This window comes from Eulemur rufifrons, chromosome 8 (assembly GCF_041146395.1).
Source record: "Eulemur rufifrons isolate Redbay chromosome 8, OSU_ERuf_1, whole genome shotgun sequence".
In the NCBI taxonomy this organism is placed as follows: domain Eukaryota; kingdom Metazoa; phylum Chordata; class Mammalia; order Primates; family Lemuridae; genus Eulemur; species Eulemur rufifrons.
Window position 1 is genome coordinate 24,136,304 of NC_090990.1, and position 144,179 is coordinate 24,280,482.

At 47.0% G+C, this 144,179-nt stretch overlaps 2 protein-coding genes across 2 annotated transcripts; both read right to left on the reverse strand.

Annotated features, from left to right (window-relative positions):
- Positions 1 to 38,515: 38,515 nt before the first annotated feature.
- SMIM12 (small integral membrane protein 12) lies at positions 38,516 to 41,635 on the reverse strand. The gene is made up of 2 exons (XM_069477655.1): positions 41,541 to 41,635; positions 38,516 to 38,799 (listed from the first exon to the last, which is right to left on the reverse strand). The coding sequence occupies exon 2, from the start codon at positions 38,792 to 38,794 to the stop codon at positions 38,516 to 38,518; it is 279 nt and encodes a 92-aa protein (XP_069333756.1). The 5' UTR covers positions 38,795 to 38,799; positions 41,541 to 41,635.
- A 5,658-nt stretch (positions 41,636 to 47,293) lies between these two features.
- On the reverse strand, positions 47,294 to 105,428 carry DLGAP3 (DLG associated protein 3). The gene is made up of 12 exons (XM_069477656.1): positions 105,229 to 105,428; positions 84,298 to 84,380; positions 81,658 to 82,815; positions 77,422 to 77,630; positions 77,021 to 77,093; positions 65,178 to 65,391; positions 64,628 to 64,941; positions 64,135 to 64,220; positions 50,039 to 50,523; positions 49,263 to 49,354; positions 48,827 to 48,970; positions 47,294 to 48,150 (listed from the first exon to the last, which is right to left on the reverse strand). The coding sequence occupies exons 3-12, from the start codon at positions 82,762 to 82,764 to the stop codon at positions 47,932 to 47,934; spliced, it is 2,943 nt and encodes a 980-aa protein (XP_069333757.1). The 5' UTR covers positions 82,765 to 82,815; positions 84,298 to 84,380; positions 105,229 to 105,428; the 3' UTR covers positions 47,294 to 47,931.
- Between the last annotated feature and the right edge of the window lie 38,751 nt (positions 105,429 to 144,179).

The window sequence follows — 144,179 nt, forward strand, 5'->3', positions numbered from 1 at the left end:
GACTGAATGGTGAGACCTCCTGTCTTCTCCCCCCAGTTGGCTCCCAGAACACTGGCTGACAAGGCTAAATAAAAGAGGAAGTGATGTAGCCAGGAGGTCCTGGGAGCCTGCCTGGAGGAGGTGAGCTGCAGAGCCTAAGAGGTGAGGAGGAATGATCGAGGAAGGGATAGGGAAGAGCATCACAGGCAGACAGCGCAGCATTTTCCAAGGCTCTAGAGAAGCAGAAAGGGGCTTGGTGTTGCTCAGGGTTGTTTTTGATATGTGCTACCAAGTTGCTTTCCAGAAAAAATTACTTATAGGTTCAGTAGCATTGTATGAAGTGCTCATTTCAAGGCATACACACCAGCATTATTACAAATTTTAAATTCCTTTGCTTATTAATTATTAAACAGGCAAAAAATGGTATCACCTTTCAGTGGGTGAGCCTTGATTACCAATGAGGATGGACATTTTGACATACACTTTTTTAGCACTTAAGTTTCTTCCATGAATTTTTGTTCCCATTTTTCTATCAGGTTTTAGTGTTTTCTGATCAATTTGTATTAATATAAGCTCTTTATAGAAAGAGAGTATCAACTCTTTTTTTCTTTTTTTAATTTCAGAATATTATAGAAGTACAGACGCTTTGGTTACATAAATTGCTTTTGTACCATTTGAGTCAGTTATAAGTGTGCCCATCACCCAAAGGTATCAACTCGCTATCTGGCATATTTGTGGTATGACATTTTTTTTCAGTGTGTTACTTTGTCCTTTAGTCTGCTGATATTTTTAATTTCTCTGTAGTCAAATTTATTGATTTTTTTTTCCTCTCCAATAATTTTATGCTTACATTGTTGTCCCCTTTCTAAGATTATTTTTAATTTTATATTTAGTACTTTAACCTTCCTTGAACACAATAGGAGACAAATAAATGTTGAATAAAATAAAACAAAGCATGAACAAATAGTTTAATTTTAGCACAGACTATAAGGCAAAGTACTAACTTTTTCTCCCAAATAACCAATGGTTTCAGCAGCACTTATTGAATAATCCTTCCTACACTAATTTGTGATAACAGCTTCACCATATACTATATTTTTGTACACAAATAGTCTATTTCTAGACTACCTAGAGTTCTGCTCCATTGATCTATCAATTTATGTGATACTACCCCTCTTTTCGTCAGTATAGCTTTATAACACACCTTAATATCTGGTAGAATACATTCGCCTTTTGTTACTTTTACTTTTCTTGAGAATCCTAGAAGCCAGGCATATATTCTCTATGCAAGTGTTTGGCAGAGTCTTCTCGGTGGACTCTGATAGACCCAAAAGAAAAGACCTGAAGATAAGGGCACTGGGGGGGCCCAAGGACACAGACAGCTAGCTGGTCATACCAGGAAGATCACAGCCAGCAAGTCCCAGTCATTCGCACACAGCATCCAAACAGCTTTTCTTTTTTTTTTTAAGTTCGTTTTTATTTGCCTTACTGCTCTGGTTAGAACCTCCAACACAATGTTTTGTTTTTCCTTGTTCGTCTAATAGAATTTATCTTCTTGAGCAGTTTTATGTTCACAGCAAAATTGAACAGAAGATTCAGAGATTTCTCTTTTATCCCAGGCCTGTCCTCCCTCATGTCCCCCTTGTCAATGTCCCTCACCAGAGAGGTACATTTGTTACACCTGATGAACCTCCACTGACACATCAGTATCACCCAAAGTCCACAGTGTACATTAGGATTCACTCTTGGTCAAACAACGTTTCACTGACTCTCTGAAATACGAGCACATGGCTGAGGAGTCCAGGCATTCGAGAAAAGCAACTTATATGAAAGAGTCTGAATGAACCGAATAAAGCTTTCCAGAAGAGAGATTATGTATTAAGACTATCACTGCTTTATTCAGAAAAATGAAAGAGTGTTATATCCCTGAAATAGGAAGATAATGCTCTAAGAAACATGTAGAGAACAATGATAAAACCAAGTTGTTAGAAAGTAAAAACATGAGAGCAGAATTGAAAACTTCAATAGAAAGGCTGGAAGATAGTTAAGCAGCTCCTCAGAAACTAGAGTAAAAGACAAAGATACAGACATTAGAAAAGATTAAAAAACAATGAAAAGACCAATCCAGAAAGGGGGGACAGAAAAAATAGGAGTGTAAGTAATCAAAGAAAATTCAATGATTTCTACATTGAGAGAGCTGCTGGGTGCCCAGCTCAAGGGTTGAGTACAGGTCCACACTATTGAAAATCTTCAGAACACCAGAGACACAGAGATGAGCCCACAAGTTTCTAGAGAGAATGTAGTTCTATATACAGTCTTAAGAATCAGAATAATATCAGACTTTGCGACAACAACACTGGAAACTAAAAGACAATGGAACAATGCTTTCAGAATTCTGAGGAACATAATTTTCAACCTGGAATTCTATACTCAGGCCTGAAATCATTTTAATAGCATGATTCCTCGAAGTTTTTAATAAACTTGCCTATAAAGCCAGCTGGACTCAGTGCCTTTTTTTTTTGAGACAGAGACTCACTCTGTTGCCCTGAATAGAGTGCCGTGGCAACAGCCTAGCTCATGGCAACCTCAAATTCCTGGGCTCAAGTGAACCTCCTGCCTCAGCTTCCCAAGTAGTTGGGACTACAGGTGTGCACCTCCATGCCTGGCTAATTTTTTCTATTTTTAGTAGAGACGGGGTCTCACTCTTGTTCAGGCTGGTCTCAAACTCCTGACTTCAAGCAATCCTCCTTCCTTGGGCTCCCAGAGTACTAGGATTACAGGTGTGAACCACCACGCCTGGCCTCAGTGCCTTTTTTATAGTCATTCTTCACAAACTTTTTCACTGTCTTCAGCAACTATTTGTCTATTCAAATTTTATTCATCGTGAATCTATCTTAGTAATTTATATTTCCTCACCAAAAAACAAATTCCTATTTGAATTAAGTGTTCAGGCAGCCTTATCTCATCATACCACATATTCTCATTTTGTTTACACTTTGACTAAAAGCCCTAAGTAAAATTGTTCCTTAGCTTCTGAGTGTGCCGTGTGGAGGGGTTCTATAATCAGTGACATGCTAGTTTGGTAATAAATTGGAAAGCTTTCCAACTAAAGCCCCTGAGCCTTTTACAAGTGGGCTCCCACTAAAGCTATTATGAATACTAAATATGAGCTTATATAATTGGGAATTAGGGCAATAAAAGTGATAAATCTGACATACGCACCAATTAAATGCCATCTTGTCCATGTCGGCTCGTTGATCCAACTGACAAGAGCCATCCTCTGAAATCTGGATTTTGTCATCCAGTATGAGCCACTCCTAGCTTTGATAAATCAGATTTATCCTTCATCTGGCAAATCTAAGAAGCTTAATGCAATTAAATGGCATTCCCTGGTGGAGATGATGTTTATTCCTGAATCTGTGTGTTTGAGGTCTCTGTTCAGTGAAAAATACTATTTCTAAAAGGCTACATCCCTTGCTCCACCCCGCCCCACAGGACAGGAGGCGGCAGAGCCAAATATCACAGAGAGCCTGAAGTTGTAGGGGATGTGAGTATCTAGGCCATAATTCACTGACCTAAGGGCACCTCAATCAGTCCAGCTTGGCAATGACCCAGAGGACTTTCTAAAACCAGAAACAGGAACTCTTGGGTAGAGGGAGGGTGAATTCCCATGAGGGGCAGACGCAGGAAGCCAAGCCCAGCGTAAGGTCCATAAGGCTTCCCAAGAGGGCATGCCCAGGCATTAGGTTAGGATAGTAGGTGCAAAAGCCATGCTTTAAACATGGGAAGAACCGGCCTCCGCCTATAGTGGTCAGTCCTGCCAAGGACAGAATGTAGTAAGCCGGGAGCCCAGCATGGCTTCCCATCTCTAGAGAAGCCTCCAGAAGGACTGAGCAGATGACAGCAGGGTGTGTCAGAACCAGACATACCTAGAGTAGAGATGATAAAGAGACAGGCCAAGACCAAGAACTCTACCAACCCAGCAGCATCAACGGGACTTTTGACATTATTTATAAATGAGGTTATACATACAACTGTGTTTTAGCATGTATGTTATAAAAGCATTCAGTATTCACATATTTGAAACTTACCACAGTTTTTGTAATTCTGTCTGTATAATTCTTTACTATTTACTATGCTAAGAGCCTCAAAAACGAAACTGGCCCAGGCTCCTCAGCATCTGAAAGGCTTTGAAAAGAGTCAGAAAACTGGACCAAAGATTTTTATATTCTGGGTTTCTAGGCCTTCCTAGGGCCTGGACTATGTCTCCCAAATGCCCAGAATCAGAGAATTCCTACAAAGAGCAACCATTTTCTAAACCAGAAAAATGGGTTCATTAAAGTTTGTAGAATTTAATTGAACTGAACTCAGAGATTCTGGCAGAGCTCAGCAGGGAATCTTCAAAAGAGTAAACCCATAGGTTGTTTTGTTTTGTTTTTGCAGAATATGAAGAAGTAGAAAATGGAAGACTGACCCTACCCACAGCCAGTATAGAAGAGAACTCCAAAATATTGCTTGAGAGGCAGGTAAGTGACACAAAAAGGAAAGGAAAGTAGGCCCCATCCCTGGGGCCTGGGGTGGGGCAGCCTGGGGGGCTGGGTCAAACAGGGACCCAGCTGAGATAAAAGAAGCATCTTCCCTGGGATCAGCAGCCATCTCTGAGCAGACGTGTGAACTCCTTCCTATCAGGGAGAGCGTCCTAAGACAAACTGAAGGCAGGGTCTACTTCCCATTATGGAAGGAAAATTATGGATATCTAATTTACTGGAAGTTTCAGAAGAAATGAGGCCTGAAACATAAGAGGATACTGGGGGGAAGGAGAAGGAGTAATCCAGGAAAAAAGAAGACTATATACAAAATAGCAACATAGCTGAGGAGATAACCTGAAAAACTTCCCTATACAAAATAGATAGAAATGTTGTATACATTTTTACAAACAACTGTTCAACTGCATAGCTGAGCAAAAAAGAAAGACACCAAAACCAAAGAGAAAACTTAAAACCAAGTGTGGGTACCAATGCTTTTGGTTGTCCTGCTTTTGGTAACAGAGATTGGCTTTTTTTTTTTTTTTTAAAGACAGGATCTCACTATGTTTCCCAGGCTGGTCTCAAACTTCTGGCTTCGAGCGATCCTCCTGCCTCAGCCTCCCTAGTAGCTGGTGTTACATGTGTGAGACACCACACCTGGCTTGGGACTGGCTTTTGATGGTGATGTGAGAATAAGAGACAAGGCTTTGGGGCCTACTTGGAGAGATGAAACTGAGATTCCTGCATAGAGAGAGTTCATTTTTATTCATTCTCTCTCTCTCTGCAGCTCCATCTTCTGTGATGCTCTGCCCCAGAAACTCTAGCTATTTCTGCCTTCCTGAACTCTGAGCTCTTTCCCTTTAATTCAGCAAGCCTGTTGGTCTCTGTTTGGGTTCCCCCTCCCTGCTCTGCAGCCTGGAAATTGTTTTCACATGGTAAACTATGGCAATGGTAGGGTTCACTTTATTTCCGTTCTTTCAGGGATCAGATTCTTGCACTGCCTATTGTCCAAGGTCCAAAAGCAGTTGTTTCATATATTTTGCCTGGTTTTCTAGTTGTTTATGGCAGGAGAGAAATATTCATAGAAGTTAATCCTTTGTGAGTAGAAGCAGGATTCTCCATTAGTTTTTAATGTCAATAACTTCTAAAACATTTCTATGTTTGATTTAGTTCTCTTTCTAAGAGAGAGAGAGATTGAGAGAAGGAGAGAATATGAGAGAGATGGGAGAGAGAGAGAAATGAAAAAGGATATTTCGCATGTCCATGGTATCAGCTGTAATTTCCCCTTTTTTATTCCTGATTGAACTTGTTAGAGTCCTTTCTTTTCTCCTTCTGGATAATCTAGTGAGAGGCCTGTCAATTTTTTTTATCTTTCCAAAGAACCAACTTTTTGTTTCATTAATCTTCTATGTAGATTTTTTGTTATTGATTTCATTTAGTTCTGCTCTGACCTTAGTTATTTCTTTTCTTCTGCTGTGTTTAGGATTGGTTTGCTCTTTCTTTTCCAATTCCTTGAGATGATTCATTAGATCGTTGATTTGTGATCTTTCTGTCTTTTGGATGTAGGTATTTATGGGTATGAATTTTCCTCTTATTACTTCTTTTGCTGAATCCCACAGATTTTAAACAGAATCTACAAAGAACTCAAGTGAATAAGCAAGAAAAAAATCAAACAACCCCATTAAAAAGTGGGCAAAAGACATGAACAGAAGCTTTTCAAAAGAAGATAGACTAATATGGCCAATAAACATATGAAAAAATTCTCAACACCTCTAATCATCAAGGAAATACAAATCAAAACCACAATGAGATATCACCTAACTCCAGTGAGAATGGCTTATGTCAAAAAGTTCCAGAACAACAGATGCTGGCAAAGATGTGGAGAGAAAGGAACACTTAAACACTGTTGATGGGACTGCAAACTAGTTTAACCCTTATGGAAAGCAGTATGGAGATACCTCAAAGAACTAGAATTAGACCTACCATGTGATCCAGCAATCCCACTACTGGGTATTTACCCAAAGGAAAAAAAATACATTTTATTAAAAAGACACTTGCATTCAAATGTTTATAGCAGCACAATTCACAATCACAAAGATGTGAAAATGACCCAAGTGCCCATCAATAAATGAGTGGATTAATAAAATGTGATATATGTAGACCAAGGAGTATTACTCAGCCATAAAAAATGGTGAACTAATACCTTTTGTAACAACCTGGATGGAACTGGAGACCATCCTCCTAAGTGAAGTATTGCAAGAATGGAAAAACAAACACCACATGTACTCAACATTCGTGTGTACGTACGGTAATGAAATTCAATGGAAATCAAGCAGGTGGGAGGGGGAGGAAGGGATGAGTTAATTCACACCTAACGGGTACAGTGCACACTATCTGGGTGATAGACACACTTATAACTTTGACTCAAACTGTACAAAAGTAATTCATGTAACCAAAACATTTGTACCCCTGTAATATTCTGAAATTTTTAAAAAAGACCAAAATAGGATTTATAGAGAGAAGAAAATGCAATATAAAAAAAAAAAATACACTGGGTGAGATTTACATCAGAATAGACACTACAGTAAAGATGAAGACATACCAACAGAAACTACCCAAAATAAAGTGCAAAAAGAAAATCATTCAAAAAAATTGAGCAGAGCATCAGTGATCTATGGGACAATATTAAGTAATCTAACAATGAGTGGGAAAATCCCAGAAGTAAAAAGAGAAAAGAGAGAATACAAAAAGTATTTAAAGAAAAAAATGACCAGGTAGGTGTGGTGGCTCATGCCTATAATCCTAGTACTTTGGAAGGCCAAGGCAGGAGGATTTCCTGAGCCCAAGAGTTTGAAACCAGCCTGGCAATAGCGAGACTTTGTCTCTACTAAATATAAAAAATCAGCCAGGTGTAGTGGTGCACGCCTATAGTCAGTCCCAGCTCCTTGGGAGGCTGAGGTAGGAGGATCACTTGAGCCCAGTAGTTGGAGGTTACAGAGAGCTCTGATGATGCCACTGCACTCTAACCTGGACAACAGCGTGAGACCCTTTTTCATAGAAATAAATAAATAAAATTTTTAAAGACAAAAAAACTTCAAATTGATGAAAATCATAAACTCACAGAATCTCAACTAAGAAGCTCAATGGAACCCAAGCAGGGCAAATATTTTAAAAACCATATCAAGGCCCCATGTCTTAATCAAATAATTGAAAATCAGAGATAAAGAGAAATTTTAAAAGCATCCAGAGAAAAAAGAAACATTATTACAGAAGAACAAAGATAAGAATGAAAGAAGAGTTTTCATCAGACACTAAGGAAGCTAAACAAAATGGAACATTTTTAAAGTTAAAAAAAAACCTATCAACCTAGCTCACTGAACCTACGGAAAATATATTTCAAAAATTAAAGTGACTGATATATGCTACAACATGTACAAAAACATTATGCCAAATGGAGGAAGCCAGTCACAAAGACCACAGATTATATAATCCCATTTATATTAAATGTCCAGCATACACAAATCTATGGAGACAGAAAATAGATTAGTGATTGGCTAGGGATGGGAGTTTGGGGAGAAATGGGAAGTGAGTGCTAATAGGTACAGGGTTTCTTTCCAGGGTGATAAAAATATTCTAAAATTGATTGTGCTGATGGTTGCATAGCTCTGAGAATATATTAAGAACCATCGAGTTGTACACTTTAAATTAAATGAATAAATTGTATGGTATGTGAATTATATCTCATAAAAGCTGTTATTTTAAAAACTGAAAGCAAAACAAAGACATTTTCAAACAAACAAAAACTAAAGGCATTCATTGTCAGCAGATCTGCACTATAAGATATGTTAAAAGAAGTTCTTCAGGAAGAAATAAAATGATGCAGACGGAAATTGGATCTATACAATGAAAAAAGAGAAAAAATGGTAAATATCTGGCTAAACATGAAAGATATGTTTTAAAATCTCACTAAAAGATAATTGACTGTTTGAAGCAAAAAAAAGTAACATTATATTGTGGTGTTTATAACATATCTAGGAATAAAACATATGATAGCAATATCCCATAGGACAGGAGAGAAAGAACAGAGATATAGTGTTATAAGGTTTCTTACATTATACATGAATTGGTATAATATTATTTGAAGGTACACTGTGATAATGAGTTAAATATTGTAAACCCCAGAGAAACCACTATAAAAACAATGTTTTAAGAAGAGGTACAGCTTATAAGCCAATATGGGAGATAAAACATAATCATAAAGCTTCCCCTTCCAGAAAGATGTACTAGGAACCTCTCAGGACTAGAGAAATGACATGATAGTGAGTTCCCTGAATTTTCTTTTTGCCTCAAAAATCCAAGAAAGATTTGGAAGTAAAGAAGCTGGCAACCCTTAAATGCCAATAGGCACAGATCAAAAATAAAGCCCCAGTGAAAGCCTGCTCTCTTTAGCCAAAGGACAAGAAAATGGGCAGCCTAGCAAGACAGAAGACCTTTAGATAATAACTACTCTACTCCAGCCAAATATCACAGAAAAAACAACACTGTACACAATGTTGTACAGTGTGGCCACACTCCTACCAACACCAACAAATGCTGAGTAGGGGGCCTAGATTTTTACCCTAATGGGGCTATAACAAGGTGCTCCCAACACCCCTGCCAGGGTAGTGTAGAGAAAGCCAAATACGGAGCCAGGAAATAAAAGTCATATATATTTTAAAGGAAGAAATAAAGCTATCCCTATTTGTAGATGACATGATTGTATATGTAGAAAACCATTTGTACTTCCATATACAAGCAATGAACTTAACAATAAAGTTAAAAAATACAGTACCATTTATAATCACTAAAGCAAATTGAGGTATAAATCTAACAAAACAGGTGCAGACTTATATGCTTAAAACTACACAATGCTGATGAAATAAATCAAAAAGAGCTAAATAAGTGGAGAGATATACAATGTTCATGGATTGGAAGATTCAACGTAGCAAATACAACCATTCTCCCCAAATTGATATGCAGAATTAATTCAATTCCTATCAAAATTCCAGCAAATCTTTTTATACATATAGACAGGGAAGGTTATTCTAAAATTTATATAAAAGGCAAAGGAACTAAAATAGCTAAACTTTTTTTTTCGAAAAAAGGAATATAATGGGAGAAATCAGTCTACCCAATTTCAAAACTTATTACATAGCTACTATCATAATCAGGGCTGCCTAGTACTAGTGGAGGCATAGACACATCCATGGAATAGGATAGAGAATTCAGAAATAGACCCACACAAATATTCCCAATTAATTTTTGACACAGGTGCAACACAATTCAATGGAGAAACATAGTATTTCCACAAATGGTGCTATAGCAATTGGACATTCATAGGCAAAGAAAAATTTAATGGACCTCACCCTAAGTCTCACACTTAGGATGTGAGACTTAGGACTTAAATGTAAAGTTATAAAACTTTAAAAAAAAAAATCTAGGACTAGGCAAAGAGTTCTTAGGCTTGACACCAAAATTATGGTCCATAAAAGAAAAAATTGATGAATCAGACTCCATCAAATTTAAAAATGTGTGCTTTATACAGAAAGACAAATCTCACATGTTCTCACTCATATGTGGGAGCTAAATATTAAAATAATTGATCTCATAGAGATAGAGAGTAGAATGATGGTTACCAGAGGCTGGGAAGGGTAGCAGGGAGTGGGCGATGAAGTGGGGATGGTTAAGGGGTGCAAAAATATAGTTAGACACTTAGGTGGAATGAATAATATTTGATAGCACTACAAAGTGACTATAGTCACCAATAAGTTACGGTATACTTTAAAATTACTGTAAGAGTGGAATTGGAATGTTTCTAACACAAAGAAATGATAAGTGATTGAGGTGATAGATACCACAATCACCCTGATTTGATCAGTATGCCTGTATCAAAACATCACATGTACGCTATAAATATAAATAACCATTGCGTACCCAAAATAATTAAAAATAAAAAATAAATGTGGGCTCTGTGAAAGACCCTGATAAGACGATGAAAAGACAAGTCTCAGTAAGAGAAAAAATATTTGCAAATCATATATCCAACAAAGAACTAGTGTCTAGAATATATAAAAAAAACTCCCAAAACCCAACACTAGGAAAGCAAATAATCTAACTAGAACATGGGCAAAAAGATATGAAAAGACATTTCACTGAAGAAGATACACAGATGGCAAATAAGAATTTGAAAATATATCCAACATTATATTATTAGCCACTAGTGAAATGCAAACTAAAACCACAATGAAATATCACTGCACACCTATCAGAGTGGCTAAAATAATAACTAGTCTGACTAATCCCATAGACTCATGTATATGTAGACCCACAGGCAACACTGCTCTACCCTTCTTCCTACTCTGACACAACTCCTTAGGAGCCCTAGTTCACACTGGGCTCAGCGTCCCACTATTCCGTTTCCATTCCTGGCCCTATGCTTAACCTCCATCCTGACTTCCTGTTACAATCCTACGGTTAAAATCACCAATGAACCAAATCTCCACCTTATCTCCACGATAAGGTTTAAATCCAGTTTTTTAAGTAGTACATCTTTATCTCTAGGCGGTGAGGCACAACAGAATGAACACAGCTTGGTGTTTCAAAGACCTAGATCGAAACCTCTGCTCTACAAATTACCAGTCACGTCACCTTGGCCAAGGGACACCATCTCTCTGAGCCTGGGTGTCACCATCTCAGAGATGGTAGATGGCGGTAGTGATGTCTTTGTCACAGGGTTGTTGTGAAAATTAAACTAAGCGATGGATGTGTAAAGGCCCAGCACAGCCCCTGATCCACACGAGTCTCTCAGCAGACCCAAAGCCACTTTCTTCACTCCCAGGGACTATCAGAGCTGGCCAGGCCCCCAGGAGCCAGCCTGCAGTGCACAAAGAGGGCTGCGAGTGAGTAGAGAGATGCACTCCTGGCCCCAGTAGGGGTGGCATCTGCTCAGCCCCCTTTCCTATAGCCATGGAGACAAAGCTACAGCCCTCTTATTGGAAATACTGTGGCAACCTCCTCTAAATCACACATTGACAATAACAGCGCCAACAGCAACAATCACGTACTAACGCGAATTAAAATCTATTGGGTTTATTGTGTTGTATATTTCCCAGAAGACATTCAAGATACTGGAAACACATTTAATGCTCACAACAATTCTGAGGCACATATTCTACAGATGAGGAAAATAAGGTTCAGAGAGGGTAAGTAATCTGCTGAAAGTCACACAGCCACCAGGTAGCAAAGCTAGAAATTACCTATTCATATGTTCGATCTTTCACTGATTTAGTCAACAAATTGTTCCTGCCATCTGCCCTGTGCCAGGTCGTGAGCTGGGGCCAAAGGCACAAAGATGCAGGGAGACAAGTCCTCGAGGCGCTCAGGGGGAAACAGACCACGACTCCTTAGCTACAGTCCCACAAAGAATGGAATCTGTGCGCTGCCAGTCCTTCTCTGGCCCCTGCCCCCTCTCTGCTGCCTCCAAGAGCTGCGAACCCCAGCAACAGCCCAGAGACCTTCCTGAGGCCGCTGTTTTCCTTGGCCCCGAGGTGGGAGACAGTGTGCCCACAAGGTGGAAAACAAGACAGGGGGCAGAGGAGGTAAAGGGAGAGCAGCGCCGCCCCAGCAACCTGCCGCTGTCGCTGGTGGAAGTGGGGAACAGAGGGGGCTGCCCTTCCACCCACCCACCGGCCCGTCCAAGCCATTGTTCCCTTGTTGTGACAGGGGGTTCAGCTGGGGCCCACGGACCGGGGCTTCCTCCCCGTGCTTGCACAGCTGGAGGAAACAGGCGGCTGGCGGGCCAGCTCTGCACTCCAACAACAACAGGCTGGCCGCCTCACTGGGGGGGCCAGCGTGGAGCCAGAGAGGCCACCCCACTCCACCCGCCACTGGCAAAACATGTTTTCTTGTTTTCTGAGAGGGAGGAAGAGGCCCGTACCCATCCTGAGCAAACACAGGGGCCGATAAGCACGGACAGGCCCGGCCGCCAGGCTGCCAGCTTGGCCTGCAGAGGCAGGGCCAGGCCAGCCCTGGAGTCACTCTGGCCAGGCAGCCAGGTTCAGAGATGGGCTTGAGGGGGACAGAAAGCTTCTACCACTCCAGGGATAAAGCCTCCAACCCCAAGTCTTCCTTCAGTGAAAAGCCCCCAGAGGCTGCCAGGCCAGAGATACAATCGCTGGCCTCAGAGGCACAGCAGGCAGGCTGGAAAGCTGGGGTGCTCTACAGCGTCCCTGCTCCTTGGCCAGTCTCTACGCTGGTCCCCTTGCCAGCAGCACCATTTTTATTGCTCATGGAGAACAAGAGATGTAAAGATTGTTGCCCATCACCTTGTTTCAGATGAGGAAACTGATGTTCAGAGAGGCTAAGTGACTTGTTCAAGGCCACACAGCGATTGATGCCCAGTTGGTATATAAATCTATATGTGCCTGACCACCAAGTCCATGTTCTTTCCAGCATGCCTCGGCCAGTCCCGCAGCCCTTCATATTTATAAGGGTCTTAATTTACAAAGCACTTACCAGGTTACAGTATTCATCTTCTAGAGCTGCTCTGGGAGCCATAATCAACCTGCCGTGGATACATCTTACTTTATATCAGGAAACTCACAACAGACCAGTTAGGTTAATGTCTCAGTCTGGGGTCCCCCCAAAGCAAGAGGTAAGGATGTGAGTGCAAAGGATTTGAGTGCAAGCCCCAAAGGTTTATTTGGGGGTTGACCCCAAATAGCTCCCATGAGGGGGGAGAGATAAGGGAGGAAGGAAACCCAGACAGGATGCATTAGTGAGCAGAGACTGCTGTGAGCAACGGGGGCTCAGTCCTGCTGGGGACCCCCGGGAGACAGCATAGAACAGCATTTTCCCCCAGAGGTGCAAGGAGGTTGGAACATGTATCCGCCACTCTCGCCCATCATTGGTTGAGGGTTACTCCTGGCACCTAAACTCCCCAAGCTTCCAGACTGCCCTGGGAGTGGGCTGAGCATGCTCCTGTAGCCAGAGAAAGTCCACGGGCAGAGAAATGCAAGTTGACAGTGTTGTAGGAATGGTCAGTGCCAAGGCGATATGGATGGGACACTGACAGGCCCTGCTACAGTTGGTAAAACAAGGCACATCGCCCCCTTTTGCAGAGTAACCCTTGTTCCCCCAGCCCACAACATCCTCATCCTGTGCATACTGGGAGTCTGGCCCCATACTCCTCTTCAGCTGTCAGGAAGAGGATGACCTCCCTCCAAGGGTCACAGCCCCTGCAGCCAACCCACAGGCTCTGAGCCCCACCAAGCAATCGCAAGTCTTGCCATCCTTGCCAATTCTGACCCTGTGCAGAGGGAGTCCCTGCCCATTGATTCCTCCTCCTTCCACCTGTGCCTTCCATTCCCATCCACTGCCTCCACCTCCAAAAGGTTGGGGCAGTATTCATTCTCCTTCCTTTGGGGGGAAGGTCTTCATATTACTGTCCCCGAGGCATATAGTCAATGCACAAACACTCTCCCACTAGGTCCAGGGGCTCTTGTGCAAAGCAGGCATCTCCCTGTACAGATGAAGAAAACCTCTAAAAGTCAAGTGATGTGTCCAACTTTGACACAACAAGCTGTCTTTTGATTCCAAGTGTTTGCGAAGAAGGGAGTGTGCATCCTGTCGCTGGAGGTTTAGAACAGACGCTACAAAAGAGTGCTCTGGTCTGCTTTTGCCCTGCCGTTTGCACGTGTGCAGTGGTGCACCCAGGGGGAGCAACTCGCCCCAAGTGTGGGCAATAAGGGGGTGCGTTGTCTGCAGTAAATTTTAACATAATAACATAAAACTGACTAAAACTCAGCCAGCTTTTTATTATCACCATGCACTGGCACTTCTAGAGAATATTAATGATAAAATACTGTCCCCACCCACGGTGCTGCTCCCACCAGCCCCCATCACACACCCCTGCACCGAGCTCTCCTCTCCCATGTGTAACCGTGGCAGATACCGTGAACCAATCAGGTCTCGCTCCCACTGGAGTGGGACGCTGCCTCAAAAGCCGTGTTTCATACATGACTCTAAGCAACCACATTGTGAGCTGGCATCAGAACCTAGCACCTAAGATCCCTGGGACCTATGGGCCTTAGCCCCGGCCCTGTTCTAGAAGGATCCCACAGGCTGTTCCTCTGGCCTGGGCGTCCAGCCTGGACTCCATCCTCTCAAACTTAATCCACCTCCCCACCCCACCTCTCTGATTTTACAGTCCCCCCTAATCTTCCCTTACCGTCCTCAGCTCTATTTTTGCTCTGTCCTTATCCAACGACACACCTGCTTCCTGCCCCCCGGGGCACCTAGGCTCTGGCCTGAGAATTCAATCCAAAAAGGCTTGGCCTCCTGCCGGCTTAGTAGCTCTGGGCCGTGCTCTCCCTGTGGCCAGACATTACAGTCCCACAGGGAGCCCTGGAAGGTGACTTCTCACCTGTGCATTGTGCCATGGGGCCAACCCTGACCCCACCAGGAAACCCCCCTCAGGGAGACCTGGCCTTCAGCTCTCATGGCCATCTGAGTATATTATGGGTTTGCTCACAGGTTTAGTATCTGTCTCCCTCCACTGGGAAGTCAATTTCAAAAGGGCAGAAACCTGGTCCATCTTGTTCCCCGTTGTATTCCCCGTACCTAGAGCAGTGCCTGGAACACGGTGGACAGTAGCTCTCCGTTGAATGAGGAAGTAAATGAGCTATTCTCAGCCCATGCTTTGGCCCCACGGGCCCAGATCCACCTGGGGTAGCCTCCACACTCAGGATGTCACCCCCCTGACCCCCTCCAGGCACACCTGCCCTTTACCCCACAGACGACCTCAAGCTCTTCCGCCTGCCCCCGTCCTCTGTCCAGGAGAGCTCTGTGCTCTCCTGCCTTCTCCCTGGGCCCTCACCAGCCCTCTGGCTCCCTGGGATCTGGGTCTTTCCGCAGCACCTGTCAAACCAATCAGCGGCCCCAGGGAAGGAAGGCCAGGGGGTGCAAGAGCAGAGTATCTGAGAGCTAGGGCCCTGGGAGCAGGCAGGCCAGACCAGCTGCGTGAGTCTGGGCTGATTGCTTAGGCCCTCCACGGTTCAACGTCTCTCCATCACCAGAATGGCAAAAGCAATAACACCTGCCTCAAGGGTTCTTACAGGATTAAAGAGGGAGCTAAAATACGACAGCTGTGTGGTGAGCGCTCAGTAGTGTTTACTGTTATTCATGCTCCATTAAAAGATTTTTACAATAGTCCAGAGGAAAACTTCCAACCTAGTCGGCCTCCCCCAAACCTTATAGGGATCCCTGAGGAAAATGTTCAAAAGTTAAGTTTGCACAGACCTCAGACTGACACACGCTGGTCTAACCGCCACCCACTCTGCACTGCATCAGTGACCTAATTCTTCACCCCTCCCGCTACCCACAGCCTTTGTCCATGGCTTTGCACTTTCTCTCCTGAAGAGGTGGAGCCTATTTCCTCACCTTTGAAGGTGGGCTGGCCTTGTGGCCTGCTCTGACGGACCACATGCCGCAGAAGGGACTGGGTGACAGTTCTGAGCCCAGGCCGTGGAGGCCTTGCATGTTTGTGTCTGCTCTCTTGCACCTCCTCCAGAGACCAGCCTGGGCAAGACACATGGAGCACAGCCCAGCCACCCCAGGCACCCCAGCCCAGGCCGTCCAAACCAGCCAACACCCAGCCACCCCCAGACATGCAAATAAGCCCATCCGAGATCAGCAGTCTTCTAGCACAGGGGTCTGATCATGATATCTTTTATTGGGTGTCTGTTAAGTACCAGGTACTTCATATCACACAATAACTCAAATCCTTGCAACAACTCTACTGAATTTTATTGTATCCATTTTTACAGATAAGGAAACTGACGCTCAGAAAGTTCAAATGACTTGCCTAAGCCATAGCTCATAAGTGGCAACAACTGGCTGTTGGCCCCCAAACCCAGGCTCTTCCTATGGCCCCCAATTGCCTTTCAGGCTGTTATCGTGTTCCTCCCCTACTCAAAACTTCGGTGGTTCCCCAGGGCCAAGAGAATATAAAGCCAATCCCTTTAGCATGGGCCGTGGGGCCTCGCCTATTGCTACACTCGCACCAGGCCAGCGTGCCCCAGGCTTTCCCGCAGCCCTTGGCTTCCGCTGCTTCTCAGCCTGTGGTGTGTCCCTCGCAGGCTGACCGGCCATGCCTCAAGTCCAGCTCAGGAGCACCTTCTCCAGCAAAGCTACTCTCCAGCTAGGACACTCCTGTGTTCCCACGGCGCTCTGCCAGGCCCTCTGTGCTGGCCCGGGTCAGTCTCCCGCACCAGATTTAGGGGTCCTTGGAGACACAGACTCAGTCTGACCCACCGCTGGGTTCCCCGGCTGCGTCCCCCACAGGGCCTGCCCTCGGTAGCTGCAGCACCAGCAACCCGAATCGGACTGGACTGCTGACAAAATAAGAAAGTGGGCTCAATCATGGCACAGAAATTGGTTGTGTAGATTCATTCAGTCATTGTTCCTTGAGCACCTACTATGTGCTCCAGGATTCTTGGTTGTAATAGTAACAACTCAGATTAACATAAGTGGGGGGAAAAAAATCACTGAAGGAATATAGAGTATCAATGGGAAGGCTAAAATGAGGCTCAGAGAAAAACCAGGAATCCAGGGGGCTCGGCAGCAGGAGCTCCAGCCAAGGTGCCCTTGCAGGCAGAGAATCCACGCAGAATGCTGCTCTAGGGCCCATCCCCGCCTGTGGATGTGGCCTCTCCGAATGGACCTTCTGCTATCCCTTTATCTCTGGGTCATTCTCTCTGGATTCAAAGCCCTGAGCCTAGATCTCAAGCCCCCAACCAGCAGCCAGAAAGGGGGAGGAGGAACTGTCTCACTCCCTGTGACCTCGGTGGTGAGCTGGTGCTCAGCTTCTCTGCAGGGCTCACATGAGGGTCCCTCAGGACAAGGACAGAGGCTTGGGTGCTGAGCAGCCAAAATTATATGACAAACATCAACAACAGTCCCTAGCCTCAAAGAGCTGGTATTTCAGAGGTGGAGATGAGGACAGACCTTAGAGATCATCTATTCCAACAGTTCCCAAAGTTATCAGTGGAACACCATGAGGTTAGGAGTATGAGAAAGCTTCTGTGGTCAAATAAGTTGTTTGAGAAACACAGGCGAACTTGGATTTCTTCACTTCAGGACTTCTCAGAGCCTTTAATATGCCGGTGTGCACGGTGAGCACTCAGAGGTGGACGAGATCACTGGCTTTTCCCGGCGTGTTTGACCATGAAACTCTTCTCCTGGAGAGTGTTCAGTAGGACTCATGTCAGCAAACCACACTTAGGGAAACCCTAGCCTAACCCGACCCTCTCATTTTCAGTTTCAGGGGAAACTGAAGGACTTTGCTGGCCTCACCTGGTCCTTGACCTCCTGACGCTCAGCCAGGACTCAGGAAAGGGACCAGTTCCCAGAAAGAGGAGGCAAAGATGGAGGTAGGGACCTGGGCCAAGGGAACTGCTTGGGCCTCCCCAGCCTGGCGCTGCCTGCCCAGCCCTGCTGCTGACATGAGCTCACCCTCCAGGTGCAGCCGAACAATGCACGCTCTCTGTGCCTGCAGGTCCCACTTCCACCCTCAGGAAACTCCTTCCGGGGAAGAGGGGGAAACTCGGCAAGCTCCCCAGGTGCCTCCGCAACCAGAGGGAAGGGGGCAAACACTCAGCAATTAGCAGGTGCTCGGGGCCCGGCTGTGGGGTCTGCCCTTCTTCCACGTGGCTGTGTGACCTTGAGAAATGGTAGATAATTCTCTGAGCCTCGGTTTCTTAGGCTGAAAATAAAAACTGATCAGATAAGACGTTCCAAATGAAAGTATTCAATAAAATGTGAGGCAATCTTCAGATGTGAAGAGTTATTGTTATATTGGAGATCAGATATGATACAAACTTTCCTCTTTTTCCTAATGAGAGAGCCTGAAAAAAGACCTCTCAGGTAGGGCATGGCGACGCTGGGGGGACTTCCCCCCAAAGAGGTATCTCCTATGTGGTTAAGTGTGGCAGGGCTAGGATCTGCCGAGACACAGGGACAGGCCAGCAGAACACTGAAGTATTCAGTCCAGGAGGATTCACCGAGTGCTGCCAGCGGGCTAGGACTGTGCTTACGGTCACACACACACGTACACACCCCACGCCAGCTTGCACCTGCACCTCCATGCCCTTGCTGTGATGGTCCAGGTTGCCTAGAACGTGCTGCCCTGTCTTCTCCTGGTGAATTTCTATTCAATCTTCAAAATTCAGAGGAGGTGTCACTCCCTCAGGAAAGTCTCCCTGGGCTCGCCTTTCTCCAGGCTAAGCTGGGTGCCTCCGTTGTGCTCTGACTGTGCAGCCCATCATCACTGATCCTCCTATCCCGGGGTGACTCCTACCTGTGTGTACACCTGTCTCCTCCAATAGACTGTGAATGACTTGAGGGCTATGCGCTTTGAGCCTAACCTGACTCACGCGAATTGAGTGAGCGAATGTGTGACCCAGCTTTCGGCTCTTCCTGTTGAGGGAAGCCTCATGCCAACCCTTCAAGCAAGATTCTACATGTCTTCACATGCCCCCCCAAAAAAAATATTTAATACGTTCCACAAAGCATCTGAGCACTGAAGCTTTTATAAGGAAGACAGAGGAGCCGCACACCCACAGCAGGTTCCCCAGATACTCATCAGACGTGTTTATGCCTCAATCTCCTTCCCACCAGCAGTAATCCTTGGTAGAAGGCAGGATGTCCATGTCCCAATCCCCAGAATCTATGAATATGTTCGTTTACATGGCAAAGGAGAATTAAGACTGCAGATGGAATTAAGGTTGCTAATCAGCTGACACTAATACAGGACGATTATCCTGGATTATCAAGGTAGTCATTAAAAGTGTAGGAGGAAGGCAGAAGTGGAGGTCAGAGTGACGTGATGGGAGAAGGACTTGAGCTGGCTTCACAGATGGAGGGAGGGAGCCATGGGCTTCTAGAAGCTGGAAAAGGCGAGTAAATGGACTGTCCGCTAGAGCCTCCAGAAAGGAATGCCGTCTGCTGACACCTTGATTCTAGCCCAGTAGGATCCATTGCAGACTTCTGACCTCCAACACTGTAAAATAACAAATCTGTGTTGTTTTAAGCCACTAAATTTGTGGTAATTTGTTTCAGCAGCAATAGAGAACTAACACATCCTCCTCCTTGCCCTTGCCACATCCCACGCCCAGACGCTCCTGTTTCAAACAACTCAGCTCTGGCCCCAAACTTGCACATCTTACTCAGATAAACAAAAGCCCTGCAGTTGCTCAAATGTACCCTCCTTAAATAAAGACAATTTAGCAACCATTTGTTGTTACTCAAGGATATGCCCTAAAAAACATTTTTACCCCTGTAATATTTTGAAATTAAAAAAAAAAAAAAAGCTTAGATCCCTTGGCAAGAGGGCTCACACCCTAGCAACTAGTCAAAGTATCCTTTCCAAACAGATACAGTATTCTCCGTGAGGAAAGTACTGGTAAATGCAACTTTCTCCATCTTACTACTAGTGAAATAATAATACAACAAATTTTGGGAGTATGTACAATGGGCCTGCCACTATTCTTAGGGCTCTATATGATTAACTTATTTCATCCTCCCAATAGCTCAGTGGAGCAGGTACCAGGATCATCCCCATTTACAATAGACAGAGCTGAGACATAAAGAATTAAGTAGCTGGGTGAAGTGCCGCAGGCTGTAGTCCTGGCTACTTGGGAGGGTGAGGCAGAGGATTGCTGGAGGCCAGGAGTTCCAGGCCGTATTGTACTGTGATCACACCTGTGCATAGCCACTCTAAAAAAAAAAAAAAAAAAAAAAAAAGTTTAACTTGCCCAGAGTCACACGGCTGAGGTTGTAATTCAGGCAGTCTGACTCCAGAGTCTGGGCTTTTACCATCGCAGTGCACTGTCTCCCAGTACACAAATACATGAATAAATGGGGTAAACATGGATGCACGTGTGGACATATATCTACGTGTGCTGATGGTGAGAAACACGGTCGTTAAGACACGGCACCTGCCCTCAAGTTCTCACAGTCGGGCTGGGGAGGCAGAGACATAATTCATCCACAACAGAACGGAGCTCAGAGAGCTTCTTGCACAGAGCTCTGGGAGCAAAGGGGGCGGGAATCCAAATTGGACAGGAGGGGCCAGAGAAAGCTTTCTGCAAGAGGTGGCCCGGGGCTGAGTTTTGACTGCAAGTAGGCAATCATGGAGGGAGAGGTGGCAAAAGCATTGGGTCAAAAACCCTGAGGCCTGAAAAAGAAATGAAGAGATAGGACAGAGCCACTGAGAGACAGAGAAACGCTGCCTGCACATGGCAGAGGCAGAGAAAAGGCCACAGAGAAAGAGGCAGAAAATAGTTGTGTCGTGACTGTCTGCTCCCGGCCCAACCTCCCTCCAGTCCTGGGACAGAAAATAGCCTGGCTGACCCATGGTGTGCAAAGCATTTCCTGTGCAGCCCTGGGGACCCCTGAGCTGTGCTTTCTCAGGGGTGGGGCTGGCTGCAGGGGGGGTGTGAGGACAGCGGAGGAGACACATTGTCCTGGGCCTGGATAAATTCTCCGGAATGAGAGTGGCTGAAGATGGGAAGGACGTGGTGTGTGTATACCGGGGTGCATGTATGTATGTGGGGGGGTGTGCCCGTGTGTGCCTGTGTGGGTGACCCTCCATGTGTGCACACGGCTAACCCTGGGTTTCTAAGTCACGGCGACCACCTCCCTCTCGCAGGCCCCGGGGCGAAGGACGGCTCTGAGAGCCTTCTTCGGGTCACAAGCCGTCTCCCCTGGGAAGCTACGCACTGCAAGGATCCTGGAGCAACTTCCAGTTCTTCATCTGCCAGGTCCCCAAGGACGCCACCTCTGTGTGCTCTCTTCAGGGGTCAGTGACCTGGTCCCAACTCTTACTGGGGACTGAGTGATCCAGAAAGAACTTTCTCTAAGGGCCTCTCCCAGGGAACAGGGAGGTGGAGCCGGGGGACAGTTAGACCTGGCTCCCAGAACCCAGAACACCTAACTGGGGAAGATATCTCCTCTCAGAAGGATCCCAAACATCCCCAAGTGACTTCTCCATGACTTTAGCCTAGCCCTTTCCCCTACCCACTGTTGAGTCTCTGTCCCAGTCCCCAGGGTTGCTTTTGAGAGTGACTATCTTTAAACCAGCTCTCCTCATCCTGTCTTTATGCAGTTTATTATTTTGCCCTCTGCCTCTGTTAGGTTTTAATCATTCCAACATACGCAGATGTCTTTGAATCTAGAGCATGAGTTGCTTCTATGTGATGGACCTGCTTTCAGAAGCATCCTAGCAGAGGCGGAGTGCCCACCGGTGGGGCTGCCACAGGAGGATTCCTGCCGGGGGGGAGCTGGGCTTTCATGTTCAGTGGGGGAGACATGCTGCAGGGGGTGGTCCAGGTGAAGCCCCCGTTGTCAGGACACTCAGAATGTACATCTTCTTGCTCTCCTCCTAGTCTGGGTTCTCCCACCCACATCTCAGCTGGGTTAGTTCTCCACGACCTTTTGGCTCCTACCCCGACCCTTCTAATTACCAGCCAGGATCACTGATTCCACCACATTGGGACCCACAGAGCGCCCCCTAAAAGCCCACAGAGGAGCTGCTGGCCCAGAAGAACACCAGCTTCACCCAGCTGGGCCAGGCCAGGCCTTCCTGGCCTTCAGGGCCTGTTCCCCTGGCTCCCAAACAGCCACACGGATGAGAGGTGCTATCGTCCCTGCCTTCTCTAGAGGAGACCAATAAACTCGTGGATTAAGTAAAGGGAGCTATCATTTGTTGAGCACCTGTCCTGCATCTCCTTTAACCAACACAATAATACTTCTAGAAGGAAACTGCAATTCTGGTGAAGAAGGGTTTTATAGACAAAGCAAATCAGGATTCAGAGTCGGGTTGTATCTGACACACTGAAAGGCCAATGTCCCCTCCTCCCAGCACCCATCCGCCAGGGGAGGGTCCGACGTGGAGGGAGCATGCAGGAGGCATGTTCCTGGAGAAGGGGAGGCCAGAGCCAGATGACCTTTCCCCAGCCCAGCTCCCGGGACTGGCTCAGGCCCTCAGGAAGAGAGAGGAGGAGCTTCTGGCAGAGGCTAGAGGAGCTCTCTGTCCTGGGAGATTTTGTGAGAGGAGACTCACAGGCCACACTGCTTTGGGGCCCAGTGGCAAAGTATGATCTGGGTTTGGTGAAAGGAACCTTCTCCTCACTTCATGGAATTCCAAATGGCTCCAGTTCAGTAAGGACCAATGAAAACATGGTGCCACCTCGCACCCAGGCTGTCTGCAGGTTTGAGGGCACTGGGACAGCACTGGACATGGAATGAGGACACTTTAAGGGGCCCCAGAGCTTTTCTGTGACTTGCAGGCCATGAAATGGCAGGCCATGAAGACCCAAGAGCTATCCTGTGGACTCTCTGGGCAGGTAGAAGTCTGGGGTTCTATAGATGGGGGTGGCTATGAAGCAGAAAAGTGGGGCATTAAGGCCCGTGTGATTCATGTATATCCACGGTTGGTGAGGCCAGGGAAACTCACGCCTCATGCACTTCGCACTTTTAGAGATGGGGATCAGGCCAGAAGGTCCAAGCCACCCGCAGAGGTGGTGGAGCCAGTGCCAAGCCTCGGTCTCTCTTGCTCTACAGCCACACTCAGTCTACCTGGGCCACCTTTAACAACCATTTCCAGGCCAAAATCCTAAGACTCCTCTTAGCCAGCCTTGGATCAGTTCCGTGTCTAAGGCCAGTCCCCTTCTACTAAGAAATCACCATAGAAGAGAGGGCTGAGGCCACCACTGCAAACCCCTGCCCCATCCAAGTGGCAATGTCACACCTGTTCCCCCTGTCATGTCACCTAAGGAACCACGTACCTTCTCTGGGAACTGTGGCCCCATCCACAGGCCATTGGAGAAGCTGCTGTGTTCTTACCTAACACTATTCGTCAAAGGACAGGTACCTGGGCCAATGTGTCCCTTCTCTGGGATTTTTAGATTTAGAAACCAAGATCAAAGTCAGCCCTCTCCTGTGACAGAACGTATAACAGATAAGACTTGTGAGCCATCTGTGGGAGAAGCAGGTCTGCAGTAAGAGGTTGGAGCCAGCTCAGAGAGAGATGTGGAGGTGAGAGGCAGAGAGAGGGGACTGGGGATGTTCGAATCTGTCACCGAAGCTGCTCTGTGAACTGCTCTCCTTCTTGCCTGAACAAGCATAAGCTGGATTTTGGTCACTGGCCCAAGGCCCTGTCCAGCCCCCAGGCCCTTTCCCATCCTTCCCAGGAGAGGAAGGACAAAGGGCAGCAGCGCCAGGGAAAAGAAAAGCCCTGGGAGGGCACCAGTTGGGCTGTCCCTTGGGTTCTCCCAACAATGGCACGGGCAGCAACATTGTTTGTTTCTGGAATAGAGACGCCTCCCCGGATGCCCCCACCCCTCAGCCGGCGGCTGAGTGAGGCAGAGACAGGAATGGGCGGTAGGGGCAGTTGCTGGTGTCTCTGGAAACCTTCTGATGCCTGGGACCACCTCTCTGACCACGCTGTCACACAGGCAGGGAGAGGAAGAGGTCAGATGGGGACAAGAGGACAGCTTGTTCTGTACTGGGAAGCAAGAGAGTGACCCCAGGCCTGGATGGAGAAAAGGGCTGGGAGACCCCCGACGTACAGAAGCAACATGGATGCACGATCGCTACTCAGACGCCCAGTATGGCCTTGTGTCAGCCATTGCTCCTTCTTTGCCTCAGGGACCTACACCTGCGAAACAAGCAATGGAGGCAGAACACAGTCTGGGCCAGAGACCCTGATCTCTCTCAAGTTTGGAGACAACGTGGTCTCCCGTGTGATCTCAGAGGGGCTCCTGACCTTAGCACCTGCCAAGCTCCTCTGGACTTTAACCGCCATGACTGTCTGTGAGCCTGCACGCCCACGGGGCCTTCCTAAACCTGGCCAGCACCAGTGGGCTCAGGTGCCAGACGTGCTGGGACCCGCAGTTGGTGCAAGCTACAGGAAGGGTCAGGAAGCTGGGACCAGTGCAGAGGGGGTGAGTCACTCCAAAGGCAAGATCCAGCCCAACGTTGATGTCTTCAGGCTAATGTTCAAAGCAGAAGTTTCAGAATTGGAGTTTCAGAAGACAGGTGTGTTCAGAGCAGGAGCCCAGGCCAGCACTCAGGAGCACAGACACCCAGCCCAACTCCTCTGGGGGCAGCGGGAGGGGACACTGACAAGGCTAATCAGAGTGTCAGTATGCAAAGCAGGGCTTGTAAACTGTATAGAGAGGAGCATGCAGCTGAGTTAGATGGCTTTGGTCCAGAGGTGCCCAGGATTCAAGCACGCCAGGCTGTTGGCCTGCTGAGGCTCAGGGACCAGGCGTGGCTAAGGGCACCCACGCTAAGCCTGGTAGGATCAGCACCTGCAGCTAAGTGTGATGAGGAAGGAGAGACTGCGAGTCCCATGCAGGACACACTGACAGTTCCCAGCTACAGTCCCCGCTGAGGGGATGAGCTGTGTCATCAGCGTCAGGGCAAGGCCATGTAAGTGTCTGTGGTTCCTGTGCCAAGGATGGGAGGCAGAGGGTAGAGCCCCAGGCTTTGGCATAAAGAGGCTTACGGTGGCTGTGGCTTCCCCAGGCCTAAGCAGTCCCAATCCACACCTGCATGGGAGCTGGGGAACACACGGCAAACGCTGTTAGTCTGTAAGGCCTGGAGATGACCCGTCCCCAGAGCACAGGGCCTGCTGGGACAGCTTTCTCAGTCCAGCCTCAGAGTCCCTGGCGTCACAAGTGCAAGCATGCTGTGGATTAACCCCACGGACGGAGGAATGGAACCAGCAGGAACAGTCCAAACCCCTCCGACACTCGGAACAGCAGAATGACACTATTTGACTCAGTTCTCAGCCACCCAAATCCTCTTTCCTTATCGATTTATTTCCTTCTGCTTATCGAGTGCTGCGGTCACATTAATATCACATCCTCTGGCTCAGCGCTGGGCAATGGGACGGCCTGTAATGACAGAAATGTTCGATCTCTACTGTGGAATACAGTAGCCACTAGCCACACGTGGCTATTGAGCCCTTGAAACATGGCCACTGAGGAGCTAAGATTTTCATGTTCGTTCACTTTACTTTTAATAGTCACATGTGACTTGTGACTACCACATGGAACGCCCAGGCCTGGCCCTTCCATCCGTGGGGCAGCAGGACCCCCTGAAGTTGGACCCTTAACCGTATCTGTGTACCGGGACCCATCAGAAAGGGCTCCTCTGCCCAGGGTAGGGCTGAAGCGACAGAGACAAGAGGGAAGAGAAAGAAAAGGAAGAAGAACGTGTCCAGGCGATGGGCGTGTGCATTTCCTTACTTCATCCTCACAGAGACCCTGCGAAGGAAACGCCATTACCCCACCTTACAAGTGAAGAGACTGAGACTCAACGATGTCAAGGAACTTGCCTGGTCACACCATTAGCTAGGGCCAGAGTCCAGATCTGAACGCAACTGTCTGCCTCCAAAGTCCATGGTTCTCCACCTAACAGATAGCTGAGATAGAAAGTGGCCCTTTCCTGGCACCGAGGGGGTCAGAGAGCTGGGCAGGGCAGAGCCGTGGGCTGCCAGACAGTTCTCCAACACGCCTCTTCCTGAGCTAGGTCTGCCCTGTTACAACTACATCATGAGGTTTGAAGTGAACTTCTAGAAATCAGACACACCCAGATTCACATATAAGGCCAAAGGCACATGGCCAAAGAAAAATTATCTGTGACTGTGCCATCCATTAGTGCAGATAATTAACAGTTGATGTGATATTCTTGGCATAAAGGGAGGCAGAGTAATGCTTTGTTTGGGCTGATATTAAAATACCTCTTCATACCCCTGCACATGCTAATCCACTTGCTCACTAGGGGCCAGACAGTGGGGTCAAAAGTGAGCTGGAAGGGAAGGAGATGAGGGTGGAGAAGGAACTCACACTTCTTAGACATCCAGTGTGTGCCAGGTACCAAGCTAAACGCCTCAACAGATTATCTCAGGTCATGATCACTCCTGTGAGCCAGCTCTGACGATCCTCATCTCACAGGGGCAGCACTAGAGCTCAGAGGGGTGAGGTGACGAGCGCAAAGTCACACAGTTGATAGTGGTAGAGGATGACTTGAAAACCCAGGTCTCCAAGCCCGTACTACACCACACTGGCTCTGGGCAGATGGCGAGAAAGCCCACACTGCTAATGAAGTGCTGGGACTGCCTTCCAGCTCAATGGGTACCACGCCTGAAGTCAGGCTCCTGTGCGGCCGTGCCTTCTCCCAGAAGTTCAGGCTCCCATGAGCAGAAGACCCCTGCCCCCAACCCCATTGTGCGACCAGTGACAATGAGAGGCAGGCGTCCCCTTTCTTACCCACCACTTTCCTCCCCACCCCGTGGGGTGCTGCCAGTTCAGCACAATAGTGCATTCTGTGTCCAAAGCCTCTGCTGGCAGCCCCCCGCCTTTTGCAGCCCCTCCAGACAATGGCACGGCCCAGATAGCCAGTGACAAATGTATGTGAATGACCAGCTCACAGGAAGTGGCCTTCAATAGTTCGATAGCTTCCTGTATCCTGACATTGTGAAGGCCCACTTCCTGTGCTGTCTCCGAAAATACAGCAAGGCAGAGCTGGGGGCAGGGGCGGCGGCAGGGTTTCCCTGTCCACCCGGGCCCAGGCTCCCCTACGATACTCAACTCTGTTAGCTGAGGACGCCACAGCCTCACCTGACTTCTGATTCAAGGGAGAATTCCTCACTGGCCTCCGACCAGTCTCTCCACCTCTTGGCCAAACCCCACCCAAGCCCAGTCAGAACAAAACGACCTATTTTTAAAGATTTTACAGCCTTTCTCAGTCTCACCCCCGCCACACACACACACCCCCTTCCAGGATCCCGGCCTTCTGCTGGGAAGGGCGTTCTCATGGCTGCTCACATGCCTCGGCTGCACCCTAAACACGTTTCCCGGTTTCCCGGTGTCCCCTGGTCACTCTGCTCCGAATGGTAACCTTACATAGACTCACAAATGCTTATTAAGTCACCCTTCGACTTTATCTTACCGGAGCTGATAATCACAATTCACTCAGCTTCCTCCGTGTTGCAAAAAACAAAGTGAAGCAAGACAGCTGGGGAGAGGGGGGCCTTTATCTCCGGGCTGCAGTGAGACTGTCCCGAGACTGTCCCAGGTTGTGCCTTCCTGCTGCACTTGCCTCCCAGCAGGAGCTGGTCCCAGAGATCCAGACCACCTACCAGGCAGCAGGAAAGCAGGGGTAGAAGGGGAGCTAATGTCTCCTATGGAGTGAGGCACTACTATGCTAAGAGATTTCCCCTCAGTTACTTGGTGAAATAAGAAATAAATCGCCATATTAAAGACTAGGACACAGAGAAGTTAAGTCACTTGGCCCAGGGTCACACAGCTAATGAGAGGCTGAGCCACACTACCCACAGCCTGGCTTGGCACTGGGAAACAGATTTCGATATAGGGGCATTTGCCCCCTCCCCTCACAGCCACTCTCGGGACCCCCGTGTCATATCCCTGATGCCGAAAGTCCTTTCCCAACTTCCAGGAAAGTCCTCTCCCAACTTCCAGGCCCGCCAGCAGCCCCTCTCTGAGCATTGTTCTCCACTTTCAACAAAGCAGGGCGCTGAATCAGCCTCAGGCCATTGTGGTGCCTGGGTTTGGGAGGGGGTTGGGGTGGGGGAGGGGTGCAGGTCAAGAAGTGACAACCCATTCATTCCCTCCTGGCCACTGGCTGTCTCGGTCAGTATGGAGCTGGAGTGTCCAGGAATCAGGAAGAACAAAGAGGCCTCTGGAGATGGGGGGCGGGGGGGAGCCCTCACCAACTTTCCCACCCTCCACCCTCTGCTGTCCAGGGAAAGAAAGACAAAGGGCAGCGTGAAGCTGAGGGTCACAGCTTTACGGCGGGTGACAAGAGTTCCACAGCCAGCAGACTCGGCTTCACTCCCAGCACAACCACCTGCTCCACATGCAACTCAGGCAGTTACTTCACCTCTGAGTCTCAGTTTCCTCATCTGTACAATGAAAGGGCTCAGGAGGATTAATGAGAGCTCATGAAGCATCCCGCCCAGCGCTTAGCCTAAAGGAGCTCAGTGGGCACCTCGTTTTCCTTCTCTTCTCTGGGATTTATCTGTCTTGGGTTCCCAAGACTAACCGGGTCTACAGGAGAAGGAGGGCTGCTGCCTTCCAGCCCTTTTCCACGAAGCAGGGTGCCTCTGCAATCCTGGGACTCGTGGAACTGGCTGGGCAGAGGGCAGCAGGTGGCTGCACCTAAAGCATCCATCCTTCCTGCCCCTCCAATGCTGCTTCCTGGGCCCGGGGGGCACAAGAGGCCACACGAGACCAAGGGCCGCTAACCCCTGAGGGAGACACGGAGAGCTGGCGGAGGGCAGTGCACCCTCAGAGGCCCCTGAGATGATCCCCAGCCCACCCAGTGGGGCTGCATGACGGAAGGATGGGGAGGTGGGCTCCGCTTGCCATCTGCGCGGCCGATTCTGACTCCTAGGGAGCTTCTGGGCCACTTCCCCACCCCGCCCTCAGCTTTTATCAGCGAACACCTGCGCTCAGGGGGAAAACTCTTTACTAGAGCATCAGCCCGGAACAACCCAATCAGGCAGGTAAATCTGGAAAAAATAACAGAAGTGATGTTTGGATTCTCGGTGTTGTTTCTACCACTCCCTACCCAGTAGGGTACTCGGAGAGCTGCATAGCTCAGCTGAAACAAAAGCAGCGGTGCTACCCCTGCAAAGTCAGCGCGCCCCCATCGGGAGGGCCTGGGGTCGCAGCCTAGAGGCGGAAAGGAGTCAAGGCTCTGATAAGGCAGAGGAAGGACGGGACAGGGCCTGGGGCCTGCTGACTGTTCCTTCACCCCAGAGACCGTAGGCATAATCAGCTCACAGAGCCTTCCAGCCTCAGGCATTTAGTTCCCACCCTAAGGCCTCCAGCAGGAGAGAAGGAGGAGGAGCCAGCACCAGCCAACCCCCAGGGTCGACCAGCGGGCCAGGGACCCGCGGGCCCTGCCCTCAGTGGGCTGTGCATCTCTTTTCTGCAGACGTTTCCCACAGGCAGCCGCCTCCCGGGCGCCGCTGAGTCTACCCTTCTGGTATGGGCTGAATTGTGTCCCCGCAAAATTCATATGTTGAAGTCCCAAACCCCGGTACTTCATAATGTGACTGTATTTGGAAATAGGTTTTTTAAAGACATGATTAAGTTAACATGAGGCCATTAGGGTGAGTCTTAATCTAATCCGACTGCTGTCTTTATAAGAGGAAATTTGGGCACAGAGATACCAGGGGTGCACGGGCACAAAGGGATGACCACGTGAAGAGGCAGCAAGAGCGCAGCCACCTGCAGCCAGTGACAGTGGCCTCAGGAGAGCCCTGCCAGCACCTTGATCTTGGACTTCCAGCCTCCAGAACTGTGAGAAATCATTCCTGTTGTCTAAGCCACTCAGTCTGTAGCGTTTTGCTATGGCAGCCCTAGCAAACTGAGACACCTCCCCTGACCTGTGGGAGGATTGTGAGGAAGGGTCTGGGGGCCTTTCTCCTCTCACGCTCCCAGCTGAGACTCACAGTGGGACAGTGCTCCAAGAGCCACAATAACCCTGGCAGGGTCCCTCCAGCTCAGCCCTAACCCTCAGCTTCTCCAGCCTCCTGTAGAAATCTCCATCTGCCTGCAGTGAACCAACCAAGGCAGGGCTGTGTGGGTGCCGGGGGCCCCGCTGGGGCAGGCCCTGGGGAGCGGGGAGGCGGTGAAACAGGCCCAGAGAAGCACCGAAAGGGCAGAGCCAAGGGCTTCAGGGCTGAGGATCAGGGTCCCGTCACCATTCCCGAGCCCTCCGCCACAGCATTACCGTAGGCCTCTGTTTCCCCGCTACATTTAAACACCCCTTCTTAGAGCCTAGAGAGAAACCAGTGTCTTGAAGTGTGGCTAAATGTATGGAATGGAAAAAATACTGCTAATCACAATAGCCAACTTTTCCTAAGTGCTAACTATATGTGAGTCAATGTTCCAGATGCTTTAGTATGTTTCCTTTCAGTCCTCCCGATAACTCTGTAAGTAATATATTAGCCCCATTTGACACAAGATTGACACACCGAGAAGTTGAGCAGCCTGCCAGAGGACACACGGCAGCAAGTGGCAGTGCTGGGTTCCGAACGCAAGCAGCCTAACTCCAGAGCCCAGTTTCTTGGGGGTGGGGGTGGGGGCCGAGATCTCAGCCCATTAAGGTCCCAGCATATGTCAATGAGGCACGAGTCAGCCAAGTACAGGGCTTCAGGGACAACAGCAACTGAACAATCCACCTTGTCATCAATCGACCAAATTATCATAAACACACAGGACTCCCATCTGTGGGAAAGACTGTGACCTCCTACCCTCCCGCACGTGGGGAAATAGCTTGGAGAGGATCAAAGGGGCAGAGCTACCCCAAGAGTTTATCTTTGGTCTGTGCGGTAGGAAAATGCAACTGGGAAGGGGGCAGGAAGAGCAGGCTGCAGCCTTCAGCAGAGGTAAGTCGTGCGAGCCGCCAGCCAGGGGGGCTGTAGCTGTGCCGGGTGGCCACAGGCACGCAGAGTGTTTCCCCTCATCAGCGAGTCAACCCATCTGCAGGCCAGAGGCTGACCTTGGTTTGGTGTGATGACAAGATGCAAGCTGGGAAGGGGAGGGGGCCGCGGGCAGCCGCGGGACCAGCTCTGCCAAGAATCCCCTGTTACCTTGTTTTACCGAGGGGGAGCCATTCCCACTCCAGGCCGCATAAGGAAATCAGAGCTCTTCTCTCTTCTATTTGAGCTTGAGGCCGAGGGACAAGTGCAAAAGAGGGTTTCGTGTAAGTACTAGCAGTTTCATAGTCAGCTTCCTGATGAAGTGGGAAACCAGAGCCTGCCCTGACTCGATTTGCAAGGCTTGCCGGCCTCACCTGCCAGCCTGCCCCACTCTCAGGCCCTCAGCCGGAGGGAAGGGATGAGGGGAAAATGGACAAAACCTGGAGACACTCCGGAAGCTGCAGCCCCCACGGGCTCCCCAGGGAGCCATTCCCACTCCTACACAGGGTTTCTTTCTCCCAAGGGGTTGGCCCAGGCTCCGCTGAGACTCCGATGGAGAGCTCCACCTGGGAAGTGCCTTAAGTGGTTCCCTGGGTCTGACCCAGGCCCTTGCTGGATTCCTTGGAGTGTCCCCATCCACCCTGCTGAGCTGCTGCAGAGCTTTGATCACCACTACACGAAGGGTTTCCTGAATGCTTTCCTGAGGACATTGTTCCCCACTACAGAGTCACCAGGGTCAAATTCATCATGGGCTGTGCTGCTGGTCCAGGCCCTACCCAGTGGGGAAATGCAGCCCTCTGCCCAAGCCCCACTTCCCCTGGGAAAATTAAGCCGGCAGTTTCTTCTGGTTTAGCCTGGGAAAGGCAAAGCTGTAGAAAAGCACAGCTGCCATAGCGCCAAGCTGCCGGGCACCTCCAAGCACACACCTGGTAACCCTGCTCCCTGTCCTCCAAAGAGGCTTGTCTCCACGCCCAGCCCCAGTACCCGCTCCATCCCAGAATCACACTCAGGGCCTCTTAATTCATTCAACATCTAGCACAATGACCACGTGTGAGGCACTCTGCAAGGGGCAGAAAGGTAAGACTTGGTCTCTGCCCTCAAGGAAGTCACAGTCTAGGGGGGAACACAGACACACACCAATCCCACTACAGAAGTACGAACACAGGGCTAGAGAGGAAAAGCGGGAACGACAACCTCAGCTTAGGGAAGCCAGATCCGGAGCCCCACACTCAGTCTTGTAGTGTAACCAGGAGTTCACCATAGCCAGTGTGGGAAGAGCCAGCAAGGCACGGTGCATAGGACACATGGAGGCGTCAAGGTTTGAATGGGCATAACATATTCAAGAAGTGACCAAAACTAGGTTCTGTCACCGGGAGGGATGGGAGATGAAGCTAAGGATGCAGGCTGGGGCAAGGCGGTGAAAGGTCCTGATTCTTCCTGCAAGTGAGGCAGCAGGAAGCTCTTTAAGGAGTAACCTCATCGAGTATGTGTGTTAGAAAGAAAATGCTGGCAGAAATGGAGAATTTTCAGAAAGAGACCAAAAGTTTAGGCAAGAGATGATGAGGAAGACCTAAAGCAGGGGAGTGAGAGGGAGAACAGAGGATGGATTCCAGAGGTAGAAGTGGGTCACCACCGGTTAGGGACAGAATCCACAGCGGGGATGTGATTTGAGGGGGAAGAGTCAAAGACGACTTGAGCAACGGGACGGAGGAGATGGACTCTACGCCAGACAACGTACTGGGTATTTTAAAATTATTACCTCAATCTTACAACTCTGTAAGGGAGGCAGAATTAGCCCCATTTTACAAATGATGCTTAGAAAAGTTAAGTAACTTCTCTAGTGCACAACTAGATTACAGAGCTAGGCTTCAAACCCAGGTCAGCACTTCAGCCGTCACACGCTATGGTGAATGTAGACAGAGAGGGCTAGTACGCTGCTTCGGATGACCATCTGGAGTTGAGGGGGAAATTCAGACTAGAGGTATTCGTTGGGGAGTCGTCAAGGTAGACACTGGTGGTGGCTGAAGCTACGAATGAGGCTAAGACTGCCCAGCAAGGAAACAGAGGCAAGAATGAAGCTGGAAGAACACTCACATTTAGCAGAACAGGAGGGAACAGTGGAGGTGGATAGGAAACTGGTGGTGATGTCAAGGGAGAATTTCATGAAGAGAGGGTCGAATACTGCAGAGCTAGAATCTGACTAGGACCAAGATGAAGATACAAGATTTGCCATTGCAAAGGCTTTGAGCCAAAATGGCTTTACCACTGCAGTGGCGGAGGCAGAGGGCAAGCAGCAAACGGCTATGAGGAGTGCAGGGATGGGGCTGGGGGGCGTGAGGAGCTTGGTTTAAAAGGAGATCACCTTGAAATGTCGCAGACTATACTATATCCAGAACTTATAAGGAGAGGGCCAGCAGTGTGGCTATGCCAATTGCCCCAGCTGCACTTGGCAGCTTAGGCTCAGAAGCAAGTAGAAATGGACAACGGAACCAGGATTTGGCAGTGGAAGAATAGGGACGGTGAGAGAGGGCACAAGGACACAAAGGACTTTGGACCCTTCTAGACGGAAAAGCTGCCCTTGCTGGGACACTAGTAAAGGTTTTTTAAATTCTTAATCATTTGGAAGGTCCATTTGGCATTTTTTAACAAAAAAACAAAGCCAGGGTTTACCTTTGTATTATGTAAAAAGGATGTGTAGACAGTAATTAATGTTAACAAATTTAATTCAAAAAGAATACACTGTTTCTAAGCACATCCGAGGCACCACTGGAACAGGATGAAAACTAATATACCAATTACTAATTACTCTTTACTCGTCAAACGAATTCCCCAAAGGCTTCTATTTAGCAAATACTTTAAAAGAGACTGTGTACAGAAAAGAAATAAAAGCCTATTCATTTATATTTCTTTCTTCAGTCTGGCTGCCATCCCAATTAGATAAAAGGGAAGTTTTACTGGCCGAAACATCTAGCACTTGCTCATTTTCAGAGCCTCTGGTTTCTCACTCTTCACACTATCAGCAGGGAACACATCAGCATCCCCGTTCTGTGGGGAAACCAAGGCCAAGGGAGGTGATGCAGCATACCCCAGCTCACCCCGTGTTCTTGCCTCCAGTCCAAGGTTGTTTCCTCTACCTGTTCCCCTGATCAGTGACCTCCTGGGCATTCTGGAACACCCTGCTCCCCACCTCTCATCTCTAACTTTGCAGACTGCACTGACGGAACTGCTACTTAGTAACACAGGTCTGAATCCCCTGCCCACACTGGTTCTTACACAAGGCAGTCCTTTCTGTAAAATATTCCAGAGGCCCTCAACCACCAGGCCTGTAAGGGTCCCTGTTGTCCCTCAGCCAAGGTTCCTCTCTCCTCCAGATCCCCATCTCCCCAGGATCACAGGGACACATGCAACTACTGCAGGAAACACAGGCTCTTCCTGCGATAAAATTAAAGCAGCTAACATTTATTGAGCACCTACTGGTTGCCATGAACTATGGTAAGAACTGTATATACATTACCTTATCCTCACAACAACCCTGCAAAAATTGACTCATTTTAGAGATGAGGATACTGAGGTTGAGAAGGGCTAAGTTCTTGCGCAAGGTCATCCAGTTAGCTGCTGAGGCAGTACTCATAACTCACGTCTGTCCGACTCTAGAACCCATTTTATTTTTACTCTGCTACACTGCCCCAGCTCACCACTCTGCAAGTACTTAGACTCACACCAAAGTGGAAAAGGAAAAGTGAGGCAAGATAGGGACCTTTTCATTTTCACTGCCTGGCTCCTAACCCAGACTCCGCCAGGCTAATTCCACGGTGTTTCACTCGGCTGACAGTCCCACCGGCCCAGGGCCCTGGGAAGCCGACAGGAGTCAAAGGGCTCCCTGGCCGGCTTGTCCTGGCGGCTGCCCAGCTGACTTGTGCTAACACAGCAACAGGCACAGGAAAGGGTCTAGAGAGAATGGAAAAGCACCAGACACTGAGCCACTGCGGGGAGAGAAGTGATTCCTGCCGTGCTTGGACAGGATAACCCTGCTCTAAAGCTACCACCATCACAGGGCCGGGGAGAGATGGGGGAAGGGGAGAGGGGGGCCAAGCAAAAAGCCCCATGCATATCCACTTACTAGTGTGTTTCAGTGAACTGTGCCTGTTAGGCCAATCAAAAAGAGGGTCACATGCCTCCAAGGTGAATCAGCAAGCATGGAAGAAAACCAATCTGTGCCCTGGTTCATCCCAGCACCCCCACCTGTCTTTGCCCACATCCACATAAACCCAGCTACCTGACGTCACCTGAGCAGAGGCAAGACAGCATGCACTACCTTACAGCTACCGCAGCAGCAGATCTCAGCCAGCCCGTGGGAAAGCAAGAGCTCGCTGAGAATATTAATAGACTTGCTGGAGGCAGAAAGTCAGTGAGGACATGCCCTAAGAAACGAAATTATTTAAAAGGGGCACAATCAAAGTGAGACTAGAGGAAGGGAGCAACTTGGATTTCCAAAAATAAGGATTCCTCAACCACGCGCAGAGAGGAGGTACACCAGTGGAGACAGGGTTATTCTAAAACATCTGACAATCCAAAACTGTCTGTGGGAAAAGTTGTTTGGTATTGTTTCTGTGGGCTTTCCATCCTCAAATATTTTTCTTACATATATAGGATGCCTAAAAGTGTTTTGAGGGAAACCAGTTCTGAGATCTAATATTTGCCACAAGTTGTTAGATTGCTAAAAAATGCATACCTCTCAGATGTCATCAGGGGAGGGGCAGTTTGAGAGGCCGCAAATTGGCAGCCGCTGGGTCAGATTAACCCCACAGGTATGTTAGCATTTCTAGCATATGCTTAGAATTTTCTTTTTAATTATCAACATTTAAAAATCAGAAGTTTAGGCCGGGCGTGGTGGCTCACGCCTGTAATCCTAGCTCTCTGGGAGGCCGAGGCGGGCAGATCGTTTGAGCTCAGGAGTTCAAGACCAGCCTGAGCAAGAGCGAGACCCTGTCTCTACTAAAAAAATAGAAAGAAATTAGCTGGACAACTAAATATATATATATATATATATATATATATATATATATATATATAAAATTAGCCGGGCATGGTGGCGCATGCCTGTAGTCCCAGCTACTTGGGAGGCTGAGGTAGGAGGATGGCCTGAGCCCAGGAGTTTGAGGTTGCTGTGAGCTAGGCTGACGCCACGGCACTCTAGCCCAGGCAACAGAGTGAGACTCTGTCTCAAAAAAAAAAAAAAAAAAAAAATCAGAAGTTTACCCCCACACCTGTAATTTCTAGCATCTTTTAGAAAAATTGGGAAAGCTGGTACCACTGGGTGAGCAGCACAAATTGGAAGATGCTGAATCACCACTGCCCCCTTTCGGCAGGCCTGTGCTTTCTAGTTCCCAACTGGGCCAGCTTGATGGCTCACTTAAGTCACCAGACTGACCCCTGCAGGCATCAGGGTTTGCTACTCCTGCAATGTAGTAGCCCAGAGAAGAGAGCCCGGGCTTGGTAATGCCTGGGACTGCCACAGGGTGGCGGCAATGGCCCGTCAATGAGGCATGCCAATCACCAGAGCCTGTGACCAGAAGCTGAGCTTAGTAGATCCCTTCAGAACCAGAAATTGCGTCCTCACTAGGGTAGCCAACAATCTTTCCCCACACTCCCCATCAGATTAATTCCCTGGGGAGCAACAGCAGCTCATTCCAGCATTCCCACTAGGCCTGAAGACCCTGAGGACAAGCCATTGACTTGACGCGCTCTCTGCTCTCTGGCCACCACCTTCCAGGTCCTCCCAGCACCTCCCACTCCACAGCTGGCATCTCTACCTGTTCAGGAATTCTGCCCTCACCCACCAGTTTACACCATCAGCCCTCAGGGGAGAGACATCCTGATAAGCAGGGCCAATGCCCTCCCCTTTTTAAAAGCAGATTTATTCATCAAATGCTCATGACTTCCCTTTGCTCTCAGGCTAAACATCAGTCAGCTTCACCAGGCAACAGGTTCTTAGGCCTCTTCCTGCCCTCTGCTCTCACTCGCTTTACAACCTCACCAGCAACATGTGCAGTGGTAACATTCAGTATGAGCTTCTATAGCCCTTTAGGAAAGACATTTGGTATTATGCATGGAGAGCCTCAAAACTGCTCATCCCATTTCATCCAAAATGTAGGAAAAGCTTTATATAACATTCATTGCAATATTTAAACTAGTGCACAACCAGAAACAATTCAAAGGTCCAGCAACAGAGAAATTGTTAAAAACAAACATATGCCATATTCCCACTTGATGGGCAATTATGTAGCTACTAGTAACAATTATGATGAGCATGTGATAAAGTGGAAAATGACTATATGTAAAAATACAATTAAATGTACAGTAACGATAACCATCTTTAAAATCCATGTAGAGAATTAGTGAAAGACAACAAAATGTTAACAGTTGGTTGTATTAAAGAGCTGGAAGTATATGTGACCTTTTTTTAATTCCTACCAAATTTTCTTTAATGTGCACATATTATTTTTATAGGGAAAAGCATGTGTTTATGTGTGGTCTATTCCAATTTATTAATAGACCTGAAGGTGCTACAGCCTCTTGTTATCATACTCTTGGGAACCTGTGCCTCCAAGCTTCAATGCAACCAAGCTAGTAAAACAAAGTTTCCAGCCCGCCTCCCTGCCCCCGGAGTCCTTAAACACCAATGTTATCCTGCCCTGAAATGCCGGTACTTGCCTAAGTCCTAAGGAGACCCCAAATACTATGTGGAAAATAGGATTCAATCAATATGGTTCTCAGACACATCTTTAATCAAGTTCTGCATTATACAGTGATGGGAGGTGGAAGATGGTGATTGTTTTCAAGCAAATTCACCAGGCACATGTTTCTCCCTGCCCCAAAGTGAGCAGCCTGGGCTTCCCAGAACAGAGAAATGCTTTCCTTCCCCAGGGAATCCCATTCCTGAGCTGACAAGACAGAATTTCAGGAAGAATGAGCACAAAGGATAGGGCGAACTCCGAACTCATGAAGGGAGCCACATAGATTTCTGAATTCTTCCCAGTGCAAAATGAAACTGGACAGGTATATAGCCCTCTGAAAAGCAACACCCAATCCCAGCAATTCCCACTTGAGGCCAAAATGCCTCTCCATGGAGACTGGCAACCAATGTTCATCTCATAACACTCCTCCTGGAAGTACGCCCATAAACTGGGATGCCTGAGCAACTGTGGCCACCATGCAACAGATGCAGCCTCTGGCCAGAACCCTCAAGAGCCTTCCTCTTCATTGGCCCCTCAGCCGCTGTTGTGTCTGCCTGGCCATCAAGGAGTAGCCAGTATGTATGTAGCTGCGTGGAGGGGGAAGGGCCAGAATAAGCAACAAAGCAAATCAGATGTGGGTTCTGCAGCCGAGTCGACATGGTGCCAGGACCAGTCACGGCCCACAGTAGGGCCATAGGGCCCTGTGTCCTCCATTAATTCTTCTCTGGTCGGTTTCTGTTCAGGACAGCTTTAGGGGCAAACTCCAGCTTGTCCTTAAGGCTCACCACCTGGGTATGGTCTTTGCCTAGCAGCTCATCCAGCTTCCGATCCTCCCGGCGCTCTGAGATGCTCTTTTCCTCCTCCACAGGCTGGGGATCCTTTCCCCTGATGAACCATTCCAGGTGGTAGCCCACAGCCCCAACCACAAAGGCCACAGGGAATGTGACATAGGGAGCATAGGTACGCACCACGGTCCAAAACACTGGCCACATGACATCTGCAGAAGAGCACAAGGCAGCATTAGGGAGAACCCGGCATCCCCTCTCCCAGCAGGTATGGACAACCCACCAGGGCCCTCCATTTACCAGGCAGCGTGGCACAACTTACTAGACATCCACTCTATGCAGAGCAATGCAAGAGCATACCTTGAGTTATGCAAGAGGTGGTTCCCTGAAACCATCTAGGAAATTTCAAAAGATTCAATTGTTAAACAAGGGGGAAAGGATCTCTATTTTACGTGCTATACTCTTTGACAATTGTGCACCTATGTATAGCAGTATTCTCCACAAGGGGACCTCTGAGCCTTACCTGATAGACTTCTATGAAATTTCTCCATGAGCCCAGCCAACCACCCTTTCCCCAACACATACAACCCCACTGTGAATCTCCTGGCTCCACAATAATCTCCTTCTCCTCTTGTAAAGTATAAGAAGTATATTTAAACAGCCTAATCCATAATCCATTACCTAATTATTCTGTTTGTAGATAAATAGGTAATGGTTTTATCCTATTCTGAACTTGACTTTTCTAACAATGAGGTAAACCTATACTTGACAAATCTGCTGATCAAACCACTTGCAAAATATACCATCTTCAACCGAACCAATATCCCCACATTTGCATAATAAGCTCCTGAAAATATCACAAACCATTACACATACTCTACATACCCTAGAACTTGAAAATTCTCTGTAAAAACCACTATATAAGCCATGGCAGGAAAAAAAAGAACTGCTCCAGGGCCTCCTGAAATGAAGTAGGACAATACCAAAACAATGTAAAAACACACAAATTGGGTTACTGTAATGGTCATTTAGTCCCAAATGATTACTACCATTAACAATTAACAAAGAGCATTCACAATTATCATAATAATGATAGCTACCATTTATTGAGCACTTACTGCCTGCTAGGCCTTGGGCTAAGCCCTTTATATACACTATCTCCTCTAATCCTCATGAGACACATGGCATTATCAGAGAGTTAAGTATTAATAACTTGCCCAAAAGTCTCAACTACAAGATCTTTCTGTTTATGCTCCTATAGAGGTATTTCTCCAACACTGCTATCTGGTCTAAAATAAACAATTGAAACCTCACCAAGGATAAGATGACTCTCTCCCTCTCTTTGGTTCCAATTCTCTTTGGAGGAATCCATTGTTCTGTGGACCTAAGACTATAATGGACCATCCTGAGAAAAATAAAACTACAGCAGCTCCTGGTCCTTTGTCTTAACACTAGGTACTATGCTGGACAATTTACACACCAATCATCATCTGACCCTTACAACACCTCCATGATGTAGGAATTATTAGCCCAGATTTTTGTGTAAGACCACAAAGCCTCAGAGACATTATGTTAACTTGCTCAAGCTCACTAGAAGTGATAGAGCCACTGAATTTGAACCCAAGCCTCTCCAACTTCAAAACCTGTGCTCTTTCTAGTGGAAAGAATACACCACAGATAGATGTACGGTTTCTGTCCTCTTCCTGGACTTAGGAAGAGCTTCCTACATTTTTTTCCCATAAATTTGGCATTTCATTACCTAAAAGAGTTTTCCTTTTTGCAAACTCTGAGACTATACTCAGGAATTTGTGAAATTATAAGATGTAGTAGTCGTTAAAAGAGGCACCCTTGAAGAATCCCAAACCTAGTATTTCTTCATTTTATTTCCCACCTTTTAACCAAGTTCTCTCTTTATAAGTAAATGCTTTTCCTAAAAGCAATTCTCCATTTGGATTTCCAGTTTGTCTTAAAACATATCAAGCACAAGTCCACAACTAATATTCTCTCTCTCACACAGCGCCAGGTCTCTCTGCCGTCCTGCTCATATTCTAACCTTTTCCAAATAAGTCAATTCATTCATTGATCCAATACTTATAACCACTTGCTCTGTGTCAGGCACTGTGCTGGCCTACACCACTTGTCTGCATTTCTCAAAACACTTTAAGCTCCAAGAGGGCAAAGACCATGTTTGTCCGGCCCCATTATGCCCTATCCATCCCCCCCCCACCCCTCCCACCCTGGCTGGCACAAAGTGCTTAGAAAGTTTGTTGAAGAAAACAGTTCAAGCAACTCACTAGGGTAAAACCACAGCAGTCATCGTCCACTCTCCCTCAGAAGGTGGCAGGTACACAGCAGACGCCTTTGCTGATTACAAAAAGCTAGATACTCCATCAAGTCATCCCCAGGGTTATCATAATGAAAAAGGTGTAAGTGTCTCGCAAAGACTGTGACGCAATTTCAAGCCCGGCATGGAGTCTGCCAAAGCATCCGTTAAAGGTCAACTGGGTTGCCGGGAAACCTACCCTTGTACCGCGGCCCCGAGGCCCTGAGACTGGAAGCCGTAGTCCCAAATTCAACAACTGTTGACAAGGACAGAGGAGGCCTAGGAAGGTGGAAGAATTAACCGTGACAGTCACTCGGGCCCAGTCCGGGGATGAGAACGCAAGTGAGGACAGGGTCCAAACACCTGCCCTTCTCCTCCTCTGGGCTCCCCTCCCCTGCCCCTATCCCACCGCATTCACGGCCACGTCAACGTCAGTCCTTACTGAGGTGCCCGAGACCGAGAAGCTTCGGCTGCTCGACTTCAAAGCACCAGGGAGAGGGAGCCACGGGGCCTGGCCTAGCAATCACCCTCCCCTGACTCAGAGGTTACGGCCTGGGGCCATCGCCACAGAACGGGCGGCCTGGCAGTCGCCCTGGGGAAAGGAACTGCCCGCCGGGACCACGTTCTCACCTGCGGCTAAGCCCGCACTCCTCGGCCCGGCCCCCAGCTCTCCGCCCGTTTGCCGGGAGCACGGACGACTCCGCTCCCAGCGGCCCGAGGGGCCTCGCCTGTGACCCCGCCCATGGGCTGCGGGACCTATCAGAGCTCAGGGATTGGCTGGGCCAAAGGACGGCAGGAAGCTAGGCGTCCTCAACGCGCCCCGCCGCGCTGAGATGGGCACAGCGCGCCCTAGTGGCCGGGAGGTTTCCCAGTGACGTGGCCACGTGCTTTTTGCGTGGAGTAAGTTAAAGGTCATCCAATCATTTATTCAACTGATTTTTTTTTCTTTTTTTTTGAGACAGGCTCTTGCTCTGTCGCCAGGGCTAGAGTGCAGTGATGCAATCATAGCTCACTGCAATCTCAAACTCCTGGTCTCAAGTGATCCTCCTGCCTCAGCCTCCCCAGTAGCTGAGACTAAAGGTGCAGGCCACCAACCCCGGCTATTTTTTTTTTTTTTTTGGTAGACATGGGGTCTTGCTATGTTGCTCAGGCTGGTCTCCAACTCCTGGCCTCAAGGGGTCCTCTGGCCTGGGCCTCCCAAAGTGCTAGGATTACAGGCGTGAGCCACCATGCCTGGCCTCAACTGACTTTTATTAGGCACCTTCTAAGACCTAGGTCTGGGCACGTGAAAACAAAAGTCATGATCACTGACCTCAAGAAATTCTCCTTAGCAGAGTATAATCTAGTGCTTTAAGACCTCTTTGGATATATGGCTAGCTTTCGAGCTGTGTGAGCTTAGGAACATTATTAACCTGTAGGAGCCTCCCTTCGCTCTTCCGTGTAAAGGTAATAACACCCATTTTGCAGGGATATTAGATGAAAATGCATGTAAAGTACTGTGCCAGGCACACAGCAAGCAGGGAAATGGATGGTAACTATTGTTAGTCTACAAATAATTGAAATATAGTAAAACCTAAGTCCTATGTGACTCCTCAGGTACAAGTATTTGCTCCCTACTCTGTGTCCCCACTGTACTCTGTACGATTTATTTTACTTTATTTTCTTTTATTTCAATTATTTGAGACACGGTCTCACTCTGACACTTGGGCAATGCAGTGGTGTCATCATAGCTCATGGCAACCTCAAACTTGTGGCTTCAAGCCAGCCTCCTGCCTCGGCCTTCCAAAGTGCTAGGATTACAGGCATGAGCCACTCTGCCTGTCCCTGAAAAAAAGCCGAAGCCCAAGCTTCTTAATGCCCCCACAGGGCCCTGCCTTCCCACCCTCGTTCCGCTAATCTCAGCCTGGCATATTTATTTTAGTAGTGCATACTAAACCCAGCAGACCAAACTGTTTCACACCTCGGTGCCTTTTTCATCTACCTAGAGTGCCCTATCCACTTTACCAAAGTAGCTCTGCCTCCTTTTTCCAGCTTCAGGGGCACCCCCATATCTAAGAACCCAAAGCTAAGCTCTGCCAGTGAAGATGGATAAAAAGGGACATTATTGTAGGGGCCAAGGGAAAACTCCCCTTTTGCCCTCTGAAGGTTCACTGAAAATCAACGGACAAAAGGCAGATTAATAGGAGAAGAGACATACAAAATTTTATTTTAATGTGCATAGCACAGGGTGGGGGCAGGGGGTCACAGGAGACTGATTACCCAGTAACTTAGTGGAGTACAGAAGCTTATATACTCTTTTTTCATTGGGAAGAGGGGAGATGAGGAACATAGACAATTTTTTTGAGGGGCAGCAAATGATTATTAGAGAGAAGAAACAGAAATTAACTTGTAAATGATTCTCTTTGGAATATGAGTGAGCCCGAGAGGCAGGTATCATCTAGTGAAATATCCATCCAGGAGTAGTTGCAGTCCTCTGTCTTCTTTGCTGAGATAGGTGAGATTTCAGGGCGGGGTGGGAGGAAGGCAATCGTGTTTCTAGTGGAAAGAAGCTTTCTTGGTCAGGTGAGGAAATTACAGAGAGAGAGTCCCTCCCTGCACTTGGGAGAAGGTGGGGGACAAGACAAGGTTAGAGGGACCTTGATTCTGACGGAGTGTCTAAGGCCTCTCAGCATGTCAAAGTGCCCGTCTTTGGGGTATCACTTTCTGAGCCCCAACAGTATAAAGAAATATTTAGGAGATCATTATGAGCATAACTTGTTCACTAACTGACTATGCAGAGAGGAAAGGGGAACAGAATTTGCCCAGAGTAACTGGCATTCGGTCACCCAGTCGACATGTGCTAGTAGGCCTTGGGGATGCAAAATGACTGGGACCATCCCTGCCGTCAGCAGATGGGTCTACAGAATGTCCACAGAGTGTAAGAAACTGTAAGTGGTGTAAGTGGTGACGGAGTATGCACAAGCAGCACAGAGGAGGAGCTTCAGCCTAGCCAGGAAGATTCAGGGAAGACTCCCTGGAGGAACCAGCCCTTGAGCTGCGTCTTGAGTAATGGCTGGCTGTTCCCTCAGGCAGAACTGATGGGACTCCAGAGCTAGACTAAGAAGTTAGATAGCCATGGGTTCAAATCCTGACTCTGCTGTCTGCTAATCTCAGAAAAGCTATTTACACCCTTTGTTTAAAAAAAGACAATAATAGTACCCGCCCCCTAGGGTTGCTGTGAGTATTAAATCGCCTAAATGTGTATAAAGTGCTTGGCATAGTATTTGGCACCTCCTAAGTGTTCAGTAAATGCTTATTGACATGTGAAGTATTCCCCAAATTAATTCCTTCTTCTCTAATGCCCACTTATGGCACTACTCATTTATTAAGCCAAAACCCTGAGTGACATCTTCAAGACCTCCCCAGCTTTGCATTATTCCCCAGATCTAGCTAATGGCATCTATGCCCCCTAAATGTATCACAAAGTCAACATCATTATCTCTTACCTGCACAACTTTAGCAGCTCCCTCAATCGCCTCCCTGCCTTCCTGTTGCCCCCTCCAGTCCATTTCCACTCTGTTGGCCAAGGGCTCTTCCAAAAACTTAAATAAAACCATGAAATCTCCATCTTAGAGCCCCCACCCCCAACCTCCATGGGTCCCTTCTGCCCATATCTCCTCTGCACCCTCCACAACCCTGTCCTGTCTCCCCTCTTCAGCCTGTGCTCTTCCCACCATCCCCAACACACATGCTCTTTCCTGCCTTTGCCCAAGGGGGTCCCTTTGCCTGAAATGAATGTTCTTCCTTCTATTCCTTGACTGTAAAATGCTAGTACCTCCAGCAAGACCCCGTTTCTCCCAGTTCACAAGGCAGAAAGCTTCCCCAGATCCCCCTATGCTATGGTTTGAATGTTTGTCCCCTCCAAAATTCATGCTGAAATTTAATTTCCATTGTTAACAGTATCAAGAGCTGAGACCTTTAAGAGGTGATTAGGCCATGAGGGCTCCACCCTCATGGGTGGGACTGGTGCCCTGATAAAGATCAAGTTCAGCCCCTTCTTGCTCTCACGTTCTGCCAGGGGGTGCTGCAGCATGAAGGTCCTCGAAAGATGCTGGCACCTTGATATCTGGACTTCCCAGCCTCCAGAACTGTAAGCTGATAGACATCTATCTGTTCACTATAAATTCCCCAGGCTGTGGTGTTCTGTTACAGCAGCACAGAACAGACTAAGCCACCCTGGTTGCTCAAGTCTCTCGCCTCTCATCTCCTCTGCCCCTCAGGACAGCAGGCCTCCCTTTGTACCAGAACATTCTGCAATGGCCAGACTGAGAGCAACTCAAGCACAGGGACTGGATCTACTCTTTCGCTTGTCCATGCAGCTCAGCACAACTGCCCATGCCCTGGCAACCAATCGCTTCCGTCAGCCCCACCCGAGGAGACGTCAGACATCACGTCACTAGCAAGACGAGCACAGAGTTGCAGATGCTGACCTGTTCCTTTGTGCCCACTCCCACATACCTCATGATCCTGGGAAACCCGGCCCAGTTTCTGAGAAAAGTCTTAGACCCATAAAAAGAGGGTTAGACTCAGCCACTTCCCAGCCTTGTGATTTGAGGTAAGTTGTTTAACCTCTCCAAGCCACAGTTTCCTCATCTATAAATGGAGGTGGTAACAGTAACTGCTTTATAGGATTGCTCTGAGTAGCGTCTAGTTCAAACCTCACCCAGCTCCCAATTTTACAGATGAGAAGACAATTTCAGAGAGGTCAAGTGACCTAGCCAAGGCCTCATTTGGCACGTCTGTGGGAAATAGACCAATAAGCATTTCTAGAGGAATCCTGTGGACTGTCATCCAATCTAAGCATTCCGGAACCTGTCTGCCCATGAGAATCACAGTGGGCACCTGTTAGAAACTCATTCAAGGTTAGAGAGCCTATTCACTAAGTCTTGGACCAGGCCCAGGAATGTGTGTGGGATCAGCTCCAAACAGATTCACTTCTGGGAATTCAAATCACACTGGAGCCCTCCCCACCTTCCAGGAGGCTCATGTGGGTGTGTAGGTACCATCTCTACTTTCCAGAAGCAGTCTACCAAACCAGCCTGTAAAATATGTTCGTGCTCCTCTCCTGTTCAAAACCCTTCTATGGCTCCCCACAGCTGTCGGGACTCAGCCCCACCCTCCTCAACATGACCCAAAAGCCGACATAATCAAGTCTCTGCCTCTTCCCAATGCCTCTTCCTCCTCCAGGCCTTTGCACAGCTGTTCTCAGATCTTGGAACATTCTTCCCAGCCCCAGCCCTCCTTGAGCAGCTAATCCCTAACCATCTTTCTGGCACTCACCCCTCTATTTTAACTGCTTGCTTAATTGTCTGTTTCTCCCACTAGACCGTAAACTCCATAAAGGTAGAAACTACATCTGGTTCGGGGATATCCCAGGGTGCTTGACAGTGATAAACATCTGCTGAATAAATAAGTGAATGAGAAGAACTGGTTGGACCACTGTGGCCCAGAAGAGCAGCCAAGCCCCTGGAAGGGTTTCCTCCTGCCTCGGGTGGCACATCAACCCAAAGGACTACTCCAGGAGTGAAAAGGGGGCTTTCTGGGAGGGGTCTTTCAACAAACCCTTTCTAGAAATAAAAGCTCATGATTTGGCATTAGACCTGGGTCCACCGCTTTCAGCCCTCTGACTTTGGACAGGTCATTTAACCTACCCTGAGCTTCAGCTTTCTCATCTGTGGTAAGGACAAGCTACATGCATGTAAAGCATTCACCCCTTGCCTGGCCCACATGAAGCATTCAGTAAATACCAGCCATCAATACTAGGTTTGGGTTGCCATTTAGCTTCCCAGGAGAGGTCTGTTCTTCTACCGCCTCTTCCCCCACTCCAGCCCCCACCAAGGTGCCCACCCACAGGAGGCATCAGAAAATGTGACAGCACTAAACTGAACAGACCTTTTCTGCTGCTGATCAGGAATGACTGGAGTGAAGGAGCACTGTGCCCTCAGGGGAAAGGAAACCAATATTTGTCGATGCCTAATAATACCCACACTCCCTGTTTATTGAGCACATGCTGTGTGCCAGGCGAGCTCCGTGCTTCCTTCTTGGGGAACCCTGGGAGGACTGGGAGCAGAATGGGAAGCAGTGAACTAGGCATAGTGGACAGGTTCCCACTCTCCCTTCTTCACCTCACCCGGACCCCTCCAGGAGGGTCCAGGTCTTTATTGCTGCCACCAGAGGGTCGAACCCCCTGTCCCCCAGCAGGCCCATCCCTGGGAGGAGCTCAGGCAACCCCTGCTGTCCCCAAACCAAGAGTGTGGGCTTCCCAGCCCCCTTCTCCCTCCACCCCCGTCAACCCCACACACGGGGCAGAGGTGGCTTCTTCCGGAGAGAGCAGCTGGCTCGAGTGCAGTTCTGCGTTTTATTTTTCCTGGGATACTCACGGGGATGTGGGAACAGCCACAGGTGTGGTGAGGGGAAGCCCCCATCTCCCCTCCCCAGCCGCTGGGAAAGGGGAGAGGCCCAGGCACGCCGGTCCTGGGTTGGTCCAGCCACTGTGGTCCCTGGGCCCGGTGGGCTGAGGGCTGAGGGCGGAGCCCCAGGGAGGGTGGGACGGGCTCCTAGGCGGGGTTCGGGATTCTTCATAAAAAGCCACGAAGCTTGATCCCCACGAAGCCCAGCCCCGCGGGGTGGGGGGACGCAGAGCCCAGATGGGGGACCTGGCCCGGCCTGGCCCGTGGGGGGAAATAATGGCAGAGATGGTGCCCAAGGGAGGAGGTGGGGACAAAGCGTCGGACCAGGTGGTAGGGGTCCCGGTGGGGGTCGCAGGGCGGAGAGGCACGGCCCCCTGCCCAGCCCGGGCGCCTCCGCGTGGGGTCAGGAAGGTAAAAAACCCACGAGAGCGTGACGGGCAGCAGGAGCCGGGGCGTGCGGTGCCGGCGGGGCGGGCGCACGGGGCGGCCCGTGTTCACAGTGACCTCGACGCTGGGTGTACAGTACGGGTAGAAAACCGCGGGCCCGGGCCGGGCTGGGCGGGCCGGGCCGGTCACAGCCTGGTCTGGGCCTCGGGGATGTAGATCTCGATGCTGTCGGCGCTCTCGGTGGCCGAGCTGTGGCGGAAGGAGGCGGCGCGCTTGGCCGCCAGGAGCCGCTTGCGCGCTTCCTGCCGCTGCCGGTCCACGGAGTCCAGGGAGCGCTCCTTCACCGGCACGCCCCGTCCCCGCAAGGGCTTCTTTGGTATCGGCGGAGGGACCTTCTTCTCCTCCTGCCGGGAGAAAGGCGGCGGCTCAGCTGGGGCGGGGAGCCACCCCCGACACCCCGATTCACGCCCCACGTGCCCCGCCCCAGGGGACGAGAATCGTGTGGCTCCGAACGTGGAAGCGCTCAGAATCGGCCCGATCCCGTGACCTGCAGCCCCAGGTGCGCTAGTTCCGCCAAGGTCAAAACCCCGCATTTTCCATCAAAGCAAGAAGAAACCCAGCGCCCCCTGGTGGAGCCGTTCTCCACAGCGCGCTTCGGAACAATCAGCTTCCCCGACCCGGCAAGGCAACGGGGGTCCACACACCAGGCCCCTGCGCCCCATCGCAGACAGGGTCTAGTGAGCCGGGGGCTGCCAAGACCCTCAAGGCTCTTCTCTCTGGGCCTTGACCCGAGGTGAGGACAGTCTGCTCCTGCTGGGAGGTCTGGTCCTGCTCCCTCAATCTGCACCTGGCGGGCGTCACCCCGAGGCAGCCACGGGGTTCTGGCAACTCAAGCACTGGGGCCAAACAGACGGAAGTGACCAGGAATGTGGTCATTCTGGAAGGCGATGGTCACCCATCACCTGCCCAAAGCTGCCCTTGCTGCCCGTGGGTCTCTTCTGCCCCTCACCCCCACACCTCTTAGAGTAAGGGGACTTTCCAGAGTCTAGGTCTTCGCTTGAAGGGACACCCCCCGCCAACCTTAGGCTCCAGGAGTTTCCAGCTGTTGGCCTTGAGTTGCTGTAGCTCCAGGAACTTGAGGGTCACATCCTCGATGGAGAGCTGCAGGAGGTCCCAGAAACCCGCCAGGTCCTGGAAGGTGGGCACGGGGAACGCAGTGGGGTCCTGCAGCGGAGGGAGGCAGGGGGAACACGGGAAAGTCTGAGCCCCAGTCAGGACCAGAGAAAGCCCTTTCCACCCTCACTGTCAGGAAGTTCAACCTGGGAGAGTGGGGCAGGGGACAAGAAAGAGCCCAGGCCTTTCCCTCTTGGGCACAAATCCCTGGCCCCAGCTCCAGGAACAATACTCAACAGCTACCCCGGCAGGGACACAAACCTAGTCTGGCCTCCAGGCACACACACGCTCTGAGTCACCTGCCAGGTACGCACACCTGGCAGGCTCTCCTGTGGGTGCTCACCATGCTTTGCTGACACAGCCGGAAGAACTGCTGAACCTTCTGGGACAGGAGCAGTTGTGTGCTGCCCACGGCACTGCGGATCTTCTCCAGGACTGGAAAGCAGAAGGAAATTCGGGAGGGGAATGATGCAGCCCCTCTCCCGCCTCCAGGGTGTCTGCCCTCCCTTGTTTGGCACTGTCTATCCATCAGTCTCCTCCAGCCCCAGCCCCAGCCCATCATCCTCAAGTTCCTAATAAGCAGTTCCTATTGCACTTCGCCAGGAAGACTGCATCCCCGGGCACCGATGTTCCTTCCTGCACTCGACCTCCATTTGTGGAGTGCTCAGCCTCCCGCATCCTTTCTCCCTCCTGTGTCTCCCTCCCGTGTCTCCCTCCCAGATGCAGATCAGCCCCAGCCTTAGCCAGGGCACTAGCTCTGACCGCCCAGTGGCTGAACTTTGTCACTCATCAGTGCATGACTCCTTGGCTCATTAAGAATTAGTAATTTCATGTACATGACACTTGTCTTCCTAGTCACGATCCCATCAGCCTGGGGATTCTGGGGTAGGACTGTGTCTCCCCTCAGACTGGACTCAAAGGGAAGGGCCATGACCTCCCTGGGGCCAGGACCATGTCTACTTAGCTGAATCTCCTTCATCTGCCTCAGATATGATCTGACATTGTGAACTGCCTCCCCTTCTGCCTTGAAGTCCTGGCCCCACCTCCTGGATCAGACGTAGATCCCCACACCAGTCCAGATCTGAACAGAGTCCCCTCACGCCCACCGCGGGGACTCACTCTCCTCGGGCAGCTCATAGTCCTCCGCCTCGCGCTCCATCTGCTGGCACCAGTGCTCCAGCTTCTCCACCTCTGCCCGCAGCATCTTGATGAACCACTCGCCGTCCCGTGGGCAGGGGGACGTGCGGCCTGAGTCGGGGAGACTACGTGAACCGCGCTCCATCCAGGAGTCACGGCGGCCGGCCCCGGGGCCAGGGGTGGGGGCAGGGGCAGGGCCAGGTGACCCATCGGTGGCGGGTGGCTCGTACGGCAGTGGGTAGCCCTCGCGGTAGGCCCACTGGCCCTGCGTGTGGACCGTGCGGAAGACTGAGTAGGTGGGGGCCCGGGGTCCAGGCTGGGGCTCAGAGGCGTGCCTCTGGAAGGAGCGTCCGAACTGCAGGGCCTTGTCTTCTGTGGCCACTGTGGCCAGGCCTGCCAGGCCCTCCAGCTCCAGGTCTGCCTGAACGCCGGCCGTCACACTGTTGGAGCGCTTGAACCTCGCCCGCCTGGAGAGAGAGGTGGCTGTCATCTGTGCCCCTGCCCAGGCTCATGCCAGCCCTCACCCCCACCCCAGGCAAAGGGAAGGGAACCAGGAAGGGAATCTACAAAGTGATGGACGTTACGCACTTTAAATATATTAGTCCTTACAACAGATAGGTACATAAGATACCTGCCTATTGCACTGCCTCTAGACAGTGGTGATATTCAAACTACTTAACAACCAGCACTCCATGGACAGAACAGATGCTGGCATACACCAGTCACAGCAGGCACAGACCAAAGTGCTGGAGCAGCACCCTGGAGAAGCTGGATTGTGGAGCAGACCAGAGGGGCCAGGGAGGTAAATGGCTCTTTACCAAGGATGCAGTAGTTCAGTATTTCAACAAATGTTATGTCCAGGCTAGTTTATACCAGCTGTACTAGTTGTGTCCTCAGCCCTACCTAGAGATGAGTAACCTAAGGCCCAGAGAGGCCCACAGTCACCCAGCTTCAAAGGAGCAGAGCCAAGATTTGGACCCAGGGCTGCTGGGCTGCACAGTCCAACCACATTGCACTGTACCAGCTGCCAGAGCATCACAGGAAGAAATGCCTTGGAGCAGCTGGGCTGCAGCTGGGAGGACTTCTCCTCTAGGGACCCCGGCGGCTCAGCCTCAGAGCCTGGCCAGACACAGCGAGCCAGTGCCAGTGGAGCTGAATTAAGTTGTTGGCAGGAATGACATAGGGCCTGGAAATTTCTTGCCTTCGAGTTAATAATATGCAAATCTTATGCAAAAGAGAAAGTCTATTGACCTTGTTCATTTCCCTCCCCCACCCTGAGTTCAGAGTTCTTTTCTATAAAGAAGTCAGTGGCCTCCTGGGACGCATGAGGTGGGGCCACACAATACTTCAAGAAGTGGGAGTCAGGAGATGTGGGAGGTGGGGGATGAACAGAAGTTCAAGGTCTGGAAATTCAAGGACCACAAAAGAAAGGCCTATCTAATCTGAGCTACCTCCACCCCTCCCTGGTCAGAAGGGAGAGGGGTTTGTGGGGCCAGCTTTAGGGGTCCCTCCAGCTTCCCAAGAGGCTCTCCCAACCCCCGCAACTTCAGCCTTTCTCCTGCTGCCCAGGCCTGCTCTCCCTGCCTGCCTGCCTGCTTCCCTCCAGCTGGCAGGCTGCCTGCTGGGAGCCTGTTGCCATAGAAACTAGGCCCAGAAGGATGCTGCAGGACCCAGGAAAGAGAGATGCACTCATGTGCAGTCTCCAACAAGCCCTATGTCCCAGCCCCCACCCGAAGAAAGAGGAGGAGAGAGAACATATCCTCTTTGCCTCCCACATACTCTCCTCCTTGGGGTCTGCCCTGTCCAGCCCCGGTCAAGGCTTGCATCACCATCTGTCCTGATGATCAGATTGGCCTCCTTTCAGATACCTCTGCCTTCACTCAGTACGCTGCAGAGGAAGAGCACTGGACAAGGAGTCAGAGCTGAGTCTTAACACTGGCTTTATCACCGTGTGCCTTTGGGAAGTCACTGACCCTCCATCCGGGCCACTCAATGTGCGTGTGTGTTTAAAATATATTATATATTAAATATAACTATATACATATCTCCCTTAAAAAAAAACACAAACATACACACATGTATATATATAATTATAGAAATAGATCAGTAATTGCCAAGGTACCTCCCCTCTCTAAAATCATACCTTGCATGTTTTAAGATCTGGGGCCCAACAATCCCTCCCCAGTCCACCCAAGACTGCAGTAGTCTTCCTGAAGCTGAGCTCTGCCAAGTCATTCCCCTGCTCAAAACCCTTCCATAGCTCCCCATTGCCAATAAGATAAAGTCCAAACTTCCAATGCTGCCATTTAGTTGAGGTCCCCATACCCTGGATGGTATATAAGTCCTCCTCCTTGACCTCATCTCCCCCACATTCTCCTTGTTTCCCAGATTACACATGATCCTGACTCTAAGCCTTTGCAGACGCTGGGCCCCTGCCTAAGATGGCCTTCCTCCTCCTCGCTCCCTGCCCATTCCCTGCTCAAGTCCGGCTTCCTCTGTGACCCTCCTGACTGCCCCCAAGACCACTCCTCAGTACCATACCCCCAGCAGTCCTCCTGCCTTCAGAGGCAGCCTTGCCATTTGGTTAAATTTTTCTGTCTTTCTGGTAAGAGTCTTGTGTGTCTAACTGAACTGATAGGATGCTCCTTGGCTTGCTTTGAATATTTTTATACCTTTGAGCTCCAGTTACCCTCCTTCAGAGCTTTAGCAGTTGCAGACCACAGAGGTAAAGGAGGGGTTTGCCCCAATAAATACGTTCCTGAAGATGTGCCATCCCTGCTTGCTTTCCCGTTATCCCTGCTAAACCAAGGGTCTGGCCTTTGGCACCACTGGAATCTCTGCCTTTCACCTGTGCTCTGAGAAATCCTGAGAAGCACACTCTGTCTTGATGGAAAAGCCACACAGTCTGGGACAGAAGCATAACATGTCCCAGGCTCCGGGCTTCTCAAGTCACGATCTCAGCAAGCTCTCCCATGTGTTTGCCTCAAGGAAGACCAAAGATGCTCAGGAGCTCATGGGACAACTGGAAGCACCGTCCCCACCAACACTCCCAGCCAGGGGCCAGAGGTGTGTACAGCACAGGCAGGACAAGGTCATCCTTGTGCAAGTGGCATTTAACACCAGCAGTGTGGGACAAGATCACCCAAGAAAAGAACAATGCATCAAAGGTCCAAAGATCCAAGGCCCCGGGGAACATGGACATTTCAGGGGCAGGGAGAGACACTGTGGCCCACAGAGGAGTCTAAGCCAGAGCGGAAGATGAAGAAAACCAGAAGAAAGTCACCTAAAGGCAGATAAGGGAGAAAAAGGTCTCGGGAAGGAACGAGCAGCCAGCATGGGAAACGCAGGTGGGAAGAAGGAAAGGTGCCCACTGACTTGGCAATGTGGCAGCTACTGGTGATCAGAGCAAGAGTGGGCTTGGTGGAACGTGGGGGCAGACGCGGATACAGCAGGTTGTCAGGAGGTGGAGAAAACTTGTCAAGACAACTCTCAAAGAGCTTGGCTGAGAAGGGAGGAAGAAAGAAGGGAATGTACTGTTAAAGGAGGGGTGTTGTGTTTGGGGTGGCTCTTGCATGCCATGTCCTGCGGGAAAGGGACCTGAGGGGAAGGCAGAACAGTGGCCGCCCAAAGAGGTCCTCATCCCGATCCGCAGAACCGGTGTCTAGTTACCTTCATGGCAAAAAGGACTTTGCAGGTGTGATTAAGGATCCTGAGACCAGGAGACTACCTTGGATTATCCAGGTGTAGCCACACGGTCTCTATAAGTGACAGAGGGAGGCAGGAGAGTCAGAGGAGGAGACTGCAGGACAGAATCAAGGTTGGACTGATGCAACGTGAGGACCCCACCCGCCGTCGCTGGCTTCGAAGGTAGAAACGGGCCATGGGCCAAGGCACGCAGACGGCCTCCGTAAACTGTGAAAGGTGACAAAAATGGATTCTTCCCAGAGCCTCCAGAAGGGACGCAGTCCTGCCAACACCTTGTGTTTAGCCCACTTTGAAACCCAGCTGGGGCTTCTGACCTCCAGAAATGTTAAGACACTAAATCTGCATTGTTTTAGTTCACTAACTCTGTGCTAGTTTGTTTCGGCAGGAATAGGAAACTGAAACAACCTGCACGGAGAAATTGATTGAAGACAGAGGCAGCAGCCCGAGGAACCAGATATACGGCGAATTAAAAAAAAATAACCTCCTCTGAGTACTTAGTATGTGCCAGGCCCAGCGCTTTACATGAGTAAACATGCCCAATGCTCACAAATAGTCCCACAATAAGGGTGTTAGCGCCATCCCTATTTACAGATGAGAAAACTGAGGCTTAGAGAGGTTAAGTGACTTCCTAGGATGAAAACTGATGCCTCAACCTCTGAAGCAGGGCTGCTGGAGGAGGCAAGGGAAGAGACGCAAGCAAGTGGGAGGCTGGTCTGGACGGAGACAGAGGTGCCACCGGTTGACCTCAATCATTGCAATGACGGAGATTTGGGAGCGGGGTGGGGGAAGGAATGAGAATGAGCAGCCCGTGTACTCTGGAGCCTTGCCCAGGTCCAAAACCCAGCTCTAGGGACTGTGCCTTGTTTCCCCATCTATAAATGAGAATGATAATAGTACCCGCTCACAGGGTTGTGTGAGATAATATATGGAAAGCGCTTAGAACAGCACTTTGCCTTCCTTCCCATTGTGTCAGCTATTACAGACCAGCAGGACGGTCTGTGGCGCGCACTGAAAAGAAAGGGAGCGAGACAAACACAACAATCCGAATGCAGCGCTGAGAGCCCAGCTAGGGCATTGTGGTTATTAATTACGATGATTGCGCTTGGTCATTTCCATCTGTTCTCCCACAGCACTCGGAACAAAACCTCTTTTATACTGCATATCACATCGTATTGTGGTTAGTTATTTGCATATCCGCCTCCCGCACTAAATTGGACAGTTCCTCACACATAAACATTGACCGGTGGTTGGATGGCTGGTTGGAAGGATGGTAGAGACCACTAATTATCCCCCTGCATCCATTCTCCCTTTCTTCCTTAGTAACAGAATCCCACAATTTTAAGCTGGACAGTGCACACTTTGAATAAAGATCCTTTTCCCAATATCTCTTACAACTAAGTGTAACCATGTGGCTAAGTTCAAGCCCACAGGATATGAGCAGAAGTGGTGTGTGCAACTTCCAGAAAGCGTTCTTAAAAGGAGGGGGTATGCCCTTCTTATTGCCTTCCCCCTTCCTAATGACCAGAACGCAGACATGATGGCTGGACCTCAAGCAGCCACCTTGGAACATGCGTTGGAAGGCATGGGATAAGGGTGGAGGGACAATAAGGTAGAAGAAGCCTGGGTCCTCACACTGTGGGGCACCTACCAGACCTCATCTCACTCTCCCTGGACTTCCACTAATCCAGAGAGAAATAAACTTCTATCATATTTAAGTCATTGATGTTTGGGGGTTTAACTCACAAACTTTATCCTAACTATAACAAGTGAATTTTCAGAGTAGTGAAGTTCAGGGCTTATGTCCCCATTCCGTTTTTGATTTGGCAGTATTTGCCGTGGTCTTCACCGACAGCTGTCAGCACAGATAGAAACTGGCTTCAGCTGTGAGTTAGTGTGTAACAATGCGTTCACAGTATTTTCTCCCTGAGCCTTTAAATGAGGCTGTGGAAGCCTCCTCCCCTTGAGTTCTGCAAGGTAACGAGTGCATTCCTGATGATTCTGCAGGTTGTTATCATAGTTCCTTCTGGGAGAGTGTCTATTGTGATTCTCTAGGGGATGACATAAAAGCCTCCGGGAAGAAACTGGACTGTCCCCAGAGACACAGTATCCAAGGAATGCTCAATATCCAGAAGTTGTGAAGAGGTTTTTCCAGGAGTGTTTGGCAGCAGGCTGGCAGAGTGGGAGGGGGACCGGGCAGAGAGGAGGAAGGGCAGTGATATTTCAGCAAGGCACAGCCACCAGGTACTGGTTCCTACAGAGCTCCTCTCTGAGAAAGCACCTAAGAGCTTAAACACATCGTCAAGCAGGAGTCCCTGCGGCCACCCCCCCAGACTGGGTGCTGTGACAGTGATGCCAAGGTGGGGCGAGTGTGGGAGAGGTAAGAGGAGTCGAGAAGGCCAGTCAGGAACCATGCTGGAGTTAAAGGCTGAGGAACGGAGGCAGCGTCTGCGCCCAGGCCTCCGTGCACAGTCAGCTCCTCGTCGCCGTCGCACGACTGTTCGTGGACTAGAACTTCACGAGGAAGGAAGCTTCCTTCCCAGGGCCTGAGGGGCCATTCTTTCACCAAATACCCTGTCAAGGTCCCGAAGCTAGAAATGACCATAATGCTAAGGAAGGGATGGGCAGGCCTTGCTACACAGAGTCCTCCGGGTGGCCCTGGGTGGGCACGAGTGGGCATAAGTAGGGTTGTCAGATAAAATACAGAACTCCCAGTTAAATTTGAATTTCAGATAAATAACAGGTTTTTTTAAGTATAAGTATGTCCCAAATATTGCATGGGACACATTTGTACTATAATTTATTCCTTGTTTATCTGATAATCAAATTTAACCGGACATCTTGATCGTTTATGTTTATTTATTTTGGTGGGTTTTTTTGATGGTGGTGGTGGTTTTGTTTTCGATAAATCTAGAGTTTAAGATAAGTTCTTACTGTGAGGGACCTAGGGATGAAAGATACAAGGGGACCTCATGGTTAGAGAGAGTTGGAAGCAAAAATCATATTTTCTATGACCTCAAAAGGCCCCAGGAACAGCCTTTTCCTTCATGATTTTTTTTTTTTTTTTTGAGTCTCACTTTGTTACCCAAGCTGGTCTCAAACCCCTGAGCTCAGTCTCATGTCTCAGCCTCCTGAGTAGCTGGGATTACAGTCATGCACCACCACACTCAGCGAGTCTTCCATTATAATATTCACCAAGGACATTTGATGCATTATTTTGCCATGGCCCAGTGTGTGCTGGGTCTGGGAAGATGGGTGCAGTAAAGATGCCTTGAGACAGGGCTGGTAACTGTTTAAGTATGTTTTCTCTCACCACAGGGCCTTAGCATATACTGATCCTTCTGCCTGGAATATATTTATCTCCCATTTTCACTCTGTTAATTTTTGTTCATCCTTCAGATCTCCACCCAAATGTCACTTCTCCAGCAAAGCCATGCCTGACTCCTCTGACCTTCCATTGTACACTCTCATGGCTCACATACCTCTCCTTTGTGGCACCTGTCATCATTTATGAGCTTCTTAGGTTAACATGGTGATAAGCTTTGCAAGGGCAGGGGCTGTGACAGGTTCTGCCCACCTTTGTATTCTCAGTGCCCAGCACAGTATTTGGCAAATAATAGGAATCCAATAAATATCTGTGGACAAATGAATCTTGGGTGGGGGTGCAATGGAAATAGAACTGAAGGGGCACCAGCCCCTACCCCATACATACTAAGCCAAGTCATCGCTCCTGATGGGCAACTGGAAGGACCCACAGAGAACTCCCAGATACAAGGGGCAATAAGTCCAAACTCCTCACCCAAGAGAACATCCTGAAAAGCAGAAAAGGGGAGACATTTCCTGCTTAGTAAATTTTTTTTTTTTAGAGATAGGGTCTCACTCGGTCACCCAGACTGGAGTGCAGCGGCACAATCATAGCTCAGTGCAACCTTGAACTCCTGGGTTCAAGTGATCCTCCTTTCTCAGCCTTCTGAGTAGCTGGGACTATAGGTGCACACTGCTGTACTCAGCTAATCTTTTTATCTTTTGTAGAGACAGGGTCTAGCTATGTTGCCAAGGCTGGTCTCAAACTCCTGGCCTCACGCAATCCTCCTGTCTCGGCTCTCAAAGTGCTGGGATTATAGGTGTGAGCCACTGCACCTGGCCCTGCCCAGCAATTTTTAAAACCAACATACAGAGAGAGACAGATACTAGGATGAGCCAAACAGGAGTAAGGACGAGAGAGTCTAAGAAAATGGGGTGGCAATGGGCGGGGGGCTAGTCCTGGATGCTGGCCTAGCAAGGCTGCTGGAATTCATGGCTCACTGTTATATACCAGTTGGGGCATGGTGTGTGGTGAGTCAGACTTAAAGTGCCAGGGACATAAGGGACAGAAAGGACTGTGCACGTGGATAACGAAGGATGCCCGTAGCAGACAGGCAAGGGAGCTTGGCCAGAGAGATGGGCCAGATTTCCCCTCTCCCCACCTGTCACTCCTTCTGAACTCCCAGTGTGATCACCTGTCCTAGGCAATTCGGTTCTTTAGACACATATTCAACACCATCTCCCTCCTCAGCCACCCCACCCAGATCTTACCAAGCACCTGCACGAGAGCAAGGAAGACCACACTCTCTGCCTGTCCCTGGCCTTCCCTGACATCCGCTCCAAAATACTTCTCAAATGGGTCCACTTCTCTCTGCATCCTCTGCTATTAGCCCAGTCTAGTCTAGCCCAGTCCACTGATCAATACAGCATGCTGAACCAACTCAGGAAGCCCCCACCCACGCCCCAAACACAGAGAAATGCTGGATGAAATAAAATCAAAAAGGTGTTTTTGCTACTATGCCAAGCTTGAAAATAGGAAAGAGAAATCTTCAGATACCAAAAGCAAAAAGGAAATTCAAAATCTGAGTAGTGAGAGAGGGTTCTAAGCCAAGTGAGCCACAGGGACATCGGGCCAGACATATGCTAGAGGCTAGAAGGAAATGCCGAGGGAGGATGAGAGGAGAGACCCCAAACCTGTGCACCATGAGGAGCTGGAAGGAGACCCCGTGCAGAAAGCCAGCAGCCAAGAAGGTCTGTTTCATTTACAAACCTGGACTAGAAAATTCATGCTAGGGATCCAGGAATGTGGTCTGGAAGTAGGATGCAGGGAAATCAGAACGTTAAGGCATCTTTGTGGGGAGGTGTGGGGTTCACAAGGAATGTAAGAAACCTCAAGCTGAGATAAAACCGGTCCCAAGCTCAAGCAGTACGTCAGCATGAAGGAAACTGAACCCATGAGGAAGGAGTGGGCTGTAAAAAACAATAGCGAACACTTAAATGCCTAAAACATGTTTGTAAATCTAAACGCCTAACCCATAAGAGCCGCAACAGCAGCTGATTTAGCAGAGACTTTGAAAGAGGTGTAATCAAAATACCAGACAAATATAACATGGAAGATGGGAGGAGAAAGCTAAGGAAATTGAAATGTTCCACCGTTTTTATTTTGTGCCTAAGAGGGCTAGAATTACTGACAATTTTAGATTTTATTAGAAAAATATGAAATTAAGTAAATCTGTGAAATTTGTAAAGGAAATCACTACTAAAATGTAAACTTCCAAAGCAGTGTAGGGAAGAAGAGAAATAAGCAGCTCAATAGAAAATAGAAAGCAGGAGAGGGAGGAGCAAAGAAAAACATGTCAACAAGAACATTTCTAAAGAGATGATAGAAATGAGTCCAAATCAGAAATCAGAATATATCTAGATGGATTAAATATGTCTACTCAACTCCAGCTACATATCACTTATAAGCAACACACCTAAAACATAAGGATAGAGGAAGGTTGGAAATAAAAGGATGGAAAAAGATATTAATATGTCAGAAAGTTAACCAAAAGAAAGCATTCATAGCAATAAAATCAGGCAAAAAACAACTCCAAGGCAAAAACCATTAATAAGGATGTAAAACAGTCTATTTAATGATAAAGGAGCCAACTCACAGAGAAGATACAACAATCATAAGCTTGAATGCTTATAAACTGCATACTCTCAAAAATTAATAAAGTTACTAGAGAAATTAATATACCTACCATTATGGAGACAGGATCTCACTCCATCACCCAGGCTGGAGTGCAGTGTGCAATCATAGCTCCCTACAGCCTCCAACTCTTAGGCTCAGGTGAACCTCCCATCTCAGCCTCCTGAGTAGCTGAAACTATAGGTGTGCACCACCATGCCCAGCTAATTTTTTTTTTTTCATTTTTCATAGAGATGGGTCTCACTATGTTTCCCAGGCTGGTCTCAAACTCCTGGCCTCAAGCAGTCCTCCTGCCTCAGCCTCCCAAAGTGTTGAGATTCCAGGTGTGAGCCATTGTGCCCAGCTGATGGTGAGACCTTTTTTAATGTAATTCTTTCAGAACTAGTAGATCAAATGTACCCAAAAAAGCATAAACATTTGAAAAATATAATTTATAAGTTTGACCATATATATGATATATAATATATACAATATATGTATCTCTGATGGAGGAAGCTTCAAAAAATTCTAAGGAATAAATGTAATACAGACATATGCTATGACCATAATGTTGCAAATTCAGAAGTCAATAATGAGGCCAGGCATGGACTCTGTCTCAAAAAAAAAAAAATAAAGTAGTAGAAGAAAGGAAATATTAAATATTGCTCACCAAAACCAAAAACTACTTCTTTAAAAGACTAATAAAATACAATTTAAAAAGTATATTTAAATGATAAAAATATACAAACCTCAGCCAAAGCTGATCAAGGAATAGAGGTAAGGCATAAATATATGGTATTAGGAACAAAAAGGGAGCTATAACCTAGAGATACAATAAACACTTTATTATAATACTATGAGAAAGAATATTTTGTGCCAAAAATTTTGAAAACCACCAAAATTGACTCAACAAGAAAAATTTAATCAGAATAGATCAATAACCACTGAAGAAACTGAACCTGTAGTTTTAAAAGTTTCTCCTATCCCAAAAAGGCATCAGGCATAGATAGTTTTATAGGCAAACTTTACCAAATCTTGATGAACAGATCATTCCTACTTTACACAAATTATTCAAAAGAACAGAAACATAGAGAAAGCTACCAAATTCATTTTGAGTCTAGCATAACCTTAATACCCGAACTGAATAACAACAATAAAAACAAAATTGTAGGCCAATATCACTTGTGAACATAGATATAAAAATCTTAAAGTAACAGCTATTCAAAAATCTAGCAGTATATGTAAAAATAATATAGCAAGACTGTGACAAAAACTGCTAGAGCTCTGTGTATCCATTCTTGTCTTTGTCTTTAACCACACGAACTCTGATTTTTAGCTTTGTACTTCACACCTTGCACGCTGCTTCCCAGCTAAAAGACTATGCCTCACAGCCTCACTTGCAGCTAGGTGCCACCATGTGATGAGGTTTTAGCTGATGTGATGTAGGTTAAAATGTGTAACTTTTGGGAAGTCTTTTTTAAAATAAAAGACTGCATCTTTCTTCCTCCTTCCTCCTTCCCACTACTCAGAATGCAGATTTGACTGGTGGAGCTTGAACTTCAGCTCCTTGGACACAAGGTGATGTACAACATAGAAGTGCCTGGAGTCCTAACACAGCCCTTCTTACCTCCAGGCTGGTTTTTTTGTTTAAGTGAGAAAGAAATACACTTAAGACACTACTGAGGCTCTGTTATTCACAGCCAAATTTAATCCAGACTGGTAATAGGATCAAGCAGGATTTATCCCAGGAATGAAAGAATGGAAAAATCTATTTATATAATTCATCACATTACACATGGAAGGAGAAAATCTATGATCATCTAAGTATATTCTGAGAGAGCATACAATAATGTTCCATTTGAATTTTCTATTTAAAAAAATAAAACTAAAAACTCTTAGCCAACTAGGAATAGAAGTGAATTTCTCTAACCTCACAAATGGTATCCATCAAAATTTGTAGCAAACACGATCTTGAGAAGCATATCCACTAAAGTCAGGAATGGAATAAGCATGCTACTACTCAGCAGTGAACTAACGGGGTGTCCTAATCAATGCATTAATACAAGAAAAATAAATTTAAAATACAGATTTAAAAGAAATATCCTCATTTGCAGAAAAATAAATGACTATATGGAAAACCCATCATGATTTTCAGATAACCTATGAGATCCAATAAGAGAAAGCAGGAAGGTCACTGAATACAAAATCCACACACAAAACATAAGTGTTGCCATATACTAGCAGTCCCCAATTATAAATTACAATAGAAAAAAAAAGATGCCAATCACAATAGCTACCACAGTGTAAAACACCACCACCTTCTTCTGAATCATGAAAAATCCACCTTACTCATTTCCACTATTGCATTTTTCAAATTCATTCTCCACTCAGCAGCTAGTGATCGTTTGTAAACATAAATTAGATCATGTCACATTCCTTTAAAATTTAATGGCTATTCGTTACTTGCAATTAGCTTCCAGTTCCTTATCATGCCCATACTGGGCATGACCTGGCCCCTGCCCATTCTCTCATTCTCTCCCTCACCACTCCCCCGCCCCACTCTGCACCAGCCACACAAACCTTCTGTCAAAGTCTTTCCTGCCCTAGCACCTCCACATATGCTACTCCCTCTCCCTGGACCACTTTCCCCCCAAATCATCACCTGAGTGTTCCTAGTCATTCCACAAATCTGGGCTTAAATGTCGCCCACTTAATCTAAATAAGGTTCCTTCTCTCTTATCTCCCCCTTTTTTCTTTCATATTTCCAATATAGTGTGCAATAATATGCCATTACCCATTATACCATAATGTGTAATCATATTTTTATTCATGTATTATTTATTCATTGCCTCTATTTCCCTCTAGACCATAACTTTTGTGAGGGTAAGACTCATGTCTTTGATGCTTCCCCAAGCATTTAACACAGTGCCCAGGAGTTATCATATAACAAATGCTTAATAAGTATTTGATGAATGAATGAATTAATGAATGAACGACAGAGTTTGCTGATTTAGCAGCAGTGTCAGCTAGAATGCCTACTGCACTCTTCCCAGGATTGAGGCTTGTTAGGAGGAATGGGAGACCACCCCCCAGGGTCTTATCTGCATAAGGGGGCAAAAAGCCTCTCAAGGGAGTGAGTAGGGACACATGGACTTGGTTTATGGTCCGTGGGGCAGGATTCAGAGCACAAAGTTGCACCCATCCATGACTCCTACCTCATCTTTCAAGAACTCAAGTCATGGATTTACAAATTGAGTAATCTTTATGGCATAGTAATCTGTAATCTTTATGGCATAGTAAGAGTTTGGGGGATGGCAGATTTAGGAGTGATGGGGGCAACAGCTTTTTGCCACCCTTGATGAAGTCATTTACAGCCTCAGGAGCATAGGGAACTTCAGGGAACTAAGGAAGAAGGGGGAAAAAATGGTGAATCCCCAGGGACCCCAAGAAGATTTGATCAGGCACACACACAAGACATCCCCAGGGGTTCCTAGAAACAGTTGGGGGAACTTTGGGGAAAGTCTGAAGGCTCAACAATGGCACCTGGGTACACAGCTTCGAGGGGCTGCTGTTACTGGGGCCCTCCAGTGGGTATGGCCTGGGCAACTCAGATTACCATGAAACCCTATGGCCAGTTCCAGGACAGTTCCCAGACACCAAATCTAGGGCCACTGGACTGATGGCATAGCAGCCTGGAGGGCAGACGGGCCACGGTGGCACTACTGCATGGTAATTAGAGAAAGCGTCTCCCCACAGGCACCCAACAATGAGAGGACGCTTTCCACTATTCCCTCCAGAGCTCACAACACTAATTCTTCAGTTGGAAATTAAGGAAGCAACGTTTCTGAGGCCACCTAATGCCAGAATTAGGCACTGGCAATTCTACTATCTCAGGTACACCACAGACTGAGGCATATAATAGGTACCCCCGACTGGTTAAACGCTTGTGTGAGCCAAGTGAGGAGGAGTGTTGTATCTGCCAGGGGCCCCTGAGAGGCAATCTTCCTGTTTATTTCTTTTTGAGCTCACATGCTTGTACACCACAGGATGTAATGAGGGATTGGAAGAATCCTGTTATTCCCTAGAAAGGACAATTGTTGGAGCCTTGCTCAGCACCTACTTGATACCTTTCCCTACCTCTCCTTCCCCTTAACCACTGTATAGCCCCCGTCTGCCTCTGAGCACCTGGGATGGGCATGGGTACAAGGAGAATTCACGTTAGATCTGGTGACATCTCTGCAGACTCCCTCTGTGGCTGCTCTGACTCCTCCCCAATGACAAGGCCTGGTCTCACCTCCAGGAAGATAGGGTGCACACGGAGACTGGGCCAGTGAGGACATTATGCAGCCCTCTCTTTCCATCCCCCAAGGAAGCCTGAGATGTCCCCGCTGTGACCTACCTCTTGTCCTCTTCCACCTGCACGCCGATGGAGTGGAACTCTCTTCTGCTCCTGTTCTCGGTGTCCGAGTCTGAGATAGTCTCCACCTGGAGGAAGGGAGGAGAGGTCAGTGACTGGGACTAGCCAAGGGACGAAAGCCCTTCCCAGGGAGAACGGCCAGGAGTGGCTGTGTCTCACGCCAGCTGGCAGATCCTGCAAAGACAATCTGCCTGAACAAGATGTGAGACCCTGTAGGTCAGCGGCCTCAAGGTGGCAACCCCTGGGCACTGCTCTCTCCACTGGCCAGTAGGAGCCACGGCACGAGGCTGGGAGACAAGAGAGTGGGCTGGGGCTGGCTGGAGCAGCCCTGCCGACGACCAGGCGCGGGGTCTACTTGCAGCTCAAAGCACGCCAAGAAAAAAGGTCTGCATATCCAGAAGGCCTCTTCCACCCCCTCAACCCATCCCCCACGGGCAGGGGCACGGGCCTTCGTCGGCGCCTCCTCCTTGCCTACCTGCACCCCAATGGACGGCCGCCACTTCCGCTGCCGCGCCAGGCTCCGCAGCTCCTCCCTGCCAGGGATGGTCTTGATGATGAGTGTGGGGGGCTTGGGGCCGGCCCGGGGCGGCACCGGCGCCAGCTCCAGGGTGCGCGCGCCCATGGCGGGGCCGTCCAGCCCGTCGGCGGAGCTGCAGCGCCGGGCGGGGCCCTCGGCCGCGGTGAAGCTCTCGTGGGCGGAGTCGGTGCTGCTCTGGGCGGTGATGGAGATGCGGGGCGGGGCCTGGCTTCCCGGCGGGATGGGGGGCGGGGCCTTTCTGAAGTTGAAGGCTGCGGCGGGCGAGCGCAGAGACGGCGGGTGAGAAACGCGCGCCGGCAGGACCCGGCAGCCACGCGTACCCCACGTGTGCTACCCAGAGGGCCAAGGATTGTTCTCCCCGTCATCCGGCCCGGGAGGTGAGCGACCTGCCCAGGGCCACACCGCACAGCCGAGGCGGTGGCCGGATCCCGACCCCACGCGCGCCCTCCAACCTAGGGCCCGGCCACCGCAGAGAGGGGGTACTCACAGGAGCCGGGCCTCCCTGAGACAGAGGCAGGGGCAGCAAGAAGGGGCAGGCAGTCGTCGTCTTGAGAGCAGCCGGCCTGGATGGCCCGGAGGTAGCTGTGGCTCCGCATGCGGAAACAGCCAGGCAGGTCCAGGGCGTCCACGGCCTGGGACTCAAGCTCCCCAAACACGGACCCGCACACGGCCTCCAGCTGCTGGTTCAACTCGTCGCTGAGCTGGGGGTAGAGGGTCGGGAGGACAGTTAGGAGGTGCTGGGATGGGGCGGGATCGCTGAGGCGCTTTGCCTTAGGAATCGATCTAGATCTCCGTCGGCTGTGCGTGCCTCTGGGTGACTTTCCCCTGCATTTTTGGACTAAAGGAAACCCTCACTCTGCAAGGTAAGATGGGGGCACCTCTGCCCTGTGCTGCTTCCCAGGCTCTGAACACCCCCACTCCACCCCACTATGCCTCTCCCAGATGTCCAGCTGTACCCCAGGCTCCAGACCACCACGTTTTCCTCTCTACCTAGTTCCCCCGCCTCACGTTTCTCTCACCTGCCCCTGACAGAAAGGACCAGGGACCTGATGTCCACCCTCCTGTCCAGTATGGGGGTGGGGACTGCAGGAGAGGACACCTTTTGTTTTATTATTTATAATCCACTACATTACAAAACTGATAGAAAGCAGCCTATAGAGAGATGTACCAGGTGGCAGGACAGAAATCAATGGGTCTGTGATGGAGCAAACGTTATTAACCTACAAGTGTTCCAAGCCTTCCTCCAGCTTCTGCCCACAAACTACGGTTCTGGCTTGACTGGCAGGTTCCTTCCCTGCCCTCATCCTCTGAGGAAAGCTCTGCCATTGCTGGGTAAGGTTCTTGTTTTGTTTTTGACATTTTGTGGTGGTGCAGAATCCATAGTGTTAAAAAAAAATTAAAGTCGGAAAAAAGCAAAACAAAAATTTTGTTCATGGACCCATGCTGCATGCCACCACACTAAGACTAAATGCTCAAATTACATGAGAAAACTGCCACAGAGAAAAAATAAAGGCAGGAAAAGGCGGTGCCCGAGGTAATCTCTACACCCAACACAAGGGTGACAAAGTCCTGAACATTGCTCGGGATGCATACATATCTGACACTGAGCTTCCAAGTAGCCAAAGCATCGAGGAGCATGGCCTGAGTGTTGCCTGCATGGGCTACGGAGTGAGACCCACCTGGATTCAAGTGCTGGCTCTGCCACTTCCTAGCAGTGTGGCCTGGGGGAGTTAAAGTTTTGGGGCCTCAGTTTGCTGACCTGTCAAATGAAAGTGATAGGGGTACCATCTTCATAGGGCTATTGGAGGACTCAGAAAAACGTGAGGCACGTGGTGCGGGAATTGGCACACAGTAAATCCTCAGATAGTGGCATGTGAAGGTCTCAAGGCCTTCCTGGTAAACACGGGGCAGGTTTCCATGAGAACTACAACTATTCCTGTCACTAAACCTAAGAGAAATTCCCCTGCGGATGGTTATGTAGAGGCCACTGGATAAAGTCATGGACAAGGTCCTCAGTAGCATCCCACAGTGAATGTAACAGCAAATCCTACAGCTGCATCTTGCAACATCTCCCTGGAAAGAGTCATGGCATCATATTTATGTGCAGTCAACAGAGGCTCAAAGGAGTGGCTCGATCCACATGTAAAATGCAGCTCCGTGTTTCATAACTCAGCCTCCAAAACATGATTTCACTAGATTCTACCTCAAATAGAGCAGAAATTTCCATTCCATTCTACTAACGAGCAAACAAAGAGAGGGCACATGAATTGTCCAAGGTAAAGCTGAAATTGAATGCCGTGTTTCCTGGTTCACATGTAAGGCTGACTGAGCATCAGAATCTCCTGGGGAGGTTAGTAAACCTACATTAACTCAGTCCCCAGCCCTACAATCTGAACCCAGACCTTTCTAACTATATGCCTTTTTGCCCCCTTTGGCTGCTTGGAAGTTCAGAGCCAAATTTGCTGGAGATTTAGATTCAGTGGTTCTAATGTGCGCCCAGTAATTAAGAAGAAGAACTGTCTGGTCTTCTTTCTGCAGCTTTTTCTGAAGGAACTTCATTGTAAATGTATAGAAATCACAGGCCACGGAAAAATCAATCCAAGATCCTGTAGAATTTAAGTTTGACTGGCACAAGCCACACTTGTGTGGCAGCTGTGGCACTCACCATGACTCCTTGGAGTCTACCTCTCAGTCTTTCTATTTCTGGACTCCGGGGCACCAAGGACAACAGTTGCTAAGGTATTTCCTGAAACTCAGGAACTGAACTAACTCCTGCTATTTCTGGGTTAGGCTCCCCAAGTAAAACAAATCCAGCCCAGAGAGTCCTTCCTGGAGCACAGGGAAGCTGATCTAACCCCAGCAGAGAGCGTTCTGGTCTCGAGTCTGGATACCAGGGCTGGAAGGAAGCTAACTCTGTAGTATATTTCCTTATCTCCAGCCCTCTTCTGTGTGCAAAGCACTAGGCATACTATCTGGCATATAGTAGATGCTCAATAAACATTAGCTACTTCTATTAGTGACAATAGGTTCTTAAATCACAGTGACAATGCCACTAAGAATGAGAGGCCTCTTTTTCCCAGGAATCAGAAGCTCTTGAAATCCCACCCGTAGGCTATACCCACAATCAACTCTATTGGAGGCAGACAGAGGGAGGGTGAGCAACTCCCTGGGGCCAAACATCTTCCAGCTCAACTGGCCAAGGGGATCTTCTGGGGTTCCAACAAGGGACCAGGACTCAAAGGAAACACAGACTCATACAGACTCTCAGATGACTATTATACCCAAATTGATCTTTACTATATTACGAGTATAAAATTTCAACATCGTACTGTGAATACTCCCATTATCCCTGCACTGACTTCCACCCTGCTTCTCCCAACCCCCACTCACAGGAGAGTCAAAGTCAAAGAATCCTCTTGGGATGAGATTCTTAGCCTTTCTCCAAATCAGACTCAGCATCAGTAGCCATTTCCAAGCTCATGGAATATTTAGAGAAAAATACTTTGTGTCTAATTGAATACTGTCCATTCTAGGAGTTGGTGGGTCCAGCTGGGGCCAGGCCACATCCTGCATACTTTACATATGTTATTTAGTTTAGATAACCTTTGGAAAACTCTCCCATTTCAAAACACTGGATAAAATATAACAAACGTTGTTTTATATGCATAGCTGAGCTCACAAGAAAGCAAGATAAGTCCCCAGGGAACAAAAGCAAAGAGGAGACTGGAAAATCAGAATATTAACTGTGTGAGCCAATGCTGCAAACAGCCTAGGAGGCAGGAGGTGGGGGCAGGGGCTGCTGGTCTCAGTAACCAAAAGGCTTAGGTTTTAACACCCACTCGGGCACAGGAGGAAGGCTTTGGGCCCGCATGAAGCATGGAATTGGAAATGAGAACCTGCAGGAAGCTAGGGAAGGGGAAACCTTTGACAAAAATGTAGACTAGAAAAAAAAAAAAATCAATCATCACCACAGGCTGATGACAGGAAGCTGGTCTGTGGTACAGGGACTGGGGGGAGGGGAAAGGAGGCAACTCCCCTAAGAATGTGTGCCACCAGCTGGTGCTCACACAGACACGGGACTGTGTATCTGCATGAACCCCCTAAATTAACAGTTAACATAAAATAGTCCCAGACCAGGGATGTTCTAACAGAAGGAATTGCAAAATATTTCCTGGAGGACCCACTCCTAACCCAGGCCGCGCAGGCTTCCCACATATAAAGGAGGATGAGTGAACTGTGTGGTGACAACCTCTAACCCAGTCCCCAATGACCTCCACCTCCTGCCACTCACACCCTTGTATAATCCCTTCCTCATGGTGTAGGCTGGACTCACCGGCCCGCTTCTAATAAGCAGAATATGGCAGACACAAGGGATCGCACTTCTGAGATTAGGGTACAAACAGACTGTGGTTTCCATCTTAGATGCCTTCTCTCTCTCTCTCTCTCTCTCTCTCTCTCTCTTTGTCTCTCTCTCTCTCTCTGAGAGCCTTTGCTCTGAGAGAGGCAAGCTGCTATGTTGTGAGTAGCCTGTGGTGAGTCTCACATGACAAGAAACTGATGTCACTGGCCAGCAGCCAGCGAGGATCTGAGACCTACCAACAGCCATGTGAGTGAGCACGGCTGCGGATCTTCCCCCAAGCAAGCCTCGCGACGGCTGAAGCCCTGGCCCACACCTTGAGTGCAGCTTTGTGAGACACCTGACCCAGGTGGCACCCAGCCAAGCTGCGCTCGGATTCTGGATGCACAGAAAGTGTGAGATAATAGATATTTGTTGTTTTAAGACCCTACACTTGACGATAACTTATTACACAGCAATAGATAACAAATTCAAACTGTGACATAAATGAGGACTGAATTTTATCGAGTTAAGCCATTGAAGATTCAGAGTTTCTCTGGTACAGCAGCTAGTGTTGCCTCAACTAAAACAAAATAGCTTTTAAACTATGATTAAAAGTTCTAAGACTTGTTTTTTTTTTTTTATTTCTTTGCAAATTCAGCAGACAGAAAAAAGTTCTAAGACTTTAAAGGTAAAACTGAAAACATAAGAAGAGAATAAAAGCTTAGAAAAAAAGATTGGAAAGATTTAAAAAGAAATCAAATCAGATTTCTAGAAATGAAAAAAAATCGGTGAAATTAAAAACACAATCGATGAGTTAATAGCGGATGAGACACAACTGAAGAGAAAATGAACTGGAAGATACACCTGAAGAACTTACCCAGAAGGCAGCATAGAGAGGAAGAGATAGAAGCTACAAAGAAAAAATTAAGAAACATAGGAAAGAATAAGAAGGTCCCACATACAACTAATAGAAGTTCCAGAAGGAGAGACTAGATAGAATGTGGAAATGGCAATATTTAAAGAGGTAACTATAGTGGTTGAGAATTTTCCAGGCTTCTGACTTCAGACATGACAAAGTGAGAAAGATGTCAAATCCTATAGCCCAAACCAACTACAAAGCTCAACAAAACTGTCAAAAATAACCATTTCATCACTTTAAAAATCAAAGTCATACAACAACAACAAAAACATTTATTCATAAAAATTACTGAACTTTTGGTAAGAATAGCATGACTCTGTGGTATCCTTGCCTGAGGCTGCTCCCATTCCCCAAGCCCCCAGCTCTATCAGTTGCAATAGCTCAACAAGGGTGGTGCAGGCTGTGAAAATCAGTTGCTTTACTCCCCTGCCAGAGGGTCCACTGAATTTGGAGCATTTTCAGTTACACTATCAAGAATACAGAGGGCCTGCAGCATTGCTAGGCTGAGGTTTGGGCACTGTTTGGAGCAAGCAATAGACTGGTAGACTAGCCAGAGACTTGACAGGAGTTCCAGGGGAGTGAAACAGAGATGGGGGTTTGATAAGCTCTCCACATATCTTAGGTTAACTAGAGGCTGGGTGAATGCACAGCAGAGACCAGAGAGGCTCTGAGCCATGCACACGTCCCTTGCCAATGGAACCTGTATTCATGTGCAGATGAAACACAAAAGAGCCTCATGAAGAGTAACAGGGCAGTCTTGAAAACAACCTGAAATTTGCCCTCCCCAGCCCATACATAGAAAAACAAAGAAAGGAAGCCTTATTGGCCTGAGGTTTTTGAGCACAACCTCTGACAAATATTTGGCTGAACACTAAGCTATGCAGATACAGGGGTAATCCCTAGGAAACAAAGCTGAAAAAGAAAAAGGAAAAAACCTGAGTGAATTCATCAGATGCTGCATTTTGTAGGGAAGACAGATTTCACAGATTTAGACCAGGAGGAGTTAACAAATAAACAAAGCAATAACAATCTTCAAGAGGGAAAAGCAAGAATCCAGAGTTGCTGTACTATGTTACCTAAAATGTTCAGTAGTCAACAAAAAATTATGAGACATGCAAATAAATAAGAAAATGTTAATGTCCTTAAATGTTGGATTTATCAGACAAAGACTACAAAGCAGCTATTATAAATATATTCAAAGAACTAAAGGAAACCATATTTAAAGATTTAAAGGAAAGCATGACAACAATGACTTCATGAATACAAATCACAACAAAGACATAAAGGTTTTTTCTTTAAAAAAAAAAAAGAAACAAATGGAAATTCTGGAGCTGAAAAGTACAATAACTAAAACAAAAATTTTACTAGAGGGGCTTAACATAAGAAATCATCAGTAAACTTGAAGATAGATCAGTATAAATTACCCAGTATGAAGAATGGAGAGAAAAAAGATTGAATAGAAATGAACAGAGAGGGCCTGAGACCTATGAGACAACTTCAAGCATACCAATATATGTGTAATGGAAGTCCCAGAAGAAGAAGAAAAAAAGATAAGAGAGAGCTAGGGGCTGAAAAAAATGTTTGAAGAAATAATGGCCAAAAACTTTCCAAATTTGATTTTTTAAAAAATATGAATCTCTAGATCAAAGAAGATCAATGAACCTAAAGTAGGTTAAACACTAAGTGATCCATATTTAGACACATTACAATCAAAATGTTGAAAGCTGAAGACAAAGAAAATCTTTTTCTTTCTTTCCTTTTTTTGAAACAGAGTCTTGCTCTGTTGCTAAGGCTGGAGTGTAGTGGCACAATCTTAGCTCACTGCAGCCTCAAACACCTGGGTGATCACCTTAAGTGATCATCCTGCCTCAGCCTCCTGAGTAGCTGGGACTATGGGCACACATTACCACACCCGGCTAATTTTTAAAATTATTTTTAGAGACAGGGTCTTGCTATGTTGCCCATGCTGGTCTCAAACTCCGGGCCTCAAGCAATCCTCCCACCTCAGCTTCTGAGTACATGGGATTACAGGCATGAGCACCATAACTGCATACATAACTGGCTTTTAATCAGAACAACACAACACCAGAAGGCAGTGGAATAATATATTCAAAGTGCTGAAAGAAAAAAAAAAAAAACCTATCAACCAGGAATTCTATATCCAGCAAACTATCCTTCAAATAAAAGTAAAAATAAAGACATTTCCAGATAAATATAGACTGAAGAATTTATTGCCAGAAGACCTATCTTACAAGAAATACTAATACTAATAGTATTTCTTGTAAGAAATACTAATACTGATAGTATTTCGTATCTTAGATTCAAAATACAAATAGGTTGAAGGTAAAAGAAGGGAAAAAAGATGCGTGCTAACAGTAACCATGAAAGAATTTTCCAGAATGGACGAAAGATATGAATCCTGAGATTTAGGGAGAACACACTTAAAAATATCACAGTGAAACTGCAGAATACCGAAATCAAAACAAGATCTTAACAGCAACCAGAGAGAAACGAAAATTACCTACAAAAACAATCAGGTTGACAGCAGGCTTCTTAATAGCAACAATAGACAGAAAACAAAGGAATATCTTCAAAACACTGAGAGAAAATGAATATTGACCTAGAATCTCCCAAAAGCTAAAGTATATCAAATAGTGAAGGTAAAATAGGTTTTTTATTAAAGACAGAGTTTTCTACTTAGAAACAGTCACTAAAAGTGTACTAAAGAATGTACTTTAGGAGGCAGGAATGAGATTCAAGACAGGTATAGTGAGGAGGAAAAAAGGTAAAGATGTGAGCATATATAATCAAGTACTAATTACATAAAAAGTAACAACAATAAAGACTAATTTGAGAGGATGAAAGGTGAAAACTAAAATACTAGGCAACAAGTACATATAAGAAGGGAAAATACCATCAAATTTAAAGTGCCCTAGGAGCACTTAAGTATTTGTGGTGATGGATATGTTAATTAGCTTGATTTAATTACTTCACATTTTATTCATAAATCCTAACATTGCTTTGTACCCCATAAATATACATAACTACAATTAGCCAAATTACAATAAAAATAAAAAGTAAAAGAAATCAAAGAAGAACTAAATAAGTGGATAGGCATCCAATGTTCACCTTAGTAATACCTAACATTGTTAAGAACACAACAGACTGGGCTACACAGTGAGATCCCCACCTCTACAAAAAATTAAAAAATTAGCAGGGCATGGTGGCCTGCAACTATAGTTCCACTACTGGGGAGACTGAGGCAGGAGGATTGCTTGAGCACAGAAGTTCGAGGCTGCAGTAAGCTAAGGTAGGCTGGGTGCAGTGGCTCATGGCTGTACCCTAACACTCTGGGAGGTCAAGGCAAGAAGACTGCTTGAGCTCAGGAGTTCAAGACCATCCTGAGCAAGAGTGAGACCCTGTCTCTACTAAAAATAGAAAAATTAGCCAGGCGTGGTGGTGTGGAATTATAGTCCCAGCTACTCGAGAGGCTGAGGCAGGAGGATCTCTTGAGCCCAGGAGTTTGAGGTTGCAGTGAGCTACGATGACACCACTGCACTCTACCCAGGGTGAGAGAGTGAGACTCTGTCTCCAGAAAAAAAAAAAAAAAGAACACGATACCCCATAAATTGATCTACAGAATCAATGCAATCTCTCAAATTCCCAAATATATTTTTTTATATAAATCAACAAGCTTCCCCCAAATCCATATGTATATGCAAAGGAAACACAAGTCACAAAGCAATCTTTTAAGGAGTAACAAAATCCTATGATTTAAACTTACTGAAGTCAATCATCACTACAAAGTTACAGTAATCAAAGCATAAGGTAATAGCAGAAGGGCAAATCCATGCAGACTAATGGAATAGATTTGAAGGTTCAGTAATAAACACATGCATTTATGATAAGCTGATTTTGATAAAAGGGCCAAGAAATTCTAATGAGAAAAGTCTTTCCAACAAATGATGCTGGGAAAATTGGATATCCACATGCAAAAGGATTAAGTTGGACCCCTAACTCAAATCACACACCAAAAAACCAGAAATACTAAAAATGAATCATATACCAAAATGTAGGTGTTAAAACTACAAAATTCTTAGGAAAGACATTAGACTAATTTTTTATGATCTTGGATTAGGCAACATTTTCTTAAGTTCTACACCAAAACCACAATCAAGAAGAGAAAAATCGATGAATTAAACTTTGCCCAATTTAAAATGTTTTGTTCTTCAAGCAAAAATGAAAAATTTGAAATAGAGTTCACTGAATGGAACAAACTACCCCAACTGACAGCTTGATATCAGATTTCTAGCCTCCAGAGTTATGAGAAAATAAATTTTTATTTCTAAAGAAAAGAAAGAAGGGAAGAGGTCATCAAAATTAAAGTGTCCTAAGGTCTTTTCATTGTTCAGGATTGGGTAGAAAAAATTGTCAGCTTCAGACTTTAAATATGCACATTAAAACTATAAGGGTAACCACAAAGAATAAATAGAATATATATAACTGCCAAACCAGGGTGGGACCTGGCAAGGAGAAGAATAACCGAAAACTCAACCAAACCAAAAGAAGGCAGCAAAAGAGTAGAAAAGCATCACTCAGGAGGCAGGATAAAGAGAAGGCACAAATAAGATGACAGAAATAAATCCAAGCATATCTGCAATCACAATAAATATAAATGTACTAAACTCTCCAGCAATTATCAGAATGGATACAAGACAAAATCTAGCTATAAACTATTTACATAAAACATACCGGGAACATAAGAGACAAAAAGCTTTAAAGAGACGGAAAAAGATGTTCTAGGCAAATACTAAACAAAAAATAGACTTAAGAGAAAAAAAGCATTATTAGAGATAATAATAGGGTGACATCTCTGGCACTTTAAACCTATTTCCTCTTCTGTAAAGCAGGGATAATAAGCCACACCTCCAGGCTAAATATGTCAAGTGTATGTGAAGTTGGATAGTGAAAAGTGCTATAGGGAGGAGGAGGAGGAGGAGGAGGAAAATGACGACAGCACAGGGAAGGGGGAAAGGAAATGTTGGGAGGGAGAGTTAAATTACAATTTTAGAACATTTGGGAAAAGACCTGAAAGAAGTGAGGACGTGATCCATGGGCATGCCTGGGAAGCAGACAACCAGGCAGCGGTCACGGCAAATGCACAGGCCCTAAGGCTGGGGCACACCTGGCAGGTCAGGAGCAGCAGGGGGCCTAGTGCGGCTGGAGTGGGAGAGAGGGGAGCAGTGTTAGGAGAGGAACTCAGAGGTAGCTCCAGCCAGGTCACACGGGGCCTTGTAAATCATAGTCAAGTCCTTGACATTTACTCTGAGCAAGATGAGGGTTTTGAGCAGAAGAGTGAGCCAATGCGATTATATATTTTAATGACCACTCTGGCTGTAGAGAGAGGATGAAGTAGAGCAAGGGCAAATACAGAGACCAACCAGAAGGCAGTGCCACAGTCCAAGCAAAAGGATGTGGTGACCGGACTGGACTGGTGGCAGTGGGGGTGGTGAGGAGTGGTTGGATCCTGGATATATTTTGAAGGTGGGACTAACAGGATTTGCTGAAGGACCGGTGGTGATTTGTAAGTGACAGAGAAAGGACTGAAGACTGACTTCAGGCTTTTAGACCAGAGCTCCTGGAAGGATGAAGTTCCCATTATTGGAAATGGAGAAGACTGTTGATGGTGCAGCAATTGGCGGTGGGAGGGGAGTGGGCAATCAGCACTTTAGTTTTGGACATCTTGAGTTCGAGATGTCTACTGGACATCCAAGTGAGATTTCAACACACACCTACATATACATGCCTGGCATTTTATGGGAGGGTTTGGGCTGGAGACATGCCTTTGGGAGTCACCAGGCTCTCAGAAATACTCAAAGCCATGAGCCGGGATGAGATCTCCTGAGGAGTATGTGCAGAGAGAAATATAGGGCCTGAGCCCTGGGACAACTCCAGCGTTTCGATCCTGGGGAGTTGTAGAGGCATCCGAGACACAGTGGGAATAAGCAGCCTGGGAAAAGAATCTAGGAGAATCTAGAGGGGGTGGTGTCCCCAAAGCCAGCTGAGTGAGGTGTTTCAGGAAGGAGAGAGTCATCAGCTGTGTCAGATGTTGCTGATGGCTCAAGTAAAATGAGGACTGAGCATTAACTAGGAGGGTTAGCAACGCAGGCTGGTCTGGTATGAAAAGAGAGCCGTCCAACCCGATTGCCTGGTCCAGGCGGTGGAACAAAGGAACACTGAGAGACTGCAGCAGCGAACAATGGGAGCCGGTATGGACAGTCTTTTGCGTTGCTCTTTCCCCCCAGCAAACAGCAAAAATAGCTAACCTTTATTGAGTGCTGGCCATGTGCCAAGAACACTATTAGGATGCCTATTTTTAAATAGGGAAAGTGGGGCTCAAAAAAGTCAAGGAACTCGCCCCAGGTCACCCAGCTGGTAAGGAGCTGAGGCAGAATTCAGACCCATCTCATGAGTTTAATTATTAAACTGAGTTGCCTCCGTTTAATTAAGGAGAAAGTCTACACTTAGGTATGGAACTCACATTTATAAAATACCAGTTTTGGACCAAGTGCTTTGTGTTTGCATACATTTTCTCACTGAACTCTCACAAAACTCTTGTGAAATAACTATCACTACTACTGCCATTTTACAGATGAGACACGGGGTATCTTGCCAGTGGTTCTGCAGGATAGAGGGGGCAGGGGCAGAACTCAGGCCCAGATTGGCTCTGAGACCCCAGCGTGGCCCATGCGCTGTCTGCACGAATCAATCCTACCTTCCACATGGGGCAGGGGTCGGGGGAACAGTCAGGCCTGGAGAGGGCTGGGGAGCCTCAGAGAACTGGTGTTGTCCTTAAGAGCTCAGCACTTTGAGGACACGTGGTTTTAAGGGTGTGATCTCTGAGGTCCCCAGTCTGAGTCAGCTCCAGGGGTCCCAGGCAGGTTTCCCAGTTCCCCCAGAGCCAGACCTGAGCTCTGTCCATAGGCAGAGCCTCTGGTTTTAAGGCCTGAGCTGAGCATGGGACTGAATCCCCCTCCTGCCCCTTCCTCCAGGTCTACCGGCCTCTCCCTACCTGTCCAGTGGTGAGGGAACGGCTGTAGCCAGGGATGGAGCTCCGGGGGTGGATCCGAGGTGGGACACAGCAGCTGGAAAAGGTCAAAATCCCAGAGTGAGAACAGTGGACTGTTAGGACATAGGGGGAAGTGGGGGTGACAGCACTGGGGCTCCTGAGCAGGTTCTATTCCCCAGAACCCCCAAACAGAGATTTCCCCAGAAGACTCTGGGAAATGAGACTCCCCCAAGAGGCACTCAGACAGGGACCATCATCAGGGACCTCCCCTTTCTACGGGGCACTGAGACACCCCCGTTGAACCTTAAGCCGGGCCACCCGGCAGGGGCCCAATCTACACACATCTCCTGCAAGAACCCAGGATCAGCTCCCAGAACCCCCACCTGCAGCCCCCCCGTCCTTACTTGATCCTGGCCTGGTCCACGCTGGAGGAGCGGCGGGTGGTGAAGCGGCGGGGGGCGACTGCTTTGGGAGATGTCTTGGGGCTGCCGTCGGAGTCTCCGCTCTCCTCATCCCCCATGGCTTTGATGTAGCTGCCGCTCCGCATCCTGCGGCAGGGGATCTCCCCATCCTTGCCACCAGTGGGGTAACCCCCCCAATCATCTTGCGGCACCTGCAGGGACAGGGGCCTCTGTCTCTGAGACACGTCCCTAGCAAAGCTAGAGGCCAGGACTCTCTTCCCCACGGCCAGTGGGGGGCGCTCTGCCCCAGCTTGAGCAGGCCTCACTCAGAAGCATGCAAAGGTGGAGCAGGAGGTGAGGGTCTCAGGCCATTCCCCTCTCTCACAAAGAGATGCTCCATCATCCTCCATGGCCCCTTTGCTACTTAACTGAGGGCCACCTGGAGAGTCTTAGGGAGTGACATGTCAGGCACCAAGAGGTTGAAGATCAGGGCCAAAGTGACCTGTGTTGATCCCACCCCCAGCCATGAGGCATCCTCTGACCTCAGTCACCTTTTACCCTCCTTCTCAGTCATCCTGTTAACATGCTCACATTCCAAATCCTCCGACTGCCCTCCTCCCCTGTGAGGAGCCGCAGAGGTTTGACGCAGGGCAGTGACATTGGGTTTGAGTTTCAGAGCGAGCGCTCCGACAGTCCAAATAGAGGCTGCACTGCGGAGGGCCAGAGCAGGGCAGGGGCTCAAGTGGTGGGAGGAAGACCAATTAGGAGGCTGATGCTGTTATCCAGGCAAGAGATGATGAGGCCTAAATTAAGACGATGACAATGAGGGGGAAGAGAAGATGGAAATGAGAGGTGTTGAGGAGCATCAGTGAGCCTGATTAGATGTGGGGGATGAGGGGGCGGGAGGATGCCTGCCAGGCTGCCGACTGAGGACCTGGGGGGTGGTGCTGCTGCTCGCTGAGCCCCAGGGCCCCTGAGAAACCGGCCTGGGGAAAGGTGATGGGGTCAGGGTTGAGCACCTTGAGTTTCTCATGGGACTGTCGAGCAGGTGCCTGGATGTTTGGTTTTGCAGTTCAGTGGGGATTCGGGGCTGGAAGCAGACGTGTGGGAGTCGTGGGGTGCAGCTGGACCCATAGGAGTGAATGAGGCAGCTCAGGGGAAAGAAGAAAAAGAGCTGAGAGATCCGCTGACATTTAAAAAAGGACTGCAAAGAAAGGAAGAGGAGCCTGTGGAGTCACCTGAGAAGGAGTGGGCAGAGGGTAGGAGGGAAGTCAGGAAAATGCCATGTCATAGAAACAGGAGACATTTCAAGAATAAAAGGAGTCGATTATGTCAAATGCCACAGTGCGTTCAGAGGTTAGTAACTCAGGCTCAGGAGTTAGAAGATCCATGTGCAAATTCTGGCCCCATCTCTTGCGAGCTAGGTGAACTTGAGCAAAACCCATTAACTGCTAAGCGTCAGTTTCCTTGTCTGTGAGTCGGCGATGACAATTATGCCTACACCAGAGGGGTAGCGGGCTAGACAAAGGAGCAGGACATAAGAAGTGCTCAATAAATGTTAATTACTATTATAAGCATTGAAAGGTGCCTTTTGAGGCCAGCTCTCAAAAGACCACTGGGGACCACTGCCAGGGCACTTCAGTGATGGGGGGGGTGTGGAAGTCAGAGCACAGTGAGGACTGAAGGGATGTGAAGAAGAGCTTGGATGTGCAGGGAAGATGGGACATGTGGAAGGGGGGCATTGAGGAAAGACTTTTTAGGATGAAAGCGACTTCAGGCATGTTTTCAGGATGCAGGAAAGAGCCAGTAAAGATAGTCTTTAAGCATGGGGAGGAGGCAGACAGTCCAGGGATGGAGGGGTTCCAAGGAGAGGGGCTCAAGCCCTGGGTGGGGGATCAGCCTGGGATGGGTGGCCACGGCTTTTCCTCTGAGCCAGGGAAGAGGAAGAGGGTGGCTGGGGACCCAGATGAGTCCAGAGGGGCAGAGACAGGGAGCTGGGGGAACCCTGGTATCAGCCTGCACTGTGAAGAATGAGGGGTAGGTGAAGGCGTGGGAGAGTGTGTGGGGGAGGTGGGGGGGATTTAAAACCCTTGTTGTGAAGAGTGGGTTAAATGGGGTAGGGAGGGAAGCTACACAGGGCCAAGCCTTGGGGACAGCATAGGGTTCAGGGGAGGGGTGGACACTCTGGGGGTGAGGCTAGGCAAGGAGACAGAGATCAGTGTGAGAATGGGGGCCCAGGGGTGGGATAGGGCCCCAAGAAGGAACCCACAGGGAGGAACAGGGCTGAGCAAGGGCCTGGGGCTCGATGGGAAGATGGGAACCCAGAAAGGCGAGGCTCCATGAGGGCAAAAGGTCTCAGAGTAGAAAGAGGGATTCTGGAGGAGGGTAAGGGAGAGAAACAGGGCCTCAACATGGGATTGAGAGTCCCAACCAAAACGCACAGTCAGATGGGGCCAGCCTCTGCTGCTCTGGAGCCAGAGGAGCAGGAGGCTATCTGGAGGGTCCCTGCAGGCCTTTGGTTCTCCCCATGTGGGCCCAGACTTTTCAGTCCTAAGATGCAATGGAGCCCCAGACCCTGAGGGATCATTCCCCTTGCCTATACGCCACAGAGAGAGCGGCCAGCAGATGGGACAGCCAGGGCACGTTCTGCCACACTGCAGGCTCCCACTCCGTAGCCACTGCAGAGCTCCTCACTCCTTTGCAGGGCATTGTGAGGTGCATGTTAAAAAGGAAGCCCCCCAGGGAGGTCAGGGCAGCCCTGGAGAAGCAGCAGGGAGCAGTGGAATGGCGGCACATCTTCAGGGACGGCAAGGGCTCAGTCGCGGGGGAGGAGGTGGGTGTTCCTCCCTGGACCCTTCAATTCTCAGCTTAGAGCACCTCCCTACTCAGGGAGGGGGTAACCGAAGGCCAACCCACAAGTCCTGAATCCCAGAAGTCTCTCCTATTTCCACTGTGGCCTTATGTGCTCCTTTGGGGTTTTGTGGGTTCCCCAAGAGAGCCCTAACTTACTCAACAAGGCCAATGACACCCAAAGACACATGCCATCTCAATTCTCCTTATCTTTGGACATGCTGTAGTCTCTTCCTGACACCTTTAATCTGCACTCAACTAACTCCAACTCCTCCACTGAGATTCAGCTCAGGGGACACTCTGCCTAGAAGGTGTTCCTTCCAAGCAATCCCTGGCCACCATCACCCCAGGGAGTGAGGTTCCTCCTCTGTGTCCCCACAGTGCCCAGGGCTCTCTCCTATCATAGCCTCATCACACTCTGTTCTACCCACTTCCTTGTCTACCCTCTAAACTGTAAGCTCCTCACAAGCAGCATCTGTATCTCCATCTTTGTACCCCAGGAAATGCCCACTGAATGAATGAATGAGTATTAACTACACAGAATGTGAGTTTGGGGGATAATCCAAAATCTGCTGGACCTCCAGAACTTGTACTGATTTTTCCTCCCAAAACTACAGTGTGGGCTGGATGAGGCTGGGAGGAAGGCTCCATAAGTAGGGGTTAAAGCTCCTAGCTTCCCCTGCAGTGACTACAGAGGTGGTAAGACAGGACAAGAACAGCATGCCAGCTGTCACCTCCACCATCCCTCCCAGGAGGCCCTGCCTGGAGTTATACCAAGGCTCAGCCTCCAGTGTGTCCCCCAGCCTAGGGAAACCCATGGGCCAGGCCCCCAGGGCTCCTCCACAGCTTCATGGGCTGCCCCACCACAGGTCCCCCAAAATGACAAACCCCAGCAGAGGCACATTCTGGAAGCAACTGACCTTCATATTCAAGCAACATCTGTACCACCCAGATTTGAGCAGAAAAGAAGCCTGGAGAAGGCCTTGAGGCAGGAGAACTGCTTTCCAACTGCTGCCCTCCAATCTTGAGGGCAGCTACGGCCAGGGAGCACCGCACTATCCCGTCCCCTGCCCACCCTCAACTTCATGCTGCCTCCAGCCTCATAAGACGGAGAGCAGCATGGCTTACCCAAAACAGTAGGTCAAGGGGAAGCCTTTGTGGCACCGACATATGTCATCAGAATAGATGGGCCCCCCTCATAGCACAATGGGGAAACTGAGGCCCCCAAAGGAGCTCAGGGTGACAAAACAAGGCAGGACAGAGCCTTCCTGCTTCCAGGCCCTCCATCACAGGGACAGCTGGCTCCCATCCAACCCTTTCCATTGCTCCCTGGGTGACAAGACTGGTGAGGGCTGAGGACCCTGTTTCCCACCCCCACCAAAGCCTCACCTGCAGATAGTGATAAGTCCTGGCTTTGGCCTTGGCCTCTGGACCCAGGAGTCCCTTGGTTGGCCCGGCCCCTGGGTATCCATCCCGGCCCTGGCCGACCATCATGGTGTGCCAGGCACTTCGCTTGACCGATTGTCCATCCAGTGACATGGACATGCCAGTGCAGGCAAGGCAGCGGCCTTCTGACCCGCCCGAGCGTCCCTTGAAGCTCAAGTCCCGGTAGGACCCATCTGGAGCCTCCAGGCAGAAGGGACCACCAGGCTCCCCAGGGGGCCTCCCACCCGCCAGGAAGCCGCTGTCACTGTCCAAGTTGTCGTCGGAGCTCCACCAGCCCGTGGACTTGGCCTGGTGCCGCCCATCCCCCTTGCGGTCCTTGCTCTTGCTCCTCTTGCCGTGCCGGGACTGGTGGTGGTGATGATGGTGGTGGTGATGGTGGTGGTGGGAGGTGTGGGGGCCTCCAGAGCCTGGGCCCGGGTAGCTGTCTCCTCCAGAGCCGCCTCTTCCCTCAGCCTTGGGCCCGTTATAGTCCCGCTTCCCGGGCGCCTCCAGAGAGTGGGACTTGGCAAAGAGCTTCTGAACAGAGTGAACCAGGTGCCGGATGCGGCTCGGGCTCTCGCTGCGGGGCTCTGGGGCAGTGCCAGACCCCGGCCCTGGCCCGGGCCCAGCCCCTGCCGGACCTCGCTGGTATGGTAGCGTGTGGAAGCCATCTTGCTGAACTGGCAACTGCTTTTCAAACTGATCCAGGAGTGTAGGAGGCAGGCGGGGGGCACCCTTGCCCTGTGGGTGGCCCACACAGTCTTCACAGGTGTCAAAGGGGCCCTGGCCGGGGTACATCCTGGGGAAGGTGCTGGAACCCCCCCCAACCCCGGCCCCCCCTGGTCCTCCCTCAGGGCCTACCGACGGCCCTTCACTCAGGCTCAGAGGCCCTTCGGGAGAAAGTTGTCCCAGGCCAGCTCTCGGGGCACAGAAGCGGGGCTCAGTGGAGAAGGCCTCCCTGGAGCCCAGCAGGTACGGGGCCCTGGCAGCTGGGCCCACGTCCATATGCTGCTGGTCAGCAAAGCGGGCTGGGCGGGGATGGCTGCCTCGGTCGCCATGGTAACCCCTCATGGCCTCAGCAAAGGCTCCTCATAGTGGTGGGGGCCAGGCCCCAGGAACCTCCTGGAAAAACAGGGAGAAAAGGGATTCGAATTGAACAACAAACCACTTCACCTAAAACCATCTTGTATTAGGCATTCTTGTATTGCTTTAGGTAATGCATATCAATTTATTGTGAGTAATTGTACTATCTTTCCACAAATGGGCTAAAAAAGTCCTTAAAACAGTCATAATAGACAAAGACACTCACAAGGGCACCAAATGATCCCATCATTCATCAAATGCCGCAAATTTGATAAGTACTTATTCACAAGAGGAAATGCCCTCAGCCGACTGGGTTTTCAAATATCCTTAGATTATCAAAAACAAAAAGATACCCAAGCAGACATACAAAATATTCAAAGAAACCTGTCATTAGGTGAACTAGATTTTCACAAGCTGACTCTAGGCAAACAGAGCCAGAACCACACCTCTGCCCAACCCTACCCCACGACCGACAGCTCCAGGAGCCAGGCCTCGGGGTCACAGCACCCAGCTGCGGGGACCAAAGAGAACGCTGGACTGAAATCTACATATCCAGCACCATTCTGCAGAAAAATCCCTCCCCTTCCTTCCACGCCCTGTTCCTTCCATCTGGCTGCAGGCTCATTCTCCCTCCCCTCAGGACTGAGATAGAAAGGAAAACCTGAGATGACTTCTCCTCCTTCCCCTTTGGGGTTCCATATTTTCCCCACTGGACTCTCCCCTTTTGCCTTTTACCCCCCAGCACACACCTACCCACCACTCACATTCCACTGGGGGTGGGGGAGCCATGGAGGGAAGAAATGCCACAACGAGGAACAACGGTGGCGATACAAGGTAGCATCCGAATCCTAAACTGGGATTGGAACCCAGGAGTTCCGCCTCCCAGGAGCGGTGGGCTGGCAAGGCAGGAAAGTGTTGGAGGAAAAGATCTGGAACCAGTGCCCCTGGTCCCCATCCCAGGCTTGCCAAGACTACAGGACAGAGAGGTCAGCTCTCAGCAAGAGCTGCCTCCAATCAGGACTCCAGGAGCTGCCAGGACAGGAGCTACGGCAGGAGGGGGTGACAGCAGGAGGGACAGGGACAGAGGAGCTGGCAGACGGCGCCCTCGCTCATCCCAGACCAGGCTCCTGGGCCATCTGCTGACTAGGAGGGGATGACAGCCTCAAAGACTCCAGACAGCAGCACCTCCGACACTCATTCTCCCTTTCTCCCCACCGCCACCTCCCCACACCCACCCTGTTTCAGGCTTCCTCCAGATCCTGCTCACAGCTCATCTCCTACTATTTCCCGAGCACTTGCTATGTACCAGATACCATGCATATACCTCATATTCTCTAATCTCGCTGAAATCCTGTAAGGTAGATATTATCCATACTTACCCGTGAGAAAATTGAGCTCCAAATGGTGAGGTCACAAAGCCGGTAAGTGGATGAGTCACTTTGAATCAAGATTCAAACCCAAGTTATTCTGATTTGAGAACCTGAGTCTAATCCCCATCTCTTAGACTCTCCCATCACTCACCATCCGGGGTGTCCCATCCTTGATGTCAGGATCCCCACCGCCAGGCAGAATCCTAACTTCAGAAGGCTCAGGACCACTGGCTCCTGACAGAAAAGAAAAGGAGGATAAGGAAAGGGGGAAAGAGATTCTCTCAGAGTCCTCAGAGATCTCAGGGTCTCTGGCCTTGACAGTTTCCCTTCCCAACCCCTTAAACCAGGACTGATTAGATCCCCCATGATGCAGAGCCTTTGGACCCCCAGGGGAATGAAGTTGGCTTCATTATGCAAATGAATGCAAATGAGCCTACAGGTTGGACTACCTCCAACTGCAGGTGTCTGTGTGATCTGTCCATGGTGCTGAGCCACTGCATTTTCATTGCCCTCACATATGATTCCATTCCACAAACATTTGTTGAGCAGCTACCATAAGCAAGACTGTGAGTGAGAAGTGTATAGAGGTGATTTAAGTGTGGTCCCTGTCCTCAAGGGGTTTATAGTCTAATAGGGGAACAACTTCTCACGTGACAGAGTTATTTCAGGCCGCTATATTTCTGCACAAGCTGTTCCCTCCACCTAGAATCTCCTTTCATCCACCCCCAAGCCCTCCCCCTGGCTAACACTTACTCATACTAAGCCCCACCTTCCCTTGAAGACTTTCTGTACTCTTATTCTGGGTAATGCGTCTCTATTGGGCTTTTATAACACCCTGGGTGGCCCCATGAAAGCAGCTCTCACACTGCATTGAAATGGTCTGTTTCAGTTTCTGTCTCCCCAACTAGAATGTGGTCTCCTGCAGGACAGGAGCCAAGTCCTGTTCACCTCTGAATCTCCAGCACCTAACTCAGGGCTTGGCCCAGAGCTGGTCCTTAATAAATGCTCACTAAGCAGGTGAATAAATGACTGTGCTGGATGAGATCAGATTCAATAGAGGGAAATCAAGGAGGACTTCCCAGAGAAGACAGTGTTTGAGATGATGTACAAGATGGCTGTGTGTTCCACAGATGAAGGTGGTGGGGGAGAGGAAAGAGCAAGCACAAGGCAGAAGGGAATTCTGAGGGGTGGGCTGGGAGAGATCCAGCAGATAGTTGGGGTTTGGCAAACAGTGGGAAGAGGAGAGAGAAAGCCAGGAAGAAAGAAGACTCTGAAGTTTGCAGCAGCCATGACTAGAAGACTAATGATGCCATTATTAGGCACGGGGATGTCAGGAAGAAGTGCTAGCTTTGCAAGCATGATTAATAGTGGTGGAAGAGACACAGTCAGACATCAGGAAGAACTTCCTGACCCTGAGGGATATGAGGCAATGAAGAAGATTGTGGAGTCTCCTGGGAATCTTCCATAGGGGAGCTGGTGAGACATGCTCACCCTCTGGCCAACCCTGGCCTGGACAGGAGAAGCTGTTGGTTATCTTGTCTGGAGAAAGACTGGGATGACCTCACAGATAGCAACTTCCTGGCTCTAGATGACAATTCTTCTTCATTGCTCTTCTCTTGGGAAAGAGGGGACTTTAGACCAAGATGGCCTCTCGAGCAGTTGTTCAAAAAGCACTTGGAAGCATCTCCCCACCTTGGAAAGAAGCTTTGATGACCCGGCCTTTCATCCATGGCATGCTTCTCTCCTGTCCCAGGGAGGACCTGTGTTTGAGGCTCACAGTGCAAAACACCACTTTGGCAGAAGCCCAGACCATCCTATTTCCTTTGTTTGTGGTCCCATCGAGCTGGAACCTCACTGGACTTCCCAGCGGTGGACATTCCCAGGTGACCCTCTACCCCCACTTCACACAGGTACTGCTGCCAAGCCACTGAGCTTTCACCAAGATCTTCTCAAGCTTCAGTCTCTTTGACATCAACCCATGTTCTCCTAGCTCTAGTCTCAGAGGAGATGGGTCCCCATCGCTGCTGATCTCCAGGCAGACCACCCCTGACTCCCTTAGGGCAGCACTGTCTAGTGGACAAGCAGAGGCTCTGAGACCAGAAGGGATGTGACACCAGACAAGCGCCCTCCTCTCTCTAGGCCTAATGATACCTGCTCACATATCTCCCAGGACTTTAGTGAATATTGACTAATAAAATGCATATGAAACCATTTTTATAAACTCCAAAAGAGTGTATACACAATGGATAGAATCCCTCAAGCGAAGGCTTTCTTTTGGATTTCCAAAATCCCTAGTGTCCAAATAATAAGCAAAATAATTAAATCCAAATTACTGGAGGCAAAGGATATCTGATTTAGGGATTTCCTACAGAAAAGGTTTAGTTGATGACTGTCTTCCTCCTATATATTATACTTCACAATCCCACTTCTCCACCCCTCTTCTCCCACCTAATGACTACACACAATCATGGGAAGGAAAAACAAGTGAGGAGGGGACTAATAATCTCATTCACCACCAAATTTCTATGGATTTTGCTCCCTAAAGAGTAGATGTGCCCACTTATTTCCATATCCACCAAATCATTGTTTGGTGACTTGCTAAAACTCATTCCCAACCTCCTTTTCCCTTTCCCAGCCTCCCTTGTAAAGAGAGGCCACATGATTCAGTTTTGGCTAAAGACATATACATAAAAATATGATGAAGATTTCTGGAAAAGAGTTTGCCTTTGTGACCAAAGGGGTGAAGCTCATTAGTGCCACCCTTTTTCCCCTTCCTTTTGCTTGAATACAACCATGATGGCCGGAGCTAGGGCAGCTGTGTTGCCACCACGAGGGAAAGGCCCAGAGAACTGCAGCGATATCAGTCCTGCCTGGCATCATTGAGCCACGGAACCAAAACAAGCAGTTGCCTTTCTTCAGGCCTAAACGTGATGAGGAATGAAATTCTCATTTAAACCACTGTTGGCCAGATTGTCTGTGGTATTTGCAGCATAAAGCACCGCTAATGAATCCAACTGTCCCTCAGAACATTGTCTCCTGCCTGTTTGTCTGCAACAGTCTCCTAACTGGTCTCCCCGTTTCCGTTCTCCCCCTGCTCCAATCCAGATGATCATTTGGAAATGCAAATCTGATCATGTCACTTCTCTGCTTAAAACTCTTCACTGGTTCATTGATGTTCTTAGGATAAAATGCCTTAACCAGTCCAACAAGGCCTGCGGGGTCTGGCCCTTCCTACCTTTCCAACATCCTCTCACAACATGCTCCCCTTGCCTTCTCTGCCGCAGCCAGGCCAGTCTTTTGTCAGTCCCATGATCCCTCGCATCACGGGGCCTATTCCCCCTGTTGGGACAGCTTTTCCCACCCACCTCTGCCTTGCTAACTCCTACACACCCTTCAGATCTCGGCCCAGTTGGTTCTTCCTCCAGGAAGCTTTCTCTGGCCTCCCTGACTAGGTCAGATGCCCCTGCTGTTTGCTCTCAAGGCACCATGTACCTGGCTCTTAAATCATTACCATTTTAAATTCATGTGATTCCAAGACTGTGTGTCTCTCCCACTAGAATGGCAGTGCCACGTAAGAGCAGGGATTTTATCCATCTTATTCACTGCATTCTCCCCAGTCCCTAGAACAATGCTTAGCATTGGGCGGGCGTTTGTTGAGTGAATGTGATCCCACAAAGAACAAGATCCTTTCACCTGTGATATTCCAAAGTATAGATAATATTAGCTCCTCCCAGCTTACAGAAGAAGAAACTGAAGCTTGGAGAGGCTAAGTGGACTGCCCAAGGTCACACTGAGCTGGTGTCAAAGCCAGAAGTCAAATCCAGTGTTGCCTGACTCCAAAGCCTTAGCTTTTCTCCTATCTGCATTGCCAGCCCAGTGAAGTCAAAACTTATTAAATGCTATTCTGAAATGAACACAGTAATGAAAGTGAATCTGGTTTCTTTTCTGAGAAAAAACAAAAAAGCAAACAAATGAAAACACCTCACACATATCACAGCCTCCAGAGCTAACCAGAGCTAACCAGAATGTGGTTTAACCTTTTCGCCTGTGCAGTGAGCGCTGACTTTATACCAAGTCCAAGGTCAGGTAAGTACAGAATAAAGGATGCTCCCAGAAGCCTTGTGACAACTCTGGGTGCCGGTGTTATTTTCCCGCTTTTACTGCACTAAGTCATGTATCTATCTACTACTCCAGGACAGAGAGGGCTGCCCAGATGGTGAACCTCTGGGCCAAGGGAAGGAGCCACTTTTGCAACTGCCTGTGGATTGGCTGGGAAGTGGGGAGTGAAGGAGTCTGGGAGGGTGCTGTGTGTGACAAATTCTTCTCTGATGCAGCTCAAATCTATCTGGGAATGGAAGAAGTGGCACAGATGCCGTCACCAAGAAATTACCCAATTTAGCACCAACTACACAATCCAGCAATTAGTTTCTTAAACCGGAACTTGCTGGGGGCTGCCAGGCTGGCGGGGTTGTTGTTACAAATCTCACTGGGAAACCAGCTGTGTAATTCGCCAGGAGGTTGTCACTGCCCCAAGCAATTACCTTCCAGAAAAAGAATGGAAAATGGGGGAAGGAAAAGGGCTGCCGAGGAAGGAGTCAGAGTGTTTTCTCTCCCTCTCCCCAGGGCCCTGCCAGCCAAATCGGTTGGTTTTCCCTTCGTGAGACCCAGGCAACTCCCTGGATCAAAGCAGTTATTGGTGTGGACTCTTACTTCAGACTGTCTGGACTCAAACCCCTTTCCACTCACTTACTAGATGTGTATACTCGGGCAGGTGATTCTCCTCTCTTAACCTGTTTTCTCATCTGTAAAGTGGGCATAATATCAGAGCCATCATCAAGGTTCTAATGATGTGATGGTTACAAGGTAAAGCTTATAAATCCCTTAGCACTGTACCTGGCACATGGTAAATACTCAATAAAGGCAGCTATCATTACTTGTACTCTTATTTTTATTATTTCCTCCATTGGTTTACAGCATAACCTTGGGGAGGTCACTTAATCTCTCCAGCCAACCATCTAAGACCAGAGGTACTCAGCTGGGGAAAAGATAAGTAGTTCTTCCTCAAGACTGTCCACATCTGGGCACCTAGGGATCCAGGTGTGTTTGACAAAGGCCAGTGTCTCAGAGGTTGACACAAAGTGATGCCTTGGGCAAAGATAAAGATTTCAAAAATCAAATATTAGCTGATTCACTCCTTCCCCAGGAAGCTGTCTGGGAGAGCCACAAGCTGGACATGATGGTCTAGATAACAGCAAAAGGGTACAGCTGCCCTCTTGCTCGGGGTCAGCCCTGTCCAGTCCCCTTATGGAGCCTATGAGGTCGCACCCACACTGGTGTCAACATAGCAGAACTTACAGCAAGTGAGGCCTAGAATTCATCTTGCTGCTGTCAGCCTGAGCTCCTCTAAGCCATGTGCAGCCTTAGGATCCCAAAGTTTCAGGCTTTGCCTACCCACCCCCTCTCCCTGTGTTGTCCAAACCAGTAGAGCCAGGGTTCTACCTCAGTTTCTCTATCCGGCCCTGCACCACCCCCTGACCTGACAGCAGCTTGGGGGGCTGAGGCTGTGCATGCACTGTGAATGGGGGAGACGATGGGAGCCCTACGCAGAGCCTCTGACCTGCAGCTCACACTCCTGACTATTCACCTTGACCCACGGATAGGCATTCCTCCCCCAGCCCCTCCCCTTCTCCTGCATCCAGTTCTGCCTAAGCCCCCTGAGCAGTTTGACACTGGCTTTGCCCAGATGCCCTTGGCAGAATCTCTGTAGCTGGGCTGGTGCCCCAGTCCCTGGTCTCCCTCCACCCCATCACCCAGCCCTGTAGCTGAAGACTCAGCATGGGCCCAACCCCATCCCATAGGACCCCAAGAAAATTCTCCTTTTCCTGCCCTCACTGCCCCAGGAAATACAAAAGGAAGAAAGGGAAATCTAATGAAAGGAAGGGGGGTTGTGATCTTATTCATTCACCTTTATTACTTTATTTAATCAACTCTTCCAAGGGCTTAGGGCAGGAATTTTACAGAAAATGGGCTTATAGCTCCAAAACACTCGTGACATTTAGGCAGATACAAGTCTAAATCCATCTCCTGACCCATTGGACAGTGCTCAGCCTGTGAATAACCCACACTACCTATAATCTCTTTGAAAATCCCACCTCAGGGGGCTTTGCACTTGATGTTCTCACTGCTGGAACACTCTGCCCCAGATATTCCCATGGCTTCCTCTGGCTCATCTTTTGGGGCTCAGCTCAGAGACGCCTTTCCTGGCCACTCACTTTAACTAAAGTTGAGCCTCAACCCTGGGTACGCTCCACATCACCCTGTTTTGTTGTGCTCATAGCATTTATTGCCCTTTGAAATTATTTTCTTTGTCTATTACACGTTTATAGTATATCTCCCCTTAGTAGAACGTAAGCTTCAAAAGGGCAGGGGCTGTGTCTGTCCTACAGCATTTGGAGTGTCTCAAACAATGCCTGGAACTAACAGGTGCTCGAAAAATATTTATTGCATGAAGGGATGTCTTCCCTTGCTGCCCCCTCCACTCTGCTCCTGTGCACAGCAGCCCACAGAAAGCTCACCCCTTTCCCCCTAATGCTCTGGAGCACTCTAGAGGACTTGGTATTAGAAATCCAGCCTCCAAACCCAGCCTTGGTCACCATGTTCATCTAGCCTCTCCGATTAGCAGGTAAAGACGGCTCTGTTCCAGCCACATCTAGTTCTCCCCCAGATGTCCCTCTCCGCATAGTTTGGGAAAGGTAGTGCAGGGGGGGAGGGGGAGGAAAAAGGGAAAAGGTGACCCTCCCCATGCTGCAGAGAGAAAGAAGGAGGCTGAGAGGAGGGAGTCCCAAGGCTGAGCTGTAGGAGCAGGGCTCGGGGTCTACCATCACCCACATAGGACTCTTCACTCAGAGTTGCTGGCCCCAGTCGTTTCCCGGGGCACATGTACCCAACAGGCACTGGAAGCAAAGTTTGGACTTCCTCCTTCTCCAGGGCTGCCAAAGGCCCTTTGAGACACGATTCAGCCTGATCAGCCTCACCCCCTCCTACCCTCTAATTGCAGCCATGGCCAGCTGCTTCCGGCTCATTCTCAGCTCTCTCTTCCCTTCCTGTCAACTGGGCCAGTTCTCAGGCTGTGCTGCCTTGTCATGCCCACTCTCCCCTCTCCCCCTCCTGAAGGTCTCCAGGAGCCTTCTCCGGGGAAGGCTGTCTACCGCTGAGAGGGAGGACTCCCAGACCAGAATTTCCATAGGATCCCACTTAGGGGCAGGTGGTGACACAGACTGTGGCTTCTGGGTCTTGGGCTAAACTGAGTTCATAGCCCAGGTCCACCACTTACTAGACGTGTGGCCTTATGGAAGTCGCTTCATCTCTCTCAAGTTCAGTTTCCCCATTTTCAAACGGGGGTAAGAATAGTCCCTTTCTCATGGTGATGTCATGAGGATTGTGATAATGCAGGCACAATTCTCGGCATAGTGCTGAGTGTTAGCTTTTGCTAACTAGGGAGAAACCACTTAAATGCATGAGACCTAGAAAAAGGGCCACCAACGGGGTTTCTCAGACAGCTCTGGGCAGAGGCTGTAGCCATACCAGACTTCTGTTTGGATCAGAAATGCGTAGTCTGAAAACGCATTTTTTCATGCACCTAGAAATTTCTGTCTGCCTGGGCTCCTTATGAAGACCTCCCATACCTTGAGCATACAGAAGATTACAGAGCAGCCCTGGTGGCCAAGGAGGTGACATCTGACAGGACCAAAGCCCCTTAATTCACAGACCCCCACAAACTCCAGCAGCCAGGGCTGGTGGTCTCTTGTCCAAGTCCAAGGATCTGGAAGAGAAAGCCCTTCAGATCTCGTAGCTGGGTATTGGAGGGACAGTCATCCACCTCCATCCATTACATCACAACCTACCTGCATGACCATGTACCACTTGTTTTATCTGTCTGAGCCTCAATAGTCTCATCTGTAAAATAGGGATAACAAAACCAACCTCCTTAGGCTGTGGCAACGAGTGACTGAGCTGATCTATCCCGGGCAACCGCACTTGTGTCTCCATATGTTAGCTTCTGACTTTAGCACTCTAGCGCCTTCTTCAATCTATATGTGATTTGGCCTGGGACTGCCCTGGCCTCCAGGGTGTGCCACACCTGAGCCTGCCACCAGAAAATAAGAGGTGGAATTCAAGCCCATGGCAGGGGACCATTGGATAAAAGCAGCTCAGCCAGGCCAGGCCCAGGGCCTTTCCTACCCTTTGGCCTAGGTGTCTGGCCCCTTTATGGGGTCCAGAGTTTAGGACTGCCTCCCAGGTTAGCACGCTGTCCTGTGAGCTGTCTGTGTGAGCTGGGACAGGGGCTTCCAGCACCTTTTGGGCCCCTCCCACAGGGGAGTCACGCACAGAGCTGGGCCCCACAGGGCTCCACGAAGGCGGGTTGGTTGGCTGACTGTGGGGTTCACATGGTGGTGTCTCCCACCCCTCAGCTCTGCCTGCCCCTGTCCCAGATGCAGGGATGTCTAAACCTCTGCTCTCCTCTCTGGATTTCTGGGCTCAGCAGGAGAAAAGAGAGCTGGGAACTGGGGACAGAGCACATGGGGAGAGGACGCCGCACAGACTGCAAGATCCCTTCATATGGATGACGTGTGCTCCCAGCTTTACCTTCTGATGCAGCTCAGGTGCACTCTCTTCCAAGAAGCCTTCCCTAAGAGTGCCCTCCCCATCCATGCCAGGACACAGCAGCTGCTACCTCCTTTGGGGTCCCATATCTGTATTTAGCACAGTGGGGTCAATAGTTGTTTGCAGGCTGTGAGCTCCTCGAAGGCCAGGATTCACGTGATCTATCTCTGTATGGCCAAACACGGCATACAGCAGGTGTTCAATGAGTTCAGGGTCAGCGCCTGAGCCCTCAAGTAGTACCCCACAGCTGAGGCATGGGGAAAGGCGGAGAAATGGGAAAAGGCAGGAGGGCAATGCCTCCCTGCAGCTGGACCAGAGCTCCCCGGCAGGCAGAGCTAGTGCAGAGTGATATCGTTTTCCTAAAGAGTGCCCTGTCCAGAGAGGCATGCAATCTGAGGCCAGAGGACCACTTTGGAGGATGGTATAAAGTGGATTCAAGCACTGAACACATTTCAGACCAAACAACCTGTGGGGCCTTTCAACTCTGAAGTCTAAGGTTTGGCTTTTTGAAAGCCTACAACTGCACAGGCCCAGTGTTAAGCACTTTAGATGCATTCCCTCATGTAACCCTCGAAACTATCCTTTGCAGTAGGTACCATTGTTACTCCTGTTTTACAGATGAAGAAACTGAGGCTTAGAAAGATACAGAAAATTGCCCAAGGTCACACGGGTGGTGAAAGAAGGATTTGAATCTAAGTCTGAGTCCAAGCCTGACACTCTCAACCTCTAGGAGACCAAGCCCCCCTGAACAGAGTATGTCTAAAGTGGCACGTCTCCCTGACCAAACTGGGCTGATGAGGCCAGCAGGTGGGGTCCAGTGTCCCCTGACTCATCTCTCGGCCTCAGGAAACCTCCATCTCTGCTACGTCTCCCTCACACTTGCCATACACGTTCCCAAGACTGCTCATTCACAAATTAACACACATGTTCATCCAGAGACAAATTACATAGCCATGCAGTCATCCACACACAACTTACGTGTTATCTGTCCTCACATACATAGTCATTGTCACATAATACACACAGATACACACAAACTTGTCCCCACAGTGTTCATACACATGTGCATTGCTATCCAGTAGATATTGGTACTCATGTGCATAGACGCTGCACAGATACAGGACCTTAAATACATGTTCATCCCCACATGACAGATATACATGTTCATTTCACAGCACTTAGGCACCCACATCTGCTCAGTGTCATACCCCACATCCTCCCCCAATAAGGACTTTATCCATTGTTCCCAGATCCAATACTAGGCCCAGGTGAGCAATGATGCTCCATTTCTCTGGGGTTGGCCAGGCAGTCCAGGGAGGGAAGGAAGGCTCAGCTTGCCTGTGATGGATGGAATTAATCTACTGAGCTGGAGAAACTAAATAATTAAATCCCTAATCACCCCCCAAGCCAGCCCAGGCCAATATAGCTGAGGGAGGGAGGGGGCTCTGAGGCCCAGACCAATATCCTAGACTGGGGGAGGGGCTTGGAAAGAGAGGCACGGACAGAACCCTCTAGGAGGGCTCTCTGGGAAGAACTCTGGCCGGCAGGCAGACAGACAGACAGACAGGGCTCTCCAGTCCCACAGACTCTCCCCTCCACGTGGAATAGTGCGGCCTGGGAAGACGGCCACTACCCACTGAAACAGGGTTAGAGGAGGGGTGCGATCCTCCTCCCACTCCCAGGGCCCTCCCTGCCCCTCCTCGAGGTGCATTCTCGGAGTGTATGGAGACACTCAAAGTGCCCGGGGCTGTGGCAGGCAACGGGGTCTGCTGAGAGTGGGGCAGACGTGGGACGAGTCGGGCCTTGGCCCACCCCTGCCCCACAGAGAACGGGCTGCTCCCCCAGCCGGCACGATGGCGGGGCAGGGCCCCTCCACACAGGTTCACCTGCTGCCCTTTAGGAAGTGGGTCCAGCACGTGGCTAACAGGCTGAGGATGGGGCAGAGGCCTGGGCAGGGGGGCTCAGGGAATCAGCCTGGGAACAGGCCCCAGTCCTATTGGCTGAAAAGTGGGTCATTTTCCTTTTGAAAAATAGTGAGAAAATGGAGAAGTAGGTCGGGCTCTTATCCCCTCAGCCCCAGGCACCATCCCCGACTTGCGGGGTGGGGAAAGAGAGGCCTGCACATGCCAGAGCCCCATGTCCCCCAGGACCCAGGCCAGGGCCCCGCAGAGCAGGAGGCCAAGGTCATCATTACTCAGGACACCCAAGGGCATGCACACTCTGAGGCCAGGGCTGGAACAGCAGCCCCACCCTGCCCTGGGGGGCCTTGGGGTGAACCGAGCTGGGGTGAGGCCAAGCTAGAGGGTGGGGGTCCAGCACGCAGGACCCTGAGGAGCCCCCTCCCATCCTCACGTCTGCTGTGATGCCTCCTCTCCTCTCTTCTCCTCCCTTTCCTCACCGTCCACGTGGGCAGAGTCGTTGCCATGACACCGCGGGCAGGTGGGCGGCTCTGGCGGCTGTTCTGGCCCAACCCCCATGCTCACAGCCCAGGTGGGAGGGGAGCAGCAGCAGCACCCCGGCCCCTAGCCCAGATGAGCGAGAGGAGAGGCAAATGGCCCCCCTACACCCCAGAACCTGAAAGAGGCCCCTCTGTCACTGGCCTCGGGAATAAAGCAGCCGAGCCCCAGGCTTGGAGGTCCGGGGAGGAACCCCCAAAGAGGCCAGCAGGCCTTGACCTCTTCCCTCCACCAGAGGTCAGGGAGTGGCACGGGGTGGGGGGAACCCACAACTCCCACGTCCTCCTCCTTTTACCCCAGCCGTCCTCCCAGCTTTCCCACATCCTATGCCTTAGTCCCTTCACGCCAGCAGCTGACTGGTCCTGCCTGAGGTTTAACCTCAGTTTCTCGCTCTGCAACACAACCTCAATTCTCCATGCTCTCTTGGGAGAAAGGGAAACAACCGAAGTGGACACTCTCAGAGCAATTCCTCCCCTACTGCCAAACCCCAAACTGTCTTATAGGGACCCCTTTCCCTGGGTCTCCCCACATACCTGAATTCACATGACAACCTGGGGTGACCGGTAACTCCTAAGCCCAAACTTGGCTAAGGCACCTACAGCACCAGGGGAGAGGACCCGGAGTGGAGCAGGAGAGGAAGGGAGGGAGGGAAGAGGTGGGGCAGAGAGTAGAAGCTGCCCAAGGGCCCTGTCCTGTCCCCACCACATCTGGCTTCAGGAAGTCTGGGCCATGCCTGGGCTCCCCGGCTCTGAGCTCTCCGCAGTCATTCCCCTTCTCTCTCTGCTCTCTCGGTCCACGTGCCTCTCTCTGTGAGTCTCTAAGTCTCTGTCTGTGGCTCGACTTCCTAATACTGTCCCCACTGTTCAGGACGCTGCTCCCAAATCCTGCTCCCTAAGGCAGGTGCCCTGCGTCACTGACGGAATGGGACCACAGAGACTCCTGGCTGGCAAGGGTGGGCATATGTGGCATGGTGGTCAGGGAGAATAGCAGCCAGGGTTAGCTGGAGGGTGTCCAGCTTGTCGTGGGCTGTTCATGACATACATACCACACGTGCCCATAAAGACACTTTCGCTTTCCTCCTTAGCCTCGCCCTACCAAGACAGCAAATCTGACTACAATACATACATGCACATGCGTGTGTGTGTCCATGCATGTGTTTGTACACTGTATCTCCTTTTCTCCACCTCCACTGCTGCTGTTCTAAGTCATCCTAATATCTCACCAGAGCTATTCCAACAGGTCTCCCGGCCTTGCATCTTGTTCCACCTTGATCCTCTCTCCTCACTGGCTGCCAGCTATCTAAAATGTGTTCATTCAACAAATACGTATGGAGTGCCTACTCCAAGCCAGATAGATACGGCAATGAACAAAACAGACAAGGCTCTCGTTCTCGTGAAGTCAATATTCTAGTGCAGAAAGAGGGATGATAAACAAATATATGAAATAACGGTGGTGGCGAGTACTGAAATAAACATAATAATAAAGTGGGTTGAGGAGATAGAATGACAAGTGGATATTTAAGATAGGCTACTGGGGAGCCCTCTCCAAAAAAGTGACTTTGGAGCAAAGACCTGAATACGGCGCGGGAGCGAGTTGCCTGGATATCTGGGAGAAGAGCATTTCAGGCCAAGGGAAAATGCAAGTGCACCAGCCTCAAGGTGGGACTGTGCTCTTGATGGAACAGAAAGGAAGCCCATGTAGGAGTGGTCCCTGCGATCAGGAAGGACATTGGGGGCTGTTTCACACACAGCTCTCACGTCACTCAGGCCCCACTGAGCACCTTGTACTTCACTCCAAGTGAAATGGAAAGCTGCTGGAAGGGCAAGCCCTCATCTTACTCTGGCTGCTTTTTAGGAGAGAGTCTAAGGAGGTAGGACTGGCAAAGATGGAAGCAGGAAGATCAGTTAGGACATTTCCTGCCACTGAGATACCTTTTACCACAGTTGCCCACCTGGTAAACACCTGTTCAATTTTCAAAGCTCAGCTCAAAGGCCTCCCCTTCTATGGATCAAACCTCTCCCTTGCCCACTCGAGAACGAGCCTCCCCCTCTTTAGGTCCCCACTGCCCCCCATGAACACTTATCTGCATCTACCTTCCTCAACACCCTCCTTACGTGGCTCCGGGTCTTTGGCCCTCTCTAGAGTGTAACCTGAGGTCAAGGACCCTCCCTAGTGTCTAGCACAGCACATGGCACATTACAGGCATAAAACAAACACAGGCTGAATGAATGGATGTGTTGGGTGAAGCACAATGATGGGGAAGGGACTGTTTGCAGGCTGTTGTTAACCTGGGCAAGTGAGGTGCACACGTACATGGCCACGGGGTGCAATTGGGCCAGTGTTAGCATATGCCCACATATTTCTGTATACCCTGTTCACATATACATGTATATTAGCATGTATGTGCATGGTGACGAACCCCTGTGTTGGTCTATACACTTCCATAGACTTTTTCATGTATGTACATGTTAGTAAGTGCACCTATGTTGATATATGCATATTATGGTGTAGACAGGTAATATATACATATACACGTACACACACATTGCCACATGTCCTGTATGTGTGAAACTTATGCACACACCTGGGTCTCCCTTATATCCCCTACCACTTTCATCCACTAAGCCCAACTTCTTGATTTTTGAAACTTCTTTAGTAACTCCAGTGTAGTCCCCACACTCTCTCCCCACATACACCCTGAGCACCACCGCATCCAAACAGCCTTGAGCCTGGATCTCTTACTCAGCTGCCCCCAAGGCCTGTATAGGTTTTCACTGAGCAAACTCCCTTCACATGGATGGTGACGGGAACAGTTGGCTCCTGAGGACAAGAGAATTTGAGAGACCTCAGACAGTCTACTTTCTGGAGAAGACCCATAGGCACTGGGGTGGATCAAGTTCAAGCTAGTGAGAAAACGACTTTTGGGTAGCCCAACATTCATCAGAATCAATCTCTCTCTCTCTTTCTCTCTCTCTTACATTTATTCACATGTATGATTCAATTTATGTGCATATATTCATAGGTTGTTAATTCATGTGTGTATATGTGCACCCCACATACATGCTCACATTCATGCTTACATTCACAAATATGCATCACTTGGTAAGCACATCACACACAGGTTTAATTAATCACCTTCATGGTCACATAGGTACATGGATTCAGACCTAGTCATACATACATACATACACACACGTATATATTTGTCCACACTCCTACAAATAAATGTGCTTATACACACATGCAACATATTCGCACATAATTATGTACATACACACAGTCATATGCCCACTCACAGGAAGAAATTTACATGCATGTGCACTGGAGTCACAGGTCCTGAAGAGATATCCAGGCCATCCCATAGCTTCTGTCCTGTCCACAAAGCCAGGAGTCCATATTCTCTCCAAGTACATCACAAGTTTGCATTTTCTCTCTCCTCTTGCTAGTCTCCTACTTCTCCATTTGAAAAGTTGTTCCTGATATCAATAGGATATGCCCCAGTCCTGGACACATCCTATGCCCACCCACTCTCAGAGAGAAAAAAAAAATCCATCTTTAGAAAGGGCTCTATAATTTCCTTGTCCCATGCCTGGAGAAACCAATATTTCCTCAGGCAACCTGGGCGGGAGTAACAATGAACAGGTGCACCTTGGAGTAGGTGCATCTCTTCCTACCCAAGAGGCAGCTCCCCTATATGTACAACCCCTTAATTCTGAAAAAAGGAAATGCAGGGGAAATGTCAAGGCCAGAGTCCTTCCTCCCAGTACCTCTGGGTATAGTCCACCACTCTCAAACTCCAGAATAGTTATTGGGGCAGGGGAAGAAACAGTAGGGAAATTATCTCTGGGCCCTTAAACCTTCTAGGATGTCCCTCTTCTTCCCTAGAGGGCAGCTTCATGATGTTCAGTGAACCCCTCCCTTCCTAGCCTGAGGGCCTTGCCTAGGGAGAAGGTAGACCATGAGGCTTAAAAATATAAAGAGGGTGACCTGGGCTCAAAATAACAAAAGAAGTAAGTATTTAAAAACAGGAGCGGGGTAGAGAGCAGGGAGGCAAGCTGCAGACACCTCCTGGCAGGGAAGCAGCTGCTAGAACACTGGATCATGAATAGCAGGACTCTCCAAGGGGCCAGGGAGAAGGGGGTGGACATCTAGCATTCCATGTGGGGGTGGAGGGGTGACTGCTTCAGGCAGTAGCAGCAGCTCCAAAGTAAAGTCTTATCAAAGCTGTTATGTAACCAAGGGAGCTGAGTAGAGCACAAACACCTCCCCTCCCCAAACAGGCACCCACACCCACACCCACCACCTCCCAGCACCCACAGCATAGGAAAACTCAGCTCCTCCCAAGCAGCTAGAGAAGAGAGAAATCATCTTGATGAGTTACATCAAAAACATGATGGGTGAGGGGCTCCTTATGAACTAGAAGTCACATCTGGCAAGGGATGAACTGGCTCAGTTTGGAGTCCTCAGTTACCTCTCCCTTTTCTTGAACTCCCTGCCACACCCAGTTTTTGCCCAGCATTATCTGGAAACTCTCTCCTTCCTCTCCCTCCAGAAGGATCCCATTTGAATATTTGATTGTGCTCTTGGGGATCGGAGGTGAAGCTGCCATCAACCCCTCCTGCCTGTTGTTCCCCCAGTCTCATCTGCATGTCCTGACATTTGGCTTTCATCCCCCTGGGATGACAAGGGAAGGGACCTGGAGAAATAACTCCTGTCTCTATTCCCTTCATGGTTACAAAGACAGTGCATAAGAACCCAGATAACTGATATGACCCTGACCCTATGCCAGTAGGAAAAAGATATCTGAGGGATCTGATGATTGAAATCCAGACCTCACTCCCCAATTTGACTATATTTTTTTTTCACTCCCCCAGTTCTTCTTCTTTTCCCACTGCCCTGTCTCCAGTAGCCTCCTCCTTCTCTTCTCCATGGCACTGAACAACCCCACCCACTCCCTGAATCCTTTGCTTGGAAATGTTCCTCCCCAACAAAAGTCTCTCCCAAATGCTGCTCTGAGCTAGGGTTGGGAATGGGCAGAACACAAGACAAGCTTGCAGAGTATTTCAGCGTCCCCTGTCCTAATTTCCAAAGTATGGTGGACAGAGGGATACTAAGTGGTCAATCAAGTTCAATCCTGAACTACTGAGCTCCATCCACCCCAGGCCTAACCAGCAAGACCCAACCTCTCTTAATCTAGAACCACCTTGAACCTGAATTTCTGGGACCCCATAGGAAAAAGGTTGGTGCCAGTACCTCTGAGCTTGTTGCACTAAAAACAATCCCAGGAGAAGAGAGCTCACAGCCACAATATCATTCTCCATCTCTACCCCCACACTAACAGTAGGATAGTTTTGGAAAGGAGAAGGGGAACCAAAACAGGGAAAGGGGAGAGGGACTCCTTTGGGAAAGGGTTCCCAAATACCACTAATAACTGTGAGGCCTAAAACCAGAGGGAGGACCCCAGACTCTATATTTCCATCCAGGGACTCTGCCCTTGGAAAGTGGGTCATCTGGGAGAATTTTTCTAGTGAGCCCTCCCCACTGCCCAGCCGCCTTTCCACCATCTGGCCCGAAAGCAGCCTCATTCAGCACTCGGGACAGCTCCGAAGGAGCAAATCGCCACCGACTCCGGTTCAGCACCCGGGACAGTTCCCAGCGAGCCTCCCGGGTCCGGTTGCCAGAAAGCCAGGACTCCAAGAAGGAGCAGGCTTACCCCACCACACACCTCTTTAGAACAGAAGCCCCTCTCCCCCTGCCCCTCCCACTATCTCTCTCATCCACCGGGGGCACCTGATACCCCCCCCCCCATTTCCCTCTCTGGCCCAAGAGAGAAAAGAAACCTAGACACGGGGCTTCCCTGAGGAAGCCTAGAGAGAGGACCCCACCCACCTCCTTTCAGCCCAGAGCCTCTCAACGCCACTCACAGCTGGTTCTAAAAACCACTTTTCTTCTGAACCACCACCCCAAAAATAAAAGAAATACTCACGTGGGGGCTCCCAGCCCTGTAGGCAGATGTGGTGGGGGGAGGCAGAAAGAGGTAGCTCCCCACACCCTGTTCTGAGCCCCCTTTCTGAAGGAGCCAGCTCCCATCTGGACTGGGGGGAGGAGAGACATGTGGAAGCACTGAGTGAGGGGAGGGGTGAGGGGAGAGGGGAGGAAGCAGGAGCGGGGGACTGCAGGGCGGGGGTGTCGGGATGGGGGCGAGGGAATCCTTTTTAATTTCATTCTCTCCCCATGTCTACATCAGCCCTGCAGGCTCAGCTCTTTAATATTTACACACAGGAAGAAGAGAGGATGAGAAAGAACAGAGAGTGAGGGGGCAGGGGCTACCTGAGCGCAAAGGGCACAGAGGCAGGGGCCTTTGGGAGCTGGCAGCTTGGACCCCCAACACCATCCCCAGCCCACTCCCACTCTCAGCTCTTGACTGGAAGGAAGAAGAAGGAACCCTGGGACCATTCTGTCCCTTTGTTAACAAGACACTTTGAAGCTGCATCAGAAAAAGATCAGATCCCCACCCACATACCTGGACACCCCCACAAACCCAGATTTCTTGGGTGTCTTATGTACAGATGGTAGAGGCAGTATTCATGCACAAGCATGTTCTGATGCTTGGAAGCATGTTTGCCTGTGTACATGTCAGCTGACATGTACAAGTTTACAAAAGCTTGTTCTGTGTGTAGTCACGTGTCAACAGCCCATACAATCACATGTAAACCTGTGTAACCATATGTGTAAACCAGCCCCCAAGCCAGCTCCCCGCCAAGCTCTCCAGCTACAGTCCCAGTGACAAGACCACCCACCTCTCCAGACTCCCTTGTTCCCAGGCCCCTCCCTCACAGCCTCACTTTTTCTGTCTGTGGCATGGGAAGAAGGGCTGGTGGGAAGGGATGCTGCACTGAGCCCAGGGGCCTGACAAGTTATTAGCAACGATGAGCTGGCAGCTCGTTACCATAACGATGGTGCCACCACCTCACCCCAGCTCAAACCCAGACTCCCCAGACGGCAGGAGGCCCGCTGAGCCAGCAGCCTTCAGACTGGAAGGGGGGGTGGATGAAGAGGGAACCAAGACATAATGCTTGCATAGTGGAGGGTACGCAGCTGTTCTTCCAACCCCCACTGAGAGACAAAGCTTTGACTCTACCAAGTGGGAATAAAATCAGAATCTGGGAAGATTTCCTGACCATGGGGATGGTAAGACACTGAATGGGGTCTTTGGAAGCCCCTCTAGACAAAAGCCTTTGTTGTCATTTGCTCCCTTCATTATCTCACTTCAAGAACCTAAAAACCAACCATATAGGAGGTCCCTCACTTAATTCAATCTCCCCACCTGTAAAATGGGGACAATCATTTTATCATTTGCCTTAGGCTCCTGGAAGATTTCATTTAGAAAGGGTTTAGGGGTAACTGCAGACCCTTCCAAAATCAGACAAGCCCCAGAAGTTTCTCTACCCATCAGGAATCCAATAAGGTAAGGAACTGTCAGTCCAGCTGGAGGCAAAATGCATCAGAACTGGGTGGGATGAAGGAAAATGAGCTCTGCCAGCTCAAGCCTCAACATCAGCTGGAAGAGATGATGCTAGGTGCCAGGCAGCCGCTGAAAGCAGGCACCGACACAGAAGAAAGTCTGGGGGAGTCTGCAGCAGCTCCAGCCCCTTACCAGCTGGAATCAAGACAAACCCATAGCCTTCCCCAGAAACATCTGTAGCTCCCTCTCTTTAGAAAGGGGTTTCAGGTTGAAGGATTTATAGTCTTCAGCTTACTAAGTCTTCATTTCTTCTCCCCAAAGCCCCTATACTCAGCTCTGATGGGGTGGGGGAAGTTCAGGAATAGAAGGTAACATGGAGGGTTGGAAAGTTCCTGGGTTAGACCCACAAATTTTCTGTGTGACCTTGGGCAGGTCCCCTCCCTTCTCTGGGCTTCAGAGGCCCCAATCTGTAATTAAGAGGTTGGACCAAGTCAATTCTAAAGTTCCTCCCCTGGCCATCATTCTATAGCTACATACAAGCTTACTCCTTGGACGTGAGCCCCCTGGCACAAAATGCAGTGGGCACTGCCTGCCAGATCAATGGGGCAGTGGGGGCTGGGGGTGCGGGGGCTGTATCTGAGGCTGTTCATCCAATGTTCGTGTTCCTTTTAGAAACACCTGCCACCCTAGCCCTCCCAGCTCCCTTTTTAGACCCTGATTCACTGCCAACTCACGAAGCTTCTCCCTCCCCTCCCTCCTCTCTTCTCCCCCCCACCCTTAGGCATTGGCAGCTAGGTGCAGAAGTAGCCCCAGCATTCAGGGAAGGCGGATGTGGAGGGCAGTGCCCCCAGGGTCAGAAAGAGCACACAGGGGAGTCCCACTCTCTAACCTTGGCCCAGCCAAGTTCTTTAAGTCATCAAAAGACCTGGGTTATAGTCTTTCTATGCCACTGACTAGCAATGTGTGGTTGTGGGAAATGCAATTCATCTCTCAAGCCTTAACATTCTCATCTGTAAATTGGCATTATATTAGGTTGAATCATGTGAAACTGCTGGTTTTGTCAGTTTAAAAAAAAGTTGAATATTAACAATTTCATACGGCTTAACCTGATACCTGCCCTGCTTGCTTCCCAGGGCTGTGGGGGAAATAAGAAGAAAGAGAGTTGAGAGGGGAGCATTTTCAAAAGCCCTTGGACTAATATAAAGACATGGTTTAATTATTGTTACTTCAAAGAGCTTAGCAGAAACCCACCCGGAGCCAGTGGGCTGAACCAATGACCCAGAACTTGGAGATTTGGGGCTTGGAAGTCTGGGAGAGAGCCACCTGCTCGGATGACTAACAACAGGGCAGACGCTTCCACCTGGCCTCTTCAGCTCCTGGCTCTAAAGGGCCCTCGGTGAAACATTACTGAGATGACACAAGTTCCCAGGCCCCAGGAAGCAGCAGCACATACAGGCGAACACTCTAGCTCACTCCAGACCCTGTCACCATCAGGGGCCTCGGCATGCAAGAAGGACATGACCCCGTAGCATCACACAGGGTACCCCCTGAGGTAGGTGAAGTGGAGACCAAGGTGGGGAGCGCCATGACGCTCTTGCCTGAGTCAGAGGTGAGGAGTCCCTGGGGAGGGGGGAGATGAGCTGACCTCTGAGAAGTCTGATCTCCCTGTCCCATGTCCCACCAGGAATTGCGGGATGTGGGGAGACAAAGCACAGGTGTGGGTGATTCAGAGTGAACTCTGCTCAGATATGTTCTCGCACAGCCAACACACACGCAAGCACACACTCAGTCACAGAGAGCACAGATACTGGGATCCACTCACAGAGACCCAGTCACACGGGCACACATACATCCATTCAAGCACACAGATACAGAGACATGCACAGGCACACTCATTCACTCACATGCCCACAGATACATACACTGGAACACCCTCCACACTCACACTGCATACACTCACACACGCACACACTCCCCCACAGTGACACACGCACACACACTGCATACAGTCACTGGCACACACAATCACCCACAGACTCACACGGTGACACACACACACACTCTCATCACGGGCACACAGCGACACGCACTCACATTCACACACCTGCAGAGGAAACTTCTCTCCGGATCTCCCCAACACCACGACTTCCCCCCACAACCAGCTGGCTACTCCCTCCCAGATCCAAGCCTCCAGCCGGGCAAGGGCTGGGCCGGGGCGGGCCGGCCCCCGCGGCCGTGGCCGGGAGAGTGGGTCCTCGGTCCCTCGGTCCGCGTGGTCCCCCGCCCGCCCCTCGGGTCAGGCCCACGGGCAGCCAGGCCGGGGCGGGGGTGGGGGCCCCCCGAAGAGGCCCAGCCCCTCCCCCCTCCCGGGGCCAGAGCCGAGGCCGCCGGAGCCCGGGGCGTGGGCGGCGCCGGGGCCGCAGCCCGGCCGAGCCTGGGGGGCGCTGCAGAGGGCGCAGCAAGCGCGGCCCGGTCCCCACCCCTCCACGCGGCTTACCTGGCCCGGCTCGGGCTCCAGCCGGGTTACATGGTGCCGGCGGCCCGGGCCGGGGGCGCTGCGGCGGCCGGCAGGCGGGCAGGGACCGGGGCCCGGCACTGCGGAGCCCCCAGCGGAGGGGCCGCGCCGGCTGCGGAGCCCCGAGCGAGCGCCGAGCGGCAGCGGGCGCGGGAGCAGGAGGCGGCCAAGCCACGGAGGCTGGATTTCCCGGGGACCAGGAAGGGGAGGCGGGGGGATCCCGCCCGCGCGCTCCGCCCCCGCCCCCGCCCCCGCGCAGGGCGGCCGAGCCGGGAGCCGGGGAGAGGGAGGGGGGCCGTGCTCCCCGCCCCCGCACCGGACCCAGGAGGGACGAGGTCGCAGCCGGCGGACGGCTGCCGGGGTCCCCGAGGAGCGCCCACCTCGCTGAGCGACAGCGCTGGGGAGGCCCAGCTTGGGTGTGCGAATAAGATTCCCCTCCCCGGGGACCACCCGGTCAGAGTCTGCCGGGGACCCAGGAACAGGCACACAAAGTGTCACGTCTACGCACAGCAGACCTAGGCACAGGGACCCATGCCCAGAGGCGGGCGGTTGGAGACCAGTCACACAGCCTCACAGACAAGGTCTCGCGCCCCACCGAGGCACAGTCACACCCTGAATGTCACACACAGCCCCCCAGGCACGTCCCCTTAGGAGACTGTCCTTTGGATTTTCCCGGTCTGCTCCCCGACTTCAGCTCCTGGCCTCGGTTCAAGGAGCACCCCGCTTCTGCCCCAGCCCCTGCCAGGGTGGGGCGCTGTGCCCGGACTCAGAGCCACTGACAGGCGTCCCCCACCCACAGTCCGCACAGCCGAGGCATCCCCAGTGTGGAGGGAGAACCCCGCTATACCTGCCGCCTTGGCTGGGGCCGCCACCCGTGCCCACTGTGCCCGCCCACCTCTGGGCCCTAAGCATGGGGTCGTGACTTGCGGGGGCGGGGTGGGGGAGGGATGGGGACTGTCTAAAGCACAGCCGGAGGCTGCAGAGCCTGGACACAAGCTGCAGGAGCCCAGAGAGGCGGAGAGCTGACTGCAGCAGTCCCTGGCTTGAATCCGTCCTGGCGCCCAGAGCGATGCTGTAATAGGGGGGAGGGGGCCTCGCTGGGGAAGCCGCAGGGGGAGGGGCTGCAGATGTGGGGGAGGGGTTGGTTCTGGATTCCGACTTTCCAGGGTGGGTGTGAGGGAACACTGCTTTAGGCGCTAAAAGTTAGGGTTGGAAGGTAGTGAGCATCCTTAAAGCCCTCTTCCTCTATCTTTTCTGGTCTTAAAAGCTTGGGGTGGTGAGGCGGGGGCTTGGGAGGCTTGGGAGATGATCAATCTCTCTAGAACAGACCTTGGAGTTGTTCTAATTCAACACCCCCCAACAACTCCCTTCTCTGTAACCCTTTAGGGCCACTCGCTGTCCTCCTCGTATAAAGGGGAAACTGAGGCACAGCAAGTAGAAGCCACAGGCCCAAATGAGCTAGACCTGGGAGCTGAACCCTCCTTTCTCCAGGGAGATGTTTAAATATGCCACATTACATAAATGACACAAAGGGGCTTGGAGAGCACTTCTCCCAAGGGAAACCTAGAAGTCTGGTGGGATATTAGCAGATTGACCAACTGTCTTGCTGCCCACAAGACTACTTCATTGTCCCTTCTACAATCATGACCTAAGATTGCAGACCATTCCCAGCCCAAGGTTCAGCCAAGAGCAAATGTCAGAGAAAATAAGACAGAAAGATGACCCCAGGAACCCACTTTAGAACTGAAAGAAACATCTCACTTTCCACAGTACATAAGAACAGCCATCACATAGGATGCTAAGAGACGTCATCATGTTTTCTCAGTTCTAAGATGTATATTTTGTAAACTATTCTGAAACTGGAAAGCATCTTACAATGAATGGGGACATTTGATAGGGTTTTTCTACTTTTCTCTTAAAGCTGTTACCAAAGTTTTGGTGTGTTTTAGAATCGAGAACACAATGTAGTTTTCATTTGTTCGATCAATAACCATTTACTGATTGGACATGGCACCTTGCTAGCCTCTTGGGGGCATACAGACTAATCAGACAGGCTTTCCTTAGACAGTGTTCTCTCATACCTATCCAGTAATTAATAAGAGAGATGGAAATGTAAACCAGTAATTACTACCAGAGCTAGTTCCATGGGAATGTGAACTGTGCAGCTGTACAGAACCCCACGTATAGAATTGTGTCACTCTTGGTTTAATGCTCTGTTATCACTGTCTTGAAATTTTTAATAGTTTTTGAACAAGCGGACTCTGTAAATTATGACTGCTGTATTCCATGCCTTAATAGAAGCGAACGTAGGACACTTTTAGAGTCTAGAGGCAATAGCCAGCTCTCCTCAGGTGAGGAAGGCAGTCAGAGAAGCACAAAGGAGACATCTGAGTAGAGTTTCAAAGATTGGGAGAGAGAATTTCAGGTAGAGAGTCAGACATGTGCAAAGACAGACTCATCAAAGTCAATCAAGCAATATGGCAGGCTATGGGCCTTGGTTGATCCTCCCGCTGAAAACATAGTAAATGACAAAAAATGATAGATAAAATATTTTTTAATCTTCTTAAATGTATCACTGTGAAAAAAAATAAGAATCACTCCACCCAAAATCTAAGTAAAGGCAGAACCAGAGAAGTAAGCAGAGCACCGAAGCTAACTTTAGCCTCAGGCACTGTGATAGATTTGTTGCAAAGGGGCACCAATTCTCCACTTCTCCTTGAATCCATGTCCTTTTCCCTGTGACATGGATTTGTCAAAAGGAAAAGGACACAGGGATTTTGTAACTCCCTGTATCAACAGGTGGACTCTATTTTCCCACCCCGTGAATCTGGCTGGCCTTGCTTTGGCCAATAGAATGTAGAAGAAGTCCTGGTGTGCCAGTTCCAAGCCTAGGCCTTAAGAGACACGCGTACTTCTACTCTTTCTCTTGTTCTCCTCCCTCCACTATGAGAACAAGCCTGAGCTAGCCTGCTGGAGGATGAGTGACAAGGTGGAAGAGAGCCATGCCATCCCAACCATCCCAGCTAAGACCATCCTCGATCAGCCAATAACCAGCTGACCTCAAACATGTCAGAGAGTCCAGCCAAGAATAGCAGAGATATCTACCTGACCACAGCTGACTGAAGACACATGAATGAGAAAAACCATTAAGCCAATTTGAGAACTCTCGAGCAATAGTAAGTGCTTACTAACTTAAGCCACTGAGTTTTGGTATGGTGTGTTATGCCCCAATATTGTGGCAATTAATAACTGATACAGGGGCATTTGCTGACAGATGAAATTTAACTTCAGTTTTAATGATCTCCTAGGGCATGAGAGAAAGAAGATAAAACCCAGAGTCTGCTCAAGATGGTCAGATACTCCCCTGCATAAACTTAGAACCCCAAAGGGCTATGCTCTCAACGTACAGGAGAACTAGGAAAAAAAACCTAACCCATCCCCACCCCTAGGAAATTGCAATAAAATCACATTTTTTAAACCTGGGCAACAGTAATGAGTGTCGGGGGAAAGAATCACCTCCTGAGTATCCGTGACTACAAGTTAGACCTCACATTATATGCAGCCAAATCCACTCTCCCTAGGCGATCTGGAAAAACTCAAACCAAGAATTTAGTATAAAATTGTCCCAGACTGGTAAAGCCCCAGGTACCTGGCAGAAGCAAACATAAATCTTTGTTAGAGGATTTCATCTCAGACCTCAAATAATTTCCACAGATAAAGTCCCAAAGAAAATGAGTAACTCACAGTTAATATCACTGAACACACAAGGAAATACAGCACCATAAACAACAACCAGCGTGATGGTTAATCTTATGTGTCAACTTGACTGGGTTAAAGGATACCCAGATAGTGATAAAACATTATTTCTGGGTTATAGTCTGTGAGGGTGTTTCCAAAAGAGATTAGCATTTGAATCGGTAGACGGAGCAAAGAAGATTTGCCCTCACCAATGTGGGCAGGCATCATCCAATCCACTGAGGTCCCAGATAGAACAAAAATGGCAGAGGAAGGGCAAATTTGCTTTTTCTTGAGCTAAAACATCCATCTCCTGCCCTTGGACATCAGAGCTCCCGGTTCTCAGGCCTTTGGACTCAAACTAAGTAACACTCTGGCTTTCCTGGTTTTCCAGCTTTCAGACAGCATATTGTGGGACTTCTCAGCTTCCATAATTGTATGAGCCAATTCCCATAATAAATCCCCTCCTGTATATAATATCTATATATAGACTATTGGTTCTGTTTCTCTAGTGAACCTTAATTGATACAACCAGCAAATACAACAAAAAAGCAGAAACACACATGCAAAGAAGTTACCAATAGAATTCGGAGACACAGAATATAAAATAACTATGATTAGTATATTTAGAGAAAAAAATAATCTTGCTGCCTTTGGCTTATTTTTCTTATCTTGTGCTGGTGGGGTTCTGGGTTATAATGTTAGAAGTGGTGATGGTGGTTATAGTTGTCATGTTCATAACTTTAATGCTTCTGACATTTCTTCTTTAGGATGATATTTACTGTAGGATTTATGAACACCACTCTTGATTAGGTAAAGGAAGTTCCACTTTATTTCTGATTTACTAAGAGTTTTAATCAAATGTATATTGAATTTTATCAAAGGCTGTCTCTTCATGTTTGGACATGGCCATATCATGTGATCAATTACATTTAGAGATTTTCCTGACATTATATTTTACTTTCCTGGGATAAACCCAACTTACTTGTGGAGTATTATGGTTTATTTTACACATATCATCATATTCAATCTGATACTGTTTTGTTTTGGATTTTTGCATCTATAGCTACACGTAAAATGAGCCAGTCATTTTCCTGTCTTTGTTAGCTTGAATTTGGTATCTAGGTTGTTCTAGCTTCATAGAATGAGTTGGGGGAGTATTACCTCTTTTTCTTTGCTCTGAAAAATTTTGTATAAGATTGGAATGATCTGATATTTGCAAGTTTGGTGAAACACATCTGTAGAACTGGTGTTTTCTTTCTGAAAAAAAATTTTTATTTTACAATTGCTTCTATTTCCTTAACAAGACTATCTAAAGGGCTAGTTTAGGCTCTCTATGTTTTTTTTTTTTTTTGAGCCACTTCTAATAAGTTATATTTTTAAAGGATATGTCTATTTTATGTAAGTTTTCAAATGTATTGCCATAAAGTTGTTGATAAAAATTCTCTTATCTCTTAAATCTCTGCTTCATCTGTAATTATGTCATCTTTATAATATTGACTTGTACCTTCTCTCATTTTTCTTGATTCACGTTGCCAGAGGTTTGTTCATATTTTATCATTTTAAAGAGTCAAATGTAAGTAAGAAAATATTGACAAAATGAATTTTGTTAAACTTAAAGACTTATATTCATCAAAAGACACCATTAAGAGTGTGAGAAACCACACACTGGGAGAATATATTTGCAAAATTAATATCCAACAAAGAATTCATATCCAGAATATCTAAAGATTCCCTACAAATAGTAAGAAACAAACAAGGCAAAAAATTTTTTTAATTTTTATTTGTATAAATTTAAGGGGTACAAATGCAGTTTTGTTACATGGATAAATTGCATACTGGTGAAGTCTGGGCTTTTGGTGCACCCATCACTCAAATGATGAGCATTGTACCCATTAATAAGCCAAAATTTTTATTGGGCAAAAAACTGGCCAATAAGCATATGAAAAGGTGTTCAACTTTATTATTCATGAAGGAAATTAAATCTAAAACTTCAATAGGATACCATCACACACCCAAAAAAAAACAATTAAAAAAGATCAACAGCTGGTGTGACGGCTCATGCCTGTAATCCCAGCTACTCAGAAGGCTGAAGTAGGAGAATCACATCTGAGGCCAGGAGTTTGAGACCAGCCTGGTCAACATAGGGAGATTCTCGTTTCTTAAAAACGAAACAAAACAAAACAAAACAACAACAACAAAAAAAAAAACAAGAATTGCAAGAGCTGGTGAAATGTGGAACAATGGATACATTGCTGGTAAAAGTGTAGTGATGGTACAACCATTTTGGAAAACTGTTTGGCAGTATCTACTGAAGCTAAACATATGCTTACTCTGTGACCCAGCAATTCTACTCCTAGATGTGTATTCCCCCAAATAAGTTTATATGTCCACTAAAAGACATGTACAAGAATTTCCATAGCAACTTAATTCATAATGACCCCAAACTAAAACAACAAAATGTTCATCAATGGGGAAAATAAGTAAATAAATTGTGGAATATTGATACAATGGAAAATCATGAAACAATAAAAAAGAACAAGCTACTGCTACATGCTACAACATAAAAGAATTCTATACCCTTGCCTCTCAAAGGGTGGTCCACAGACCAACAGCATCAGCCTAACCTGGGAGCTTGTCAGAAATGCAGAGTCTGAGGTTCCACCATAGACCTACTGAATCGGAATCTGCATTTTAACAAATTCACCAGGTGATTCATATGTACATTAAGGTTTGAGAAACTCTATTCTACATCTTCTTTTGAGTGATGGTTACATAGATGTATATAAGTGTAAATTTGCATCAATCAATACATTTAAGATTGTACTTTAGGTTATATATATCAAGATTTACACATTTAAGATATACTTTACTATGTGTCTTTTTTAACTCAACAAAAAATAAAATGAAAGTAATGATTTGGTTCCTTAGCATATTCCAAAGGTGACTAATAAAGGGCTTTTTTTGGTATCGTATAAACTCATGGATTTAAACATATTTGGTATATTTTAATCAATTGAAGCTATCATTCTACTATGCTCCATATTTCCCAACTTTAGGCAATGGAAACCTCTTCAAGTTGGCTGCTGGGTCTTTCACAAACCCAGAAATATTTGGTAATTTCCTTGCTTTTTAGTAAAAGAAATTATTTCAATTCATTTTTTACATTTTCTGTACCAGACCTGAAAATAGCCATTTTTCAATGATTCAGGATGCATTTAATTTGAAATGGTATTAAAAGCTCCAAACTGGGTACCAAGAGATCTCATTAATTAACCTAAACACTTCTGAAGAAGAATAAAGAGCTGCGATTTGCCCTATTAGTATCAGGACTTATTAAGAAGATAAAGCATCAAGACCATGTGGCACTGGCTCAGAGAGACAAAAAATGATCAGTACAATAGAGCTCAAAAACAGATTTATATATGGAACTCGGATGTACAACAGAGGTGGCATGACAGATAAGTGGAAAAAGGAGGAAAAATGATCATCCGTCTGGAAAAATAATTAATTGTATTCCCACTTCACACAATACACAATTCAACTTCACTTGGGTTGGGTTAATGATTTAAATGTCAAATTGCAAAACTTTTAATAGGATTTGTATTTGTCTGGGTTCTTTAAAGAAACAGAACCAATGGGTATATATGTGCATGTATAGATAGATAGATAGATAGATAAATTTATTATAAAGCATTGGCTCACAGGTTGTGAAAGCCAAGAAGTCCCAAGATCTGCAACAAGCAAGCTGGAGACCCAGGAGAGCTGATCGTATAGTTCCAGTTGAAGTTCAAAGGCAGGAGAAGAACAATGTCCCAGCTCAAAGAAAGACGGAGAAAAAAAAATTCTTTCTTACTCAGACTTTTTATTTTATTCAGGCCTTTATGAGGCCTATCCACACTGGGGAGGCAGGCTGCTCTACACAGTCTATCAATTTAAATGTTAATCTCATTCAGAAACACACACACACACACACACACACGCACACACAGAAATAATGTTTAACCAAATATGTGGTCACTCCATGACCCAGTCAAGTTGACACATAAAATTAACCATCACAGAAGTATAAGTAAATATCTTTTGGACCTTGGCTTAGGAAGATTTTCTTAAGACATAAAAAAGCACTATCTAGGAAAGAAAAGACTAAAAGTCAAAACTTAAAGTTTGACTATTTTAAAGTTAAGAACCTCTGTTCATAAATCATCTTAAAGAAAGTGAAAAGAGGTCAGTTGCGGTGGCTCACATCTGTAATCCTAGCATTTTGGGAAGCCAAGGTGAGAGGATTGCTTGAGGCCAGGACTTCTAGACCAGCCAAGGCAACATAGCAAGACCCCATCTCTAAAAAAATAATTAGCCAGGTGTAGTGGTGCATGCTTGTAGTCCCAGCTACTCAGGAGGCTGAGGCAGGAGGATCACTTGAGCCCCAGGAGTTTGAGTTCGCGGTGAGCTATGATGACACCACTGCACTGTAGCATGGGCAACAGAAGGAGACTCTGTCTCAAAAAAGAAAGAAAGAAAGAACGAATGAAAGAAAGAAAGAAAGAAAGAAGGAAGGAAGGAAGGAAGGAAAGAGAGAGAGAGAGAAAGAAAGAAAAGAAAGAAAGAAAGAAAAAAGAAGGAAGGAAAGAAAGAGAGAGAGAGAGAGAAAGAAAGAGAAAGAGAGAGAGGAAATAAAGAAAGAGAGAGAAAGAGAGAGAGAGGAAAGGAAGGAAGGAAGGGAGTGAAAAGACAAGCTATAAATAGAGAAGAGATATTTTAACATACATAAATGACCAAGAATTGGTGTCAAGGATTTCTCAATTTTTATATGACCTCCTTCAAATCAATAAGAAGAAGACAATCAAATAGAAAAATACTTGATACATGAGTAAGATACATGAGCAAGATACATAAGCAGAGAATTCTCAGAAGAAACACATATGGCAAGGCCGGGCGCGGTGGCTCACGCCTGTAATCCTAGCACTCTGGGAGGCCGAGGCAGGTGGATCGCTCGAGGTCAGGAGTTCGAGACCAGCCTGAGCAAGAGCAAGACCCCGTCTCTACTAAAAATAGAAAGAAATTATATGGACAACTAAAAATCTATATAGAAAAAATTAGCCGGGCATAGTGGCGCATGCCTGTAGTCCCAGCTACTCGGGAGGCTGAGGCAGTAGGATCGCTTAAGCCCAGGAGTCTGAGGTTGCTGTGAGCTAAACTGACGCCATGGCACTCACTCTAGCCTGGGCAACAAAGTGAGACTCTGTCTCAACAACAAGAACAAAAAAAAAAAAAAGAAAGAAAAAAAAGAAAGAAACACATATGGCTGATATGCACTTAAAGACATGCTTGAACTTATTAGTAACCAGGGAAATGCAAATGAAGACCAGAATGAGATACCAATCTACACGCATCAGACAAGCAAAAATTTAAAAATCTAACAATTCCAAGTGTTGGACAGAATGTGAATCAACAGGATCTCTTACACATTTATATGTGGAGGGGTAAATTAGAATAACCCTTTTAAAATAATTTAGCATTAGCTTGCAAAATTTGCTATTCATAGACCCTCAAGGATAACATTCAAAGTATTAACAACCAATACTACATGGTACCAACCAATTAGAACAGATCCAGCCAAACTGGATGCTAGCCAATAGCTCTGCTGCTGTGCACTGGCTGACTACTAATCTTACATACACTACAACTCAGCATTTCACCCCTAGTTATATACCCAATGGAACTTCTGCTCATATTTAATCAAGAGCCAGATACAAGAATATTCATAGCAAGACTGTTTGCAGTAGGAAAAAAACACTAGAAACAACCAAAATGCCCATTAATGGAAGAATGCATAAAATAATCATAGAGTCTGGGCACAGTGGCTTGCATCTGTAATCCCAGCACTTTGGGAGGCCAAGGCAGGAGGATCACTTGAGGCCAGGAGTTCAAGACCAGCCTGGGCAACATAACAAGACCTATCTCTAAAAAAAAAAAAAAAAAAAAAAAAATTAGCCAGGCATGGTGGCCTGCTCCTATAGTTCCAGCTACTTGGGAGGCTGAGGCAGGAGGATCACTTGAGCCTAGGAGTTTGAGGTTGCAGTGGGCTGTAATTGCACCACTACAGTCCAGCCTGGATGACAGAGCAAGACCTTATCTCTTAAAAAAATAAATAACAAATAAAACAGTCACATAGATACACAATGGAATATTACATACAGCATGCAAAAATATGGATAAATCTTATTTAATATAATATTTAGTTTTAAAAAGTCCCAGAAGATTATATATACCATAGTACCCTTATAATAAAGTTAAAAAATGGCTAAAACTGAAAAATATATTTAGGCCACATATATATTTGATAAAACTATAAAAACAAAGAGAATGATAATCACAAATTTGGAAAGGAGGAGGCCGAGTTGTAGGATAGGGAAGGATCAGGGAGGCTGCTCTTCTAGCTCTTGGGTTGAGTGGTGAGATTATAGGTATTCATCACATTCTTGTATAAATATATGTAGGCATGCATTCTTTTTTTAAAATTAGCAGCACCTGAATCTCACAGGCATACATTCATACACAAACTAAGAGGTCTACGTCCAAAGATGACAGTGAACAATAAACCAAGGATGATGATTTATCCAATTCTTTATATCTCAGGTACATGGAAAAACAAAAGACAAAATATGAGCAGAGGACAGGAAATTTTAAGGAATGATCAAGCAAATAAGAAAAGGAACTGTATATAACTTCTAGAAATGAAAGATATAATAATTGAAATTAAAAACTCAATAAATGGGTTTAATGGCCAATTGGACAAAGGTGCTAACAGAATCAGTGAACAGGAAGCTGTAAAATAGACCCAGAAAGCATCATGGAGGGAGAAAGCTCTGAGATAGTGGTTAAGAAACATGAAGGGTAATATGAGATGGCTTAATGTTCGCCTAATCAGGAACCCAAAAGAAGAGGGAGAGAACGGGGCAGGGGCCGTATGTGAAGAGATAATGGCTGATGATTTTCCAGAATTGATGAAGATATCAAGCTACAGATGCCCAATGGATTTCAAGTAGAATAATTAAAAAGCAAATCCACACCTTATTACAACATCTTATTAAGACTGCAAAACCAAAGATAAAAAGAAGAATTTAAAAGCAGCCAGAGCAAAGACAGGTTGCTGTCCAAGGAGCAATAGATAAGCTGACAACTGACTTTGCAAAGTAGCAATGGACACCCGGAAGTCAGTGGAATGTGGAACAAAACAGTCAACCTAGAAATCTGTACCGAGTTGAAATGCCCTTTTAAGGACCATGGTGAAATAAAGACATTTCAGAGAAGAAAAAATTGAGTTTGCCATTATACCCTCATTAAGTAAAATAACAAGGGAAGTTCTTTAGATAAAATATAATAGCATGTGTGAGAAATAATCTCAGAATGAGGGCCTAGGATGCAAGAAGTAATGAAGAACAAAGAAAACAGTAAATATGTGGATAAATAAAAATAAATCTTGACTGTATAAAACAGTAATAATGAGGTCTGGTGGGTTTTTCAAAGATAGAATTAAAATCTATGACAATTATAGTATATATAGTATACTATGGTAGAACCTCCAAAACAGTTGTAGAAAAATTGAAATAGACACTCATTGAAAGTAGAAATCCAAGTACCATTTCAGAATGATTAAACTGTGGGGACAGTGATAAGAGAGGGGATAACGACATAGGCACCAGTCAGATTACGGAGGCTCTGATATGCCTGGCTGAGGAGTTAGACTATTAAGCAATGCAAACTCAATGAAGAGTTCTAATTTAAGCAAGACCAACATGATTAGATTTGTTTTTAAGAAAGAGCACTCTAACAAAAATATAGATATGGACCAGATTTTATTTATATACATATATAAAATACATATTACAAATTAATATGTATAATTTGGCCTATCATAACCTATATCATTCACCTCATCTCCTGCCACTATTCCCATTCTGAAATCGTACTTGAATTCCCACTTTCATTGAGTGTCTCTTATTTCAAATGTTTAACAACTATGGAAGTTAAACATTCTATTTCTCTGGGAGGCCGAGGCGGGTGGATCGCTCAAGGTCAGGAGTTCGAGACCAGCCTGAGCAAGAGTGAGACCCCGTCTCTACTAAAAATAGAAAGAAATTATATGGACAACTAAAATATATATAGAAAAAATTAGCCGGGCATGGTGGCACGTGCCTGTAGTCCCAGCTACTCGGGAGGCTGAGGCAGGAGGATCGCTCGAGCCCAGGAGTTTGAGGTTGCTGTGAGCTAGGCTGACGCCATGGCACTCACTCTAGCCCGGGCAACAAAGTGAGACTCTGTCTCAAAAAAAAAAAAAAAAAAAAATTCTATTTCTATGATTTTAATGATAACTCTAGAAATCTTAACATATATACCTAATTTATCAAAGTCTGAAGTCAATCAATCCCTTTATCCTCACCATCCAAAATACAAGGACTCTAGACACCATAACTCTATTTTTTCCTTCTCTCTCTCTCCCTCTCTCTCTATGTATATATTAATATATGTATACACACACATACTATCGATATCATATGTTTTAATTCTGTCTTTGATAAACCTGCTTATATTTATCCACATATTTATAATCTTCTTTTTATTACTTCTCTCATCCTGGACCTTCATTCTGAGATATATTCATAAAATCCCACAAAGGTTTGGGTGTGGTGGTGCACACCTAGGGTCCCAGCTACTGGAGGGTGGGTGCTGAGGCAGGAGGATCACATGAGTCCAGGAGTTTGATTCTGTAGTGTGGTCTGTCCATGTCTGTGAATAGCTGCTGTACTCCAGCTTAGGCAACAACATAGCAAGACTTTGTCTCTAAAACAAATACAAAAACAAAAAAAGAACTCAAACTTTGTCAGTTGGTCAACCCAACTGTCATTCAATAACACTCACAAGTAAATCTTATAGCTTCAAACCTAGAATTTTTGCAAGCAAAGCAAAACGCGGGGGCTTTAGGCCATGACTAGCCAAGCCAGAAATCTGCATGCTCAGGCCCCAGCCATTCACGGAAGGGCCACTCTGCACTGGCAGTTGACTCCCACCATTGCTGTGTGCCATTGTTAGTGGAACCGAAATGCTGCTGCTTTGGCTTGATGCCTGAGATTAAAGTTATCTCCTGTGAAATGGAGAGAATGATTTTTCTGTGTTATGCTCGGTGGGAAAGGTCCTGCAGTAAAATTGCTTGAGCTGTTAGTTATATTGTTCTTTTTCTCATCGCCATGGACATCCAGGCAGGGGCTCTGTAACCTCAGGCCCTAATGATTTCACAAGAGTCATACTCCTGCTGAAACTCTGTTCCCGCCGATGTCATCACCACCACACCACTAGTAACCAGTCGAGCAGGAACTCAGCCATGCCACATGCTGGTGGAGCTGGAATTCTGCTGTAGCCTGGAGGCCATGAAATTTGGAGACTGCATTACATTCCAGGCAGAAAGTCCATGTTTTTACTCTTTGGAAATAAGAAAGGGACGCTCTTTTCAAAGACTACTCAAGGGAAGAGAGGAGGGGAGACAGAGTAAGGTTGACTGAGCCCCATGGTGTTTTGGAGTCCAGTGATTTAACTCTTTCAACTCAAACCCATAACCCATGTCTCCCAAGGTGCACATCTGCCACCAGAGTGGCTAGATTGGAATTACCTCCAGTATCAGCCCCTGTCTTGTACCGAGAGCCAGCACTCCTCTCCCTTACTTAGGATCTATTGCTGGAGTTGGTCCATGTGCCCAACTCCTTCCTCCATTTATAGTGAGTTCTCCCTCACTATAGTCAGTGACTTCTGATTTCCTTCCCTGCCGTCAGGCTACTGTTGGGGTCACCCCAGTCCATCAGCCATGTTTGTCTATGTCTGAATAGTTCAGGACTTCTCTTCAGGGATTCCTCAGGCCTTGTATAAGTTAGATGCAAATGGATACCAAGGAGGGAGGATTTGTCTAATTTCTTTCAGAAAGACCTGAGCCCTAATTCATGCCCCACCATGGCATTCTGTTATATTTATATAGTTTAAAGCAGTTTTAGAAGTACATTTTAAAAGCACATTTGTCTTTTTTAAGAGAAATTAAATTTTTAATAAATTAAATGTTTAAAATTTAAATAATTTTATTGACCCACAATTGCATTGTATATTCATGTTCATACAGTGCATAAATTATAAGCGTACCACTTGATCACTATGTCACAAAGTAAATATATGCCAGTCACCAACCCTGATCAAGAAACAGAATATTATCAGCATTAAAGTATATGTTTAAATAGGGAGGAGGTGGTGGGAGGAGAAAGGAAGAGACTGAACTCATGCCAGAGTTTGGCTTGAGTGACCAAGCGGATCGTGGTGCTGTCACTGAAATAAGAAACACAGGAAAAGCAAGTCTGGAAGAGAAAATTATGAGCTTGATTTTGTACACGTGGAGGTGGAGATGCCTGTGGAACACACAAGAGACTATTTATAGTACTCAGTTGAAATTATTGGCTTAGAGCTCCAGGGAAATGTTGGGGCTGGTTAGATAGATTCGATGACCATATTTTCTGAACCAAGAACTGGGGATCATGGTTTGCAATAGATTTTTGGGCTTTTCCCAGACTTGAGAGAGAAGGTTTTAATATCAAAGTATTGACATTCTTGGGACGTTCCAATGTTTTAGGAAATTAGCTTAACCTCTCTATCCCCAGTCACCTCATCTATAAAACTGGGATGACCACAGTACCTACTTATAGAATTCCTGTGAGTAAATACTGAGTACTTAATGAGTAAATAAATGTAAAATGCTTAGAACAATGCCCGGCACATAGGAAACACTCAGTAAATGTTAGTGGGACTAAAAATATGAAATGAGAACTCCTCTCAGTATCAGGAGATTTACAATTGCTTACTACAGAACAGGTGTTAAGAAAAAAACTAGATGGACTCAGCCAGTAATCCCTCTAAATTGAGGTAAAATGGGTCTATCTCTGGTCCCTGTGCTTTGGAGAGCCCTACATAACACACACAGACTCACAGACACACATGCCCCGCACAATTTATTAAAGAACACATGAGTGTCTGTCACTCTGAATCCAGAGCCATTGAAATTTCATCTAATAATTATATCACAAAAAAATCTTTAAAATAGCAATAATTGATAGTATTAAATGTATAGAAATTTTGATATAGAACATTGGCATGATATTCTTAGAAGAATAACATATGTTTTGATATTTAGCCAACAAAAGCATAATATTTCTAGAAAAGAATAGATATTTTCTAGCTCTAGTCGAAATGATTTTGAAATTTGATGATAGACTGGACAGACAAGTAGGAGGGGTTAAAATAGTAATGATAAAATCATCAATTACTATCAGAGATGGAGAGTTCAAAATGAAATTAATAATTTAACAGGCAACATAGTGAGAGAAGAAATTACAATCAGCCCTCCGTATCTGTGGTTCTGCACCCAGGGATTCAACCAACCATGGATTGAAAATGTTCCGGAAAAAAATGAATGGTCATGTCTGTGCTGAATGCATACAGACTTTTTTTTTCTTGTCATTATTCCCTAATCAATATAGTATAGCAATTATTTTCATAGCATTTACATTGTATTAGGTATTGTAAGTAATCTAGAGATGATTTAAAGTATACATGAGGATGTGTGTAGGTTTTATCAGAGGTTTGAGCATTTGCAGATTTTGGTATCCATAGAGGTCCTGGAACCAATCTCCCATGGATACCAAGGGATGACTGTGTACATAAAATTTCAAAAAGTCAATATTACTCCATTTAATTAGATTGTACAAGGACAAGAATCATGTTGAACAACTAACTTTTTTATGTATATTGCAAACTACAATATATATATGTAGAAAATATGAAAGTCAAAAATAATTAGCACATATTAGTTTCATCCTTGTTATAAGAAATACAAAATTTCTTTTTAATTTTGGGATATACCATATAGGCAGTAAAGTACACAAATCTTAAGTACACAGATCCATTAATTGTTATATATGTAATTGCCATCAGATGAAGATGTAGAAATTCCCAATATTCCATAAAGCCTCCCTTATGTACTATGCCAGCTAGTACCCCTCAAGAGATATATCACTATTCTGAACTGTATCATCATAGAGTAGTCTTTCATGTACTTTATATAAAAACAGAATCATAAAAAGCATAATATTTTGTGTGTCTTTTTTGCTCAACTTTATGTCTGTGAGATTCATCCATGTTATCGCATGCAATTAATTCTTTTTCATTGCTGTGTAGTATTCCAGATATGACTATACCATGATTTATTTATTCATTCTACTGTTGATTAACATTTGGTTTGCTTCCAATTGGGGGCTTTTATTAATAATGCTACTATGAATATGCTATGCACATGTCTTTTAGTGGACATACACATTCATTTCTTTTGAGTGTATACCCAGGAGCTGAGTTGCCCAGTAAGGCCTTGTTTGTTCGTTTAGCTTTAGTTGATGCTGCCAAATAGTTTTCTAAAATGTTTATGCAAATTCACACTCCCATAAGCAATATATGAGATTTCTTCTTCCTCTATATATTCACCAACTCTTCGAATTGTCAGTCTTTTTCTTTTAGTCATTCTAAAATGGGATAGATATGACGTGGTATCTCACTGTAGTTTTAATTTGCCTTTACTTGATAGATCACGATGTTGAGCACTTTCAGAAGTGCTTGTTAGCCATTTGGATATCTTCTTTTGTGAATTGCCTATTCAAGTCTTTTATATTTTTGAAACTTGGGTTGTCTTTTTTTAAACTGATTTGAAAGGGTTCATTATATATTCCAGTTATGAGTTCTTTTTCCACAATATGTATTGCAAACATTCTCTCCCAGTGTGTGGTTTGCCTTTACACTTTCTTAATTTTGTAATTTGTTAAAGAGAAGTCTTTTATTTTAATGAAGTCAAAATTACCAGTCTTTCTTTTATGATTGGTTCTTCTTATGTCCTATTTAAGAAATCTTTGCCTACCTGAGGGTTATGAAGATATTCTCCCATGGTTTTTTTAAAGCTTTATCATTTTACATATAGGTCTATGCTCCATCTTCAATTAATTTCTAGGGATGGTACAAGATAGGAATAAGGGTTTTTTTTTCTCTATCATTTTTTAAAAGACCTTTCTTCCCCCCACGGAATTGTAGTAGCACTTTAGTTATATTACTAAATCACACAAATGTATACATGGGGGCCTATTTTTTTCCTCTATATTCTGTTCCATGGGCTATTTGTCTCTTCTTGAATCAATTACACATTCTTAAAGCAGTACCTGTCTTGACTTCTACTTTGGGCAATGATGGAGTAATAGAGCCCTCGCTTGCCTTTCCACCAAAATAACTATGAAACAAAACCAAACATAAGAAACAACTTTCTTCATACATCAGACAAATAGTATGGAACTGTGAACCTGAAAAAAGGAAAATAAGCATAGTGAGCCCTATGAATTCCCAGATTTCTGCTTGGAGATATATTCTGGACCATAGTGCAGGGTAGCAGATCCCAAATAGGGTATAGAAGTCTTGTTTAGTTGAGGAGAACAGAAATTGGAATTCAGGGAGCCTGAGGCAGTTGTAAGTAGCAGGGAAAGTTACAAATAAGAGGAACTCTATAGAAAAAAAGCTCTAGAAGTCTGCTTTGGAGTCCCCTTGAGTTTATGCTGAAGTCCAAGCCATGCATGAAAGGGTGAATACACCACGAGGCTAGGCAAAGAGCATGTAGGGAGTTGTAAGCTGAAAAATTATCAGAGCTCACACAAGGTTAGGAGATATTCAGGCTCTGACCAGCCAAAGTGAAGAGTCCACACTGAACAGCCATGACATCCAGTAAAGATGAGAAGGATCACCCATCAGTAGCAGGGAAAAATTATCTGTAGAGGAGAGCCTATTCCAGACGAGCCCTGATAAAATTTAAAAACAAGGCTCCAGAGGATCAATATAATCTTAAAGTAACTAAGCTGTCTCACAGGACAAAGCTCAAAGCTTTCAGAGGAAGACACTAAAACTCAATAGCATAACTTTCACAATGCCCAACATCCAATCCAAAAATAATAGATATGTCAAGCAGCAGCAAAATATGATCCATAATCAAAAGAAAAATTAGTAAATAGAAACAAAGATCAAAAATGAGAAATATAGAATTAAGAAATAAAGCCTTTAAAATGGCTATCATAGATATGTTCAATATACTCAAGAATTTGAAGAAAAACATGAATATAAATGAGAAGAGGAAGGGAAGATTTAAAAATAACCCAATGAAATTTCTAGGTATGAACAATTCAACATGAAAAGGTCACTGGATGGGATTAATAACAAAATGTCAGCAAAGTTGAAGACAAAATAAAAACTATTCAAAAAGAAGAACAAGAAGAAGAGAAAAAAGAACAAAAAGAAAGAAAAAACACTGGGCAAAATAAACAGAAACTCAACGGACCAATTTCAAGTGGTTGAACATATCTATAATTGGAGTCACAGAAAAATAGGAGGAAGACCAAAAAAAAAAAAAAAAACTATTTTAAGAAACAATGAGCAAAATTTGTCCAAATATGATAGAATATATAAAGTTGTTAATCCACAAAGCCCAAAGAACCCAAAGAAGGATAAACACCAAGAAAAGCACATAAAGGCACAGTATATTCAAATTCCTGAAAACCAGTGATAAAGGGAAAATATCAAAAGCAGCCAGGGCAAAATACATAATATATACAGAGAAATAAAAACAAGAATGGAAGCAAATTTCTCATCAGAAACTATGGAACCAAGAAGACAATGGAATAACATCTTAAAAGTGCTGAAAGGAAAACAAACAAAAACAAAATACCCATCAACCTAGAATTCTGTATGCAGAGAAAATATTCTAAAATGAAGAAAAATGAGTGAATTTTATGGTATGTTAATTACAATTCAACAATGCTGTTATAAAAATCACGAGAAACTAAACATATTTTCCAGACCTAAGTAAACTGAGACAATTCATAGTCACCAGGCTTGTACTTAAAGAGATATTAAAGGAAATTCTTAAGGGGGAAGAAAAATGATCCTAGATGGAAATATGGATCTACACACATAAAAATAAAAAGTGCTGGAAATAGTGACTATAAAAACATTTTTTTCATTTTTATAATGTCTTTAAAATCTAATTGATGGGGGGTAGATGGGGAGTTATTGTTCAGTGGGTGCAGAGTTTCAGTCATGCAGGATGAAGAGGTCTGGGGATCTGTTGCACAGCAATGTGCATGTAGTTGACAATATTGTACTTTACAATTGGAAATTGTTGGGAGGGTGAACTTTATATTATGTAGAGTTTTTTTCCACAACACAAAAACATAATTGATGATTAAAGGAGAAAAAAATAACAATTTGTTACTGGGGTTTATAACATATGTAGAAATAAAATGCATGGCAACACTAGTACAAAGGATGGAAGTATACTGTTGTGAAGTTCTTATATAATAGGTGAAATATGAAATAGAATAATATTATTTGGAAGTAATTGGCAATAAGTTAAAACTGTATATTGTAAATCCTAGAACAACCAGTAAACAAACAAACAAACAAAAGAATATAGCTAACAATCCAGTAGTGGAGATTAAGAAGAAAAAAACCCCTGAAGAAAACTGGAAAAGAAGATAAAAGAAACAAAGTAGAGATGAGAGAAATAGAAAAACAAATAGCAAGATGGTAAATTTAAAACCAACCATGTTGATAATTACATTTAATTGGGTTTTTTGTTTGTTAGTTTTGGGGGTTTTTTTAGAGACAGGGTCTCACTCTGTCACCCAGGCTGGGATGCAGTGGCATGATCATAGCTCACTGTACCCTCGAACTCCTGGGCTCAAGCAGTCCTCCTGCCTTGCCTCCAAAGTAACTGGGACTACAGGTGCACACCACCATGCCCAGTTAATTTTTTTTTTTTTTTTTTTTTTTTTGAGATGGGGTCTCATTATGTTGCCTGGCTACTCTTGAACTCCTGGCCTCAAGTGTTCCTCCCACGTTAGCCTCCCAAAGGGAAGGATTACAGGAATGAGCAACCATGCCCAGCCTGATAATTACATTAATTGTAAATAGTCAAAACACTTCAGTAAAGAGGCAGAGATTGTACCTTCTAAAAAGGCCAGATAGGCTAAATGTAAAAGGGTGGAAAGGATATAGCATGCAAACACTAATAAAAATAAAATGAACTGGGTATATTAGTATCTAACAAAGTAGACTTCAGAACAAGGATTATTACCAGGGATAAAGAGCTATATTTCATAAGAGTAAAGAGTCAATTAAACAAGAGGGCATAATAACTTTAGATTTACATACGTCTAGCAAAAACTGAGAGAAGAGAAAAACAATAGACATCTGCAATTGTAGTTAGAGATTTTGATACTCTTTTCTCAGTAATTGATGACATAGACAAAAATTAGGAAAGATATAGAACACTGGAACAGTATCAACCAACTTGACCTAATTGAGATTTAGGAACACTGCACAAACACAGGAGAATAAGCATTCTTCTCAAGTGCACAGGGAATATTCACCAAGATAGACCATATGCTGAGCCATAAGGTAAATCTCAATAAATTTAAAGGGATTTCAACCATATAGGATGTGTTCTCTGGCCATAATGGAATTAAATTAGAAGTCAAAAACAGAACCATATTTGGAAATAACAAAAGTGTCTTGGAATTAAACAACACAATTATAAATAATCCATGGTCAAAGAAAAAATCACAAGAGAAATTAGAAAATATTTTAAACTTAATGACAATGAAAGCACACCGTATTAAAATTTATAAAGGTGTAGCTAAAGTAGTGCCTAGCAAAGAATATGTACTTTAAATGCTTATATTAGGAAAGAATAAATGTTCAAAATCAATAGTCTAAGACTCCACTTTAAGAAAAAAGGAAGAACATATTAAACCCAAAATAAGTAGAAGGAAAGAAATAATGAAGATAAGAGCAGAAATTTAAAAAAGTAGAAAATAAATAATAGAAAAAAATCAACAAAACTTAAAGCTGTTATTTAAAAGATCAATAAAATTTATAAACCTCTAATTAAATTGATCAGGAAAAAAGTCAGAAGACACAATTTATTAATATCAAAAATGAAAGTGGAAACATCATGATCCTGCAGTCATTAAAAGGATAATAAGACCATATTATGGCACCTTTTTCCAATAAATTCATCAATTTGGATGAAATTGACAAATTCCATGGAAGAAACAAATAACTAAACCTGACTGAAGAAGAAATAGAAAACTTCAATAGCCCCATTTTATTAAAGAAATTGAATTCCTAATTTAAAACCTTCCCACAAAGAAAACTCTCAACCCAGATGAATTCTGGTGAATTCTATCAAACATTGTTCCATTCAGCTGAACCCACAGCTGGATTGTCCCCAAAAGTGGTAGAAGGAGAGTTCCCAAAGGGACTGCCCGAGACCTTCTGGATAGGGGACCAGTTGGAATTCCAAAGAAGGAAACATTAAATGTCAGTGTGATCAGTCCAAAACATTTATTATAAGAACTTACAGAGTGATGCAGCAATCCTTGCATCAAACAGCAAGAGAAAGAGATGTTCTATCTAGTATGTCCATAAGAGGGGGAGTCAGATTATGAACTTTATATGAGGGTTTAAGGAATTTGGCTCGGGGTGGGAGCTGGTTCCTATGTGTTTATCAACATGTTTGATCTGTGTTTCAGGCAACAATCTAAAGAAGTTTTTCAGTATCTGGGAATATTCAAGGTCAGGGCTTGGGTTCAAACCTGCAGGGAAAAACATGCAGCTGGCCAGGACACAAAGCAATCAAGGCACTCTGGGTTTCTTGGTCATAGAACAAAATTAGAAGTTGATCTTTTGAAAGTTACTGGTACTTGTTTTATGACATATCTATGGTGAATGCTCCATGTGTACTTGGAAAGAATGTGTTCAGGTATCATGTTTTATAAATGGCAGTGAGGTCCACTAGATTAATCATGTTTTAAAAATATTTTATATTCTTACTGAATTTCTGTCCATTATATTCGTTTCTGAGAGAAATATGCTAAATCTTCAATCCAATTGTGAATTTGTCTATTTTAGTTCTTTCAACTTTTTCTTTATATATTTTGAAGATGTGTTATTAGGTGCATATAAGTTTAGGTTTGTTATATGTGTTTTTCTTTTTTACTGGCAAGATCAATGAGCTTTATATAAGAGTGTGTGTGTGTATGTGTGTATATATACATACATATGTGTGTGTGTGTGTGTGTGCTTTTTAAATTGACTCTTTTATCATTAAAGAATGTCCCTCTTTGTCTCTATTAATACTTCTTGATTCAAAGTCTACTTTGTCTGATATTAATGTAGCTGCACCAGCTTTCTTTTAATTAGCGTTTATACATTATATCTTCTCCATGTTTTTTTATTTTCAACCTTTCTGCATCATTTTATGCTGTATGGAAGGTGTACCTTCTAAAAAGCAAATAGGTGGCTTTTGTCTTTTATCTGATCAGACTAATGTTGTCTCTTTGATTGTTCAGTTCATTTACATTTAGTGTAATTACTAATATAGTTTGGTTTAAATCTATCATCTTGTTATATTTTTCTCTTTGTCCCATCTTTTCATTGTTCTTTTATGTCTCTTTCTTGCCTTCTATTGAATTCTCAGATATTTTAAATTTTTTTCACTTCTATTAACTTTCTTATTTTATCTTCTTTTATAATTCTTTCAATGTTTACCCTAGAGATTACAATATGCATTCTTGATTTATTGTGATCTACCTTAAATTAGTTTTCATTATCTTACAGATCTATTAGTGATGACTGTTCTCAGTTTTTGTTTGTCTGAAAAATTCTTTATTTCACCTTTATTTTATTTTTAAATTTTTTTTATTTATTTATTTATATTTGCTGATAAACATCCTATAATGCATTAACTTTATTTCTGAAAAATTTTTTTCTAGGTTGCTAGGTTTTCCCCTCAATACTTTAAAGATGTTATTTCATTGTCTTCTAGCTTTCATATTTTCTTTGGAAAGGTGTTTATAAATCTTATTATTGCACCTTTGACCAAAATGTGTCTTTTCTTCTATATGATTTTAAGATTTTAGTATTTCCTTCTATCTTTGAATTTCAGCTGTTTGACTATGGTGTACCTATAAGGTTTTAGTTTAGTTGGTTAGTTTGGCTGGGATGTTTATTGTTTTTTGTTTTGTTTTGTTTTGTTTTATCCTGCTTGGGGTTCACTGAAGTTCTTAATTCTGTGGGTCAATGTCTGTTTTAATTCATTTTCTGTTGCTATAACAGAATATGAGAGTGGGTAATTTATAAAGAAAAGAAGTTTATTTTAGCTCATGTTCTGGAGGGTAGAAAGTTCAAGGGCTTGGCAGCAGTTTCTGGTGAGGGGTTTCAAACTGTGTCATACCATGGTTGAAAAGCAGAAGGGTAAGTGAGCATATGCAAAAGAGACCACACATGAGGGGTGGTTTTGCTTTATAACATTCTCATAGTAACTAATCCAGTCCCATGAGAGCTGCATTAATTCCTTCATGGGAAGAGCCCCCATAACCCAAATACATCTTAAAGTTCTCACCACCTCTCAATATTGTTACACTAGGGACTAGGTCTCCAAAACATGGATTTTGGGAGATAACCCATATTCAAACCATACTGTTCTACCCCTGGCCCCCAGAATCCATGTGCTTCTCACAATACAAAATACAATTATTCCATCCCAATACTCCCCAAAGTCTCAATTTATTCCAACTCAAAAGACCAAAATCCAAAGTCCAGTTGTGAGCCTGTGAAATCAAAACAAGTTATCTAGGCCGGGCGCGGTGGCTCACGCCTGTAATCCTAGCACTCTGGGAGGCCGAGGCGGGTGGATCGCTCAAGGTCAGGAGTTCGAGACCAGCCTGAGCAAGAGTGAGACCCCGTCTCTACTAAAAATAGAAAGAAATTATATGGACAACTAAAATATATATATACAAAAAATTAGCCGGGCATGGTGGCACATGCCTGTAGTCCCAGCTACTCGGGAGGCTGAGGCAGTAGGATCGCTTAAGCTCAGGAGTTTGAGGTTGCTGTGAGCTAGGCTGATGCCACGGCACTCACTCTAGCCTGGGCAACAGAGTGAGACTCTGTCTCAAAAAAAAAAAAAAAAAAAAAAAAAAAAAAAAAAAAAAAAAAAAAAAAAAAAACAAGTTATCTAATTCAAAGATACAATGGTGTGTCAGGCACAGGGTACACATTCCCATTCCAAAAGGGAGAAATAGGCCAAAGGAAAGGGATAACAGGTCTAAGCAAGTCCAAATCCCAAGAGGGCAGTCATTAAGTCTTAAGACTCCAGAAAAATCTTTCATTCCATGTGCTGCCTCCTGGACATATTGGGGGGGTTAGGTCCCCAAAAGGTCAGGCAGCCCCACCCCTATGGCTTTGCTGGGATCAGCCGTTGCTTCAGCTGTTGAGGTTCGAGTTTGGTGCCTGTAACTTTCCCAGGCAGGCATTGCACACTGCCAATGGCTCTATCACTTTGAGGTCCTGGTGGCAGCTCTGACCTCATGCCTCCACTAGGCATTCTAGTGGAGACTCTCTGTGGTGGCTTTGCTCCTGTGGCAGATTTCTACCTGGACTCCCAGGCTTTCTGATACATCCTTTGAAATCTGGGTGGAAGTCACCAAGCCTCCATAGCGCTTGCATTTTGTGTGCCTGCAGACTTAACAATGCGTGAATGCCACCAAGACTTATCACGTGTGCCCTCCAAAGATGCAGCACGAGCAACACCTGTGCCCACCTGAGCCACAGATGGGGCAGCTAAGGTAGTATGCTAGAAAACAGGGAGCAGAGTTTCAAGGTAGCCCTGGGTAGTCCCTAAACCATTCTTCCCTCCTAAGCCTCTTTGCCTGTGATAGGAGGGACAGCTTTTAAAATCTCTGAGCTATCCTCAGGGTCTTTTCCCCATTGTCTTGATCAATAGCACCTGGCTCTGTTCTATCCACACTAACAATTTGCTGGGACACACTCTCAGTATTCTCCTCCAAACACGCTTTTTCACTCTTTACATGGCCAGGCTAGAAATTTTCCCAATGTTTCCACTCTGCTTCTCTTTTAATCATAAATTATGCCTTTAAATCATCCCTTTGCTCCTGAATCTCACTGTAAGTGGCCAAAAGTAACCATACAGATCCTTCTATATTTTGCTCAGAAATTTCTTCTGTCAGATATCCTCAATTTGGCCTTCCACAAAGTGCTAGGGCATGAATACAATGCAAACAAGTTCTTTGAAACTGTGAGGTTAGCCTTTATTCTAGTTTCCAATAAGATATTCTTCATTTCCATCTGAGACTTCATCAGAATGCACTTTACTGTCTATACCTCTACCAGCATTCTAGTCATAACCACTTTAATTTTTAAGACGTTCCAGACTCTCCCTAGTCTTCTTGTCATCTAAACCCTCATCAGAATCACCCTTACTGTTCCATTTATAGTATTCTAGGCTTTTTCTAGCCTACATGTACAAACTCTTCCAGCCTCTGCCCATCACCCAGTTCCAAAGTTGCTGCCACATTTTCAGGTATCTGTATAGCAATAACCCCACTCCCAGTACCAATTTTCTGTCTTGGTCCATTTTCTGTTGCTATAACAGAATTCCTGATACTGGGTAATTTATATAGAAAAAAACGTTTATTTTGGTTCATGATTCTGGAGGCTGGGCAGTCCAAGGGCATGGCAGAAGCTTCTGCCAAAGGATTTTGCACTTCATCATAACACAGTCAAAAAGCAGAAGGGAAAGCAAGCATGTGCAAAAGAAAATAAGAGGAGCAACCTCACTTTATAACAACCCACTGTCATGATAACTAATCCAGTTCTGGGAGAGCTGCATTAATCCCTTCATAAGGGCAGAGTCCCCATGACTCAAACACTTATTAAAGGTACCACCATCTCTCAATACTGTTACACTGAAGACTAGGTCTCCAATACATAAATTTTTCAGACAGACCATCTTCAAACCATAGCAATGCCTTTCATCAGTTTTGAAAAATTCTTGGCCCTTATTTCTTTAAAGATGCCCTCTGTCCCCATTTTCTCTCTACTCCCCCTCTTGTGGCACAACATTTATAAGCATATTGGCATTTTGGTTGATCTCACATGTCTTTTATGTCCTGTTCTTTTTTTTTTTTTTTTTTTTTTTTTTTTTTTTTTTTTTGAGACAGAGTCTCACTCTGTTGCCCAGGCTAGAGTGAGTGCCGTGGCGTCAGCCTAGCTCACAGCAACCTCAAACTCCTGAGCTCAAGCGATCCTCCTGTCTCAGCCTCCCGAGTAGCTGGGACTACAGGCATGCGCCACCATGCCCGGCTAATTTTTTCTATATATATTTTTAGCTGTCCATATAATTCTTTCTATTTTTAGTAGAGGTGGGGTCTCGCTCTTGCTCAGGCTGGTCTCGAACTCCTGAGCTCAAACGATCCGCCCACCTTGGCCTCCCAGAGTGCTAGGATTACAGGCGTGAGCCACCGCGCCCGGCCTGTCCTGTTCTTTTAAAAAAAATTATTCTTTATTCTGTTTGGTTATTTTCTAATTACCTGTCTTCAAGTTTGCTAATTTTATTATCTGTGTTTAGTCTTCTGTTACATCCATCCGGTGAATTCCTAATTTTATATATTGTATTTTTCAATCCTAGAATGTCCATGCTTTAAGAAAAACACTTCTCAAACCACGCTTTCCTCTAAACTCCATAAGAATCAACACAGAAGACCACTTCTGTGACCAGTGTGGGTGGTTCCCCCACACACCAAGCAGCAGACACCAGCTGGGCATCCTCTAAGTCAAGTCCAACACTGTCTACCCAGAGATAGCATTAGGTCCCACAGGTTGAGGTTAAGTCCCCAGGACTGACCCTTCCTCCCACCAGTTGCAAGTCTGGGCCTTCAGAACTTCTGACCAACTGGCTTCAAATTGGGGTTTTCACAACCTCCTCTTTGGATTCAATTAATTTGCTAGAGTGGTTCACAGAACTCAGGGAAATCTTTACTTAATGTTTACCAGTTTATTATAAAAGATATTGCAAAGGATACAGATGAAGAGATGTGTAGGGCAAGGTATGGGGGAAGACATATGGAGCTTCCGTGCCCTCCCAGGGTACGCCACCCAGCAGGATCCTCCACCTGTTCAGCCATCGGGAAGCTCTCTGAACCTGGTCCTTTTGGGTTTTACAGAGGCTTCATTACATAAGCATGATTGACAACCATGTAGAAATGTGATTGGACAAAAGGTACCTGATCTAAACCCAGCAAGGTCTGTTTGTCCAGATTCCTCCTGGCCTCTCATTGCAGCATTCCTTCCTCCAGGGTATGGGGCAGGACCCTCTCTAGAATGAGAGTCTTTTGACCCACAATCAGATTAGAGTCCTGCCTTGGGAAGGCGAAAGGAGGACAGGAAAAGGTCAGGGAGATTCTGTCTTGTGAGGCCTAAAGTGCTCCAACATAACAAGGACTATGGGAGTTATGAGCCAGGAACCATGGATGAAACCCAATGTATACCATAACACCACAGTCCATTTGGTCTTTTTTTTTAAGAGAAGAAAACAAATTCAACATTTTCTTGGCAAATGGTGACACCTGGGGGTTTTAGACAAAGGTGGACTGTAGGCTCAATTTGGAAGCCCCAGCTCTGATCAATTATTGCCAATCACAGTCATTGCCAGGAGGTAGTGTTAGAAGGTACTCTCCTTTTAAACAATATTCTCTGTTCCATTTGCAACAGAAATCTGTGAGTACTTCTTTTAGCAGGGGATAGAAGCTGCTGTCCCCATTTGCTTAAGTTTGTCCCATCTCCTGATAATAGCAGCTTTTCAGAATGGCCAGTTCCCCTGAATTAACCAGAGGAACCTGTTTTTCATCACAGCCTCTCCTTTTAGTTAAAATTCACAATGCAAAAGAAAAATTATAGCACAGAATCTCAAACGTCTCCACTTCTGACATTTGTGCTGCTAATTAATTTCTGCTCATTGTTACATTCCAGCTTCCTCTGTTTTACTTTGATACACAAATGTAAATACATTTCCACATATTCAGATTTCCATTTCAATATTCAGAAATAGAAGTATCATTTCAGTGCCTGTCCTGAGCACGTGACCAGTGCTTAGGTGCCACATTTTATATCCCATGATATTGTATTAAATATTTTATTTCTATAGCTCTGTAGAAGCAAATACGCTCAAAGAAGGCCCAATTAAAAACAAAATCTTCAAAATAATAGGCATTTTATCTCCATATATCAGTTACATCACACTTATAAGAATTATCACCAGCACCCATTGACCTCTTGATGTATCCAAGCACTATATGGGATACCCTGTGGTTGCTGTCTCTTCCTTTATAGCTGGGAAACACTGGGCATGTGGAGGGGCAATTTTTTGTTGAGAGTGCATTCTTGGAATATGCTGGAGCTGGGATTTTATCTCAGGTCTCTGTAACTCCAAATCCCATGCTATTTCCCATCTGTATTCCAGTATTTTGTCATGCCTTAATTTCTGAGCAGAATTTGACAATTCAAGCAAAACAATTTTAATTAATTGGAATATGAGACTTTGCAGTTTCTTTCGAATCATAATGATATGTAATTTTTTTCTCAGCTGACATTTTTACAAAGACAGTTAGGCTTACCTCTTTCCTATTAAACTTGCTGCTGTTCTTTGAATTTTCAAGGATAACCTACCCCATCTCTGATTTCCTCTAATGCCCCAGGACAGAAGCCCTAGCAGCTTACAGCTGAGGAGTTGCTTTGATCACTCATCCTCCTGAATGTCTGTGGCCAATAAAATATTTGATAGCATACTTTTCTTACTTTGTTTCCATCAGTGTTGAGATGCCAGTGATTCCTTTCTTCCCAGATAGTGGTAGGTAGCATAAATTTTCATATTATTGATAGATTTGCTTCCAACAAGAGGTCGACTAACTTCTTATACTTTAATACATAGGTTTTGGGCTGGGTGAAATTATACAAGAATGAATTCTGCTTATTAGCTATTATTCTACTGTAAAAGATGTCCACATCTTGCCAATGTTACCTTCTGAATAGTTCTCAAATCAATCATTTGATTCCTTCTTATGAATTCTATTCTCTGTTGAAAATATCAATTTTTTCATTCATTTGTCCATATTTTACTCTATTTTTTTAAATAATTTTAATTAATTATAGCTATTTAAGTTCTTTTCTTATTACTTCAACATCTGGATCATTTATGGGTCTGTTTGTATCATCTCTCTATTTTCTTCATTATCAGCCACATTTGCCTGCCTCTTTGCTTACCTGGTGACTTTTTGTTGCATGCCAGATATCAATGACTAGAAAAATTAGAATTCAGACAGGGAGTATCCCTGCTGAGTTGAGTCTTAAAAATATGATTTTTGTAATTTGTTTGGCTTTTTCTAGTTTTGACAACCAGAGTGCAGTGTTAGGATGCTACATCTTATACAAATTAGAATCCCAAAGTACAAGTTGACTTAAATGAAGAATTGAAGGAAAAAAAAATCTTTCAATTGTCAGCAGTAATTTAAAGGATTGCTAAGGATAAGTCTAGAGTCATGATACTACTATGATTAAAAAAGAAAGGTATACAAGCCAAAATTTTGGACAAAATTTTAGAAATATTCTTTGGTCATGAAGACATAGCTTCAACTGTGCTGATAGCAAAGACATTTTTGTAGTAATTCAAAGATTACACACAATATTTCCCAGATATGTCCAAAGATGGCACTTATTGATGAAACACATCAAATTTGACCTCAGAACCACTCTCAGACAAATTATGGCAATCCCAAATAAATGCCATTAAACCAATTAAAATGAATTTAAGATATGAGATGTACTAGAAAAGTTAAGTGAAACAGCTATTAATACAACTCTCAAGAATGGATCGTGGTCTTTGGTGGAAAAACATATTAATCTTAAATGTGTATTGTTACTTGATTTGTAACAATACTATTGTACTATTGTTTGCTATTAAAAATGTTAGTAAAATCTTATAAAAGCAGTTGGCTAATGCTATAGTTTGGATGTCTGACACCTGGTGTTGAAATTTGATCCCCAATGTTGGAGGAGGAGCCTAAGGGGAGGTGTTTGGGTCCTGGGAATGAATCCCTCATGAATGGTAATGAGTGGGTTCTCACTTTTTAGTTCCCATAACGGCTGATTAGTAAAAAAAACCTGGCCCTTCCCCCACCTCTTGCTTCCTCTCTGACATGTGATCTCTGCGCATGCCAGCTCCCTGCACCTTCTGCCATGAGTAGAAGCAGCCTGAGGCTTTCACCAGATGCCCAATCTTCCAGCCAGCAGAATTGTGAGCCAACCTTTTTTCTTTATAAATTACCCAATCTTGGGTAGTCCTTTATACCAACACAAAGACAACTAAGTTTAACTATTTTACTTTTACAATTTTAAAAAATGTGAGTATTAGTACATGATTTTTCTAAATTGAAAAAAAACCTGCATATGAAATACACTACTGAACTGAGATTTCAATACAATATAAGGCAATTAGAACAATGAAAGGAAAATGTTTGCATGACAATGAATAAGATTCACAGACAAATAATTTCAAAACTTATTTCTATAAAGGCTTTTTTTTTACTGTTACAGATGATGGTATAATCTTGATTGAAGAGAGATTTGAATAAATTTAGCAATAAACTGTCATTTTCTGTTTCTTTAATTAATAGGCCATCATTGAAAAATTTGAAAAAAGAACTTAAGAAATTCTATACGGATATAATAAATATGGCTTGAAGAAATGGTAAAAAAAAAAAATCACATTATGGATTATAGTAATTTATATGATGAAATCCAAGTGTTTTATATTTTCTGTGATAATCATTCATCATACATGACCCAAATGCATGGTTTAAGCATAATATGTAAAATTGAATTCAGTCATCTTGGATAATTTGCTGGCTTTCATTCCTGAAAACCACAGCCTTACACACATTTTTCTATTTTGTCATTACAAAGGTATATTTGTCAAGGCAGGAAAATGGAACACATTTTATTCAACAATCTGTTAGTTTAATTTATAACTTTTAAATATTAATATTTAGATATACAGTATGTGGGCCTCCTTTTGTACTCTTGCCAAGGCACCCCACAAACGCTAGGGACCAGCATGAGCCCAGCACACGCACCACAAGTGCATTTCAGAACCAGACTGGTACTCACTGGGAATTAGGCATGAGGAAGCCTGATTTCATGACAATAGCTCGAGAGAAGGGGAGAGAAGCGGCTTCTGACCCAGGAAATTACGAGAAAGAAGAGAGAGACGGCAGTAGTGGAAACAAGTATTAAGAATGCAGTTACCTGACTTCCCACCCCAATCCCCATCCCAGTGCTGCTGTTTATCCAGTTTCCACTTTTATAATATCTACTTCTCTATGTCGTGAAGAATAAGTTTGGTGGAGTTTTAATGGCTTCTCACTGCACTTGGGATAAAACCTAACTTCTCACCGTGGTCTGTAAAGCCTTATGTGTTTAGCTCTTGTGCCAGGATTTGTACCTAAAATAAACACAATCATAAAAAAAAAAAAAAAAACGACAATAGCTCCGCATTAGGGCTAGGTGGCTGCATGTGCCACACCATAGGCATGAAAGGGCAGGCCTGGGAGAGCCCTAGGAAGATTGTTCTGGAAAGGAGGTTGTAGTCCCTGAAGCTGGAATATAGTTCAAGGAGGTGGTTTCAGGGTCAGTAAGGGACAGCTGCAGCCACAGGGAGATCTGCAGGACCCAGAATGGAAAACACTATCTTCCTCCTGGGGCCAGAGGGGAGGGAGACAGATGCTAAAGCAAAGAATCAGCCACAGAGGGAGCAGCTTGAGGCCTGAAGGCAGGGAGAGAAATTAAGCTGGAGTCTGACGGGCTTCCCTACAGAGGCCAAGGAGCAGGTGGGGCCAGGTCTAGAGGTGAATATGCAGGCAGGATCACAGAGGATGCATGGCTTGGGGAGGGGCCCAGGTGGGCCAGTCCTGGGCAAGGTCAAGAACCAGGTTGGGCGGGGTTCAGAAACCTGGACTGTGACCAAACTGCAGGAGAACATGGGCTTCAGCAGAAAAGGGGAACTTCGTTCTTTGTGTGCCAAGAGCAGCTTCCTGCACCGTGTGTGCACTCCACGGCCATGGGGTGTGGCCTGGGTGGGTAGGGGCAGGGACTGAGCATTGCTGGCCCTGCAAGAGAATGGGGAGTCTGGGGCATATTAATTATTAGCTACTGTAAACAGCAGGCAGATGAGTTTTCCCTGAATTCTGGAGAAAGGGGGTGTCTTGCATCTAGTCAAGTCCTTTCCTCCTTCTTGGAGGAAAGGAATTCCCTTCTCCAATCAATCTGACCAACCAGGACTCCCTCCTCCTTCTTCTTGGATTGAGGGAGTGTCTGGGGTCAAATTCTTGAAGGTTTGGAATGAATAGGACTGAGAGTCCAAAAGGATTGACAGTACAAGGCATTCTGTTCTCTCTGATTCCTCAGGCTGTTTCCCTCTCCGTCATCACCCCGGGTTCCTCCTTGGCTGAGTTGACACAGAGGAAGGAGGGGAGCCCCACACACTGTAATTCTAGACAGAGCCTTTCTTTCCATCCTGTCTGACCTCCCAGAGGCAATTGACTCTCAAGTACTTTTCCCCAGGTCAGACACAAAAGACTAAGTTAGACATTTCCCAAAGGAAACTGACTACTTTACTAGCGGAAAAGTCACATTGAAAACATAATAGTACAAGACTGAAGGGATGGATGAGGCCACAGGGAATCATTTTTTATTTGGACAGAATCAAATTCAGCCTCAGGAGATTCAACTGGCTCTAGTGTGGATGCCAGGTCATTTCTCAAAGACCCAGCCTTGCATGGCCCTAGGGCAGAACGGTTCATTCCACCAGAGCAAATGAATTCATGATGTGCACCCAGGATGCCTCCTGGCCTTGGGCTAAGATGCTGGTCAGCACCATGTGGGATGAGCCAGTCCAATTCCCAAGAAAGGGAATCTATTGTGGACCTATTGGTATACACTTGGGCTCTTATTTGGGGTTCTCATTTTATCCCCCCAATAAGCAAGATAGGCTAAGATTTGGTTGATGTGAGGTCTTAGGTGACACCCTTGCTCTTCCCACTTTCCCAACCCCTAACCATTTTTCAAATAGATAACATGCTGTGTAATTGGTGTGGCATCTTTTGGAGGCAATTTGGTGATGTCTTTAAACAATGTGTGTACACACATATTCTTTGACACAGCAGTTTCATCGCCGAGAATTTATTCCATGGATTTACAAGTATGCAAACGTTTGTGAACAAGAACATTCACTGCAGCATTGTTTGTGACGGTAAAATAATGGAAACATGTGCCCATCAACAGGGGACCAATTGAGTAAAATAAATACTCTGCACCCATTGAAAAGAATGAGGTAGATCTATATTTGCTGATATGGAAAGACGTACATGAAAAAGTAAATGAGAAGAGCAAATTGCAGAAAAGCCTTATAATACTATCCTGTTTGTAGGTTTTTTGACGGAAATTGACTATACATGCATTTGTACTGGAAAAGAAAACATCTGGAAAGATAGACTCTCAAGAAACTATGAGCAGTGGCTACCGCTGGGGGACCTTTACTTTCTATCTTACAATTTTCCTGTTTTGTATTTAGTTTTATGAAGATGTATTATTTTTGAAATGTAAAAGAACAAAGTTAAAAAGGGAATAAGGGCCGGGCATGGTGGCTCACTCCTGTAATCCTAACACTCTGGGAGACCGAGGCGGGCGGATTGTTTGAGCTCAGGAGTTCGAGACCAGCCTAAGCATGAGCCAGACCCCGTCTCTACTAAAAATAGAAAGAAATTATATGGACAGCTAAAAAAATATAGAGAGAGAAAAATTAGCCGGGCATGGTGGCGCATGCCTGTAGTCCCAGCTACTTGGCTGAGGCAGGAAGATCGCTTGAGCCCAGGAGTTTGAGGTTGCTGTGAGCTAGGCAGACGCCACAGCACTCTAGCCTGGGCAACAGAGTGAGACTCTATCTCAAAAAAAAGGGGGGGGGGGAATAAGGGATCCATGAAAGATAATTTATCAAGAAAAGAAGGAATTTGCCAAATTTATCATTAAAAGGCAAAGTCAGCAGTAAGACCTGAAGGTAGGTAAGACATGACCCTTCCTGACCCTTCATGACTTGGCAACATGAGCAGAGCTGCTCTTTCTCATCAAGCTCTAACTCCTTGAGACCCAAGCAGTCTTGCCATGGGGCCCCAATAACTGGCTGAAGAGAATGTGGTTCCTTTCCCCACTAGAAGCAGACTGCTGAGTAGCCAGACCCACTGGCAGGGATTTGCACCCTGGGAAAAAGTCTAAAGGCAGCAAATCCCGGCCAATCCCTGTCCCAGCTCATAGCAGGTTGGATCTCCAGCTTAGTTCCCACCAAGTCATGGCACAGTGGAGGGGATGGCAGAATTGGAAGTATCCAGCAACAGCAGAAGGAGGCAACCATCAGGACTGGGTTAAAAAGACATGGGTTTAAGACAAACTTGGAGAATCCCAGAAACATCTGGAGAAAAGCTACCAGAAATCAGAATGTCTGAGTATTTAAGCATTTTAAATTAATGATATTCAGGTTTCATTCACTCACCTGATACACTGAGCTCTTATTATGTACAAGGCACAGCACCAACCATAGGAGATACAGCAAGGAGCACGGTAAACATGGAATTTATTAAGTTGAATTGGATGAAAATAAAATTGCCAATATTCAACTTTTGGGGACCAATAAAAATGGCAATTTCTTATAGATCAATGCAAATTTATTCTGGCAAGAGAGAAAGGAAAAAAATGCATTACCCAATTAATTGCTTGATTACAATTGTTAAAAGAACTCTGAAAGAATAATCAGATCATGTCATGTGTGTGTTTGTTGCTAACCAAAAAAGGCTTCCCTATAGGGAGTTACTTTTGAGGAAGTGAGGACGAAGAGGAATTAAGTTAGTAAAAGAGAGGGAGGGAAATCATTCCTAGCCAAGTCAGGGGCAAAGGCCTTGAAGGGTAGGAAACTGGCAGCTTCCGGGGACTGACTGTGCCCGCAGAGAGACGCAGGAATGGTGGAGGATGAGGTGGGGAGGGAAGCGGGAGCCAGGTCAGGAAGGGCTTTGTAGGCCATGGTAAGGACTTTGGGCGTTATCCCAGGAGGATTAAAAAAAACAATGCCATATTATTTGTATCCAAAAGCTGGCAACGTCCAGGGAACATTAGGGTTGCAAAGAATGTTCTATGCCCTTGTTACAGATGAGCCTGGCGGTCCACGGCTACAGGGCTATTATGTGGTTGCGTCAGGATCAGAATCTAGGTCTTTCCAAAGAGCTTTCTCCACCCTGGATGCCGCGGGGAGGGTGGCAGGGGCATGAAGCAGGCGAGGAGGCCAGGAGGCCGTCTAGGAGGCTGCCTAGGAGGCCTCCCGCGCCCCGGGCCCCCCGCGCCCCGGGCGGCAGGTCAGCGTCCAGCAGTCCTGGCGGAAGCGGCGCACGGAGAAGCAGTAGATGAGCGGGTCCAGGCAGCTGTTGAGGCTCAGCAGTGCCAGGCTGAGCGTGTGCAGGACGTCGAGCGTGGAGGTGGCCCGGCACCCGTCGCCGTCACTGCCCGCGGCGCCCTCCTGACCGGCCACCCAGGGCGCCAGCAGCAGATGGTAGGGCGCCAGACAGAGGGCGAAGACCAGCAGGAGACCCAGGACCATGGTCCGGGCCGCGCGCCGGTGCGGACCGGCGGGGACAGGGCCCGGGCCCGAGGGCGCCGCAAGCGCCCGCGCCAGGCTCACGTAGGCCGCGAGCACCAGCAGGAAGGCGGCCGCGAAGAAGGCCACGGTGGCGTAGGCCAGGCCCGAGCACGCCCAGCGGTGCTCCAGGCAGCGTGCGGCGCCGCCGGGGCCCGGGCGCAGCGCGTGCGACGCGGCCAGCGAGGGCGCAGCGCAGGCCAGGCCGGCCAGCCAGGCGGCGGCGCAGGCGGCGCGGGCGGGACCCCGGCGGCGCAGGGCCAGGTGGGCGGCAGCCCTGGGCCGGGGCCCGCGCACGGAGCCGCAGCGGCACACGCTGATGAGCACAGCGAAGGCCACCGCCGCGTAGGTGGACACGTAGTAGGCTGCCCCGGCCGCGCGGCAGGTGGCCTCCGGGAAGGGCCAGTGGGCCAGGCGGAGGTAGTAGGTGAGCCACATCGGCAGCGTGAGCGTGAAGAGCACGTCAGCCAGGGCCAGGTTAAGCAGGTAGAGGCGCAGGGCCTGTCCCAGGCGCCTGCCGCTGCGAACGAACACTGCCAGGGCAGCCATGTTGGCGGGCAGCCCCAGGCCCAGCGCCAAGGCATAGGCCGCGGGCACCACGATGAAGCGAGCAGGGTCATCCCAGGGGCTGCAGCCTTCAACATCCAGGTCCCCAACACTGCTGTTCATCTCTGAGCTCGAACTGGGCAGAGGAAGCAAGGTCACTGGGGATGCTAGCCGCAAAAACAGCCCCCCGGTCCACCTTTTCCCACCCCAGTCCCCTCCCTTTTAGACCTTGTTGGGAGGGGACATTAGAGGCAAAGAATCCATGTGAGAGACGGTGAGGACCCAACTTGGCTAGCAGCTGCTGGGGATGGAGAGGAGGGGATGGACTCCGGAGTTCTTGGTGACAAGCTGTGGGAAATGAAGAGGCAGGAGTCCTAGATAACTTGGAAATTTCCAGCCTTGGTGACTGGGAGGGTAGAGGTGCCCCTCATAGATGGAGTATGGTTCAGACGTGTGGGGGCACAGCCACATCCAGTAAGGCCACACAGGGCTGAGCCAACAGGGAGTTCTGGAGAAAGAGGCTGGAATATAAAAGTCCTTCCCAGAGGAATGGCATGCTTGTAGTCCTGGCTTGGGCAAGGCAAAGGCATTACATGTAACCAAAATGTTTGTACTCCCATAATATTCTGAAATTAAAAAAAAAAAAAGTCCTTCCCAGAAAAAGCCCCTCCCCTCTCCCCTCCCTGTGCCACCCAGCAAGGATGGACAAATGCTCTTGTGATGCAGGGACTCAGCACAGGCCTATGCCCAGGGACCCTGGACTCGCTCTCCCCAGAGGTGCCCCAAGGCTTGCCTGGAGCACCCTTGGCAGAGCTGGAAAGGTTTCACAACCTTCAAGCCTTCCAGCCCACTTCCTCCCCCCTCACCTTTTGACCAAAAAGAAGTCTTGGGTAGGTCTCAAAACTCTGGATAGAAAAGCAGAAAGAGCACAGATGCAGGAATCAGGCAGATTCCAGATACACACATTTATTTGCCATGTGACCTTGGGCAAATTACTCAGCTTCCCTGAGCCTGTCTTTGTTGCAGTAAAATGGAGATTAAAGTACCTACCTCACAGGGTTGTTGGGAGGATTATGAGAAAACATAAGTAAAACTCAGCCCAGTGGCTGACACCAGGAGATACTTCATTACTGTCAGCTCCCTTCCCTTCCAGGCAGCACACAGATAAACGTGTACACCCACACAGGCACACAGACGGTGTTAGAGTCACAGACACCCCAGGCAAACAAAACAACACAAAAATATCTGGGCATGTTTCAGCCCTCTCCCCAAGGGAGGTAAGTGCCCGATCCAATGTCTTGTTACTATTTTTGACACATAGACACACCCCTAGGGTGTCCGAAAACTCAGTTCCTCCAATACCAAAATCCAGATTTCTGCCTTTGAGCCTTTCAGGTTCTACTCCTTTCTGGGACCCTGAGTGATTGTATTTCCTTTTCCCCCCCCCCCCACCCTCAGTTCTGTCCACCATGGCTCTATCCCCCAACATTCCCCACCCAGAACCCCCCCCTGCCACCCCACCAGATCGTTCCCCTCACCTATTGCTGTTCTGGCTGCTGGAGTTCTCTCTGAGGTCCAGGGGTCCTGGCTTTAAGGAACTGAGACAGGACAGAATCCCCTCCCACCCACACATCCCAGACCCTCCCGTCAGCCAGCTAATCCCAGGACAAGACATGAAGAATGGGCCCAACAGCTGGAAGGGGTGGGGCCCACCTGTGGCAGCTGTGAACTGGGTTTGTGGGGGTGCAGCCAGGGCCCCAGGGGAAGGGAGTATCACTGCAGGGCAAGAAGGCCTTCAGCACAGGCAGAGAGAAATAAAGGTATTAGGAAGGCCAAGCAGTTGAATGTCACTGTGCTGAGCTGACCTAGATTTAGGCTGCGGTTTGAGGGGCACATTTCCTGAGGTCTGGCTTCTCCTTGAGCTGCTGAGGCACTGCTGGGGCTCAAGATACTCCTGCTGCTGTCAATCCCAGCTGCTTCTGCACACCAGCTGCCCAGCCCACTCCTCCAGCACCCTGCCTTTCCTGCAGCTGCTGGGCCAGCCCTGCAGCCAAGCTTGGGGGGCCCAATAGCTGCTTATCAGCCTACAGGCCAGGCGTTGGTAAATAGGAGCCCTCAATCTAGTGCCAGCTGTGAGAGGTTTCACTCACAGTTCTGACTGGAGACAGACTGGCTGTGGCATCCTGGAAGGGGTGGAGAGTATGAGGCCAGGATCCTACAGGCTCCTGGTTCTATTTTCATGGGCTTCAAAATTTACATGCAGAGGGACAATTTTGGAAAGCAGGGCAGATTTAATTACATTGGACAGGTCATCCCAATTACCCTAAAGTTAAAGAGAGTAGGGGTGCCCTGCTTGTCATTTTCAGCTTTGAAACCTGGTACTGCAAAAAGTGTGGGTTCTGGAATGAATCAGGCTTTAGTTCTAGTTTCAGGTCTGACACACAGGCTCTTAGGCTCTCCAAATCCATTTTAGCATCTGTAGAACAAACTGATATTTAATAATAGCTAGCTTTTACTGATCACTTACTATGCGTCAGGCCACGAAATAGTTACCATTATTATCCATATTTTGCAAATAAGCTAGCTCATGGCAGAAACGCCTTCTTCCTTGCTGACCAGTGAGGGTAAATCTTAACTAGCCTAAGTCCATCATGGGAATCCTTGCCAGTGATTGACCTAGGAATGGAAATATGACAATTCTGGTCAGTGAGATGTGAGGGGAAATTTAGGGTCTTCTAAGACAACTTTCCTCTCTTCACTTTGGATGTTATGTGCAAATGTGCTGTCTGGAGCTGCTGCAGCTATTTTGCAGCTCTGAGGGCAGTAGCCAATAAATTGAGAGCAGCAAAGCAGAAAGCTAAAAGAATGTTGATCCCTGATATTCATCTTAAAC

Coding starts and splice junctions, on each gene's coding strand:
- SMIM12 (XM_069477655.1), bottom strand. CDS start 38,794: ATGTGGCCAGTGTTTTGGACCGTGGTGCGTACCTATGCTCCCTATGTC.
- DLGAP3 (XM_069477656.1), bottom strand. CDS start 82,764: ATGAGGGGTTACCATGGCGACCGAGGCAGCCATCCCCGCCCAGCCCGC. Junction 77,094..77,421: donor GTGGACCAGGCCAGGATCAA/GTAAGGACGGGG, acceptor GACCTTTTCCAG/CTGCTGTGTCCCACCTCGGA. Junction 50,524..64,134: donor CAGGTGGAAGAGGACAAGAG/GTAGGTCACAGC, acceptor CTCTCTCTCCAG/GCGGGCGAGGTTCAAGCGCT.